Source organism: Xiphophorus couchianus, chromosome 6 (assembly GCF_001444195.1).
Source record: "Xiphophorus couchianus chromosome 6, X_couchianus-1.0, whole genome shotgun sequence".
NCBI lineage: Eukaryota > Metazoa > Chordata > Actinopteri > Cyprinodontiformes > Poeciliidae > Xiphophorus > Xiphophorus couchianus.
This window is the reverse complement of record NC_040233.1, coordinates 15,867,395-15,988,941: the sequence shown is the minus strand read 5'-3', so window position 1 is coordinate 15,988,941 and position 121,547 is coordinate 15,867,395. Positions and strand designations below refer to the sequence as shown.

The 121,547-nt window shown below is 36.7% G+C and overlaps 4 protein-coding genes across 6 annotated transcripts; 3 read left to right on the top strand and 1 right to left on the bottom strand.

Annotated features, from left to right (window-relative positions):
* The first annotated feature begins 7,678 nt into the window (after window positions 1-7,678).
* Window positions 7,679-44,547, top strand: LOC114146692 (solute carrier family 22 member 23-like). 2 transcript variants are annotated; one of them, XM_028020970.1, is made up of 10 exons: window positions 7,679-8,473; window positions 16,118-16,221; window positions 16,305-16,459; window positions 29,993-30,161; window positions 31,709-31,836; window positions 35,408-35,510; window positions 36,106-36,341; window positions 37,752-37,784; window positions 38,887-39,013; window positions 39,582-44,547. In XM_028020970.1, exons 1-10 carry the CDS (start codon window positions 8,060-8,062, stop codon window positions 41,044-41,046), a joined length of 2,934 nt encoding a protein of 977 aa, XP_027876771.1. In that variant the 5' UTR covers window positions 7,679-8,059; the 3' UTR covers window positions 41,047-44,547. The 2 variants fall into 2 exon arrangements, with proteins under 2 accessions (XP_027876771.1, XP_027876772.1); XM_028020971.1 differs by lacking the exon at window positions 7,679-8,473 and adding an exon at window positions 12,192-12,368.
* Window positions 44,548-45,789: 1,242 nt separating this feature from the next.
* On the top strand, window positions 45,790-52,757 carry LOC114146693 (tubulin beta-2A chain-like). 2 transcript variants are annotated; one of them, XM_028020972.1, is made up of 5 exons: window positions 45,790-46,045; window positions 46,400-46,508; window positions 46,768-46,776; window positions 47,844-47,954; window positions 51,370-52,757. In XM_028020972.1, exons 1-5 carry the CDS (start codon window positions 45,989-45,991, stop codon window positions 52,440-52,442), a joined length of 1,359 nt encoding a protein of 452 aa, XP_027876773.1. In that variant the 5' UTR covers window positions 45,790-45,988; the 3' UTR covers window positions 52,443-52,757. The 2 variants fall into 2 exon arrangements, with proteins under 2 accessions (XP_027876773.1, XP_027876774.1); XM_028020973.1 differs by lacking the exon at window positions 46,768-46,776 and having other exon boundaries at window positions 45,800-46,045.
* A 2,432-nt stretch (window positions 52,758-55,189) lies between these two features.
* On the bottom strand, window positions 55,190-66,336 carry LOC114146691 (desmoglein-2-like). Its single transcript, XM_028020968.1, has 14 exons — window positions 66,084-66,336; window positions 64,870-64,992; window positions 63,575-63,730; window positions 63,343-63,484; window positions 63,090-63,253; window positions 62,853-62,987; window positions 62,576-62,761; window positions 61,671-61,948; window positions 60,736-60,878; window positions 60,417-60,638; window positions 59,842-60,072; window positions 59,415-59,536; window positions 59,005-59,316; window positions 55,190-57,262 (listed from the first exon to the last, which is right to left on the bottom strand). The coding sequence occupies exons 1-14, from the start codon at window positions 66,135-66,137 to the stop codon at window positions 56,258-56,260; spliced, it is 3,273 nt and encodes a 1,090-aa protein (XP_027876769.1). The 5' UTR covers window positions 66,138-66,336; the 3' UTR covers window positions 55,190-56,257.
* A 6,679-nt stretch (window positions 66,337-73,015) lies between these two features.
* dsc2l (desmocollin 2 like) lies at window positions 73,016-83,429 on the top strand. The gene is made up of 16 exons (XM_028020459.1): window positions 73,016-73,253; window positions 73,410-73,500; window positions 73,630-73,838; window positions 73,955-74,059; window positions 74,851-75,006; window positions 75,545-75,686; window positions 75,772-75,926; window positions 76,054-76,188; window positions 76,692-76,877; window positions 77,001-77,248; window positions 77,396-77,538; window positions 78,471-78,692; window positions 79,312-79,533; window positions 81,401-81,516; window positions 81,633-81,947; window positions 82,367-83,429. The coding sequence occupies exons 1-16, from the start codon at window positions 73,215-73,217 to the stop codon at window positions 82,562-82,564; spliced, it is 2,682 nt and encodes an 893-aa protein (XP_027876260.1). The 5' UTR covers window positions 73,016-73,214; the 3' UTR covers window positions 82,565-83,429.
* Window positions 83,430-121,547: the final 38,118 nt, after the last annotated feature.

Sequence of the window (121,547 nt, the reverse complement as noted above, 5' to 3'; positions counted from 1 at the left end):
TTAAGAGAAATAGAACCATTGTGACCTTTGCATCTTTACAGCCTTGACAGGAGTTAATGATCAAGGCCTGTTTTACTTCTAAGGAAGCCGTAAGAACATTATGGAAACATACCCCCATTCGTACAATAGTATCTTATCTGTAGGAAAAGACTGAAGACTCTTTATTACATACTTCATAAGTTTGTATTTCTTTGTGTTTAAACCTCTGAACAAAGACAACGCCCAGGAGATTATTTGTTTTTCTATCTAAACTGATACCATCACCAGAGCAATAAATCATGGATTCCACTCTCTGCTGGACCTTTGAACTCAAATCTGTGACATGGTTAGCTTGTTTTTCAGAGATAAGACACCTTTGATTCTGCTTTATAGTTGTACAAAAATTATTTCATATGATTAGACTACTGTTTCTCATCACTAAGGGAAGTGTCGATTCTGAGTCAAACTTTTATCTGAGCCATGTCTTTTCTTCTCAGAAGTTTCCTAGTTGTAGATTACTCACTGCAGGAGTGAAAGGGCTAAGATTTTGCTGTCTTTCAAAACCTATGTAACCACCCATTTTAAAACACTGAAACAGACAGAATAACATGTTCATGCCTGTGCTGGCTAATAGTGAGCTGACTCATACCATTACGTATGGGCGGATCCTTGACACACCTGTATGAGTTGCTAGGCAGTGCAATTAGAAGGTCTGAGATGACAAATAATACGATGTCTAAAAGTGACTGTCCAACGGTTGCTGTTTTTTGCAATCATGCAATATCCTTTGACAATAAAATATGTTACACCACCCAGAAGTATTATATAACAGACAATATTATATTTCACTTTTCAGACATACCTGATCATTTATTTTCAAAAACCAAACAATCAAAAGCCACAAAACTAAAATAGTGCAAGAATTTAACAATATAACTTTATTGCATTTTTTTTGCCAGAATGGCAGAAACAAAAAGCTGCACAAAATGAATTACCTTAGAAAAAAGTTCACAGGCAAGCTCAATTGGCAAGTAGGAGTTACGTTACTCGCCAGCAGGGGTCACCCGAGCGCAACAAAAATAAGAAGACATGCACCTTGTTGCCAAAGACATTGGATGATTTGCCTTTGCACACATATTAACGATCCAGTTTTATTACTAAGGCGTTGCTGTGGCTGTTGTCTACACTTTGTAGCTATCAAAGCACCAACTCCACTAGGAAGGACCTGTAAAAGATTTAAAAGTGTTAACATTTAACAAAAGTTTCTTAACATTTCTCCGAAACAAAATTTGTGAGCCGGGCATTGATGTTTGACTAAATGTCCTGGCTCACAGAAGCCTTTAACTTCATCCCAAATGTCTTCTATCAGGTTGAGGTCAGAACTCTTTGCAGGTCAGTCACGTTCTTCCACACCAAACTCACTCATCCACATCTGTATGAACCTTACATTGTCCACTGGTGAAGAGTCATGTTGGAACAGGAAAGAGCAATTCCAAGTGTATTCCCACGCATTTGGTGAATTAAATTGTCTAAAATGTTGTTGTTTGCAGAAGCGTTAAGACTTTCATAAAGGAAACTAAGAAGCTGTGCCCAACTCCTGTAAAAACATCACCAGATTATAATTCCCTTATACACAGGTTACACGTGACACCACGTAGTCATGCAAGTGCCGTTCTCCTGGCAACTGCCAAACCCAGTCTGGTTCTTTGGCGTGCCAGACAAAGAGGCGTGATTCAAGCCTCTTGTGAACATGTCTTCATTTTCCTGGATGCTAGTGCTTTACAGAACTGTATCTGACACATTGCTTTGAACTGGGTGATGTGAGGGTTGCTTAGCCATGAAAACCCACTCAATTAAGCTCTCTAGATTAATTTTTAACCAATCTGAAGGCCACATGCAATGTGAAAATCTGTGGCAATTGAAGTTGGTTATCTCTGCACCCCATGCACCTCATTATCCATTGACCGCTTCCTGAGATATAGCCTAGCCTGCCGGCTTGGTTGCTATATTCCCCAATGTCTTTACTTTTTTATAGAAACACTGACTGCGAGGACATTTTTTACAGCTGGAACTACTGCACAGGTGGATTCCTATCATGGTACTTTGCTGGAATTCAATGAGTTGTAGAGAACAATCCATCTTTTCAAAAATGTTTTACATGCCAATGTGCTGGATTTTGCACTTATGGCCATGGAAGTGATTGCAACACTTGAATTCAGTGATGTGGATGTGTGACCTAATATTTTTGGTAATGTAGAGTAGACTACAAATGCAGCGTCTGTTTTTCAAGCACTTGCTGAGGCGGTTTGTGCAGTCCGGATTGTAATCACAGAATTATAGTGTTATTTTTTAAAAATACATTATTTTAGGGAAATTCTAGATGGAGATTACATTCAGGTTTATTATTCATAAAATCATGAAAAGTATTGCTTATAATTGCCATAAAAAACTAATGGCAACTATTTTTATTGAAAAATACACTTAATTGAAAAATAAGTGTGCAATACTCTGAGTGGACTTCAAGTTAAATACATGCAATTACATTCAACGGCCAGAAGGGCGAAGCATTACTAAAAGCATCTTATCCATGGTGTAGATCTATCACATGTCAAAGCACCATGATAAAGTTTATTGACGTTTCAATCAAGCAAGGCCATTTTTAAGTTCCATGTTTATATTTTGATCCTTTAATCTATTTTCTGCAAAACATGCTTAGTGTTGATGTTCTATTTATTGGTCTTTCCAAAGCAGTGTATTATAAGAAAAATGTTTTTAAAAATGTGATTAGCTTGAACAGAATTATTGGATACAGGGTTAAATTTAAATTTAAAATTAATTAAGTGATATAATCCTCCAGTAAACAATGTAGAGAACCCTGAATGTTAATAGGTAGAGGGAAAGATTCTACATAAAAACAAAACAAAAAACTTTAGCTTCCAATCAAAAACCCTTAACAATTTCTATAAAGTAAAGGCAATTGAAGCCTCTTTAAATGTGTTGTTGTGATCCTCCTTAGAACAGAGTTTGAAAAAACTTTTCTTCCTGGGTATAAAAAGTAAATGACAAAGGTCACAAGGCCTTTTATTCTTTTCTACTCTTCAAATTGGGAAAGACAAGAGAATGTGCCATTCAAGCAAGGCAGATGTGCGTTGATGTTCATGTTAGAAAATGGTTACAATACATTCTTAAACTTGCCAATTTGTACGATCAGAACTGCAACACAAAGAAGTAAAGCACGTGGAAAACAAAAATTGTCCAAAGTTCACTATTTAAGCAATTTAGCATAAAATGTCTTGTGGTCACCAAGTGTCCATTACAGTCATTATTTCACATGTAAATGCTATCTTGTTATTTTGGAAACATATCAGACAAAAAGTACTTCATGCCCTACTGTCACAAACACAAGCAAGCAGATTACTCTAAAAATTACTGAGACTACACCCTGTAAAGGTATAAATATCTGGGGGGAAAAAAACAACCAAAAAAACCCCAAACTTGACAGATCCTTGTGCTAAGTTTGGTGGAGGATCTATGATTCTAGGGGCCTGTTCTTCTTACAAGGACATTGAGAACATTATTAAAAGCTCTCTTGGATTTTTTTTTTAAATACCAGGACATTTTAAATAACACTTTGGCAAACTTTGTTGAAACTTTCAGCAGTCTGGCAGTCCAAAACAAATGTCTAAATCAAGACAGAAATGGTTCACCAGACAAACTAACGATCCTTACTTTGTTCTCATTTACGTCACTAGATTTTAGCCCTGTAGAAAACCTGCAGACTGAACTGATTAGAGGACTACATATGAGAAGTCTGACTATCAAGGTTGTGCAAAGAGAAATGGTCAAAAATCCCTTTTCTCTGTGCGCTCCAACCTAATGAAATGTGAGATGTTCTTGTATCCATCCTCTGACTTGTACTTTTCAATAACTTTTTCTCAGTTTTGCTTAGAGTGTTCTTTTGTCTTCAGGTGGTGGCAACCATGAATACTGATAAGTCAGTGAAAGAACCTTCTTTCCCATACTTGGACATGCCTCTTTAGTGTCTCTTTGCACTACCCACATTGGGGAAATTTCTCAAAACTTGTCAGGAGTGGGATTGTGTTTTCACATGGGGGTCTAGTTACACTCACTGACCACAGTTGCATGGAGACAAACAGCCTGAGGCATTGCTGAGCACTAGCTCAAGCAGCATCCACCCAAGCTTTATATTGACTTTGGTATAAAGTCTTCCTACACAGCTGTGGCTATACCTGATGTACTTTCACAACACGTTTTCCCTCCACTCAACTTTTCCAAAAATATGCTTGAATTCAGCACTTTGTCAACAACCAGCTCCTTTAGCAATGATCCTTTGTGGCCTAGCTCTCAGTAGGACTTGCTGGTAATACCATGTGACAACACACAATAGAAGAGGGTTATTAAACTATGTTATATATTCTCATAAATCACACTAACCACAGTTTAGAGAAGTATCATATAGATAATCGATCTGATAATAGCTAATTTATATTTTATTCATGCCATTATAGCCTCTCCAGTGCAGAAAGAGTTGCGTGGGATGGATCAGCTGCTCCACCTGCGCCGCCTGCTTGTGATCATGTGATGAGTGATGACATGGTGATGTATAAGAAACTTGCAGCCATAGACCATGTCGTAGAGTATGTCAGTTTTTAGGAAAAAAATTACATTCTCAAAAAAATGATCTACTTAGGAATATTTTAAATAGATTGAATTTCTCTGAAACTGTCAGAAATTGTGTCATTTTCTGGGGGAGCCTGTAGACGTTGGAGAGTAACGACTCCTCAGAAATCTCTGTCGGAAGAGAGTAATCACACCACAATTAGATGTTTTATCTTTCCAGAATGAATATATTTATCAAGTGTTACCGTTTTTTGCCACAGATAGTTTTTCTCAATAAAATTTCAGCCCGCCAATCACTCATATCACATATGACGACGAGGACATTCTTTGTTTGTGCTGCGCTTGGTTTTAATGCCAACAGGACCCTGTCATGAAAGTTACTATGTCACCCTTTAATGTACAACAGAAATGCCCATGAGGTGGATGTGAATCTATCATTAACATCAACATGACAAGGTTTTCCTTTGCAGAGTAGTTCGCGTCTCCACCTGCTTTCTGAAATGGGGTTTTGACAGTGAATCTGAAGTGGTAAGCTGTAGTGTAATGGACTGTTGTTGGTGATTAGCTTTAGATTTAATGGTCTGCTTTAATTTCCTCAAATAACACATCTTACCTGGCAGGAATGTTGCAGTTTTAAACAGGGCAGGCCACAATTGGTAAGTTTTATTGACCCTGCCATAATATGGGTGAAACCTTGTCGGCCTGCACTAGTACCGGTACTTATAAAAATATTTAAAATGGCTGTTTTTTTGTTGTTGTTTTTTTCTTTTAACAAATGCAGTTATTGAGCAGCTTCCAGGAACCACAGTTTCTAAGGCGTACTCAGCAAGAAGATGGAAGTGGAACAACAAAGAATTTAACCACAAAAAAAATTTCATAAATACTTACTTTTTGCATAGATGTTAAATTCATTTGTTTTTATTTGGGCTAACACAAGGTCTTAAAAAAAAAACTAATGTTTTTAAAAGGTTGTGCTGCCTTTTAGCATTCAAATGTTCTATGGAACTGGAAGTGCTTAATAAATTTGTTTTATTGCCTAAAAATCTTTTTAAGCTAATTATTAAAGATTTAGAAGGTATTTTGTGGAAAAACTTGTGGGATATTTAAAATAGATATTTTCATTAATAAAAGAAGTTCAAAGTAATGACATAAACAAACATAAAGCACTACTGATTTCTGTGGTGCGCACAGCAATGCAACAGAATTGCAATCAGAAATTCAACCAAATAAATACATATTTTTTAATGGATGATTATTGTATTTTCACTTTAATATATACATATTTTTTAGAAGTAGCATAGTCTCTTAGCACGTTACATGCAACTGCAATGCATAATATATATATATATATATATATATATATATATATATATATATATATATATATATATATATATATATATATATATAGGCTATATATACATTCAATTAATGAAGCTCTTATACTCATTCTTAAAATATTTATAAGGTGTTATGGAAAGAGTTTTAATATATTTAGAATATGTACTATTTTCAATGCAAGTTCAGGTAAAACATTCAAAATACACTTACAATAAGATTAAAATGTATTATACATCCATCCATCTTCTTCCGCTTATCCGGAGTCGGGATGCAGGGGTAGCAGACTTTCCTCTCCCCCGCCACTTGGGCCAGCTCCTCAGGGGGAACCCCAAGGCATTCCCAGGCCAGCTGAGAAACATAGTGCCTCCAACGTGTCCTGGGTCTTCCCCGGGGCCTCCTCCTGGTGGGACGTCCCGGAACACCTCATCAGAGAGGCGTCCAGGTGCCCGAGCCACCTCAACTGGCTCCTCTCGATGTGAAAGAACAGCGACTCTACTATGAGTCCCTCCAGGAAGACTTAGCATCTTACCGTATCTCTAAGGGAGAGCCCAGACACCCTACGGATATTCATTTCGGCAACCTGTACGCGATCTCGTTCTTACGGTTTTGATCCAAAGCTCATGACTATACAAGAGGGTAGGAATGTAGATCGACCGGTAAATCAGTTTTTGACTCAGCTGTCTCTCCACCACAACACAATCCGTTTGTCGATTTCCCATTCCATTTTTTCCTCATGGGTGAACAAGATCCAGAGATTCTTAAACTCCTCCACCTAGGGCAGGATATCCTCTCTGTAAAATGTTTTATTCTAGCATAAAATAATCAAAAATTCAAATAAAGACATAAGTACATTAAGTTGTACACTACTTACATTAAGTTGTACACTACTTTAAATTAAATTCTAATTATTTAACTTTAACTTAAATGTAGCCTACGTTGGAAATAAGTTGTTTCAAAATGGCAGGCTTAAAATCTACTTTACTATAATTTCTAAAATAAATTTAGCATATTGGAATTTATTTTAGTACACTTAATTCTGTGTAACTATGTAACTATATTAAAACGCTTTATGGTGAGAAATAACTGAGTAAAACACAAATAAAAATGGCGTTTGCTTCTCTCAGTGTATAAAACAGTAGGCTAGTTGAGTGAGCGTATAGATTTACAAATTGGAGAAGTAAACTTCATCATTTACTGTTTGCTTGTGGTATTGTTTTCAATGATGTGATTATTCAGATAGTTCTGTCATTCTCTGTTAAACAAGGCAATATTCTTGTTTGCTGAATGGGCGGAGTTATTACAACGTCATCCTTATCGCTCGCGTATTCCTTGAATACATCTTATCCCAGGGCTGACGATTTTAACGCGTAGAGGCATGAGTAGTCTGAATATTTTAAAGTGTTACTGTTGCAAAGTTTTAAAAGTTTATGTTATTGTAATCGCTGGTAATTTTTTTGTAACTTTTTATAAAATACCAGCGTATTTATGTAGTAAGTATATTTATGTAATAAGCATTATGAAAACAGTTGAACGTGATAATCATATTTGAATGTGGCCATAAAAAAGAGGAATGGAATATTACCGACTTTTTATGTATGTATGTATGTATGTATGTATGTATTTTATTTTATTTTATTTTATTTTTTTTTTTTTCTGCCTGTTACAGGTGGCCAAGTCAGTCAGTAGGACTCTACCTTTGGCAGGTGTGTTTCCTGTCACTCCCACAGGAAGCACTTCGCTTCACTCAGTCTGCTGCAACTGAGAAGTAGAAACTCATCGGGCGGAACGATGGAAAAAAATCGTCATTACCTAATTGTAATCCGCTTTATATTTGGGAGCCCATAGGTCTGCTAAAGTGCCCCGCACGGCGGATTTTTATTTTATTTTTTTAGGCGGCAGACAGCCTGAAAGAGGGAAGTGCTTCCTGATAATGAAGAGGTGCGTCTTATTTCCATTCCAGTGATTGACTGCGTACGGCTTCCACCGCCAAGAGCTGCGAGCATTGACGCATTGTGGAGTCGACAACAGGGAGGGGGCGAGCACTGCAAACCCCCGGCTTCGCCACACATCGGAAGCATCTATCGGCGTAACCACCGCGATGGCCGTGATGCAGCTCGAAACGGGGGACCGCCAGCCGGAGAACGGCTTCGTGACCCCCGAAACCGCGTCTCCGGAGCTGCTGACTCACATCGACGAGTCTGTCCTGCCTTCTCTCGGGGGGTTTGGGAAATACCAGAAACAGCTGATCGTGCTGACATGGATCCCGGCGTTATTTATTGGATTCAGCCAATTTTCTGACAATTTTCTTCTCGCGGAGCCAAACATCACATGCACCAGCCAGCCCCTGGCTAACAGAACTAGGCAGACTGCGAACCTCCAGATGAACATAAGCACCGGGCCAGCTCTTTATGCTGGTGGGGGTCCCAGCGGCCACAATGACAGCATGCAGTGTCAGTACAATGAGTCGACATTCGAGCTGCACACAGGGCTTGAACAGAACGTGGTTACGAAGGTAAGCTGTTCTTCTTGAGCATGGGTTCTTTTCTGTAATGTTTTGCCATGATTCATTGATGTCCTACCCTCTTTCCTGTAATCGATTTATACCAATAAGCCGACAGAGCGACATTCGAGCACCTATTCACTCTAATCATAAATAAGCATTTTTACCATCAAGCTGCAGCATAACAGCTATTGACGCTTTCAATGTGGTGCAAGTGGTCATCCCACCATATTGCATAATTTCCATATATTGTAGCGTGTAGGATCAGGCATTTCACATGCGATGGTATTTACAGAGTACAAGGATTTCTGGGGCATGTGTTTTGCTGACATTGAGTCATCCAAACAGCTGACACAATGAATAACCTGAGGCATAGATATTCTACCACTATTGAGCAAAACTGCAAAGGAAGGTTGAACCTTGTGATTATAGTAATGGAAATATCGGACAAAGGTTTTTTTTGTATTTAAAGCAAAGGTTGTGAGTGTTCTCTGTAGAATAATGGAGCTCCATCCCACGCCAAACATCACCCACCCTTCTGCTAGCCTAACCAAACAACAATTAGATATCCCTGCAGATTTCAGGGTGAATAGGTCTTGATTTTGAAGTATGGGTTGGATTGGGATTAGTGTTACTTTTTGACATTACAGGGTACAGCTAGAACTGGAATAACCAGCAATTTTAATACATTTAAATAAGAATTATAAAGAATGACTATTCTTCTAGCCAGTTTGACAATAAATTATTAGAGATGCACTAATCTTGTTTACCTTGATTTGCACTAATCAAGATCTACACATCTTTTTATATCTTACTTTTCTGCTGCTTTCAAAACTTCTAGCTTTCTCAAGTCTGTTTTGGTTCAGTAAGGAAAGTCTTGTGGTAACATTGGCCAAAATGAAACAAAGAAATATGACTCATTTAATTTTTATTTAACAAATTGATGATTGAAGTCTTCATATATCAAAACAATAGGAGTTTTCAGTTTAAATGCATACAATGGCGAGGACAAAAAAACCTTTTTCTTCAGTATTTGAGCAGCAGTTTAAATAAAGCAAAATTATTTGACTACAAAATAACCATCTGGTTAGTGCTTCTTTATAAATAATCAATGCAGTTGATATAATAAAATAGCAAAGAGAGGAGTGTCATATTTTAATTTGTTAGCTGATAAGAGAATGGCAGATTTTCCACACTTAGAAGAATTATTACATCATGTTTAAATTGAACTATGCAGTCTGGGAAATATGAAGGGTACCTTAGTTTGCATTGAGTATAAAGCCCATAGTAGTCCATCTGTCTACACCTGATAATGTCCTTGTTGAAATAAAGCATAGCAAATTCAGCTTTGACATTTTAATTTACTTGTAGGCACTCGGACAGTTTATTAGTTAACTTTATTTACCATCTAAGTGGGACTTTTGCTGGATAAGGATTTATTACTGGCAAGGATCCTAAAGCTTTACAGGTTTTATTTCTTCTAAGCTGTCATTGATAATTATGTCAATGATACAGGTAAATTGATTGAGGTAAATTGATTGAGGTAAATTGATTGAGGTGGTCTGTATAATTAGCATACAGTTTCTTGTTATGTATCTAACACAAAACAAGATTCCCCTATGAAGGCTGAGGTATGGAAACATAACTGTAACCCTGCCTCCGTAACGTGCAGGTACTGACGTTTGTGTTGTGTTTGCACTCATATTGATGTTGACATTACTAACATTGTAAACAGATGACAGGGCAGAACGGTTTGTTAAATTGTCTGGTACTACTAGAGTTCCATGACCCATCGCCTCCACTTTCTGACAGGGCTTGCTTGGCCTTATGAGAAATGGAGTCAAATGATATGCAGCTAAAATCCATAACAGTACCCTACATGGAAGCATAGCTGACCAGTGCACATGTCACTGGCCTTGTCTGTTTGGAAAATCTGCCTTCCTCCTGCTGTCTTCCAAAAGATTCTCTTTTTTTTGCCCACCACAGCACAGGAACTAGGATGTGACACTACAGCAGGAAGTGATGACCTGGCATTTCCCCTTCTGTTTGGACTGCATTGGCATAACTGCACATGAGTGGCCTCAGCTCTCAGTGACACACAATCCCTGAAAAGCATAGTGGCTGATGAAATGTGTCAGTGTCTCTGTTAAAGTGAATCAACACATCTAACCTCACAATGATATGTTAATCCCACACTAAAAGTTCTCTGTTAGCTTTTTTGGTCTAAGGGTGACACAGAAATGAGGTTGGCATGGAGGTAACAGAGGCAGATCCAGTGTGGTTAATGTGGAAACCCATCCTAATTGAGTTAGAGCTCTCCTAGGAGTCCCTCTTAATTGAACTGCAGCTAAGAAATGAGAATTTATTATTATCCAGAGTCAGTCTCTGTACAGGCCTGGTGCTAAGCGCCCATTCGGATGGGTAGCAAGTTTCCTGAAATAGTGACCTGGGAATCTCTTGGAAGCCCATATTGACCTCTTTCCTAGAATTTTGTATTTGCCAGATGATGAGATGTGTTTGGCTGCCAAAGTGTAGTTATCAACTTTTTAAAGTTATGACTGACATTGAGGAGGAGAAACATTTAAGTTTAGCCTCTAAAATGAAATAATTTTCAAATTGAAAGCATCAGATAGGCATCTAACAGTAACCATTGTAATTTTGGGGATGATTCTGTAATGATTAACATAGTCTTTTAACTTAAAATTTGTTATAATTTTGTATTGATTACTTTGCTGAATTTCAACTGATGTACTCGATGAGCTGCCATGTTAAGTATGTTAAGTATTATTTTCTTGTTATGTTTATCTGAATGTAAACATTTCGAAGATGTTAGCCTTTTAGGGAAAGGCTAACATCAAAAACAAAAAGAGAAGTTGGCTGATAAATGCACCATGTGACATTTAAGGTTGTTCTAACAGCAACACCTCAATGTTGTTGCTGTAACAAAGAGAAAGGAGTGAGTTTATACAAAAATACTTAGTTACAAGGACTAATAAGCTAATGTAATGGGTTAAGCGAAGCGCAAAAGGGTGTGCTTACAGGTCTGAAATGGAAGTAAAACTAAGTAACAGTTAGTTTTCTAGTCATTAGCTACGGATCTTTTAAGAAAACAGAAACTTGCATCTTCTGTTGTGGTTCTGTTAAAAACAATGTGGGTTTTTGATCTCCTGGTATTTACTTAGGTGGTATACATTATTAAAATTTTGAGAAGCACTTTGCTGGGAAATGCACTCAGACTTCTGTTTTGATAATGCTAGCCACACTAAATTTTATCTAACATAAGATATGCTACAGGCAGTTTTAAAATTGAATACAAACTTCAATTTTGAAGTTTGTCACCACAAAGACGAAGTCTCTGCATTAAGACACAATTTTATTTTATACTTTTCAAGGAGAAAGTCAGACAGCCAAACTTGGCTTTGGAATGTCAAAACTTTGCAAAAACTAGATATCTAAAATTGTCCGCAAAATTCTAGTTGGTTCACCACTATAATTCCTTAAAGTATTTTCCCAATTGCTGTAGTTCACATATAAAACTGTGTTACACCACCACACAGAATTTTGACAAGTTCGTTTCTTGAACATGTTTTGAATAAAAGCATTCGATTACTAGATATGACATGGAGAGGGTCAACCTGTGTATACATGGGCTTATTTCTTCCAAATATTATATCTAGTGGATGGGGGAGATAAACTGTGGGAGCACATTGGTGGGTACACCCGGCCTCAGTATCGCTGTACAGTAGATTGCACACCCATGGATCTGAAAGATGATACTGTAGGTTGACACCCTCGGAGGCCTCTCCGCTCTGTGTCCCTTGTGCTGTTTACCCAGCTGGTTGACTTCTTCTGCTGACCCTGGATCGACTGAGACTGAGGCCTTTGAAAAGGCCTCAGCCGTGGAAAGGTGATGACCCCGCCGCAGTTACCCAGCCAACACACAACGACAGACTCTCACTGTGTCAGCTGTAACAGGAAAAGGCATTTTTGTGACCAGAAGATAAAACCCCTGTTGAGGCACCGGGGGTGTGTGTGTGTGTGACAACAAGAGTGTGTGCTGTGGGCCTGGTTCTGATAAGTGCTGTTTTGTAACAAGCAGGCATGAACATTGTGGGGTCTGACCCTTGACCATGGTATAAGGTTGTTTTTGAAGATTGTGCAATGGAATTTAGATTGTTTAATTTCTCGTAAATCTTGTTGGTAACAGTGATCTGTTAAACACAACAGCCATCAGAAGAAAGGTCTGAGCGTGGCAATAAGAGAAAAAGGTTTCTTGTTTTTTTTTTTTTTTTTTCTGCCATCTGTCGAAGCTGATAGCAAGAAAATCTAGCTGTCATCAGACAACCTTCTTTAAAACACGTGCCTCATCAGATGCTCATGTTTTGTGACAATATACTTTCCTTTTTGCCTCAAAAGGTAGTGCTCAGGAATTAAAAAGGGAAAGTTTTATTTCTTCCTTCTACTTAATATTAAAATGTGATCATCTCTTAGTCTTGCATTGCCTTGCAAAAGCAGTAAACCTGGAAGTCTTCTGCATCGTCATATAGCTAGAATCTTCAGTTTATTTTATTGTGATTTGGTCTAATTACATACTATTATGTTATCAATACAAAATAGTGCTCATGGTTGTAAAATATAAGTAAAATTATAGAAATATTTTTTTACAAATAACTTGAAAGATAATTCTGGCATGCATTTGTATTCAGAATATTTTACTCTGTTACCCCTAAATAAATTCAGTACAACCAGCCCTCTTCAGAGACAAACTCCTAAATTGTATACCTCAGTGAAATATAATTATCTATTTGTATGTTTGATGCTGTCAGATCTGGTGTTTATGAGTGAGAAAACAAGCCATTATTAAAAAAATAAAAAATCCATATAAAGACCCGTTTAGCATTTGCCATATTGCGGGCACCGCACACATGTTGCAGAAGGTGCTCTGATCAGATAAGACCAAAACTGAATGTTCTGACCTACATTTCAGACTCTCAAGTGTGACATAAAAGGAACACTTTGCATCACGGGAAAAAAAGAAAAAAAATCCAATGGTGATGCATGGTAGTGGCATCACCATGTTATGTAGATGTTTTTCTTCAGAATGGGACAGGAAAGTTGAACAATGCAAAAGAAAAAAAAAAAGAAAGAAAATACCGGAAGAAACCTTTTTAGATGCAACAAAAGACTTGAGACTGTGAGAAAGGTTTGCTTTCTAAAAGGACAATTACTTTAAACATACAGCTAAAGTTAAAATGGAATACTTTAGATCAAGGGTCCTCAAATCCAGGCCTTGAGGGGTGGTGGTCTGTAATTTTCACATGTGTCCCGGGTCCGCACACCTGAATTAAATGGCTGAATTAATTACCCCCCTCAGAAGGCAGTCAAACTCAGCAGAGTCCTGCTAAAGACCTCATTATTGTGTTGAAGCAGATACACTTCTAGAAGGTCTAGGACACCAACCCTTGAGGCCTAGATCTGAAGACCCCTGTTTTAGATGGCTAGAATGGTCAAAGTAAGTCTACATTCAATCTGACTGCTCAAAATCATTTGTAGATGATATAGGTTGGTAGAGACATATGTCCCAGGAGATATGGTTTTGTAAAGTGGTGTCCCAGGAAGGTTATACTGACTACTTTTTACCACAAATTCTTCTTTTTCATAAAAAAAGCTTTTCCTTCCATTTCACAACATTGTGCTACTTTGTATTTGTCCATTCTGAAATCTGAATAAAATATAGTGAAGTTTGTAGTTTTAATGTGAAAAATGTAGACAAGGTCAAGGGTATGAATACTTTTCTACCTCTACATTGCACATAGGCTGCCACCATATTATGGGATTCTAGTCCCTCCATGGCAGCTGTGCTAAAACTTGCACTTGGAAGCAGACTGAATCAGATAACCTCTGTTGCTAGGCAGTAACTATGCAGCAGTCTCCTCGTTTTCTGCCTTTTCCTCACAACTAATTTTAAGCATCTCTTTTCCCCTCATTGTTTCTTTTTCAAATTTCTGAAGCACTTGCATCATTTTTTACAAGTTGCTCATCCTTTTACGAGTTTGTTTGGCCCTTTTTGTTCTCCTTCTTGCTGTGCTTGCGTCTTTTCTCTATCCTTCCTTCCCTCCAGGCCTGCTCTTTCTCTCCCAAGAAACCTCCACCCACCACTGTGTAGTTCAACGAGTGCACAAATGTGCAGCTGTGACATAAGGATATCTTCTGAGTATTGCTGGCCTAGACTGACCATCACAAGGATGGTCAGCCATTTGAAATGGATCAAAAGAGAGAATTTATATCGGGTTTTTTTTCTCTGCTTTCCTTTATTTTCTTTCAGGTTAAAGTTTAATATGCATTAAAACAACTGAAGACTTATACTTCTGTTAATTTATTCCCATAATAAAAGTTAAAATAACAACAATAATCAATATTGTAATGTAAGAATTAATCTTTTATGGATTTATGGCTTTCTAAATAGGTTAGATATTTTTCTTTCCTTCACCCAGTTTGGAAGCCCATTAAGGTTTTGCATCTGAAATGAAGGGCTTGCAGAAAAACGTTTTTGATGGTGCACGCTAATTGGCTGATGCTTATAAACACAGCAAGTTAATGAAGCTCTGCAGTAAAATCCTGCCATACTCTGCTAATCCGGTGACACATTTCAAGATCACTTAACACTTGGTGGGGGGCAGCAAACACTGCTGCTTTAAATGTGGCATGTGACTGAAGATTGTTGTTGATGATGTTGTGCCTCCTTTGGTTATAGTATGTCCATGGTCTACAGCATGTCTGATTTGCACAGTCAGTACTCTTCTAGGGTTACACAGGGCAGATACTCATGAATTAACACTCATCATTTCATGTAAGTTGTACTACAGTCTGAGAGAAGGCAAGATTCTCTGCTTCTCTCTCTCGGCACGGTTGGTTGTCCTGTGATTGCGAAACAGGCACTTCTTTTCCATGCGTCTGTCTTTTTACCCGCTGACATTGAAACTGAAACCATGAGTAAGTACCATGCCTGGGTCATGTGAGGGCTGCTTTGGCTGTTTGTAATCCTGCAGCATTCTAATCTGTACTTATCACTGTGTCTGGAGGTGGTAGAAAGTTGTTTCCAATGGAAACCATGGAACCGACCACTTTATATGTCAGTTTCTTGTGGGATTGTTTTGCAAAGCATCTACAAATGTTCTTGGCACATGATCTCTGTTTATGTTGTATCTTCGTCGTGAGTGGCAGTGGTTGCGAGGCAGGCCTGAGATTGTTTTTCGTTAGCCACACACTCAATGCACCTGTTGTGGCAGCCACACCCTTGTTTAATTCTGTCTTTACCAGCACAGACATCTGTGAAGCACATGTTACAATAAAATCTCCAGCAAGTGTTACTCACTGCTGATGTGTGTGTGTGTGTGTATATATATATATATATATATATATATATATATATATATATATATATATATATATATATATATACTTTTTCATTTAAGCTCCTAAACTAAAGAAGATTAAATGAACAATGGGCATTTTTATTGGTTTAGTAAATTAGTGGAGACAATTATTTTAATACCATATTCTATTTTAGCTTCACATAAAATATCAGTAACTACTTTAATTCCTTGTACAACTGTACTTTTATTGACTGTAGTGTTACTACTTTTTCTTCTACAGTGGTGTCTGGTGTGTGAATTGAAATGGAGAGTCCATATTGCAAAGTTCTCTCTGTTGGTGGGGTCGATCTTTGGATACCTTGTATTTGGGATACTGGCAGACTGGTAATATTTTTTACATTCTTTCTAAAATATAAATCTCTGCAATTGAAGTCATGTTTACAATAATATTTGTCTTTCTTTTTTAGGTTTGGCCGACATCCAGTGCTGATCATATCGGTGCTGTTTATGCTGGTGTTTGGTCTGACTGTGGCCTTTTCTGTCAATGTCACCATGTTCAGCACCTTGCGTTTCTTTGAGGGCTTCTGCCTTGCAGGGATTACTCTTTCTCTCTATGTCCTGAGTAAGTAATTCAATAGATCTTGGCTTAATATACAAGTGGATTTTTTGTTGGGGTAGGAGATTGTTGTTGATTTTTCAAAGCAAGGACGTCATGGATTCAAAACCTGCCCAAGGCCTTTATGTGTGACTTTGCATTTTCTCAGTGTGCATGCATGGCTTTAATCTGGTTTCCTCCCATGACCCAAACATATATATGATATTAAAGTGGGTGAGTGAGTTTAATTTTTGTCTTGAATGTGTTGACTCGCTGTTGGACTTGCAACCTGCCCAGTGTATAATCTGTTTTTTTGCTGATTTACCCCTGGAGAGTGTACTAGCTTACCTACTTACCTGAATACTACTACTCTCTTATATTCAATTTACTCAATGTGTTCTGTGATTGTAACTTTGACTAACAAGGCAACCCATTCTTTAAACAAGGTGAGATGGACATCAGGGAAGGGTAAAAAAAGCTAGGGCACTGCTGTGATTAGTTTTTATTTTTTTAATTGTTTTGTATGAGATTATGCTGCTGCAATTAACAAATGTTTTTTTTTTTTTTTAAGTTTTGAACAAGTTTTTTCCAGGTACGCTAATAAATTTGGTGGATGCCATAGAAGATTTTAATTGAGGAAAGTTGATACAATTTGCCATAGAAACCTTCGAGAGTAAATATCTCAATGCTAGGCCCTTAAAAATGTTTTTTAAATAGCATCTCACATCATTGGTAATTTTCTAAATGGCCACAGCTTTCAAAAACTTTGATTACCCCTCTCAGTTACCGGTATTGCATTGATTAGATGGGGATACTGACATTTGCAGGAGATGTTAGAGCAACTGCTTTTAGTTTCCCTAAAAGTTAAGAATTAAAAGGAGTCCCAACATTTCAATATTCTTACTGTTTCTTATGAATTTTAAAATTGTGTTGGTTATTATCTTTGGTCAAACAGGGCATTTCCTAGACGAGCATGTACTGAACATTATGACTACATTGTAGCGCCATGCCTACATTGTCTTGATGTGTTATCTTCATGCATTGATGCTCAGTGGGTGTATGACAGATAATTCTTCTCATTCTCATTCTTCTCAATAATTTTTCTCATTGGAATAGCATGTTGTCTAAGATGCCCCAGTCAATTACAAAGTCAAAAAGGCTTTTGACTCTGTACTTGACTTCAAACTATGATTGATTCTCACTTCTTTTAACAGAATTTCCTGTCTCACCAGCTCACACTGGTAGGGTTGACAATATACAACCACTTAAATTCGAAACATATACATGGAAGATCAAACACAACAAATATGAAATGGAATTGCATTAAAAATAAACTAGCTTGACTAATTTATACAAGTGACTGCCTCCTGTTAGTTTCTTTAATTGCTAGTGGAAGTTTGGTGAGTGCTGAACATCAAACACTTTCCATCTCCAGCACTAAAAGGCAGCTCTTGAACAGACTCGGACTTCTCCAGTCTCATCTTCCAGCTTTCAAACCTTATTCACCTTGATGTATATTTCCATTCATTTCATCAGCACTTAAGATGTGTTCAAACTGATATCCAAAGACAATAATATGCGTCTCTCTTTAGAGCCCATAGAGTGCTGCATTTCACTGCCTTGCATATTTCACTGGAACACAACCAATAGCATTAATACTATAAGGTGGAAAAGACGGGATTCCTTGTTGATTGATATTTGTTTGGATGTTTCAGGATGGACAGCACTAATGAGTCCCTATAAAGAACCAGCAGATTACATCAAAGTAAAAAAATACATATTTGGATTCTAAAGGAACAGATACATTTTCTGAGAAGAGCCTAAATATTGAAATGGAAAAAAAAAGAACAGAATGATGCTTACAGATTGCCCTGTGATTTCCAGTTTTTCAAATTTGTTTGGCCTGTGACTTGGCTGCATTTGTAGAAATCAAAAGTGGCTCTCATTTAAATTCACCAGAATATTACGACATGGAACTTGAATAGGAAGACAGTTAATTTGATATAAAATAGATGGCAGCGGTATATGTCGCAGACATGTGATGATATTTTTTTTCCATCATATTCCTACTTTATAATCTTACACCGTTATCACTCTTGTCAACTATTCAGGCATAATCAAAAACAATTTTGCAGTAATTCTGAAGACTGGCTGTAGCACTTAGCTCAGCGACAGGTAATTTTGTTCTTGTGACTTCCTAACACTTAATAGGCAGAATTCCTCTATTATGTGTCCTCATTACTGTTGATGTTGATGTCAATCGGTTTACACTTGAATTAAATTTATTTTCATTTGAGTTCACCAGTATGTCTATTATATTTCTTCTTACTGCTAATCAGTAATCTAATAATGAAACAATAGGCATGTCTTGTGGATGAAGTGGTAACCAGAGTGTAATGCATGAGCCATCTGTAATGTTGATCCAGATTAACTTACTCTCTTTATGACCTTCTCTGCTGACAAAAAAGGTTTAGATGATTTGTTCTGTGGCACAGAAGGGACGGGGAAGGGACTTGTTGATAGCAACCTCATAACTGCTGTTGCATTTGATGAACATTCTGGTCCTGCCAATGGATCCTTAAAAGCTTCTTTGGCCACGGTAAATGTCCATTGCAGAGAGAGGTTGGGAAAAGTGCAAAGCGAGGAGGGGGTGGGACGTTCAGTAAGGACGATATGATGAAGCATGGGGCCCCCAGAGTCCCTGTCATTCTAATTTACTCCTCACTGTATACCTTGAAAGGCTTTCATGCTCACCCGAAATAGACCAACAGTTAAGCCTCCTCTCAGGACAAAGGAGTGGCCAGATGGCGGGAGAAAAGATGGAGTTGAATTGTGAAGTGTAATATTTCAGTAAAGTGATGCTGACATCTGCATCTATTGTTTTCACATTAGACTACTTTATGGTTGAATAAATCATCAAATAAGTTATTAACCCAGAATGTGACAGAGTTACATGACTGTGCTGAGAAATCAGCTATCAATACTTTTCAACAAGTATATTCATTCTTTTATTACTAAAAAGATACAATGTGTTTTAGTTACAACATAGTTCCAGGTTTATAGACTGTGCTCAGCATTATATTTGTTAGCTTATCTAAGTACATTTTCCTTGTCTAATGTTTGTTCAGCACCTCACTGTACATCCATTCAGCAGTTCTACTTGTTATTTTGTCAGTCTAAAGTGCAGGCTGCTCCAAAGTAATGAAAGATGTCTAAATGGTTTAGCAAAATGTTACCCTTCCAGTTGGTTGAAAGGGAATAGTTGTTTAATCGAACGACGAGGGAAAAAACAGAAAAATACTCAACCGGTGACCAGGATTGCTGTGAGTTTTTTTTCCATTTTAAGCTGTCAGCCTCAGTCTGTAGATAGCTTTTTGAAAAAATCATATGAAAGAATCCACAATCCACATATTTTAACAATGCTAGCCAAGCAAACTCTTCTAGTTGCTAAGACGAGAGGCTAAAGACAGTTTAAATTAGAATTCAAAAATAATTTTGTCTTTGATTTAAGACATGAACTGGGCTCTCACAAACGCTCATAAACACTGTGATGTAGTCTCTTCTGGTAAGGTAAATAATTAATGACTATGACAGGGTGGCTATAACTCCATATTCTGCATATAGTTTATATGGATTTTTATATCATAGATATGGAAAGCTAAAATTGGCCAGAATAAGTGTTGCCAGGTGAGAGCTTTCCAAAAGCTTGATTTTGAAAATCATTAACAGCATTTAGATCAGTGCATCTTTGAATTTGTAGCAGGACTGAATTCTGTATTATGTTTATATAGTTTGAAGTGTCACTGATATGATAAAACCATTTGACTTAAAAAGATGAACTACTGTGCTTTCACTATGTGTACACAAAAGCTTTTAATGATAAATGTTTTTTAGATATTATATACTCATAAAATACTAATAAAACAAATTTAAAACTGTTTTAGCAATATAACATAATAAAATCCTTGCTGCTATTCTATGTTGTATCTCAATTTTTATATCCAATTCCTCCTGCATTAAGCAGAGTTTTTCTGCTTATTAAGAGTTTGATGCTGGCATACTGTCACCCTTATTTTCAACCACGTATGACTTCTGCCTTTGTCACATGATATTTTCCCTGTAGGCTTTGTGTATTGACAAAACTACAACTGCACTTCACCAAGAAAACAGGAACACTGTGGTCTAATAAGACCTCACTAGAAACAATCTCTCTTACATTTGCCTGGAAATAGGCCTCAGAGGTTTAGAGGTTTTGTCTGTTGTCTTGAACGTTAAAAACATTTGGTTTTTTGCTATGCTTAGTTCGCCTCCTTTTATAAAGAAAAGCCAGAGCGAAATCCCTGCTTCAACTGTGTTTGCACTGTAGAATATTACGCTAATCCCTTTCTTTCTTTCCGGTCCATGTTTGATAAAGTCTTACATCATCAGCCCTGAAGACTGGGGACCACTGTAGTCCACATTAAGCTGATGAAAAAAATGCATTTTTGCATACAATTTTATCCAAATTTTAAAGCTATATTTAATCAGTAGTTCATTTAAGTTGGATGCATAAAAGTTATTTTCTTCTTTGATGATTTTATTGAGAAACTTACAAAAGTTTGAGGTTATAGGTGAGTGTCTAAATAATCTCCAAGGCGATTTGAATGACCGGTCACAAAGCTCACACCTAGGCTCAAATAACTGATGCTGTTTGACGTCTCCACCGATCCTGAGTAGTTTCTGCAGATAAACTACACACTTTTCTTTGTTAAATGGATAGACATTTAATTAACTATTATCTGGGATTTGGGCTTATTTTTGGGGAGATATCATTTTGTCTCTTTATGGACTGGAGAAAATCCACAATGGATTTATAGCTTAATAATTCTGTTGTAAAAAAAACTATTCTTGTAAAAAAAAAAAAAAAAAAAAAAAAAGGAGCTTTTGGTTTTTATGCCCAGGAGTTTATGTGACACTTTAACACGTGGTTTATATCTGTTTCTTCTGACCTCACCAATGGTGTCTTGTGACTGAAGTGCATGTATTGTCTGTAGATGGCATTTTTAGTGGTTTCAGACTGTTGTGTATATCCCTATTTTTATAGCAACGTGCACTCAGCATGCATTGCATTTTCCAGCACCAGTGTAAATTCTGCAAGCTCGTTTATTAGACATAGAGGGAATATTGCAAAATGTTACCTAGACTTCTAAAATTGGCAAAGAAGTACTACTTGTGAGTCCAAATGTTGTATTTATAGTTACATTAGGAATGCATTTCCTCTATAGTCTCCTCCTGTGATTGTCAGTGAATACAGGCAAGCTTTCTGCATCACCATCCGCAGTTTAAAATAAACGCTGCAGTCAATGCAGTGTGCCTCAAGCAAGGGTATACAAGTCAAAGGGTGTTCTTTGTGTCTGACTTTTCTGAAGACATCTGGCGCATGAAGGTATACCCGAGGCTTAACTTTACTTGGCCTTCTTCTATGCGTTGTGCATGCAGTGAAGTGCAGTAGAAAAATCACCTGTATATGAACGTATAGGTGAATATTACTTGAAATCTAAAGTGCTCTCTAGTTAGTAAAACTATATTAAAAACATATATTTTATGTATAATAACATATAATATTGGACATAAGTTCATTTCTGTGTACTCTCATATAAAATAACCAGATGAGGGGGTAGGAGGGAACATAAATTAAAAAATAATTTTAAGCTATGTTTGATGTAAAGAATAATAAGGCTACTGCAAACCAACAGGAACAATGCCACAATTAAAAATGAGCTGTATGGCAAGAGTTGACTGCATATTTGAATGAAGCCAGTCAGTCCCATGAACAGCATGCAGTGTGTTTACAGCTGAGTTGGAATAGCTTAGCAGATAGTCTTGGAAAGTCAGTTGACACCAGACTTCTATTTATACAACAATGTGCCATCAGTTTGAATTGACCTTTTTTTATCATCACAAACCTGAGTGCCTGTAAGTCAGTATTATGGTTCAGCCCAGATTCATTTTATACAGAGAGCACCCCCCACCTATAAACTCACAAGGCACACTGTAGAGGACTGAGTCATGCTATCCAGAACATAGTAATCGTGTTCTGTTGCAGGCTTTAAGATCCTTTTTTCTTTTAGTTCAAAAGTAGGTTTTTATTGGCTTAATTTTTCATGTTCCTTTTTAAATTGCAAATGCCATTTGAAAGGTGGAGAATTTGACTTTGGTTTAATTCGGGGCAGTCAGCCTCCAGAGAGTGACAATAAGCAGATGTGATGATGTAAAGAATACATTTAATAATTATAATGTGGGGATTGGATAAAAAGCCAAAAAAAATTATAATTTGGGGGGATTTTCAATGTTCTTCCCAATATGAGACTGCAAGATTAAATCTTAGCTTGGCTAAGAATATGGAGTGTAAGTAGAAATGAAGATCTCTCAGAATGTAAGATTAGAATTTAAGAAAATAAGAGCCAAAGAAATAAGGATGAAAAGGCCAATATTGCCGAGCTCTAACCCTTTATTAGAATAAAGCGGTTAAACGTAGTTTAAACTTAAACTTTGCTATATGGCTAAACAGACGGAAGGGTTGCATGACAGAGAGTGAGCTAACGTGGCATGAGGATCCACTTTGCAAATATTGGAGGTGCACAAAGGAGTTCCAGTTAGCTTTAATAACATTGATAAAACAAAGAAGTTACTAGTTAAACATCATCATGTGTCTTACATTTACTCTTAGCCTATTTCAACAATAGTTCTCAGATGTATGATGTTCATGTCCAATGATGTATTCTGATACCAGGTGTTATGAGCTAGAGACTCATCTGTTGTTTGATAAGATTGCCTGGGGCAGTAGGTGTGTACACGGCATGAAGTGTAACGTAACTAGAAAAATAAATATTTGATGGTTTATGTTTGCTTTAACTCTATTTTCTTACACATTGAAAGTACATATTATATACAGCTTTCTTTCTCTATTACACATTTTCATGTTACATTTAAAACACTGAAGGATTGTGACATCAATGTATCTGTAAAGTCACAGTTGGAACCTTTCAGCATCACATCCTGCTTTGGACACACTGGAAAAACATCACCTGTGTGCATGCATAAATAAATACTGGATGTGATATTAGAATGAAAAAAGATAAAAACTATATTAATCTGGGCTATATAATATAATGTAACATAATATGAAGCGTTCTGAATCTCAGTTGAGGAGAAAGCTAAAATAAAAGAGGTGGAAGTATTCGTGAATGTAAAGAGTTTCTGACACACCTTAAGGTTTTATGTTAAGCAGATATTGTCTGCTGTCACTCCTTTTGTACATGTACTTTATGAGCATAACAATTATTTACACAGGTGCAAATGCAAAGTGTCTTTTTTTTTATTTTTATTTTTTTAGTAGAGTCATGGAGGGGAAGTACATAAGGTTATATGAATCTGCTCAGGTCCACTTCATGCAGACACAAGCACTCACACCCATCCATTGAATGCCCGTGTTTTTGCGTCAGGTCGTAGCTGTCCTCTTTGCACACAAAAACACAGTACGTACTAAAGGGATCAAAGCATTGGACAGAAGTATATCCTTTACTGTGATACTGATCTGACAAGGCATTCCTCAGAAATTTAAGAACAGCAAAAAGAAAGCCCTGCACTTTCTTTAGTGTTATTTTACACTTTCTAAATTAGGAAAACATCTTTGGTTTCTGTCATGGGGTGTAGGCTATGTGCTCACTGGTCACCCGCTTCTCCCTGCGACTGGCACTGTTGTATCTGCTCACATTCAGAGATTCCTCAGTGTGCTCACATGTTGCTCGGTGTGAATGAATCTTCTTTACTAACTTGCATTATTTTAAGTCTGTATGTTAGACTCTGCATAAAGAGCCCCATTTGTTAGAACATTCCAAAACAGTAAAGTTTCTATTGTGAAATAATTTTGAAGTAGGTCTGTAAACATAGGCTAGATGATTTGTTCAATTAGAGAACTACTTTGCATAAATATCGAGCTCACCTCATTTGAAGACAGGATCATTTCCACATTCTTTTATATAAAAATGTAAATGTGGTTCAGCTTTACCCCAAATACATGGAGAATGCCTTATTGCATCAGAGGACAGAAAAGGCTGTTTTACAAACAGATCTGCCATTGTCTGCTTTGGAAATCTAAACTAACTATGGCAAACTATGGTTCACAAACAATTTAGCATATTTAACCACTTAAGCAACAAGTTGAAAACATAAACACTGACTTTTTAGAAGCCCATAAATTTACACACATCTAACCTCTTAGTTGTAGGATTGTTTTGAGCCCAGAGCTATAATTATTTTTAAAAAATCAGTTGAATAAGAGGCTGCTGTTTTCAGACAATTTCTCTTCTTATTTATTTATTTATTGTACCAGTTTAGAGACAGCTATGGTCATTTATGTAGATATCCTGCAGTAGTGCTGTCGGGTCTGCTTAACCAGACCAGTTTGGTTTCACATTTGTCTTTATGGGCTGTAATAAGGCACTTTCTCTCAGGAGTGCTGCCCATTTACCTCAGGCAAAATCTATCTGACCACAGGTAAGGCACAAGGGGCATTGTGGAACAATAGGCCCTCCAGCTGCTTAAGTCATGTTCCTCTTCAGTTTGAAATACTGCTCAGACTGCTTGTGTGCATGCTGCTGATAGTTGCTGTATATTTTCTCTAACCTTAATTCAGTTTGTGATAATGTGACTTCAGGTATACACATTGTGGTTAAAAATACTTCAAAGGATTGAGGTAGTGATGCATTTTCCAAAAAGTCATGGCACATACATACATACATAGCAAACTATATGCAAATCTTACTCCTCAGTAAAATGATTTCCATCGATGAAGCACACTTCCTCTTCCTCATTGCTCCAGCCGTCTGCTGACAAATGGGTTAAGGTGCAGTTAGTCTTTTTTTTTTTGCACTTATCAGGGTAAAGTTCTTTTTCTTGCAATACTTGCATTTTATGTTGCTCACCAAATGTTCTCTGCTAAAACATTTGCATGTTTTAGTTCTGTCACTTTTACTTTTAACATTCTAAAAGATTTGTTTTAAATTGGAAACTTCTTATAAATTAAGAGTTCCCGTGTAAGTAAAATACATAATGACTTATGCACAAATGATCAATCTATCCCTATAAATGTTTTATTGACTACCTGTTATTGGTTAAATTAGTCTAGCCATCTTTCCTTTTCTTCTTATTAGTGTTAAAAAAATAAAAAAATTGTTGTGTTTCAATTCTTCAGTTGAAAGAATGTGATGCATGTTGTTTGCCCAGTCTTCATGTCAGCAGTTTACCAGTTACTCAATTCCAAGTTCGGAACTTCCAGACAATTAATGGAGCTGTGCAGATACACATACACAGATGTGTATCTGTGGATACAGATAAACATCTGATATCCAAATACACAGATCTATCTGAATACAGATCTGTGTATCTGGATACACAGATCCAGATACAATGGATTGGTGTATCCCCCTCACAGACACATTGGATGGGATTTCCACTTTTAGAATAGATAAAAATTTGGGTCATAAAAAGACAATTAGAATGAAAGTGTTTTTGCAATGTTTTTAAACAACCTTAGAGCACATAATTGTAGATTTGACTATAAGGCTAATTTTATGATGTAGATTAAGACTGTATTTAAGAATGTATAGACTGGAATATTGTGCACTGATGATTTATTATACCAACCATGAATGAACATTAGTTATTTCTGGAATATAAAAACATATCTGGTGTTTTCTTCTTAATGCTGGTAATTATTATCACAAGCTGGGTCTACGTACAAACAGATTCTGAATAATCAAGGTTAAGATTTTCCTCCATGGAAATGGTCACTTCAAATTTAGATTCTTCAGCTGAATTAATCTTATCTCATCTATCTAATCCTGTCTTATTTGGAAAAAAAAAACTACACATGCCTTGAACAATACAACAAATAATGGAGCTTCACAAGGATATATCTGTAAAATGTGTGATTATGGAAATGGACAAGGGAGATATGATGTTCTTGTAAAAGAGCTCTTTGATCTCAAGGGGTTTTATCTTGGTTAAATAAAGGTTGAAGAAGTATCAATTTCTAACTTACAGGAAGTTGCACATACAATCAGACATAAAGAAACACCGCTATGTATATAGTAAAAGAAAAAGTAGAAGCTCGTGCAGTATATTCTGTGTGTTTTATTTGAATAACCAACCCTGAAACAAATGTGATTAACCTTGACTTACTTAATTGACCTGGTAAAATACTTTGACCTTGTCAGCACAAGGACTTCTATGCTCCACCAACGCACTGGCTTTATGCCAGGACCTCTCAGGTGATTATACTCCACTGGGAATGGAAGGTTAACATTAAAATCAATGTCTCATGTACTGTCACACATTCATGACTAACAGTGGTCGAAACTGTGCTATGTAGTCACCCTGAAAGTATTTTAATTCGTTTTCTGTTTATAAACTGCATCTCAGGGGTTTCTATTTGCCATCACTTGAAAGTCTCATCAGGCAAAGGCCAAAGTTCGGTGGGCTCTAATCAGAAAAAATTACTTTTTAGTGACGGTGCCATTTTAAGGAGACTTTAATACACACATTAACTTAGTCTGAATACCTTATAATTTTAACAATATGTTGAGTTCAGATTAAATGCACAGGAGACAGTTTTAAGTTTCTAAAGTTATTTCAGTGTGGCTGCTGTCCCCAAAGTATTTCTATTGCGACAGTGTTTGCAAATGAGAGTATGAAGCTCAGTTGATACAACAGAGTTTAGAAATGTTGTAAAGATTGATTGTATTCAATGCAAACTCGAGTGTCATGTGGTCTCAATAACACTGCCCTGCATTATTTGTTAATGTTTATCGATTTCTGCATGGATCACATTGGTATTTTGTTTTGCTTTGTGGTGACTAATCGGTTGCATATGATGTTTGGCCTTTGTCACTAGATAACGTAGCTTTTTTTCTTTTTTTAACATAAGCGAACATTACACCAATACACAGAGAAGATGCATTTTCTTTCATGACTGAATTAATCAGAGAAGTATATGCTCAATCAAAGACTATATGAAGAAGGCAGTTTACCCATCTGCATTTAAATTTATGAGTATAATTTTATGAGTTATTTGCATGAATTTGCCAGAATCTAACTGTAAAGTTAGTCATTGTTAAAATTCATAAATTCTAAATGTATCTTAGTCTTTCACTTGACAATTTTTTCAGAATTGGCAAGCACATTACAAAAGCAGTGGCTTGATAAGGCAGACAAACCATGGTGTGGCTCTATAAACTTCATGTGACCAGCAAAAGGGCTCATAAGTCTGTGGGTGTGACTGTTCTGTCTACGTGTATTGGTAAAGTCACCTCTTTCATGTGTAACATAATGAACCTCTTTAAGAATGCCATGTTTGGTAGACTAGATGGTTTCATCTCAGAGTGTCACCTTATATTCATATATTGCACAAATCAGCAAACCAACCTAAGCTTCTTTGGGGATTATTATTGTTACTAATTGGCTCTTGGCCTGAATGTTGATGATGTCATTTTTACATCCACAGTTTTCAACATACCTAAATATATGTGTTTGGGTTAAATCTAGCTTGTTTTTTGTCTCCAAGCGCCCTTTGCTTGCAACTTTGGACCATTATTATCTGTAGCTTCAGATAAGTTATCGGAAGTTCTATGTTACTGGGTAAGCACGAGCAGTGGAGCGTTAGGGAATGCTGAGCTAGTCATTTGCTAGAAGATTAGGGTCACCAGGAGTAAGGAGCTCTAAGCTCCATTTAGAAGCTCTGGCCATAATTCACTAATTCATTTCCACACAGTCTTATCTGTAGGTGACACATTACATGAGGAAAATCACAAGAAATTGTTCATAGCAGGTTATTGAGCTCTACTAGGATACCAGGAGATTTTTACTCAGTTTGGAACAAGATGAACTTCTCAGAAATCAGGGGGGCTATTCAGTGATACATGAGTAACAAATTCAGAGTCCCTTAAGCAGTGACTGGGATGTGCCTCGCAGCAGCATGCAAACTGGGAGCTCTGAGGTTACTTGGTTCACACCCAGCAGGTCTTGCACCCATCGCCCTGCCCTCCGCTCACTGGCTTTGTCATTCCAGCTGTGATCGTGTCAGTGAACAGAGAGCATTATTCATGTCCTCAGAGGGGGGCAAATCCTAATTGAAATTCCAGTCTTTCCTACTGGAATGAAGTTGGTCTCGACAACACCAACTGTATTATCCTGGCCCTGTCACCTTGAAAGGCCCATCTTGGCAGCACAGGAAACCGATTAGACACAATAGCCATGTATCTGTGAAAAATAGGAGAAATAAAGCAGGACAGGGTTTAGTGTGAATTGAGACATTACAATGCTCATTTTCAATAGTTTAGTGTGAACTTTTCTTCTGTACTGCAGTAAATAAAGGGCTGGACTGTCTAGGGTTCCTTTCTGTCAGTGTGGTCTGCATGCTAATGACTGGGTGAATGAATCAGTGGCATTCTGATAGTGGAGAAATGAGTACAAGGAACCCTTTTCTTTTTACTGCACCCTCACAAACATTTTTTTTTTTTTTTCGGTCTGCAACTTCAGAACAGAAACTACAAATATTAATTTCTTTGTGACATTAAGAATGTTTTTCTTGGTTAAATGATGACTTTGTAATATCAAAAATTAGGAGCTGAAACTAAACATCTATTTTTTTTCTTCATTCACCCATAAATCAGTGCATGATGAGTATTTTTACAAATATTTTGCTGGAACTTACTGTCTAAATGTGCCTACATGGACAGCTGTAGATGTTATAAAATATAAAACTCGTGTTGTTTCAAAAAAATACAGACCCATCTATGTGTATTACTGTCAAGCATCTTGTTCTAGCTTGTCAGCCACTCCTTGTTGGGTGTGTTCCATTTTGTTGCTTGATTAATCAAGGCTGGTCTCTTTGTGTTTGCATCTTGAATATTAAGGTGCTGTTGATTTCTTGTGTTGTAAAATGCACAGACAGTGTTGCGAGTCCAAGATTAACCATGTTTGCATGAGGGGAAAAAAGACAAAACAGGAATCCACTGATTAAACTAACCTGAGCTTTTCTGACTTAATCATTGCAACAAGATTGATGTATGCTGTGTTGTTTTTTTTATTTATGTTCAGATGTATTGTCTTTTTTTAGCACAAATGAGGTGCTCTGTCTTTTACAGTACTTACATATAATAACTTCGATAGTACTCTGACTCATCTTGGAGTCATAGTGTGTGCTATATTGTCAAGTGGCTGGGAAACAAAAAGTATAGATCAAAAGACAAATGTTCAACAGTGTGGCAAGGGTAGAAGTGTAACTCTTGCCATATCTGATATATCAGATATGGCAATATCTGATATATCAGATATGGCAAGGATATCAGATATTACTATGATTTATTGACATAACAATGTCAGTAAATCATACTAATTAGTTAAAGTTATGTATCTAGTAGAATTATGTGAACTGACATGCATACACATAAAATGTAATCAGCCTGCCAATACCAAAATAAAAGTTTCTTTACCTAACCTCTCTTTTCTGTCCCTCAGGGATCGAGCTGTGCCTGCCAACATGGAGGTTTTCCATGACCATGGTGGCCAGCTTTGTGGTTTTGGGTGGTCAGCTCCTGATGCCCGGAGTGGCATACCTCTGTCACGACTGGCAGGTACTACAAGCTGTCATCATCTGTCCCCTGCTGCTTATGCTGTCCTACATTTGGTAAGAAAAAAAAAAAAAAAGGAAAACTTAGCAATTTGCTCTGGGATAATTTAAAGTTCTCTGTTTTTGTATTGTTTGTTTTAAAATAGAACGTTTTATCATATGTTCAGACCAGCAAAATGGAAGAATTCATCCAAGAATAAAAGGACAGAATGGGTGGAGAATGATGCACTGTGATCTGATGAGGCACTCATTAGGATTGTATTATTGCATTGCATTTTGCACCATGTATATATTTAAAATCTGCTGGAAATAAGATGTGTTTGTTGAATTTCTTTAGGGAAGTTTTTTTTATTTTTGCTGTGGCTCTCTTTCACTTTTATGAAGCTTTGAGGATCATAGTCAATATGTGAAAGAATAAGCACTATTACATTATCATATTGAGGATCTCATTAATGCCACACATCTTTTTGTTTAGAAGGTTCAACAAAATACATAGCTGATCACTAATCAGTAATTGCTACACACAAAATGTCCATTACTTTAGTGCAGAACCTACAGAAATTTCCAGTAGTGAAGTGAAACTGTAGACATACAGTACATGACAATAGCCACAGTTTTCCATCTCCATTCTTTAAGTAAATGTTTGCAAATGTCCTGTGGGCAGGTAAAAGGTACACTTGTGTAATGTAATCATGGGGGAAACTAAAAATTTCTGTAAAATGCTTTTTTTCTTTTGTTTTTTTTTTCTTAACAAAAGAACACCCTTGCATTTATTCTCATTCATCAATCAGACATAATTAAAATGTTGCTACTAAGCATTTTGAAGTAGGTTTGCCCTGCATAAATATCAGATGCTTAGATTGACTGATGGTAAGAAAAGAGACTTCCTAAAATGGTCAAGTCACATGCAAGGGCTGGGGTTGATTGAAAGTTTCCTCAAACTAATACCAGAAACTGGCAGATGGCTACAAGAAATGTCTCTCTGAACATATTTCAGCTGAAAGTGGAAACGGTAGCATTTGGGGGGTATGATGTTTTCCTGAGGTAGAAGATCTTTTGTTTAAAGTTAAGAATTTTTTTTTATTTTTTGGCTGTGTAAGTACAATTAAATACTTAATTTTACAGATGTTAAAAAAACATTTGATTAGACCATGATAGTCAAACATTTATTAACAAAAAAATTAATATTTTATGGGGGCTCCTAAGTTTTTGAATTACCGGTACTTTAACATTCACTTTTGTCCATTGCAGTCATGTTGGTTTTTGAAAGCTTTCGAAATATAAATACTTGAAACAGTTTGGGAGAGTAACATTATAATTGAAGAAGCTGAACTTCCCACATGCATTTGTGAAACCTATAGCAATACAAATATCTGGTAATGGTGCATATCAAATGACAGCAGCTGTAGCTATAACAAAGGCTATGAGAGAGTATCACCTAAAGTTAGATAATACTGTCTCGCTGGAAGAAACCTGGTTGTGGTTAAATGGCAACGTGCATGACAGAGTGACATTTCAACTGGTCTTTCAACACAAGGACCTTTTAATTGCATTGACCTTTTTATGTTCTGTAATAACAAAAACATTCCCCACCTATTTTACAGGATTTTCCCTGAGTCGCTGCGCTGGTTGCTGGCAACCCAGCAGTACTGCCGCTCCAAATGGATCATGGGACACATAGAAAAGAAAAATAAAGTGAACCTGGAACGTGATGCAGATAACATCCTTGCAGGTAATAAACCAATCACATCTCAATAAATCAAAAAAAAGATTGAAAAGTTATTTTTTTTTGTAATTCATTCCAGAAAGTGCAACTTGCGTGTTACATACGTATATTACACACAGTACTATATCAATGGTTTATTTATGAGAATTTCAATAATTATGGCTTGCAACCAATGAAAACCAACAATTTAGTTAAAATATGTCACAAAAGGTCAAGTTGACTGATCACAGAAGTCTGTGTCCAAAGCATATTGATGAGAAACATAGTGGAAGAAAAACACTATTTTGGTTTCTTTATTTCGCTAATGTTGGGCCACTGAAACATGTGTCAATGTGCAGTGCAGTATATGCATTTGATACTTATGTAAAGCTCTTTTTGCATGTATTAACACAATAATGCATTTGGCGTAGGGATTGGCCTGTGGATTTTGTTTTAAACTGCTGTGGAAGTCAAGGTTGCTTTAATAATGACCTTTGGTTTATCTACAGTGTTTGTTCTGGTATCTATTATCTTCCCTCCAGTAATTCCTCATATTTTGTCTATGGGGTTAAGATCAGAGGGACCATTCAGGCTCTTAAAATGGCTTCTGTTATCCATGGTGCTTGTGCACTCTTTTCTACTACATGTTTTCCCTCCACTTAAGATTTTATTGGTATTCTTGGATACAGTGCGCTGTAAACAGCCAGCATTTTTAGCAATGACATTTTGAGGCTTATCATCCCCCCTTGGAGAGTGTAAATGATGGTTTGCTGAAAAAGTGTCCAGTCGGCAGTCTTATCTGTGATTATGTAGGCTGTAAAATACAATTTGTCTCGTAAAAATCTCACCTATTGGTATTCATTTTCTGAACTGGAGTTTGGGTTTTCATTAAACTGTATTGACGAAAATGAACAGAAAAAAAAAGTATATTACTTTGTTTTTATTGAATTGGTGTAATGGTTTTACTTTTTGAACTACATAAGTGAAATCAAATAACTTTTCATTGCTATTCTAATATACTGAGATGCACATGTATATTAAAAAGTGAGATTCAACTAAACATTTAGTGAAAACATTTTATTTCTTGTCATATGCCAAGCCTGTTCACTCAGTCTGAAAGATACTCGTTTCTCCAGCTGTGCTTTCCTAAATTAGACAAATTGACAAGGTTATGTGGATTCCCTGTCTTGTTACCATAGTAACATTCCACTAAAGAGGTGGCAGTGGGAGCTGAACATTACATTATGACAGACTCAAGTGTTTATTAATTTTATTACAGCCTGTACAACTGAGGATGAGCTGAAGCAAATGGTCAGATGGCAGATGGGGGCAGGTCAGGCATTTTGACCCTGTGTACATTTTTCTGTTCTCAGGGGACCAGTCAGAGAGAAAGCAGACTGATCTGTGTTGATGACATGGCACATTGCATTTGTGTCGAGCTGTAAAACTGAATCACTGATTAACATGCTGCCGTTTCGTAGTTTTTGCTCCATGGTGAAAATCAAGCAACTTTGAAATGTAAAAGGATCTGTTCCTGGAAACAAGCCCAAAGGGGAACCACTGATTGTTAAAGTAGCACTTTTTTTTTTTTTTTTGCTAGACACAGTGGATGTGAGCTGATGCAGCAGTTAAGCAGAAAATCCGCTACCGTATGCTTAAATTTTTCCCCTCTCAGACTTGTAGGCTGTCTCAGTACAAGAAGAGTTCCCGCACATAGTCGCATGCAATGCATACAATGGTGCTAATTACTCCATCTTTGGAAAATTCACTCGATGATGTGAGCAAGAATAACCTTATTCAGTGTTTTGAGTCTTGGCCAGGGAATCACCAGAACGACTGCAGGGCTTCAGCCCGAGATGAATTTCAGGGGGTGGTGTGGAATGCTGAGAAGTTTCTGAGTCAACATGAAAGTACAATGCCACATATCAGAGGTGTGTTTCTGTGGCAACCTCAAATCTGATATCAAAACATCCACTGTGTACCTGCTGTACAGGGTGTGTTGCCTTTTCAGAAAGCTGTTGAATTCAGTCAACCGAGTTTCGCATGAAACCTGTACGCTCAATATTTTGTGGCGTTATTATTGCATCAATGTCAAGGTTTCCTTTTATTGATTCAAAACTGATTTAAAGAACATTTTGCTAATTTTTGTGTCAGCATAACTGTCTGTATTTGAAAGTAAATAAATACTGTCCAACAACTTGTCCACATGTAATAAGTTCAGATTGTTTTTGTAAGTCTCTTTCTGGGGAAAAATGCTGTCAACTACCCAGATAAGAATGCTACAAGCATGACATGAAATTTGCATCAAAACATAATCCTCCTGGGTAACATCTTGAGAAAATGGGAAAAAAACCACACAAAAAAAACAGGAGTAAAAAAAATATATATTTACCTTTTATAAATCTGTGGACTAAAGCTCAGATCAGTACAGATGGCTTTTAGGTTTTATGGTCCCCCTTAGAGCTGCCACTAACTACTAGCTATTTATTTTATTAGTAGTTTTGTTAGTTATTTACCTATATTAGTATTTTTTCTTAAAACAAATACTGTACATTTCTACAGAAATAAATTAGGTTTCAGTATATTTTTTCTTTCAATAAACTTCTGCAATTATTCAACTCACCAGATTAAAATATAGTCAGAGATGTGTTTGCAGCTAGACATATTTTAACTGCATCTACTAGCATTACAAAAATAAACATAAATTAGGCCCTCATTACTTAATTAATTGTAAATTTTAAAAAATCCAGAATGTTTAAAATGAATAAATATGATTACACTGCAAGTCTGAAGGAAAACAAAATGGAGACTGTAACATTTAGACTCTAAATTCTATGGAAACATTCAAACTTCATATATTAAACACTAAACATATGAGACGGGTACTATGTAAAATTTGTGAAGTTCATTTGACAGCCAAGGAAAAGTTAAGGTAGCTTTGTTTTTGTTGTCAGGTCTTCAGTAGCCTATGCGTGTTGTCTTTTCAATGGCTCACCATGAATGCTGCTCTTAGTGCTATTGTTTGCAACAAACCCGCAGAGAAATCTCTGATCTGGCCTGGCTTATTCAACAGAACAGATGCTTTATCTAAAAGTGACCAGAGCTGAACATTGCTGATACTCAGTCTGTTTAGTAGTCATGCTGCAGTCACTGGTTTCTCTGCATACACAGCAATTTGGAGGACAAAAGTTGCAACATTTGAAATCTTAAGGAAACAAAACAAGGCAATATTAGAGAACTATAAGAACATGTATTGTCTTAAAATACACTATGCAATAGCAATGTTATATCCTGTCCTTCTGCTTATTTAATTTGTGTTTCAGTTGAAACTTTGGTTTCAAAAAGTAATCAAAGCAATGTAAATAAAGAGAAAATAAACAAACAATAAAAACAATTTAAATAAATAAATAAAAAATATTGGGTCACATTAGCATTCTACTTATCTGTTCTTGAAATAATTAAACTGCTGTGATTTCAATATTGACCAAAAATAATAATTATTGGGTTTCTTTTTACCAACTACCAAACAGTTTTTTAATTATAAAATCCCAAAGCATTTTCATTTGTTTTATTTACTGCCTTATATGTTTGTTCCCAGAACTACAAAATGCTCTTCAGAAGAAACCCAAAAGGACTTGCATTGTGAAAATGGCTGGTACGAGGAACCTGTGGAAGAACATTGTCGTCCTGTGCGTCAACTCGTAAGTGTCAAATTCATGCAGATGCTGGAGAAACGTCGATGTCTCTGAGTTCTAATGTATCTGCATGTGAGGATTTGAGAACAATGGTAGGAGGAGCTGCTGCTCACATAAATAAATGGGTGGGGGTAATGCCAGTCAGAGCCGCCATTTGGTGCACTCACAATGCCATTATAAACCTGGAAGTTCAATACAACATTGATCTTCAGCTCTAACTTCTGCTTTGCTGCTTCTCTGTGTTTTTATCCCTGATGGGATTTCCCCTCTTCTCATCTCTCCATCTCAGGTCTCATCTGTAGCTTTATCCATACTTCAGTGCGGTGCCCCTGACTCCCTCAGTTAGCATAAATTTTACATGAGTTCTGCCTGTGGGAAACATTAGACAGCCAGAAGAGAGAATGGGGATGTTTGGTTTTAATGTGTGCCTATGAGCTTTGCTCTTTTGTGCCAGTAAGCCAATGTTTACATTTGTGAGTTTTCTATTTTTTCTTTTTTTCTGTATCATAAGCTGAAAAGAGAGTCAACAGGATGATATTAAATGCATTATTTCCCAGTGTATTCTCCTAAAAGCCTGCTTTTCTGTTTACTTTTTGATCAGGTTAACAGGCTATGGGATCCACCACTGCTTTGCCCGGAGCATGGTGAGTCCAGAGAACGAGGAAAAAACCATATTCCGTGACTTCTATGCAGAATATTACACCAAGGCTGGTATAGCAGTGGCATCGTGCATTGCGTTGTGCCCAGCAGTGAGCCTGATGGGCCGGCGTGGTGGACTTCTGATGTTCATGATCATCACCGCTCTGGCATCACTACTGCAGCTGGGCTTGCTGAATTGTGAGTAGTTCATAAAAAAAAGAAAATTCCTAAATTTTTTAGAATAAGACTCCTATTCCAGTGTGATTTACCGAATTATACCATATATAATAAGCTCTTTTTCCCCAACATGCAAAGGGCTATGAGTGATAGAAAACTCCCTGCACAGCATCCTGAACACCCTGTCATCACAGTGAATTATGGAGGTGTTAGCATCATGCTGTGGGAATGTGGTTTTTTTTGTTGTTGTTTTTTTTTTTTAAGTTACAGAAAGGATAGTCAATGTTGAGGAGAATACGAATGAAGCAAAACAAAGGGCTGTCCTGGAGAGAATAACCTGTTTGAGATTAGCAATGGTTTGCCTTCTCTTTAAACTGGATCATTCAGACCTCTGGATTTGAAAAATTAAGAATATTAATTAACCTTGGAATAAACACAAAAAATCAGTTCTGGCTCTGTTTTTAACCCCTCCACCCCCCCTGTAAATTAATGAATGAAATGCAGTTTTGTGTGTTTCATTTTTCAAATCTTATGTTTGTTCAGAAAAATTAAGAAAGTTAGAATGAATTAAAATGCGGACATTTATAAATGATCAATGTGATTTTTGTAGTTCACAAATAAATTCTAGCAGACAGTTATCTGTTGTAGCTTTCAGTCATGCCGTTATTATGAGTTGGAATGCTTTGCAGAGTATGTAGCTTAAATAATTATAAACACATGCTTTTGAAATGCATATAATGTTCTTCCAAAATATTTGCGTCACAAGTGTAGATAAACTGTTTTCAGTTGAATGTGATACATTACACCCTTTGATAGTTTTTATATTCTTATTTCCATCTTATAATCCTATTTTTTGCTAGTAGTTGGTGGGAGGTTTGGGTCTGAGCAACATAACTCTCCAGTGGGGATGGTCTAGTGGGGTTGTTGTCTGCTTCTTGTTTTCCTGTGCACTCACTTGGGAGCAGCAGCACCCCCCACTGTTTTGTGCTGTATGAGCACCGTAAAACAATATGGCAACACAACACAGCTGCCCAAAAAATCTGAACCACAAATTGATCATCTCTGGTTCCAATTCCAAAATACTTGAGGCATTCAAAGCTGAACTGAATCGTTAGTACACGGCTCAAAAATTCACTATGCACAGTTTAGGATTTGTGAAACCTTTATTCTAAGTGTTAAAACACAAAAGAACTGATAATAGTTACTCTTTGCTGTTCTTAGAATGATAACCTAACATAATTGCATGTTTTAGTAACTTTATGTCTAATGTCCTCCAGATGGTCCAAAATGCACAACACTGTTTATTCAGTAACAAACTACACCGAATGTTTTTTAATATTTGACCAGGTTTTAATTTCTTGATTGAGTGCTTGTGATTATTGTTCCCACTTTCTCAGTAATCCATATCCATTCATCTCTTTGTCATTTCAGTGCTTTGGAAGTACAGCAATCATTTAAATATAGGTAGGTCCAGCTGGTTATTCCTTATATTGTTACTAATTGCATATGCTGATACAGTTTTGATCAAATGTTGATCACTAAATAACTGCCTCTGCTTTGATTACTTTTTAAACCTAATTTGTTGATATGATGTTATCATATTGAACCGATTTGAAACAGCATCACATTTAAAACATATTACATGGATTAATGCATTTTCTTGACAAGGTTTTGAAAATTACTTATGTGGCATCTTCTTAGCTGTTAGTGATGCAGAAAGGAGGTCATAATAAAGTTTTGGATGCTATTATGGTCATCTTATGGCTTATTTGTTTTGGTTTCTTTCTGGGAAAGAAGATCACAAATCTTCTCTTCCAGAAGATTTGTGATCTTCTAGGAAACCAGAAGATCACACATTTCCTAGTTATAACACTGCAGTGTGTAGTTATGTAGACAGATTGTTGTGTAGTCAGTTTAATGTTTACCCAAACGATTTAAAAGTATATGTGATTTTTACCACTTTGTGCAACATAAAATGTCATAAAATACTGAATTATGGCCTTCAAATTCAGTCTCTAAAACTTCAGATTCTCTTGTCCTTACGTAATGAAACACATTTATTGGATTTAAGCTGTCCACATGACAGCTATGTTAAACAACCTGATCCATCTGGTTATATCCCTGCTGTTATCATGGTTGCGGTGGGGAAGTTAAGTAACTGCGGTCTTTGTTCATATAATAATCTTCTTTTTGCTTAGCTCTTTTTTTATATATTCAACTGGTTAAATGTTTGCCCAAGTAAAATGTGTCACTGCCACAAATTCTACTACACAATATAGTGCTTAAAAATATATAAGAAATAATGTTTTGTATAACTTCAGATCATGTCTCGTATCCCTCACATAAAAGCTTATACTTTTACTTATCAGCCTCTATTTGTGTGTCTCTCATTCTCTAGACTGTAACGACTATCATTTGTTTCTTGACAGAATTACACTTCTAACTAATAAAAAACAAAATTATATTTCTAAAAATGTTTTGAAATGTTCCACAAAGTACTATAATGCATTTACTAATGAAATGGGGTGCTGAGTTAAATTGCTTCATGTGTCTGCTGTTTCTTCAGAACAGAATGAATCTACGCTGAATAGGGATTTCTCTGTTGCCTTCTCCATCATCGGTATGTTCTCCTCTCACGCAGTCAGCAACCTAAGCATCTTCTTCTGTGCTGAAATCACTCCCACTGTGATCAGGTAATCTACACCATTGTCAACATCCATCAGGGTTTTGAAGACTGTGTAGAAGTAGAAAGGGTTGTTTTGTTTATGTAATTTCATTTTGTATTTAACTTTTAAGTTTTTTTGTTTATTTATTTGCATGCTAAATGCTTTGCTGACTTGATGTTTACTGTTTCTAAAGTCACAGTTATGTTACTGGCTCTACCTCGTGGTGAATTTTTGAATTACAAGATTGAACTGCTTTCAGAATAATAATCGGTTCTTCTGCAGCTCTCTGTTAAGTATGGTCATTTAAAAGGAGCTCCAATGAAAATGCCTCAAGACCGCCATCTGGTGCTGCGTTTGAGTAATGCCATAGGAGGCAAAAACTACTTAGAGTTGAGAGTTAGGTGCTGCTGTTTGAAAACAGATCATAAAAATACATACATCAAATAATGTCAGAATTTATTTAATAGCAATGATTTGAGGGTCTACCCAGGGTAGGACTTGCTTTTATTTCTTGTAGGTGCCAATGTTTGTATCTTGTTTTAAGATATGTATATGAGCATTCTTTAAATAACATTGTTAATATCTTTCCTTGTAGGGGTGGTGGTGTAGGCCTGGTACTGGCCAGTGCTGGCTTTGGCATGCTTACTGCACCAATCATGGACCTCCACAATCAAAAAGGCTACTTCCTTCACCACATCATTTTTGCCTGTTGCACTCTCATTTGCATCATTTGCATTCTTCTTTTGCCTGAGACCCGTAACCAGTCGCTCCCAGAGACCATCGATGATGGTGAGAACTACACTCGTCAGCCACTTCTCCTCCAGAGGAAACTGGGAGAACAGCACCTCTTGCTCCATCAACTAGAGCCCAACAGGGACTACTCCAGAGTGCAAGACACACCACTTCATGAGACAGCCAACGTTGCATTGTCAACCATGGCCTCCACTGCCTCTTCGGCAATTGATTTGACTGCTTTGGCAACTGGAGATTTGTCCGTTACCAATAATTTGAAGGAAGGACCAGACCTGCTTAAGCCACAAGACCTTAGTGGTCACTCCTCTCCTTTTCCACTATCAGCCTCTGCAATGACCCGAGGTAAAGACACCATCATACAACCTAACAAAGAATGCCTGCTGTCTTCCAGTCCTTTACACAAAGCCCCATGCGCCACAGATCCACTTTTAGCAGATGCAGAAGAACTTTTGGCAGTTCAGGAATCTGCAGACCTACTAAAAGAGAATATCCATCTTGAAGTAAATGACACGACTCCTTCTCCCAAAAGTAAGGATGGCACTGGAACTGCTGCTTTGCATGGCTCTTCACCTCCCGTTATCCCTCAAACATTGCCGGCCTCCTTGTTGATTTGCACAACCCCCGTCATTGAGCCCCGTCCTAGTTCCACACTAGAGTCTCCGAACCCACTGGAAAATGACACTGATGAGATCATTACAACATCCAAGTCGCCGGTATCTGAGGACGCTCCTGGTATTTTAGAAGACCTCCTTCCAACATCAGACCTGGACCAACCCGCCCAACCTTCACCCTCCATTACCCAACAGTTTGATATTGCCCCTAAGGTAGAAAAAATATTTGAAACTGCATGTACTCCTTATATTAGAAACTCAGAGCCACCTCATTTAGATCCGGCACCCTCCAATGGCAAAGATCTCTCTTCTCATTCCTCTACTCCTCCAAGTTTAGTGGCTGTGTCACCAACACACACGTGCGCTCCACCTGCTGACTCAGATCCCACACCCTTTGCTGACTCTTCCTCCGTCAACACCACAGCGAGAAGTCCAACTGTCCTCCCTGTCACAGACATTGTGAATACCTTACATCTAGAATCATCCACAAACATTGTACAAGATTCTGTCGTTTCTGTAGATTTAAATTCTGTACAGTCAAATTCCAATGTGGATGTAGTCCCTGCTGAGGCAGCTCCCATCTCCCTAATGGACAGCACTGTGTCCTCCCCCATAGACTCTGGTGTCATAGCTATCATGGACAGGGAGACTTCCAGCACAGAAAACAACACTGATAATAGCACAGCGTTGACATGATTATGTGTTGCAGCCAAAAAAAATGTGAAGCTTTATGTGTCGCACCAAGAGGCAGGCACCTACATCCATAAAACAGCATGGAGCTTGGGGGGGAGGGACAAGAACTGCCAAGCCCAGACTTCAGGTACTTCATGAAGACTGTTCCAAACTAGATCTGAGTGGACTTGTCATACACTAGCTGCTTTATGTTCTTCAGTGCTTCTCCAGCCTTCCTTGTGTCATCTTGGATTTCGCCAATAACTGAAGACCACACAAGTGAGAGACTGCAGCACTGGCTGATTTGTAACAATGTAATGTCAACATCTGCTCTTCAGGAACATGACTGGAAATCACCAGCGTATAAAGTACTCTTTTCTTTCTTTTTTTTTGAAAATAATTAAATAAATTAATTAAACAACAACTTTGGGTGAGAGAAAGAGGGGAAAACCACTGTCATTTTGAATGCCAATGATTACAGAGATGTCATCAGCTCTACTGAAGAAATGAAAAGCCAGTAATAACAATGGATACCACCAATGCTTTTGCTTAAATAAAATGTTTTTAACTTGCATCTATGAAAAAGGCCTTGCATATGGACAAAGAAATTGGAATGTTACAAAGTATTTTTGCTGTTGTAAATGTAAATTATTTAAATTGGACACCTTGTTTTATTTTTTCACCAAATACAAATACCAAATACTGCCCTAACCAAAATGAACATTGATGTAGTGCCAAAACATAAATAGCAGTACAGTGTTTTTCCTGGGGATATTTGTGGGAGACGTATAAAGAGAATGTGAAGTTGATCTTGCACCATGTTGAATTTTGGATGACTGGGTTTGTTTATGTGCCAATTTCTCTAGAGTTCTCATCTTTAAGGCTGTTTTCCATTTGGGAACCCAACATATTTTTCTCTAGCTTTATAATTTTTGATTTCTAATGAGGTTCTTGACCCTAAAATTAGCACATTTCATCTCAGCGTAGAAAAGGACAAATATGCCTATCCACTTCTGTCTAAAAATTATGTTTTTTAACCAGAAATCAACAGATAACTTTATTCACTTGAAATAATTCCAGTTGATTTACTTTCTTTAATGAGACGTTCATGAGAATTGGGTCTTGAAGGCAAGGGGATTTCAGTGGGACACTGACTTCTTTCTTGAGGCATCCCTTATGAGATTTATAAAATGCAGATTCATTGGGGTTCATATTATTTTATTGATTGCTATTGCTTTTGATGGTCATTTTGTATTTTTTGCTCTTTTTTTTGGTTATGAAATGTATTTTTCTTTGAGAGAAAAAAGACCCTCTCCCATTCTCTGCCAACACTTGACAACCAGCCTCTTGGATAAAGCAATCAGAGAAAGGCACAGTTAAAAATAGATGGTACTCCCATCTCAATATGCAAATCCAAATGTGGCATAACTTCAGTCTTTGTTTCCAAACTCTTCTCAGACTGCATAATGAATACTACTATATGTGTTGCATTTTTTTGTTAAAGTGAGCAAAAAATAGGCAAACAGCTTTTTTTTTAGCACATGATGATTTTTGTGGGTAAGGAGCAACTTTTGTTTGAGAGTTGTTTCAGCCAGTGAAAATAATTGTATGCAAATCCTCTTTTTTTCTAGTTATCACCAAGTATGTTAATTAACTCTCGAGCTTGATTCAGCTTTGTTTTTGTTAATTTCCAAAGTATTATTTTCAGAACTCTCCCTGGTGTGCCCTTAATGTACGGAGCTATACATCCTTATTACAGTATTTGTGGCACCTTAATATGGTGGCACTTTATTTTTGTGCAGTGGGGATAAAGCATGAAATCTATTGTGAAAGTGTAAACAAAACTGTTAAATCTTCGAGGAAAAAAAAAAAACAAAGAAAAAAATTAGTTGTCCAAAATGTTTGATGCGATTGCCAATCGTTGCTGCATTGATAACCTATAGTGTGTGTGTGTGTTTTCTAAATCATGTTCTGACATTAACATATTATGTCATTATTTCCTTACATACATATTTGCACATACACATGCACAACTTAGTCTTAAAAAATGCAAAATACTACACAGAATGACATGTTCCGAATTGACATATTGATTTTGACGAAATGAAACACTCTTTCTCATGGAAGTACTTTTGCTTCCAAAAGTCCACCTCGGACTGCAGCCTACTGGACTTAGACACTTGTGTAACAGTTGTAGTACTTTCATACTTCTTGCTTTTGAAGTTGTAATACTTGTGTACAGGAGGATGTGTGACTGTGGATGTTCTACTGTTTACAACAAGCCTCACAATGACCATTAGTAATAATAATAATAGTGCCGTACTGTATACCTTGAAAGACAGACAATGTCTTGTGATCTGAAATGTGATAAAACTCTGTAGATCATTTATCCAGGGATGTGCTAAGGTGATCTGTTAAGGTGTTGTCAGGATTTAATCCATCACTAGACCTATAAAATTCTCTGTTATCATGTGAAAGACCTGTGAAGAGCCTTACACTTTGCTAATTGTTGAAAATGCTACATATCTTTGATTGTTTGAATGATCGATCAAACTCTAAATCTTTCTAAAATGTATGTTTGATATGAGAAAATTAGCTCACTTGCTGATTGATTAGGGGTGATCTCTGATTGTTTCATTATTGATGTAACTAAGATGTTCATGTGGTACTCTAATTTCAGATGCAAATAGTGTATGCCACATTCGATTCTACTACACTTCAAAGCACAAGTAACTGCAACCATTTAAAATAGACTGGCATACTTAAGAGTGAAAGGGAATTTGGATTCGGAACACAATGTAGGGACTGCTATTCACACATTAACTTTTACATTGCATTTCCGTGTTTGTGAGTGGGTGGATGCCTCAGTTGACTGAGTCTTCAATGTGTGTGTTAGTATTTATCTGGGTGTGCAGCCAAATTAAAGTTTGTATACTTGAAATCTAAATGCAAATCTGGAGTAAAAAAAAAAAACTATAGTAATTTTCAACACAGCACAACACCTGGTACTGTCTCCTCTGACATCTGTTACTTCACTTTCTTCCATGCAGTTATTTCAGTGCAAAGAGGAGAGATTATGTTTTCATTTTTTTCGCATTTGCATCCAATCCAACTTTTTCTTATTAGGTTTTTGGTTTACGTGTAACTTCAAGTGAAATGGAGGCAATGCAGAGCAACGACAGCACCAGCGACTAAGGCTGTAGGGCTGACATTTATTGTTGGAAAGATAAGTTGAAGGATCACAAATCAAAGGAGTGGTAAATTAATTTTGAATCCAGTTGATAAGCCTCCAGGGAGATGAAGTACCCAATGCACACATTTCAGGTTTTGCTTCTCTCAGTTGAGCGACTCAAAATCTCTTTGTTGGGAGATTCAAATGAATGTAAAAAAAAAAAAAAAAAAAAACCTTGGATTGTACATTTCTAAGTATCGCTTGTTTGATTTCATTTTATTTTAACAGACATAATGCACTTGTACATAAGCCATACATGTTGAATTAAACCACTATTTATTGATGAAATTTGAGCATTTGTTTTATGTTTTTTCTTTTTTTTTAGATAAGCACACTAGGTTATTTTGTTTTTAAGTAAGCCATGTCCTCTTCTTTTCACTGAGCTAGAAATATTGCATGACCTATTTTTCTCAATCACCCATCAAAATGGGCAAGACACTAGACATTCAAGTAAAGCACAAGTGTGTTGATCTCCATAATTAAATGATGTCATGAAACCAGGTTCTTGCCAAATCATTTTCATACAATGACATTTATCCTGCACAATTACTGAAATACAAAAAAAAAAACAGTTGGAAGAGGAGGAGGGATGGTGGCGGTGATAACCCAGTGTAACACCCTTGACGATATCAAGCAATATTTTCCCAAATTGGCCTATACAGCTCTGGAAAAAATTAAGAGACCACTGCACTGAACCCCATTGAAAACCTCACAGTTATTCCACCAAATTTTGATCTGAAAGCACTGCATCGTTTTTTGTTATTTTGACCATTTCTCATTTTCTGCAAGTAAATAATACATTTTTGCCTGGAAGTTCGGAGACATGTTGCCAGGAGTTTGTAGAATAAAAGAACAATGTTCATTTTGCTCAAACATACACCTATAAAGAGTAAAATCAGAGGAGCTGATAATTTTGCAGTGGTCTCTTAATTATTTCCAGAACTGTACATGACACCATTAGCTGGAATTAATTGCAGTAAAAGCTGAAGGTGACATTCTAAAGAAGCAGTGTATTCACATGTAACAACTTTCCTGAACAACATGTCATTTAATTGCTTCTTGTACACTTAGTTTAGAAGATTACAAGCCAATTATTCCAGCCAACACTGAAGCAGCTGTGAAGCTGGAGTTTTGCAGTAAAGAAGTGCTATACACACGCAGCAAAGCCGTGTGTATGACACTGACTCCTCAGCCCCTTCTTTAAACGGAAACCTTTTATTTTACAATATTTACTTTGTCATGTGAATCTTAAATGTCCACCATTTAACATCCTTGGTGGACATTCAATGGAAAATCCTTTGTCTTGGTATTGCTATTTCCTTTTTTTTAACAAGCTTAACTTTTTTACCAGCATCACACACAACTCATACATTGAAAACAGCTAGATAACGCACCTCCCCACCCACGTCGCCTGACAAAGAACTAGCAATCAACTGAGCTTGCACAGAACAGCCTAAATCCAGCAAAAACAAGCAAAATTTTTCCATACACGGGACAGGGTGATGTCAGGGAGGGATGATGCAGCAGCATCCCCTAGTGCACTGCATCAACCCGGGGCGCTCCTATTGGCTGAGAGAGATGCTGCGCCACGCCTAACGTCATCCGAGCAGCAAAGTGTCGGTCTATCTCGCCGACACAGTATAGAAATAAGGGTGATTTTCAGAAATACGCCAGACAGGACAGTGGACGAAGCCTGAGTCGAGAAAGCTCTCCCCCCCGCATCCGCAGCTCACCATGAGGGAAATCGTTCACATCCAGGCTGGACAGTGTGGAAATCAGATTGGGGCGAAGGTATTACATTTTTCAACTGTTAGGACTTTTTTGAAAATAAGTTCAAGTAGCTCCGCCACGCGTCTTGCCTTATCAAAATAGACGCATTTGTTTTGTAGCCAAGTAATTAAAACAGAATCTCTATTGAATTTTGGAGAGATAAATACTTAAAATTGACAACTATTAATGACATTTGGACTCATAGGGTGGGGTTCGGTGGCTGCAGCAAAGTACCCCCACCAGCTAGCTGAGTGTCAATCTGCCACCCTGCAGATGCGCAGTGCTAAAAGAAGGCCTGACGCACACGCTTTAAAGTCCATTTCGCGGTGTGTTTACGCTCCAAATCCCTAACGGAAAAGTATGTGTCTTCATTAGTTTTGGGAGGTGATTAGCGACGAGCACGGCATCGACGCTACCGGAAGTTACCAAGGTGACAGTGACCTGCAGCTGGAGAGGATAAACGTTTACTACAATGAGGCCTCAGGTAATAGAGGAATGTTTGTTGTCTGTGAAATGCTTCTGAATACTTTACCGCCACATCAATCTGTTTCTCATCATCAATGCATGGCGTTACACTGCACAGATCTCATCTGAATGCCATGATACATTATGTCCACGTCACAAGTTAAGCTGCAGGGGAAAATAGGTTGCACCATGGGTGCAGGGAAAAAAGAAATAGGACAGTGATCTTGCTAAAACGTCTCTCTGTGTCCCTCCCTCATTCTTTCTTTTTCTCTCTGCAGGGACAACAGGTACCTGCAGTGTCTGTATAGCTGACCTCAACACTCTGGCTTGTTTAAAATTTTCTCAAGTATCTGTTGTGGCATGTTGAACTTCATCCCAATCACACTCTATCTGCTGCTTGTTCTCTGCACGCTTCTGTCTGTTTAGCAGAACATTTTATTAGTCAGCATGTCTTTTCCAGGTGTATTATCATCAAACTGTGGTCTCATCTGCTACAGCTGAAAGAAGCTTGAGCAACTCTGTTTTTCCATTTCCTATTAGTGTGACATTATTGATCCTTTTGTTCCAGTGTAGCCTGCTGTCGGTAGCCTCACTGACTACTGCATTTGAACATCTGCATAACATAATTCTCATGGCTTTTTGATTAGTCATACAACATTAGAACTTGAGTATTGAGCATAAAAAGAAGGAAAAAAATGCATAGGGCATAGCTGATTTTTTTTTCTGAGTGGACTCTGCAGAAATTCAGTTGGTAAGCAGTGCAGCATGCTGCAGTATTTTGCTCTCTGGAACGGCCCTAGACAAAGAGGAGGCTGGACAAATAAAACACCTCAAAAATAGTCCTGATATGCTTGTGGCTTTAGCAGTTGACACTTTAGCAGTTTAATACATTTTAATTAAATGTGTACTGTTTTGTGAAAAGGTATTTGCACCCTTAAAGATTGCTTGTGTGTTTGCTGTGGTGTCACACCCAAAACTCCCCTTTCACCGTCAAAGGTACACAGAGAGCATGTGCTCTGTTCTCTTGCCCTGCTAGATCCAATCTTTTCTGCTATGTTGTGTTACTGGTTGCAGCAAAACTGCAACACAATGGTTACAACAGTTTTACCTATTATTGCAGCATTTCTTTACATAACTTCTAAATAAGATTGTTGTTCTTGCTCAGACATCGTTGTCTGGTATCAAAGTTAGCTGATCTGAAATAACTGTGACCAAAAGAAAAGGGCAAAAAAGCAAGACAAAGCATCTTTAAGGGGGGTAAATCACCCTGTGTTATTTTAAACTTTGCCAACATGCAGAATATTACTAAAGCCTTTTTTTTCTCTTTCTTCTCTCACCTCCCATGTGTTCAAAGGTAGCAAATTTGTGCCACGTGCCATCTTGGTGGACCTGGAACCTGGAACCATGGATTCTGTTCGCTCTGGTCCATTTGGACAGCTCTTCAGACCTGACAACTTTGTCTTTGGTGAGTGGATGTTGAATTCAAATGCTACTGCTTAATCTGGGCAAACTGGACATAGAACACATTTCAGAAACTGCTTCCATATTATGTGAAATCTGTGCTGAGTTTCATGAGCGAACACTACACAGGTGTGTTATTGTCACCGTACCACACTCACAATATATCCGCAGCCTCTCTCTGTGGTGTGGAAAATATTGGTCATTGTCAGAGTCAGACACCTCTTCTGGTGACTTGGCAGAACACAGGATGCACTGTTGCAAATGAGGCTACAGGAGCTGAAACAATGCATCACAGATGGGCTTTTCATTTCCCCTTCCTTGGAGCTAGACATTCACTACTAACAGTCAACAAAGGATGGATGGAGAACTGCTTATGTCCTAGTACTTTATTAGTCACAATATCAATACACTGCTGGGATTATTGTGTTTAGGGGAGAGTTAAATCACTTTAATCAGGAAGATGGCTGAGTTACCAAAAATGATCAGAATGATACCTTCTGACACTCACTGGCCATTTTATTAGACACACTTTGCAAGCAGTAGATTCAATGGATATCAAGTGTAGATTCAAGAAGTTGTAAAATTTTGCTTCAATTTAACATTATAGGAGTTTCTCTAGATTTGTCAGCTTCCCAGCCATGATTTGCTCCACTACATTTCCATGAGGTGGTCCACCTTATTGTGATCTGGTGACTGTGAAGGTCATTGGAGCATTGTGAACTCTATGTCAAGAAAGCAGTTTGAGATTGTATAAGCTTTGTGACATGATGGACTATCATGCCAGAAGTAACCATGAGAAGATGTGTAAATTGCTGTAAAGAGGATGACATGTTCAGAAACAATGTTCAGGTAGGTTGTAGCATTAAGACAATGGTCCAACGTGTCCAGAGGAAACAAATTCACACACCATTTCATCACCCCCACCAGTCTGATCCACTAACGCAAAGGAGGATTTGTTTTTACATGCTTTTTATGTTCTTACGCTAAATTCTGATCCTACAATTTGAATGTCACAGCTTATTGAAGACCTATTAAACCAAGCAATGTTTTTCCAATCTGTTACTGTCTCACACAGGCATGGTGAGCCTGTGTGAAATGTAGACTCAGTTTCATGCTCTTTGCTGATAGGAGTGGAAGTTGGTGTGTCATGAGCTGCTGTAGTCCATCTGCTTCAAGGTTTGACAAATGTATTCAGAGATGATATTTCCCATACCTTGGCTGAACTTCAGCAAGGCATCTTCACCAAGTCTAGATGCCTAAATGCATTGAGTTGCTGCTATGGGATTATCTTATTTACTATTCCTATTGACATGCAATTGGACATGTGTACCTAATGAAGAGGACACATGTCAGGGGGAGAAAAGCAAACTATGAAGCACAACATGTCATCCTCCTTGATAAATGTGTCAAAGAAACAAAAAACAAAAACGTGAGATTTTGAAGTAACCATAAACCAAAAACAAACCAAGGGCTTTTTCAATATAATGACCTTTCACAAGTTTAAACCTTCCATTCATCAAATGTGGGGGGAAGGTGCTATCTCCAGCCCTCTTTGGGTTAGGGGCAGGTCACCCATCCATCAGAGGGCAACACAGAGACGCACAGAAAAAACAACTTTGCACACATACACATTTCTGAGGCCAATTGAGAGAGAACAATTACTCAAACAGTCATGTCTTTTGACATGTTTTTGAAACCGGAATAGCTGGAGAAAACCCACACATGCACAAGTAGAGAACATACAAAATCTTTGTATAAAAGTCTAGATTCAAGCCTCGAACCTTCTTGTTTCAAGGCAGTATTGCTTCCACAGCTGCCACAGTTTAAATCAATTAAATAAAATCAAAGCAAAATTTGTAAGTCTAAATATTATATACTTTTATAAACTAAGAGACTATAATACAGTTTTTTGTATATATCTGATTAGAGATTATAATTTGGTGTTTGCAACTTTAGATTGCACAAATCAGATGCTTAATGGTGATTATGTCACTTGAATGTAAAGCCCTGAAAAATCCATCACCAGGTGCTCTATAAGTAAGCCGTTGTAGATTTTGTGGTATGTCCATGATCTTTATCTTATTTTGAGGTGTGAAAATGTGGTACTACCGAGCGAAACTAATGCCACCATTGTGCCGATGTCTCGAACACAGCTGCAGTTCTGCTGCAACCAGTAGCACAACATTGCAGGAAAGAGTCTATGAATGAGATGCATGAGAACAGAGCCAAAACACCTTGTGCTTACATTTTACAGTCATTTGCCTTTCTATGAAGAAAACATGTGTTTATCCATTTACACTGTGGATTATAGAACTTAGACACAGAGTTAAATGCAAACTGCAAATGTCAACCTTAGAATCCGAAGCTGATTGAAAATTGATTATTTTTGTATTGGTAATTTGATCATCCAGAGAATCACATTTTTATCCAGTCAGATTGACTCTACAGCTTTTGTTCACAGTGATTTTCAAACCTTGCCACAGATTATCAGTTGGATTTAACATCTGGGTTTTGACTGGGCTAATCTAACAAAACATTCCATTGTAGTATTGGCTGTATATTTAGTGGTATTGTTCTACTCGGAAATGAACCACAGGTATTTTCCCGCCTCAGACAGGTTTTTCCACTGGGCTACATTATATTTAGCTCCATAAATCTTCCTGTCAACTTTAACCATTTCCCCAGTTCCCACAGAAAAACATGCCCCCATATCATGATTATGCCTCCACCCTGTTTCACTGAGGCAAGAGGAGTGGTATGCAGTGTTGGCTTTCTGCCACATATAACATTTTGTATGTAGGTCTAAATTATTATTTTTATTTTTTGCATCTGATTATAATGAGAATGTTATTTTATGACTTTACTCTCAAAAGTGTCATTTATGTACTCTGTCGGGTTCCTCAGTCTTTATGATGCTGTTTATTTACTAAGGTTTTCTAACAAAAATGCCTATAGCCTTTGCAGACCACAGGCAGACTCTATGTACTAATTAGGTTCTTTCTGAAGCAATTGATTGTACTGAATTTTATTTAGTGATGCCAAGTTAAAAGAGGATGTTTATTTCTACAAATACTGAAAACCATTTATACATTTCGTGTAGTTGTTATGTGTAAGTATTGAAATGTAGCAAAGTTTAAGGAGTAGGGTTTTCCTGTAATTCATAAAAAAGTTTCATCAGCACATTTTTTTCACAAATAAAATTCAGATAAAATAATAAACCTTGCTTTTAAAAGAGATTTGGGGTGTATGGGCACCTACCAAAGTTCTATTATTAGGAGAAAGAATAAATCAAGAGCCTGCAAACTATTTCAGTGCAGCAGTGTGGAGAGAGCCCTCTGTAGATCATGTTCATTTGTTCAAAATAGTTCATTGTTAAATTTTGTTTCAACAATAACTCTCTAACCTTTTCCATCATGCAGGTCAAAGTGGAGCTGGAAATAACTGGGCCAAAGGTCACTACACGGAGGGAGCTGAGCTGGTGGACTCGGTCCTGGATGTGGTGAGAAAGGAGTCTGAAAACTGTGACTGCCTTCAGGGCTTTCAGCTTACACACTCCTTGGGTGGAGGCACAGGTTCAGGGATGGGCACACTGCTCATCAGCAAAATCCGTGAGGAGTACCCTGACCGGATCATGAACACCTTCAGTGTCATGCCTTCCCCTAAAGTGTCTGACACCGTGGTGGAACCTTACAACGCCACACTTTCTGTCCACCAGCTTGTAGAAAACACAGACGAAACGTTCAGCATTGACAACGAGGCCCTGTATGACATTTGCTTCCGCACCTTGAAGCTGACCACACCAACCTATGGAGACCTAAACCACCTGGTGTCAGCCACCATGAGTGGGGTAACCACCTGCCTCCGCTTCCCTGGCCAACTCAATGCCGACCTCCGCAAGTTGGCAGTCAACATGGTGCCATTTCCTCGCTTACATTTCTTCATGCCAGGCTTTGCACCCCTCACGAGCCGTGGCAGCCAGCAGTACCGTGCCCTTTCTGTGCCAGAGCTCACTCAGCAAATGTTTGATGCCAAGAATATGATGGCAGCGTGCGACCCCCGCCACGGGCGCTACCTTACGGTGGCAGCCATATTTCGTGGGCGGATGTCTATGAAGGAAGTGGATGAGCAGATGCTGAGCGTCCAGAACAAGAACAGCAGCTACTTTGTGGAATGGATTCCCAACAATGTCAAGACAGCCGTTTGCGACATTCCCCCTCGTGGCCTTAAGATGTCTGCCACCTTTATCGGGAACAGCACGGCCATCCAAGAGCTTTTCAGGAGAATCTCGGAGCAGTTCACTGCCATGTTCCGTCGCAAGGCCTTCCTTCACTGGTACACTGGAGAGGGAATGGATGAGATGGAGTTCACTGAGGCTGAGAGCAACATGAATGACTTGGTGTCAGAGTATCAGCAGTACCAGGATGCCACTGCTGATGAAATGGGCGAATATGAGGAAGACGAAATAGAAGATGAGGAAGATGTGCGGCACTGATTAGACATTGGCATTGAACTTGTTCTAGAACACATGTAGTATGCTTCAGATATAGATGTTTAATTTAATATTGCAGAGCGCAGATTAAAACTAAATGCTTATTCTAAATAATGCTGCTGAAAAACATTGCTATTGCCAAAGCTAATTAGTGGTGTTAGGACCTGACAAAACTAAGGGATGATGTATTTTATTTCCATAATAATGCTTTGCAAATGTAAGAACAAGCACAGACATTTGCTTTACAGTTTTGTAACAAACACTTCATCAAGCAACTATGATCTACAATGTACAATAAACGATTCAAATTAAACTTCATGCCATGTTTACTTTTTTTATGAATAAAATGTGTGTGCAAAGGCTTGAACATATAAATTGAAGCACATTAAAGTATGTTTTCCCATATTTTGTTTCTGTTATAGCTGACAACTGGCAGCATAAGGCCTGAATTAAGGGTTTTAAGAAAGAAACTGGATTTTGCAGGTTTGTCCATAGTGTTTTACTGGTTTCACACATTGTTTTGAGAAATGCACTTACCGTTCCGCAAATGGCAAAAATGATTCAAGAAATGCACCAAAGCTACTGAGAAAAACTGTAACTAGGATACATTATTGGGATAAATAATGGAAACAAGTCAAACAGATGGAGACATTATAATGATTTGTGTTATCCTTACAAACTTGTTTTCCTGTCATCCATGTGAATATTCCCTTGACAAATGCCACCTATTTAAGTATACCTTAAACAACATACAATGGTAGAAAGTAAGATTCTAAAAAATAACAAGAAGTTGATGTAAAATTTATACTTTTGCTTTTTATCTATACGAAATACAAATAATACTTACCAAAACCAGGGCCATCCTTTGATTTCCTGAGAAATGATGAACCTTTTCTTTTTCTGTCACACCTATACACACCTTTTAGGTTGTGTAGAAGCTTGTCATCTCTAGATAATTTATAACAACCTTTCTGAGAAACACTTGAACCATTCATGTGTCAAAACTCTCTAGGAGTCTAGCTCAAACAAAGACACCTGTTGTGACATCCTGTTGTGTTGCATTATTTTGCAATAAGGTATCTAACTGACTTGTTTGAGCAACCAGATTGTTATGTTCTCTAACAGTGTTCGCTGAACACTGTTAGAGAGTAACAGTGTGGAGAAAGTGAAATAAGCCATGCAAAACTAAAGATGACGATAGATAAAACTGATATGATCAGTCTGCCCTAGGACTGGAACATAGTAACAACAACATGCACAGAGAAACGGACAAACAGGCTCCAGAACTGTTTTTGTGCGTCAGGTCACACCCATAGATATGTGGGGAAACCAAGAATTTTTTTTCATTTGACAGCTGACAGAAACCAAATGCTTCAAGATGAGTGATGGCCTGAGGAAATAACTTATGGGAAGGTAAAAAACATAGATGTGAGGCAATGCTTACTTACAATAGGCCAGGATAACAAATGCAAAACAACTTTCATTTTGGTATTTCCCTGTGAAGTACTGATAAAAATTATCTTGTTAGTGTTAAATAAATACAGCCTACCAGAAAAGACCAAAGTATGTACATCTACCAAGGGAAACTGAATCCAGTTTTCTGATAATATGACTCTGTAAAGACTAATTCTGAAAAAGAAAAAGACAACAGCTTCTTGGGAGGTCCTTGTTTAGTTTGCATTTTAATTTGAGACAATCTTTTTTCATCTCAGAACAAACCAGCTTTTTATCTGTTCTAATGAAGTACTGCTCAACATAAAAAATAAGTTGTCATAAATCGTCCTTGCATTCACTTTAGATGGTGTCTTTCAAATGCATGCATTTTCTTAAGTTTTTTTTAGAGATTTTGTCACATAATAAGCTACACATTTCTTTGTATGTTATTGGATTTTACTATGCTGGACCAACACAAAAAGTGCATAATTTAAAAGAGGAAGGAAAACGAAAATTGTATTAAAGAATTTGACAGATAAATAAGAGGTCAGTACTTTGCACCTGCAATTCATTTCATGTTAGTCTCTACTAACTTTCTTCTTCTCAATAACTGCATATATATATATATATATATATGTTTTTAGTTTATTTGGTAGGAACAGACACACATCGACATAGACAAACTGAACAAAACTGCAGTCCCATATTTGCGTCATAGTGCAATAGCAACAGCTAATTTACAGCACTTGTCCCTAGATGGGCTTTTAAAAAAGTACTTTTTTTAAAAAAAAAAGTACTTTTTTTAAAAAAAAAAGGAAAAGGAGAAGAAAAGTTTTCTTTTAGGCTTTACCTATGTCATCTGGCACTATTTCCTCTTTTTGTGAAACCTACACTGAGAACCTTTTTGAATGAGCTATCTCACAAGGCAACCTGTTGTTCTACACAAGAATGCTACTGTCTGCTTGGTTGAATGTGAAATGTGAGCCCTGCTTAATGGAGGAGGGTTTACCCAGCTCCTCCCCAGAGCCTGACTGTATTTGTCACACAAAAAACACTGCAAATTCATTTGGGCACTCAGAACAAAAAAAGTATTTCCAAAACTGAAAAGAGATGCAAATATTTTAAAGCTTCCTATTTTCAATTGAATTGAATATATATATAAAATATAAATCCTGGAAGATGTTCAATAAAGGTTTAGGAAAATGTTCTGGGTTGAGAGCTTACAGCATTTTCTCAAGCTGCATAATTCTTCTGAGTGTTGCATTTTGATTACAGTGCATCAAAATAAAATTTATAAAAGAGACACAGAGAAAGCCTTATTGACAAAAATGTTGTTATTAAAAACAAAATTTTAAAAAGTATAACATTCTGTCAGATGTGATCCATACCCATCAATCTAGTAAAATTCCCAAATTAACCTTTAGAATTAGAATAGCAATTGTTAAGTTAAAGATAAGCTAAATATACACAAACATGTATTTGTATCTAAGACAACATAAGAATTTAGTTGTAGACTAAACAAGTATTGTTTTATTGTTTGATTTTATACTGACATCAGGTGCAAATAACAGAAACAAATCTTCATTTTCAGGCCAGTTTAGCTTCAATGCTACATTCCATCAGCATATGACAAACAAGACAAAAATACAAGCAGCAACAGCAGTAAGTAAAAAAACCGTATAACCCTGGCAAAAGTTACTATTTTGCAATGTAATTCTAGATTACCAAATCACTTGGTTACATACAAAAATAAAAAAAACCTAACAAAATGAGAGATACTTAATTTAAAAGCGCAACACCTTGGAAAAAACAGGACTACACAAACAGTTTGGCACTTATCAGTTTTCATGTACAAATAATTGCAAAAATACCAATGTGTGATACAAAGGAATGACAAAAAAACACTGATTATTTATAAAAACTAAATATATATATTTTTGGTAAGCTGCATTTATTCCGTTTTAATAATATCGAAAAAAATAATTAATTTCAGGAAAATTACACCTTCAGAGGAAATAGGAACTGATGCAACTCTGCCTGTTATAATAGACATTAAGTCACAAATGTAAACCTTTTTAAAAATGTTTTTCTGGACTTGTCTTTTACCTAAAATAAACATAGGCTTTTCAGTGCTATTGTATGGCATGTATATATCATACTTTTACTCAGTAGGGGGTGAAGAAAATTATGCATCAAAGAAGTCAGTTAATGCATTCATGGAACTCTAACACTTATGTGTTTTTATGTGTAAAAGCAAACAGTATTTGAATAAAGCCAAAGGCCAAGCAGTTTAAAGTCTTACCCAAGCTCTCTCTGCTGTAGTGCATTTCTTAACAAGCATATACATGTGCGACCTCAGTGGTTAAGCAAAACAAGGCAGCAATTTATGTGTTTGACTCGATATTTCTCTCAGTCACAGAGACTTTTTTATGCTGAACAACAACCCTCTGGCCTCCTTGGAGCCTGGGTGTGGTTGCTAGTGTAAAATCTTCCTTTGATCCTGCAGAACCACGTGAGCCTGCAGAAAATGACTTCATCTGAACTCCTTTTCCTCCCAGCTCAAATCCTGCCTGTGAAGAGCTCTGTGGTACATGACCAGAGCTCTGCAAATAATGTGTACTGTGCTTTCCACCAGAAGATCCATTCTCAACTACAAACATTTGAGTGTTTGTAGTTGAGACGGCTCCCTGGGAGGAGCCCTGTGCCACCTGCCCAGACACTCCATTCATTCCCAATTGCCCTTCAACCAGCACCACACCCTGAGAACTTTGGAGGCCTCCAACTTGTATTAATCCTTGACTGAGCCCAGGTTGACTCACCTGACCAACCACCTGCTGAGTTCCCCCTGACACAAGCACCATTTGGGGATTTGACTCAACTACATACATTGGGGCAGCTGCGTAGTACATAGTAGGCTGCTGTATGAGAAGTGTTTGGTTAGGGATGACGACTGTCTCTTTAACTTTAGGAAGAGTTGCTGAACCCTTGGAGCGCTCAGTAATTCGCTCCTCTTGGATGAGGGTAGAAGACCCAGATGCTTTATTGAAGGTATTGAGGGTGTTGACATTCACAGGCTCTCTGTCCATAATTGTTTCCCTGTGGGTGTGGACCTGCGTGTGGGTCGAGGTGGATGGCCTAGCAGTGAACTCGGTTTGGTTTGAGAGATTAGAAAATCCCACATCCACCGAAGTGCTCTCCAGGGGCTTTCCATTGCAGATTTCAGCCAGGGTTTTGAATTTTGGCCCCAGGTCATTAAGGAATGCAAGATCATTATCATTTTCAAGGAGGCTGCAGCATCCTACAGAAGCTGCCTGCGAGTCTTCGTCCTCGTATTGATAGATCACTTCCTTGTCCTTCTCCAGATGTTGCTGTGGAGCTTGTCTTGATTTCTGCAAACAAATGAGGGTAAATTAGATCAATTACACGGCCGAGGGTAATGCAGTCTCTCTATGAGAAAAATTTGTGATGAAAAATATGATTGACATGTAGTCATGTATCTAGACTTCAAGGAACAGGTTGAAATTCAGTCTGGTGTACAAATCTGATGTACAAAGCCAAGGAAAGTCTCAGCTCTTCCAAATACAAATTCAAGTGAAGTTTCAACTCTTTGAGGTGCAACTTTAGCTCAAATGTCAGTTATTTAAGGTGCACTGATTATTCTTAAGCTTAAAGTCATGAACAATTAATTATAAAAAAATATTTTTCAGAACATTAATTTGAACAAGCAAAACCACAGTTATAAAATTTATAAATGGTTTAATGAATATGGTCTAATGTTTACCTCAATAAAATTGCAGATGTATCTTCAAAAAACATTATCAGAATGGATATTTTACTTTAATGGAAACAACACATGTCGCAGAAACACAAGTTGATTTGGTTATTGCAAAAACATCAAATAGGAAGTGCTTTTGTCTTTAAAACACAAAACAACTTATTTATATTTTCAGAGTGATCTTCTCCTAATCGCTGCAATTAAATTGTCCACTCCATTACATAGAGCTGTTTCTTCTCCTTGCTGTTTCTTCTCCTTACCTTGAATTGGAGATTTAGCTAGATTAATTGGAAACTGCTTTAAATCTGTTTGCATTTCTTGCCTAATCTAAGCAGTAAATAAGTTCCAAAGGACAGAATAAATGGTTCAAAAATGAGTGAGGCATGAAGTAACGAATGAGAATCAACATTAGATTTTTACATGAACATAAGAAGTGTTTCTAACCTGTCCTATATTGATGCTAAATAAAAATAAGATATGAGTAAAGTTCAGTCTGTTTCTTTTTTTTCTTTTTAGAAATTACACAGAGAGGGATATCTGTAGGAGATAGGATGTTGCCACACCAAAATAATTGATGGCAATGAACCATTACTACAACATTAGTCAAGTTTTAAACCATCTCTGGATAATAATTTAATAATATTTACATCCATCTCAGAGTCATATCGCCGTGCTCTTGTGGTGGGAACATTTTATCAGAGGCTAACAGCTTATGACTCATGTTATATCGTTATTCCAGTGTTTATAAAACTTCACACAATGAAATTGCCTGAGCCAGCACAGGCAATTTCTGAGCGATGTTGAAGGGACTGCTAAGTGCTTTTTCCTAGAGTAATAGCCTTCAGTGCTTCTGCAGCTGCAAAGTGTTTATGATTTTATTTACCCTTCCTATAAAGTCTGCCCTCTGACTGAACTTCACACTGACCTGTTCAAGAGTGTCTGATTTTGTAAGGTCTCATATTCAGCACAGAATATTAGTAAACCTGACTGAGCGATGTTTACCTTAGCAGTGCTTGGATACGTTTTTTTTTTTCTACACCAGGTTTGCATTTACATTTATTTAAATGCTAGTTAAATGTTAGCAATTATTTAAAAGAAGACAAACCTGGAAACTACTTTTATTTTTATTTTTTTTACTGGCATTATAATTATTCAAATATATACACTAAAAACCTTACTTTTACTTTACTTATGCTTTACATTACATAAACATTGCTCATGAAACTTGAGCTCTAGACCTCATGCTCAAGTCAAGTCTGAGGGTAAGTCAAGTCTTAAATCTATGTTTGTGCTAGTTATGTTTGACTTGGGTCTAGATCATGGGCTTGTGTCCCAATCACTAGTTGACAAACTTACAACTGAATAGTATTGCCCCAGATAATGCTCTGGCAAGGCCATTCCATCGAAGGCTGTCAATCTTTGCTTGGAAAAGCTCATCTCTTGGCCCGTCATAGTCCCTGCGCCCATGAAACCCATCTGATCTCGGTTTGCATGGTAATAGTTGTATTTGTCGTCCATCCACATCTCCTCTCCTGTTAGGGTTCCACCTCCACCCATTCCTGCACCAGTTAAATTATCAAGGTACGCAGCTCCCCCAGACATGTTGATGTTCTTTGTATTTATGGTGCTACCATCAACCTGCACCGGAATTTGGACACGGGGGACGTCCTGTGAATTAGAAAACAAAGAAACTTCTGTCAGTAACAATGCATTCTACAATCCAAAAAATACTAGCATTGCCTTTGGATGGTGAAATGTATTTGCACCTTGTCTTCCCCCTGCCCCTCAGTGTGATATGAGATGAGATGTTCGTTCGCCTCAAAGGGAATAGCCTTAAAATCTCTTGCGGCATTTCCACACAGGCAGAAGAGCAGAAGAAGGGGAATCACTACAAAATACATTGACAACAATGTTTAAACAGTGATCATACTTAGTAAACAATTTTGATTAAGATACTTCCTTTCTTCAATGAACAGGTTTAACTAATCAAAAACACAGCAACTTATTGAGTCATAGTTGTGCAATGTAGGCATAAGTCACACATCTCTTCATAAGCCACCTAAGACCCACCCTTTTAGTTTTAATCTTTCTGGTCATGCAACAACTTGTTCTGTTAAGTAATGTCTTGATGGAAAAATGAAGATTCTTATCAGAATTTCCCATAAGCGTAAAAATCCAGAAGTCTTTACTCACACAGAAGGAGCAAGAGTCCCAGCAGCAAGAGCAAGATACCGCCAGCTCCAAATTTTACAGTGCTTGTTCTGCGTAAACTGCAGGCCTTGGTGTTTCCATCACATGTGCACACAGTTATATGGAGTTTCTGGAGATCATCGCACGACTTTCCTTGCTGGTCCTTGACATTCAGGGTCACTTTGTAGTTGCCATGCCATAGCTTTCCCTGGTTTCGAAGAATGACTGTTGTTTCTAAAGAAAGACGACACCTGGTTGTTAGATTTGTAACCCGATAGGGAAGCTTATTTTCTGCTGCCTTAGTTTAACAAAAGCAAACTGAAAAGGCTCTATTTTATTTCAGCACCAAAGTACATTTATTTGAAAGATAACTATTTTTCCTGTGTTATTCCTGTTACTACAACATTTCACTAGTAATCTTACAAAAATACATTGGGTGACATTAGCTGTAAGTAAACTGAGTTTGAGTTTATTTCATCTAAATTACTATGGGATAATCAAATCTGTAAAGGAATTCTGTTTTACTGTAAAAACTAAGAAGACCATTCAACAAAAGCAGACAAAGAAAAAAAAAATACCATTAAAGGGCTCTAAAATCCACTTGTCTTTGCTGTCCACTTGAATCAAATCGAATGTAAATGGTTGTGCGTTGGGGTACAAATCTTGGTCCTTTGCCGTGACATAAATGACATTTTCACCAAAGCACGTGGTTTGAGCCGTTGAGGTCAGTTGTGGACAGTGGTCGTTGTGGTCCTCCACCTGAATGGCAATGGTTCCTGTTGCAGTTTTCGCAGGAATGTCTAAAAACCAGTTAAAACAGATATAAGTCATGCTCTGTTGTGCAACACATTGATTTCAGGTAAGAAATTAACCAATGCCATATCTTCAACAACTTACCATCAGATATGCAAATAATTTTGGCATAGTATGTTCCATTGACCAAATATATTGACTCTCGGTCGGGATATTTATTCAACCGGATTTCTGCAGTTTTTTCATTAATTGAAAACCAGTTGTCTGCATCATACAACTTTGCATACCTGCAAGTGAAAAAGCAAAACTCAGTTCAGATTATTTTGGTTCATTTATGTAGCTCCAATTCATTTCAAGAAACTTCACAAGACCAATAGACCCAGATCCACATTCAATTATATAAAATCAAAATGGATCTAAATTAAATTTATATCAATTGAATACATAAAAATCATATTATCCGCTTTTGGATTTAGATCCAATACCTCAACAGCCAATAACTGTGACTTTCATTATCTTATAATATTAGTACAATGCAGTCAAATTCAATTGATCTTATAATGTCATTTAAGAGGAAGTAACTTAAAAAGCTACTTCATAAAATGCTCTACGTTTTATAGCCTTCTTTGTTACATAAAAGATAAATGCTACAGAGTTTATCGTTGTCTTAAAAATGTTGTATGTTCAGCATTTTAAATGAGGGAACATGGGGATCTGGCCAGTTCTATGTGTTTTTCACTCAAATATATTCAAAAACAATGGGATGTGATATAACACTTTACATAATTCTGTATGTCAAGATTTGTTCACAACACTGAAATATTAGTAAAAGGCAGGAGAGCTAGTTTAGGATGTTCTTAGAATAAAAAATGAATAAGTGAATGTCTGCAATTTAATCAAATTTATGTGAACTGAGGAAGAATAAAAATTTTAAAAATACAGCACTTCAAAGTCAGATCTTTGTGTAAATAGTTTGAAAAATAATTCATCTTTTCAATGTTGCTATTGCATGAACAAGCAGGTTGGTTTGAAGAGCAAAGACAATAAAACAGGAACATCTGCTATGTGAGAGACATTACCTCACGTTTGTGGCAGTCACCAGCGTGTCACTGTCGATAGCAGCGTACGTTGCTATAACTTGGGTCAGAGACGTGGAAGTTATTTTCTCAGAGACGGTCACCACTTTTACACTGGGCTGGAATCGAGCCCCCTCTTTCTGATTGACAACATTTATTTTGATGGGATATGGCTTGGATGTAGCGCCTGTAATCACCGTGCTGCTGCCGAAGTTGTACTCTGCTTCATTTTTAACCTTGATTCCGAGACTTAGTGTTTTTATTTCCTCGTAGTCCAGAGCCTGTTGATAATAACCAAATGATTAACAAGAGATACAGGCTTTCAACATTTAGCAACAAAATGTTGTGCTGTAAGATTCCAGGGCGCTAACCAGATGCTGTCAGAAAGAGAGGTTAAAGCCATTTTTGGGAATTTTGGATATTTGCAAGACCTGAACAGATTCTTAACTTGCCGTCTTGTGTCGATGGTGTCAACACATAAGAATTCTCCTCAGTTTGGGCTAAGACACTCATGTACACGCATACAAAAATGTTTAGATAGGCTTCCACAACTTCTAAATTGTTAATGTGGCAGCATTTTGAAAAATGCTTGTGTGTACCAGGTCAATTTAGAATAATTTCTTAGCAATTTAAGAATACTACAAGTGACTAAGAGTTAGCCACTAATAGCGCTAACGTTGGTATCTGCTTCATAACTTCCTATGCTAAAGTAAAGTCTAGTTCAAAAGATATTAGTGACAGACAGATGTAATGTTTTTTTTTTTTTTTTTTTTTTTTCGTCTGGGTGTGAGGGGCTTGAGGAGGTGAATTATTAAATCTATCTCAGAATCAGACTAATTCTAAAAACTGTAATATTTGAGACACAAGCCTAATATGATGTGCATTAAACGTTTTTCATTTAAACAGACCTTAACAATCGTGATGACTCCCTCGTTGGTCGTTTTGTCAGTTCTGATATCAAAGTAACCTCCCTCATTTCCGGAAACAATTTCAAACAAAGCCCACCAGTTCGCCGTTTGGATCATATCCAGGTCAAGTGCTTGTATCCTTAGAACTTCAACACCAATTATGTTCTCCTCCACTCTTCCTTCATACTAAAAAACAAACAAAAGAAAACATTCAGATTGGGACATTATCAATACAGTGTTTAATAGAATAATTGTATGCTTGTTGTGTCAAATATACCGTTTCTTGTGCCAGTGTTGGTATGTTGTCATTTATGTCTGTGAGATTAATCTCAATTTCACCAGTTCCTGTGTGTCCTCCTGCTTTGCCATCCATGTCAGAAGCAAAAATGGTCAACTTATATGTGCTTTTGATCTTAAAGAAAAAAGACATTGCACATAATGAAACTGAGTTTTAAATCAATCATGAATCTGTGCTTACTTGTAAATCTCAAATGAAAACTGCACAGTGACTCACCTCTCTATCTAGAGTGGTCTTTGCAACCATGACCTCTCCTGTTCGGGAGTTGATGGTGAACATCCCGTCAGCATTAGTGCGCTCATCTATTCTGTAGAAGATCTTGGCATGGCTAGTGTTCGGATCATCATCATCTGTTGCTATCACTTTCATCACAACCATACCTAACAAAATAAACATAACATAGTTATAACACTGCAGCTAATATATCTTTTGTTACCCAGATCAAAGATGTGTTGCAGATCTTTAATACCGAGTTTGCTGTGTTCGCTGACTTGTCCTACTTGCTGCATCTTTATGACAGGAGTGCAGTCATTAATGTCCACAACATTAATAACGAGAGTAATGTCGTGCTCCGCACGATTCCCATCATGGTATTTTGCTACACCAAGAAGCTAAAAAAAAAGCAGAATGTATTTTGACATTTCATTTATTTTCACTATATTTACAAAAACAACAGCAAAACGATTTTTAGGTTCTCTTACATGATATTGTGCAAATTCCTCTCGGTCCAGAATGGAGTGGACCTTAACAAAGCCAGTCTTCCGGTCAACAGAAAATCTGCCCTGTGGGTTTTGGTCAACACCAGGACCAGTTAAAGAGTATACTATCTCCTGAGATGTCTCCTTGTCTGAGCGAATCTGTAACACAGATGAACAGATGAAGATGAACACCACATGGAAACATAGATTTAGCGTATCTCATTTTAAGCATTTGTGACTGGAATGTCCTTCACCTTTATTTTTCAACATTATTATAAAATACTTCTAATACAATTTAAAAGGCATGGTACCTCAATTTGTAATTTAGAATATTTTTGGTGGGGTAAATTATCTTGCAATCCTGTAAAACAAAGTGATAGCTTGGATTTTTTTAACTGAAGTTATTAATAACAGTTTACTCACCTTTAGCTGATAGATATCATGTTATTGTGAGTTTAAAGTGAAGGACAAAGAGGTAGTTGGACAGACCTCCTATTTTAGCCTAGTTTATCTATTTAAACAATCTTATATTAAAATTGTTCATATAAATGAAATACAATCTGATTGGCTATTAAACCCCCACCCTTTCACATGATAGTGTTGTTAAATTTGTTGTCGCTTCTGGGCTTAAGAACCTTAAAGTATTACACTAAAATTATCTTTATTGAGGTTCTCAAAGTTACAGTTGAAAAATTTTGAATTTTAGACACAGTTTAAGATCTACAGGCTAAATTCAACTTGTGCATTTATAATAGGGTTGTCAATAGATTAAAAACTTTAATCAGATTAATTACACTCTGGCACTGTGGTTAATCATGATTAATCACTACGCCTAACTTTGTCAGCCTGAAATATACATATACACGCAGATGTGTTTCTGGTAGGTATGGTGCTCTGGGCAAGTCCCACCTTCTCCCACACTCCAACCGATTAAAATACAAGTATCTGTTTTATTTTGTGTTTAGGTAATGTAATTTCCCAGCACTCAACAACAAGAAGGAAAATTTGCTCCACTACACGTATACAAATAGTAGAAAACTTGTTCAGTTTGTTATAATGTGGGTAGGAAACTGGCTGCCCCACCCATTTCTGATGCTGCCCTGGTCAATTGCCCGTATAGCCTATGCAAGTTTTAAAAAAATGTTTAAGAGAATCTTTTATTGTCTCCAACCAAACACATCTGAAGATCCTAAGTTTTTCAGGTATATATTTGTGTGTTCTGTGTTGATTTCGAAGTGTGGCTTACGGGATAGCATTTTGAACAAGATTTTGAAAAGGGAGAACAAATAGGTGCACACCTTAGCAACGTAGTCATAAGTGGTGTAGTCCTGTCCCTCGGTAAGGTTTCTGGGAGCTAGGATCCATTCTCTTTTTTGCCTCCTCAGTACTCCACCATGTCCTTCCACCGTCACAGGAACAAGCTTCAGGAGAACAAAAAGCAAAAAACAAACAAAAAAAAAAAATCAGCATAAAAACAAGAGATCCAGATGTAATAATTACTAAGTCATAGAAAACCCCACTGCTGCTGTTTAACATCCATTTGTAAACGTACAGCTCCGGAAAAAATTTGTACTGCAAAATACAGCAATTCCATTCCATTCCATTTCAGCGTCTATCAAATTCCAGCACAAGCACACATTATTCTACTTCATGAGTTACTGATTGGGTGATTGCTTTAACCCAGCAACATTGTGAAAGACTTTGTGAAAACAAATATGGGCTCTATTCCACCAGATATAAACTATACACATTATGGTAGCCTTACAGAATCTTTGAAAACGCGACGTTCAGGTTATTTTAATCACTTGTCATTTTGCACAAACACATTCTCAAAATAAAATAGGCATTACATTTTAATTTGTTTTCAGTATTTTGTACAGTGAAACAAAACTGTTACTTTTGCTTACTTTGAAATAGTGCAGAGAAATAGCACAATGAGAAGAAATATATGGACTTTTTTCAAGATATGGAACCATCTTTTGTTTGTTTCCGTTTATTTAACCAAGGCTTCCTATGAGAATGTGTCATTGGATTACATTTAAATTCCAAATTTAAATGTACTTTTCTGTAAGAAAACAATGGTAGCTTGATAAAATCTCTACTCATCCATTTTTTTCTTTCTTAAGAAAGAAGGGAACTTATTTATTTACCTCTTTCTTTTGTTTTTCTTTCTTTAATTATTTACTTTTGTTGCTGAAATATAACACCAGAACCTAATTAAACGTTGCGAAGCTCTAGGTTTTCAACATTCAATATGTATGAGCGATGGCTGGATTAGAAAGAAACGGAGGGGGAAAAAAACTAGTTCCCCTTCCAAAACGACAGGAAAGGGAAAAGTGCGATTCTTTGTAAACACAGACACTTCGCGTTACAATGATTTTACCGAAGCGTATTCACCGGTATTAACCATCGAATTACGAAGAGGCACACCTGTTGAAAGCTCGTCTCTCCATTACTGTATTAAGACATATTTGGGGAAGGAAAAAAAAACAGAGCAAATGCCGTTACTTACAGTGAGGAAGTATATTAGCAGAAAGGGAAGGCTGCATCTGAGCAGGGGATCCATCTGTTAGCAAAATACAACGGGGTTTTTTTTGTCCTCGTTTTGAAGTGAGATCGCTGAAGTTTGAGATCCGGTGTAGTCTTTTGTTAGTTGCTGTAGACTTTGACCCCGTGGAGGAGGAATGAGCTGTATATCAGCTCTGGGCGTGTCTTCTCTTTCTTTAGAACACTCTCGATAAGAAGTGATACCAGAATGTTGTGTAAAGCTTGATAGCACTTTTCTTTTCTACAGTAATGAAACAAATCAAGGTGGGGAAGAGGGAGGAAACCATTTTAGGCGAGGCAACAAAATGAGTCAATACTTGTCTGACCCATCTCTATGGATCTAAATAGTTAATGTTTTAAATATCCCCGCATTTGCTTTGGTGCTTCATTCTACCTCCTATAAAACGCTACAGAATGCTGCTCCTGAACTCCCGATAAGTATCCCGTAATGTTGCTACATCTTATTAATAAGGGTAAAGCTATATAGAAACATTGTAAAAACTGACAGCCCCAAATAAAATGTCCGTTTCTATGTTTTTCAGTCGTTTTAAATTGTCCTTACTGTTCTCAATTTGTCAGCATTTTTTTAGCTCATGCCTGTTAAGTAGACTTTTAGCTTTAAGGGTTTGAATTTTCCTTTCTACGTTGTAAGACTTAAAGTTTACTACAAATAACGAAATTCGTGTTACAAAATAAAAAGAAGTGACTTCAAAATAAAATGTTGTAACATGAAACCTAAAACCTAAAGTTAAATGACCACCCCTGTTTAACACAAGGTCAAAGATTTTGTTGATTTAGTCACTGGGTAAAACTGTAATAGTTGTAATTTTTTATTTTATTTTATTTTATTTTTTGACATTTCTACTTTGAAATTTAGAACACTCAACTCTTTTTTTTTTTTTTGCTTTTGCAAGGATAAGCAGAGTGGACAATGCATAGATGGACTGATGAATGGATGAGTGTTTTTAATGTGGCATATTTCATTTTTTTAGTAGTTCCTGGTCATTTTGACCTTTTGTCCTTACATGCTTTTTGATTATTTTATATGTAATTTTTTTGAGTATAGATTAGTGCTACCCAGGCATGAATTTGCATCCACCAGCTGCATGTTTGACAGTCACTTTGTCAATTTAAAATAATTTCCTGGATTCTTATAGATTACTGCCTGGACAATATATATATATATATATATATATATATATATATATATATATATATATATATATATATATATATATATATATATAACTCCAGTTAGTGTTATCTATTAGAAAGGAGTCACTTAAAGTAATTTAGATTTATTCCAGAGTCATATTTTGTAAGATTAAAAAAAAAAAAGTAAAGCATTTTTTATTTAAGTATTCTAGCACTGGGTACAAATGAATTGATCTGAGATTTGGTCATTTTTATGACCATTTATCGCCGTCATGTGTGAAAATACCTAAGTAAATTGTCTTTATTATTTGCATTTGTATGTTTAATTATAGCCTAAAAATAGCTGTTAAAAGAAGAACTTTCTACTGAAACTCGTCAGTCTATTCTTGTTCTGAGAAATGAAGGCTATTCCATGAGAGAAATACTAAAGATCTCATACAACAGTGTGTGCTCCTCCCTTCAAAGAACAGCAAAAACTGGATCTTACCAGAGTGGGAGAAGTGATAGGTCCTACCACACAACTGAGCAGTAGGATAAGCACATTAGAGCCATTAACTTGTGCAAGGTGTTTCAGGAAACATTGGGTGAAATTACCTCAAATTATTTCAACAAACTGACAGCTAGAATTCCAAAGGTCTCCAAGGCTATTATGGCTGCAAATGGAGGATTATTTCATAAAAGCAAAGTTTGAAGGACATAATAATTACTTCAAGTGCAAATCATAATTTTTTAACCTAGTAAACTTGTAATCTTGCCAATATTTTCTTCTCATCTTGCAACTCGTCTGACTAATAAAATGTGTTTTCTTGGAAGAACAAAATATTTCTTTGGTGACAAACTGTTATGTGGTAGTCTATATTATTCATTTCTTGTTCTGTAAATTCACATTTTCAAAACCCTTGATACCAAAAACCATCTCTAAAGCTGATTGTCCAATGATTTATGAATACTTTCAGTCTTCCAATTTTTGATGAAAATATTTGCTCCTGGAGGCCTAGACCGGAAATGAGAACGGAGGGGCAGACAGTATAGTGTATGCAATATAAGGGACAGAATAAAAAAGGAATAGAAAAATAAAATTTGCACCCCTTCAAAGCATGTAATTTATTTTTTTCTCTGAAATGCCTGCACAAACATATCCATATAATTATGTCTAGCGAAAGAAGGGAGCACATTTATAGGGGTGGCTGTTGCCCCCCTTTGCCCACCCTTCAGTTGCACCACTGACATCTGGTTAAGCCAAAAGGAACTTTAAGAAATTGTCCATGCTTGATCCTTTCCACTGACACCTTTTTAAAAGTAAATACAAAATTTGAGAAGTGGTAAAATGAATTATTTTTATATTGTAACTCTATCAACATATCTTTCGAATAGTGAAGGTTTTCTTAGCATCTGTGTAACAAATTCATTTTGCAAACTTGCCAGCAGAGGGCCTTGGGCTGCTTTTGGCCGTTCCTGGAATCCTCTGTAACATGCATTACACGACTTTTTTGTATTGTGGAATATTTAACTACTTCTGTTCTGACAATGGAGCATTGTTTTAATATCGTCCTCTAAAATCTGAAGGGATTCATTACTTCTTTAGATAATCTTTTTAAAGTTAAAAAATAATAATAACAACATTGGTCTCATTACTCATATGGTGTAAAATTACATTTTTTGAAAATGAAAGTAGAATTACATCCTTTCAATTTTTAGTTAATATCAGATCATGGTTAAACTAAAAAAAGAAAAGAGAACTGAGTTTGTTTGACCAACATTTTCTCACTAGTGTGTTAAATGTCACCAGAGTTTATGAAATTCTAAATCTGAGATTCACAGATTGTTGAGCCATCAACTTTGGCAGTGCTGGACCAAGCTATATGCATGTTTGAGTTTATGCAGCTGTAGTGTTCTTGATTTTAATGTAAAAGCTGAGATTTATAAAAGGAAGAAGGAAACTACTCACTAAGCATGTCATAATGCTTAAAAACACACTCTCCCATGATAAATGGTATGCTATGGGAAATACAATATCGGTTTCATCTTGCTTAATTGAGCATGTAGCTTCAGAGTAATCCTCAGACATTAATCATTTTAGTCACTAAGAAAATTTTGTTTTTCATTGTATTTCTTAATCATGTTAATCTCTAGTTGAATGGTGATTTTGGTGGAGCCATAGTGTGTGACAAAGTTACAAAAAAGTGTGAAACAGAAACGTATTAGATAGTAATGAGGTGTGTCTTTTAGAATGGGTTAATTAGACGGTATTTAACATTGCTACTATAATCCAGATGAGCAAGTCTATTATATGCAATAGGTGTGTTTCAAGGCATTCAAGTTAAAGGAAGGAACCAAACCACTTTTTTTTTGCAATCCTAAAAGCTTTGAACAAAGCTAAATTCATTCCGAAGACACACTCAGTAACTGTTACTAGTTCGCCTTAAAAGCCCACTTTATTTTGTGGTTGAGATGGATCCATTATTCTCCACTTTGGTTTGTAGAGGTACAGGTACCATAGAATTGCACAAAAATCCGTGAGGGACGGCGGAGTCCCTGCTCGAAATTCCGTGAAAGAGGCGTACGGAGCCTCGTGCCAGAAGCCCATTAAAATGCTGTCTACATTGTTTTTAAACTGTGTGATTGTGAGCGTGAGTGGGAATAAAAATAGCAATAGGTATTTTGTTCCATATAACACAGTAGGAGTGTGACAGGTAAACCTTCTATGGATGCAAACTCGACTAAAAACCCACCTGTTTAGGATTATATTTGAAGCGTAATCAATTACAAATTTATTGATGGAACCTGACTTAATGTCGTGTTTTGATTGTTGATTCTATGCTGCATTGTGTTTCTGTGTTTGATATGATGTAAAGCACTTTGAAATGCCGTGCTGCTGAAATGTGCTATACAAATAAAATTTGATTGATTGATTGATTGATTGATTGTAGATGCAGATGTTACAGAGGCCTTAGCTCCAGTTAACTGACATAAAAAAAAAAGGTGGAGCAACTTCACAACACACAACACAAATTTAGGTATGGCATGTACTGGCATGGCATGTGCTCCAAGTACTGAGCAATAACTGATTGAAAAGTTAACGAATGTCATTATGATTGTTGCAAAACATTCTTTAAGCAGTACATAAACAGCCGATGAAGATTTGAATGCCGTAGTTCCTTCAAGAAGTATTCATACTTAATGGGCATTTTTGTATTTTGTCATGTTACGACCACAAACTTTAATATATGTTTTTGAAAGTTTATGTTCAAGAGCAAATCAAAGTGCACATAATTGTAAAGTGACAGAAAAAAACATCCCTGTTTTTTTAGGTTTTTGCAAATGAAATTTGGAAAGTGGGGGATGTGTATTTGTAGATCACCTTTCAATCCAACTGCAGCAGCAAAATGTGTATTAAAAAGAGGAAAAAATTTAATAAAGCTTGCAGAGAATGTCCTAAATCATGACACAATGAATGTACTGTAAGTCGACATTTCCACTATTTGCTTTTGTTCATGACTGTTTGTGCAGACATGTACACAATGCCTTTGTGTATTTAGTCACTTATTGTACTGCACATTCTACACAGTGTGTATACAAATCTTGCATCTAAATTCCATTGGGCTTCACTTTACATTGACAATGAAGACAGTTGATTCAACTTAATTTATCTGGTTTCTAGTATGTCTCTACACATTTGTCAACTGAATTTCATGGCTTTCCCTCTTTACAAAAAAGCTCCAACTGATTCAGATTGAATGGAGCATCTGTAGAGATAATTTTTCTTGAATTGCCGTACATTCTCAGTTCAATATGGGTCTAAATGGTCACTAGCCCTTTTTTACCGTGAATATGCTTTGATCAAAATGATTACATTGTGGCACTTATGTGTTCAGAATTTTTACCCTGCTGAAAAGGAAACCTCTTTCACTTTTGCAGCCACTGAAATATTTTCTGCCAGTATTGTATTTCACTCTATTCATCTTCACATTAGTTACAACCATATCATAATTCTGCCATCAAAGTGACAGTAGTATGTTCAGGACTATGCACAGAGTTAACGTTTCCTTCACTGTTATCATATTAGCATGTATCCCAACAAGTTCTGCTTTTGTCTATTCTGACAAGATTGGTTTTTCTAGACACTCTTCAGTAAAGGATAGATTTGTAATGGACAGCCATATCTTTGTACATTTGCAGTTGATCAATACTTTAATTTTCAGATAAAGGAATAAGCAGTACTCTTTACATTTTCAAAGTTCAGAATACTGTTTTATAGCCCAATCAAACAGTAAACCTCGACACACCTTCAACCCAGACCTGTCTGTTACTTGGTCTACACAATGTTCTCTGGCAAACCTTAGCTCACATGTATCACAATAGCCTCAAAGCAAATAACCCAGAACAAGGAGTATAGGGTGGTGTTCTTCTCTGGGCGTATATCCAGGAAAAAGGAACATGTCAGATGTCATCGTCAGAGACATCTGACATCATATTAATTATTGTTCAGAATAGAGGGAGTTGAGAACAGTCTGCCTTCAAGCTTTTAGTGTCACACTGCGTGCTGTCATACCAACGTGTCAGTGAAAATAATGTGACGCAAGAGCTGACACACACCGAAACAGCAAGAACAATTCCTGGCCAGGTGTGTTAGTCAAAACCATTTAGTCATGTTGTGTTTGCCCAGACAACTGACTCACTGCTCACTTTCTTCAAAGTCAACAAAAGTTGGGATACCTAAACAATTTAAAAGAAACGTGCTTTAACTTTTCTTTTGTTGGTGTTTTGTATCCCTCCATGAGTGGTTCAGCTACAAGAAAAATAACTGAAAGACACACAAACAGAATATTGCTCACTTTCCAAACAAGAAGAAAACTAAGAATAGTAAAAACTTTTATTTTAGCCTGTGACAAACTACAGAAAAGATCATTTGCTCAGAGTTTTTTGCGTTTTCACCAGACTCGCAGCTACTTCTCCTTTCATTATGTCCACACCCATGACCCACAGAAGGCCGTCTTCCTGACATTTTTCTCACCTTTCCTGTTCTAGCCCCCCACCTCCTCAACTGCCCATGCATTTCTAAACAAGCTCTACCCCATATGCTAGATTCCCTGGGGATTTTCTCTTCATATAATTGCGACTGGCCCCTTAGTTTTATCTATAGTTTACAGCGATAGTGAGCGTTTTGTGGTGGGAAAACATCCTCCCTCATGACAGATTCCATTCAACCTCACATTCCTGTGGTGTTAAATAAAGAGCCCAGCACTGATCCCTCTTGCCAGAAAGTTTGAGTGAGCCTGCAGAGGAGGAGGAGTCAGTAGGGGTCAAGCTGTGTACATACCAGGGAGAGGTTTTTTTAAACTCGAATAAACTTGGATTGTCTGTGGTTTGTGAGAGAGGAACACAGCTATTTACACGTTTAATATACCCTCCCTTAAAAGTTAATATATTTAGTCAAATATCAAAATGTTTTAGTGTAGATATCTGACTTCAAAAATCACCTGTTGAACTTCATTATAACATTGAGAGTTTTAGTGAGTTTTAGTTGCAGAAAGGGGCTTCAGTCCATTCAAAACTTGGACAATGTTTCCCCCTGCTGGCAAGAAATAAATGCAAAAAAAAAAAAAAAAAATGCTACGACATAAGTTAGTTGCAAAAAGGAGGTATGCCCTACCCTGGATTCAATAATACACCACCCTAAGGTGCTCCTCTGAGATATCGTTCCGTTCAGGGCGTGTCCCTCTAGGTGTGACTGTCTGGAGTGTGTGCCATTAGAGGCTGGAACGGAGCAGAACAAAGCGGTCCGCCCACGCACATTGGAACAAATCGGAGAAAGGGACGGGTGACAAATCAACTAATAGCGAGATCTAAGAACAGCTGTCATTATTTGAGCAAGAGAGCAACTCCAGGTGGACTTTCCTTGAGTCGCTCCGGGACAAAGTCCGACTGCCTGTACTCTAAAATGACAAAGGTTCTCATTTACCCTGTCTTGTCGCTGCTGGTGAGTCTTTTAAGAGCATTTTATTCATACCGTTACTTAATTTAAGTGCTTGTCAACAATGTTTTCTGAAAAGCTAAGCATGAATAAGTGTGGATAACCCGACTCAGTTTAAAGCGACTGGTGAAGCTTAAAAGATCGACTTGTTTTCCTTCTCAGATCCTTTCCTGTGTGGAGTCATGTTATATTCCTGACTCTCTCCACGTCGTTTCGCCACAAAACATTCCAGTTGGATACCAGATCACAAAAGGTACCTCTATAATAACTACGTATTATGCTTTATATAATGGATTGATCTGGCTTAGTTTTTTGAAAAGAGAGAGGGAGAGAGACTTTCTTCTCTTTCGACATATTATATATTTATTTATTTATTTTGTAGTTGAAGCTGTTGGCTGTGACCCCAAGACACTTCGTTTAACCGTGGAGGACCCTAGCTTTACGATACAAAGCAATGGGGCAATAGTAGCACTAAGTCCTGTTTCTGTGGCAACCAGAGGGCGGACATTTTCTGTGAGGGCTCAGGACAATAGTGGGCCGGAAAGTGAGATGGAAGTTCACCTTGTCTGCAGTACAAAGCAGGAAACAAATGTAAGAAAGTTGCAAATGCTTTACTAAAAAAAAAAAAGTATATATATATATATATATATATACAATTAATAATATTATTAATTGCCATTAATAATAATAATTTATTTACATTACAGGAAAATGGCCAAGTAATTTTGAAGCGCACAAAAAGACGCTGGAGTCCTCCCCCCATCAACATACTGGAGAATGACATAGGGTCTTTCCCGAAATCGTTGGAAAAGGTATGTTCAATGTATATATATATTCTGTACAATACTTTACTGGGAAAACTATATATATATATATATATATATATATATATATATATATATATATATGGCTAGGGCACAAAGTTGACAGGGAGGGACAGAGGGAGATAAGTATAGGGGAATACAGGAGAGGACGAAAGATTAAAAGAAATACAATACAACACCTTAGAAAAATTACTATCATACTGTAGCTGCTGTTCAATGACCACACAACATAATTCCAGGGGCCAAAAGTATCCCACTGGGAAACAAATTTGGATGGTTTTGTCCTCCATATGGACTTATAATGCAATTTAGTTAAAAAAGACATTTAGACAATTATCACAAGCTTTTTGGCTGTGAATTTGTAATAGCAAACAGTCCAAAAACAACAAATAATATTTTAAATATAAAATGCAGCTATTAGGAAACAAGCTTCAGCTTGCATTCAGAAATGTAGCTTTGTTGCTAAACAGTACACAATGATTAAATTTGGTCAGATTTTGAAACATAGGTTCAGAATTTATTGACATTGCCATCGAATCAACTGCAAAAATCAGTAAAACCATATTATCACTGAAAATTCTATAATTCTAATATTTTTCTAAGGATAAGTGATACAGAAAGATGGAGCATGAAAATGTGGGTCAATCATTATAAAATTTAACAATCTCATATTTTTCTAATATTGTGCAGTTCTTGTTGTGCGCAGTGCTATTTTCACAATCAATTGCATGTAAAGTTGATGTTATTTCAAGATATTTAATTTCTTTTCTCTATTATAGATTGTTTCAGATTCAGAAGCTAAACACAATGTGTACTACACCATTGAAGGACCTGGTGTGAACCTGGACCCATCCGGCATTTTTAGCCTTGACAGTGCTAGTGGGGTTCTGAAAGTGCACAGAACATTGGACCGAGAAATGATTGCACAGTATACAGTAGGTTTTGTAGATAGTCCACTTCTCACCTTTTTCATTTGATCTCAACCTGCCTTATTTACTTAATTTTATATTCTATCTCTGAAATTCATTTCTTTTACTAAAACTAGTAATTCATTTTTTTATTATTTCAATGATTAATGTATTAGTTCATTTCAAATTAAATACATTTGTACAATGCAACATAAAAAATCAAATGAGCTTGTTTTTCTGATTTCTGAAAAATGATAATGTAACAGTTAAACATGAGTGAATTGCAAAAAAATTACACTTAGAAGTTTCATAGACACTTAAAAGTCTCAAATTGGAGTAGTCTTATATATTTCTAATATTATATAAGAAAACATTCTCTATTAAGCCACAAACAGATATACAGTAAAAATACAGTGTCTTAAATTTCAACCTTTATTCTTCTTTCTGTACCTTTTTTGGTTTAAGGCATTTTTGTTTACTATTTTGATGGTAAATATTAGTTCAGCTATCAGTTCTTTTTGGCATATTAATATTTGATCGTGCTGAAATATGTGTGTGTTTACAGCTAAGGATTAATGCTTTGGACAAAGTATCCCATGAGCCAAGAGATTTGCCTTTGGACATTGTAGTAAAAGTGGACGATGTAAATGATAATGCGCCAGTGTTCCAAGGCAAGCTTGAGTTTTCTGTGCTTGAGCAAACCTTAGGTAAGGAGACTCAAACATCCAATGATCATGACATATGAAACCCGCTCTGTAAACATCCTCTGACTAACCATGTTATCCACCATAGCTGAGGTGGTGGGGAAAGTGAATGCCACAGACAAAGATGATCCCGAAACAGACCATGTGAGGATCAGATACAAGCTCATTAATGGGTTGGATTTTTTTGCCATCAACGCAGAAACCGGTGTTATCACCACAATCTCTAAGAACCTGGACCGAGAGGTGAGCCCTGCCATCGCATTGAAGTTGTTTGATTTTGTTTCTTTAAATTTAACATGCTAGCTTAAATCCATCTCCTATTTCACCACTTGACTTTTTTTTTCCCCTTTTTGTTATGTTTTATTTTAAGACAAAAGATATACATTTGGTTACTATAGAGATCAGAGATTTGAAGGGTGCACCAACGGGTCTTTCTAACACTGCTACCGCAACAATCACCTTGAAAGACATCAACGACAACCCACCAACTTTCACCCAAAGTTCAGTAAGTGCTTAGAACCTAAATAAACATAATATTAGTAATAGATAAATAATTGAATGAATTATTATTTTCAAAACATGATAATGTTGAGGGAAAACATCACAATTTAATGTTGCACAAAAAAAAAAAAACAACTTTAAGACAAAAATGTGCTGCTGGATTGTATTTGAAACAGAAAAATGATTACTCATACTACTACTAAAATATAAACAAATTGCAATTATAATGTTTGATGCTCTAATATATAAAATTATAATCAAATATAATGGATGAACCCCTGCTGAACAGCCATATTTGCCATATTTGCATACAAAGCAATACTTTTGTTTTGTATGCAAGGACAAAGTATCCACGCCTTACTATTGTCCCCTGCCACGAAGTGTGCATGACAGAAAATAGTTGTTGTGGTAGCCTCATGTATTTTTGAAAACCTTTCTTTACCTAACTGCCAGTAGCCAGCTCATGTCTAATTCAAATAAAATATATGTATTTTTTTCTTTCTGCAGTATAAAACTACAGTTCCAGAGAACGAGGGTGAAAAACTTCTCCTGAGAATTCCCGTGAAAGACAAAGATTTAATAAACACACCCAACTGGGTTTCCAAATTTGTCATCACGAAAGGAAATGAAAATGGAAACTTCAGGATTGACACTGATCCCAAAACAAATGATGGGCTTCTTTATGTTACAAAGGTGAGTTTGATGTCAAACTTATGAATTTCTTAGTACTTATACAGTTTACTCATATTTTTCACAGGAAATCAATTTTTATTTCTAGCTTTTTATTTTCTTCTTATGCCTCTCTCCATTTTCCAGCCCTTAGATTATGAGAAGACCAAGAATGTAATGCTTGAGATTTCGGCCCAGAATCAAGAAAAGCTGGTTGGAGCCAGTACCAACTGGATGTCCATCCCTGTGGAGGTTGCTGTCACCGACATTGATGAAGGCCCAGAATTCCTTCCTCCTACTGTTCGCTACACTGTCAAAGAGAACATACCAAATGGCACAGTGATTGGGACGTACAAAGCTACTGATCCAGAGACCAAGAGCAGCGATGGCATATTGTAATTATTTTAAATAAGGTTTAAGCGGATTGACATGAATAGAGCAAATGTATAAGGGTTCCTTAAAATGTTGGTCTCTTGAACAACAGAATTCAGACCTTTCTTAAATATGTGGACCAGTGATGCATGCTCTGTATTATTTTCCAGGTATTACAAGGTGTCTGATCCAGGATCATGGGTTGGAGTGAACAGCAATACTGGAGAGCTGACAGTTACGAACACCATTGACAGAGAGTCCCCTCTTGTCCAGGATGGAATTTACAACATCACTGTAAAGGCTGTTGATGCCAGTAAGTTGTTGCATTGTTCACCATGTAGAAAGCAGTGTGAGGAAAAATCTGTTTCTATGTTATTGTTGTTTTTTTTTTTACTATGTCAAAACACCAGTATTTAACTAAGGAAGCAATCAAAGCCTTCTCTGTTTCTTAGTCCTTTCATGGATGGTATACAGAGACACTGCAAAAACCGTTTAATTGTGTGCCACTTATTTGGACTCTAGTGTGCTATTCCAGCCATTATCCAAAGAATATCCAGAGGATAATGGCTGGATCATGGTTAACAGAGAAGATTTGAATAGGAAAGTCTGGAACAACTATGACCAGAGAAAGGGCCAAAAAGTCAGAATTTGTGTGTTTATTTATTCTTTTTTAATTCTGTACTTGAAAGTTACAAAATATGAAGCCTCTTTTTATTTTTAAAGTATATATTTGAACTCCACCCCCCAAAAAACAAAAACAAACAAAAACATTTTATTCCTTAAAACAGATTAGAAAAGAATCCCACTGAAGTCACTATAATTAGTGTGTGAAAGAATTAATGATGGATGTTTGCCAAAACACACAAAGATTTTGTGTTTTTGAAGAAAGCTTGTTATACTCATGTTGTAAAGGTTGTTCTTCCTTCTAACTCCGTTGTGATGACTGATCCGCATCCGATAAATGCTGTTTATGATGAAAGCCACACCTTTCTACTTGTCTGAACGTACTGTCTTTGTTTTACCTGAAAACATCTGTTGAATAGTTTCTATATTCCTGGTGAATGACTCAGACGATCTTACCAGATCTGACTGGTACTTCTTTAATGGGGAAAGTTGTAATCGGTTTCATTGGGATCACAAAGATAGAGGGAAAAAGAAATCTCATGTATGACGTTATGGGTTTTGTGCAGACATGTTCATGTTTTTTTTCCATCTGATAACTAATGGAATACCTTCAAATTTCAGCCTCCAAATCAGGAACAGGAACAGTAATCCTTGTCATAGAGGATGAAAATGACAACAAGCCAACAATCCCAAATAAATTGACGATGTGTAAAAAACCAGATGGCAGTCTGAATTCCCTGGTGGTTGTGGCTCAAGATAATGACCTCAGTCCATTTTCCAGCCCCTTCAGCTATTCCATGCCAGCAAAACACGATGGAAATTGGGATGTGTCTCCATACAATGGTTGGTACCAATGTTGCGTGTTTTAAGTCAGAACAGCAGATGTTTGGGCTGTATGGGTGCTCATCAACATAGCACTGATACGGACATTCGCTAAGGATTCATAAATATTCATGCGGTAGTAGACAAAGTTTCATCAGGCTAAAAACTAATTTTAAGGAAGTCTGCTAATTAGTTAGGGCAGAATTTTGCAGGGTTTTTAAGCAAGTTGTTCCTGAGTATTTATTTTATGCATAGAAGTTGCACTTTGTTACACTTTGAAGATTTGTCCATATCGAAACAATTTTTTTCTTACTCCCTATGTTTAAGAGCTTTTCATTAACAAGAGACATGTATGAAATGTCTTTATCCAAACGAATGACTCAAAATATGTGCGATGTAGTTTCTGAAATACACCAGAAACAGATAAAAAGGCAGAAAGCATGTGACATTTTGGCTCTAAATAAACATTCAAAAGCTATTACTACTCCCAAGTTAGACATTGAAGCTAGAGATGGCTCTTACATTGCTTCACATGGGTTAAATTCATAACCCATGAGGGGGGATGAGGGGTTGTTTTTACATTTATGGCAATATAAAAGCTTCTAAAAAATGTCTGTTTTTAATTTTGTTTCCTCTCAAGGAACGGCGGCTCAGCTGATGCAAAGGAAAGAACTTCCTCTAGGGTTTTACAAGGTCTCCTTCATCGTAAAAGATCTGCAGGGAATTGGTGATACTCAGACTACGACAGTAAGGATCTGCCAATGCATGAACGGAGCATGCATAAAAAAAGGTCGCTCTATCGAATTGGGGCCACTGGGTATCCTGACCTTGTTGCTGCCCCTGTTCCTCCTCCTGCTGCTCTGTGAGTGCTTTACTATTATGTTACTAGTAGATCAGTGCGGACTTCCTCTGTGGTGATAATAAAAAATCCAAAGAAAGATGTAGTTGAATGGTTCATTAAAATTTAGTGTGGGATTCTGTAAAGTTAATATCTGTAAGAGATCAATTACCTGATTTGCGAAGCACAGATCTGTGAGAGGTTAGCAGCTAGTGGTTTAACTTGATATAGCTATGTTAAGCATATTAATTTGAAAGTGTTCAGTAAACTGTGCCGTTGAAGAGATCACATAAAAGTAAAAAATGGGGGAAAAGTATCTTCTCTTACTCTCTTGTTGAGGCACCTATAAAAGCTTTAGTTACTGGCTCTCTTGAGGTGCATAATATTTGAAAATCTTGCAATAGTAATAATATTGGTAAATATTGCAACAATATAAGTTGCGATATATGCATATTTGTTTCCTTCTTTTCTTTCTCGTCTGTGCTTCCTACACTCTGTGACCATCCATCACATAGAGAAATATGTGGTATATTCACAATACGTTTTGCAGCATTCTATCTCTCAGTCTGCCTGATTAGCCATGATTAGCCATGAGTCCGTTAGGATAAATGTCAAAGATTTACAAGATCTGAAAAGCACATGAACTAACCTTCTCTGATAATATTTCACAAATTTCAACTTGTATTATTGAGTATTTCCCTCGCTTTACAATAACACTTTCCTAAAAAACAGAAAGATACAGGTGGATATGTAGTCTATGATAAATCACCTACAAAACAACATTGAACCTACTTTGCCTTCTGTTAGTGATATTAGTTTAACATGAGGTCGCAAACTAATTATTATTGTCATGACATATATATATATATATATATATATATATATAGATAGATAGATATCTGTGTATTATTTTATTTATTTATTTTATGTCAAACACCCCTAGTGTTAACTAATGTACTTTTAGCATGGTTCCATGAATGTTTGGCTGAGAAAAGAGCACGTTTAAATATTTGCAGATCAGATATTTTCTTATCTAGAATAGTTTTACCTGTTACCATAGAAGTGAATGTGAATAAACCGCTCAGCCACTGTTTGCTAAAAGCAAAAGCTACTACTGTCTATAGCTTTTGAGCACATTTCTTTAATCATACTTATATTTATGTGATTAATAATAGTGAACAAACCTTCTGATAAATCAACCTTTTATGCTGATATCAGCATGCTGAGCTGCTAACTCCATTTTGCCACTCCTTGTCGGGACAAGGAGTGGCAAAATGGACTTCAGAATGTACCAGTAGTTTCAAAAATGCTGCTATTGTCAATGCTGTAAATATTTGAAAATGGTTAGAGAAGCAGCCCTTGTGTACAACAAAATCACACTGTAGCTATTTAATTTAGCATGTTGTGGTAATTTATAAATTATGAGCAGAGCCTACAAATTGTGGGTTTTTGAGAAACTTAAAGTTCTCAACAGCTTAATATAGGAAAGATTTACATGATGAAACAAGGTTAAAAACAAAGCATGGGGACATTTTAATAACTTATACTAGCAGCACTGTTAGCATATTTAGCATTACTAACCAACCGTAGCCTCTCTAGTTATTTTCTCATTTGTAAACATTCATATTGTGTCTGAGCCTTCCAGTGGCATGAACCTGCCTTTTTAAAAACAGATTGAGTTTGAAAGTGCAAAAGAATAAAATAACAATAGCAATGATATGTTCCAGGTGTAATTGCAGCAGTTTTTCTGTAGCACTTCAGATAACTTGAACCATTTCAAGTATTTGCTAAATCAAATGCTTAAGCTTAAAAGAGCTAAAGGTGACGTGTCTGGCAAGTGCTAAACCTTCCAGCAATCTAAAGATTTCTTCTGTTTTCTATAACATTACAGGTTTACTGATGTTCTCTTCTTGCACTACAAAGTCAGAGAAGGTTCCACTTGACGATAAAGGATTCAGTAGTGGAATCCTCCTTCCATCGAACACAGAGGCCCCCGGCGATGAAGTGGTAAACCTTTTGCCACCATGTTGGAGATTAGAAAACCCACTGCTACCTTAATTTATTCGTTTAGCTTTGCATGATTTATTAACTCATGGTTTGCTTTGCTTTGCTTTGCTTTTCAGGATTCCTCGGCTTTTACCAGCACTTCATTTGAGCAGGCAGTAAAAGGTTCAGTCAAGGGCACTCTAATGAGCCCTGGATGGCCGGGAAACAAAAGCACAAGCACAATTGGAGGCCATAGTGTGCATGAAAATGGATTCCAACAATCCTTCGGTCTTAATACAATGAATACTCATAATATGTCCTCTAGCCAGTTTGATCAGTACGGTCAGCATGTTGAGAGTAAACATCTAAGAAATGGCATGGATTCTGATCAATACATTAAGGACAATGCTCTATATCGTACTTGGCTGACACATGACCTTTATCTGAAAAAGGTAAGACTTGGGGAAAAACAAAATAAAATATGCAAAATCAGTTTTTGATTTTTTTTTTTTAATTTATGTAGGAGTGTAAATTAGCTAATTTTTTTCAAAAGACAAACTGAAGCTGAACAGAAAGCTTTTACTTTGTAAAATTTAATAAATCTAGCGTTTGCTGTAAGACCTAAAGAAACTCCCATTTGTAATATAATTTTGTTCTGTAAGCTGTGTTGGTCTCCTCGGTGAACTTTAATATTTTTTCTGTGAAAAAATAATGTTTCTGCAGCTTGTTGGTTGTAATATCAGACTGCCAGTCATATCCTGAGGGCTGTCTTGTTTTATCACTTTGTGTAATATGGTACCTCTTATCATCCAGGTTTAGTCCACACACAGTAACACACTACCTCTCTCTCCCTGCTACTTTGATCTTACAGAAACTGGCCCACATGGGAAGAGAGAGGGACGAACGCTATGCCAGTGATGTCATGCACTCCTATGACTACGAGGGGAACGAGTCCTTCCATGGCTCTGTGGGATGCTGCAGTGAGCAAGGCGACAAAGAAAATCTCGACTTTTTGAACACACTTGGGCCAAAGTTCAAAACTCTTGGAGAAGTCTGTACAAAGAGATGAAAAAAGATAATGAAGTGGTTTAGGTTTACTTTTCATTGTGCAAGATTTAGATGCCTGGGTTATGAATGCTTGGTATGGTGCTGAATGTTTATCATGTTAGTGTTTCATTATGACATTTTGGATTTTTTTTTCTTTTTTGGTAGAAGTCTTTTGCACTGTAAACAAAGCAGTTGTCAGTTTCAGACAAGCCATGTGACGCTTTCCTTTGTGGTAATTTCCTCCTAAAGCCTTGGTTATGTTCAAATTAAGATGTATATGAAGATAATTTCAAGCTCAATATCTGTTTATAATGACTTGATTGTTTAGCTTTTATTAATCTTGTGTTCACAGAGAAAAATGTATTTTTATTGTCAGTTTTGTACCTATAGTTTCTGAGGTATTTTATTCTATTTTTGGCTGACATTTCACACAGTGTTCTATGTATAAAACAATTTTTTTTTAAATACGTGCAGACTTTGGGATTCTGTTGTTTGACTTTTGGTGATTTTCCACTGCAAGCTTGTTCATTTTTTTTTGTTTGTTTCATGCACTAATTATGTGTGCAGGCACATTCCACCCGCAACGGAATGTGTTTACAGTTGTCTGGGTGTAGTTTCTGCTGAGTGTCAGTGGGATTATTGCAACATTCTGAGACAACGAGTTTGCGAAAATCAACGCAAGGGCGTGAACAGAAGGGGCGGGGTGTGACACTGCCGTCAACTGATTCCCACTGTTCAGACATATGCAGGGTCAGACCCTTCAGTAAGATATCCATAAAGCTGCTTGCTTGAAGGGGATCAAATATTTATTGTCAAGCATTTTTTAGTTTTGTTGTCTGGTTTAGATTTAAATGAGCTGAAAAGAATAAATTCAAGTAAGATCTGAAGTAGAGATAATCAATGTGGTTTCTGTAAAGTACAGTGAGGGGAAAAAAAAGAAGAAAGCACCAAAAAGCCCCATGTTCTGACTTGTAATTCTTATTCTGCAAGAGTCTGTTGTGGAACAGAATCTCTGTGCTGAAACCGGTGATCACTTTGCTCAGGTTTTGTGTGCTTTGGTAAATGATTCACTGGGTGTGGCTCTATGAGCGAGGCAGTGTGCCAGTACAGCCAAATCCCATGACAACAAGCCAATATTTACATAGTTCCTTGCAAATCAAGTTTGTGCACTAGAATTATTAAAACTTCTGCATGTACTTTTGCCACTGGGTTCCTCACTACAAAAAGTACAGCATGAAAAACAGGAACAATATTGGTAACAATAATGTTTTTTGTTGCTTCTATGATGAGTAGTAGATGCTCCACTTTAAGAAAATATGGTAAAATACTGCTGCTAATTAATGATTATTCCACAGTTCTGGAATAGATATGTAATTCTTATTGATTTGTAAATCATTTATTTACAAACCCAAAATAGATAACTGGGGCAGCACTAGTGACTTTATCAATGCATTTAGGCATCTGGACATGAAAAACAACCAGCTGAAGCTCAAACGAAGCATCAAGATTGGAAAAGGAGGGGATGTAAATGTTTCCAAGGTGACAAGGTTGTTTATGCCAGATGGGACCCTTTGAGTACTTCAGAGACAGCTGGTCTAAAGGTATTTAATAGCACAGTAGAGCCATTTCTAAGGGTGTGTGAGGAGCAACTACCCCAGAGCAACATTCATGCAAGCGCAGCCAACCTGGTGTTGAAATTTAATTGAGGAAGATTACAGGTTACTGACTGCTTCATGCTTGATGTCATGCAAAACATGTCCATGTAATGAATCACATTTCAAAGTGAAGCTGAGAATGTAATTTATAAAGATCATAAATCATGTAATGGTGTAAAGATGGACAAAGCTGACAAGAAACTAGAAGAAAAAGTGGGACATTCATTAATCTTGAAATAAAACCTTCTCTTGAGTTGATTAAACACAAAAACCTTGTTTAAATGCAAAAATATACACGCATAAAATTTTATATCTAACTATTTCTCTATTATGTAAGGGTGTAAATGAGATGTAATCATCAAGGGTTTTTTGTTAACCATCCCACAGGGGCTAATTAGGAAAATCTTGGAAACTCACTTAACTAGAAAATGTTAAAAAGGAGCAGTTGACCCAAATATCTGACAAAGCCCTTTTGATTCAGATGCACATGATATTATTTCTGTTTCACTGATAAATCCGGGAGTTTAAGCTATTACTCATTTTGTTAGCTGCAATGATTCACACCCTTACATTTAACTTTTGTCTATGCAAGGATCAGAAATGTTAAGCTGTTAGTGATGTTCACCTCTGATGAACCCTTGACTCACGGGAATGATGGGATGACAGCGTTGAGACATGAGAACGAAGAATTAATTTAGTGCAATTTATTTTCGTGTATTTTCTGTGAAATTTTTCACTTTCGTTCAAACTGAGAACGAGGGCGGAAAGAGTTTAGCACAACCACGGCAGTTCTCACCATCAGATAGGCTCTCTATTGTCTCGCATTTTTACAAGCAAATAAAGAAAGAAACAGCATAAACACTGTAAGTCTTTCAAAAAGTTCTTAGTAATTACAATTCAAACATACCTGAACTATGGTTTATTTATGGATTATCAAAATCCATTTCCACTTTATACACAGTAAAGCAATAACACTGATAAGCCACATAATTCAATATACCACTTTGTATGTCCATTCTTATCGGGACTGCTTGAGCCATCACTTTCCCTTGCTTCTGTAAAGATGCAATTAATTCCAAGGCAGCAGCGTGAAATTAATTTATTGCTTGTAATTAGTTTTCTTCATACTGTGAAAACAATCTCTCCGCATAGGGCGTGTTCAGTCTTCACCAGAGAGTCTGAAAACACTCAGCTCCATGGGAGTTCAATATGAGGCCCTGCTTTTAGCTGCCAACAACAACAACAACAAAAACTTGATGGAGCAAAGAAACTTCTCAACAACCCCTGATGACTCTGACTTCAAGATTTATCATTTTAAGTGGCATGTGTGGGGATATTTTAGTCCCTAACAGCGCATATGACAGTATTTTTTTCCCAATGTGTGCCAATTGGGGAGACTAAAGCAGGTCATGTACATATGGAATTTAGACTGGTGTTTGAATGATTAAATCACGTACTGTGAGTCTGATTACAAGGTAACTTATTCAAATTAGTGCACAGAGTTCCTGAAAGGGACTAGAAAGGTTTGAACGTCCTACATGTATGATTTATCTGCACTTTCCTTAAACATAACTGCCATACTGCAATTGCTGCAATAGGCACTAGGTGGCACTCTTACTCTCTCACTTGAGTGTTCTATGTGCCAGTGGCTGTGAGGAATATTTTTAGTAGGTAGCTGGCTTCACTGAAGATGTTTTTCTGTCTGTCGCATGTGTAATCAAACACCTGAAACAGCTTCAGTTAAAGTGTGAAAATCACAACAGCACATCTAAAGGGAGAGGATGTGACAAGATGCTTCAGCATACTTTAAAGTTGCACATGTAAGCTGATTATCATATGCGAAAGGTTTAATTTAGTAATGTTTTCTTGTGTGACTAGCTCAAACTTGCCACTATATGTGCTTCATCTGGGAAGTCATCATGGCTGGAGTGGAGGTGGAAATAATTCAGTTTGTATTATCTAAGACCAATAAAAAATGCATACAGAAATACTCTGTACAAAATATAATTATCTATAAAACCATGGGGTAGACTGCTAAAAGTCCACAAAATGGGGTCATTTGTAGAATGTTGTATGAATAATGAAGCAAAATTGAGTGGAAGGAAAAGGTATGGTAAGAAATACAATAAGCAACAAGGATAATTCCAACTTTGAGGCGAGTGTGAAAGAAAGTCTGTTAAAAGTTAAAAGCCTGTGAGAAAGATTCACAATATGTGTACTATAGCTGTGGTCATTGTATATTAAAGCTACGGTATGTAACTGCAACTTTAAGCAGTTACATAATATGGCTACCTGACATATTTGTTTAATGAAAGTTACATAGGCCTACTGCAACTTTAAGTAGATGTGTCTAATACAAGGAATACAACTGCTAAATTCATTGTGTAAAGGGACTCCTGAACTGTTTTACTAGGCTAAGTGGAAAAAAGTAGACTTATTGCAGAAGTGTCCAAAGTTCTTTTATCATTAAAAATAAACATAGCATTTTATTTGTGTCTGGAGTAAGTATGGAAAGCAACTTGAGGTCCACTGTGATAGTAAGACATAATTTGGGGAGTCATGCCAACTGCTGCCGTTGATAAAGTGTGTTTTTAAAAAAATCCAAAGTCAGTGTTTTGATGGCTTAAAGCTTATTGATGGAAGCTTAATCATAATAATTTATGCAGAGAGAACTATAAAAAACACTGTCATTTAAACTGTCCTTCTGTTGCTGAGCTTTATGGAGATGGGAAATTGTTTTTACCAGGACTTGGCACCTGACTCAGCTGCCAAAGCACCAATATCAAGTTTAATAACCAAAGCATTAATTTGGTTTATTGACATATTTCATATCCTTTTAAGTCTTAAGTGAATAACCTATATAATACCTGTATGTTTCAAAATAGTTTATGATTTTGTCATTGGTTCGATGTAATATTTACATTTTTCAATTAAGCTAAACATTTGCTTTTTATTAGCCGGAAGACAAGGCAAAACAGAAATAAATTCTTAAAATATTTCAATCTGGGTGTAACAAGGTTTTTTTTTATTTTTACTTACATATATACTAACATGCCAAATTAATTTTGGCATGTTAAATTTTGGTCTATTCCAAAAGTAACATAGTCAGTGCTTAATTTCAGAGACCATTGTTGAGGATTTGATCTGTAACACCAGAAATCCTCATAGGGTGGACAACCTGTTGAAGTAGTATGAAAATAAAACTATGTATCTCTTAAGACAACCAACAAGACCAAAACAAATAGTCTTAAAATCACTTTTTTCACACAAAAATAAACAGTAGAGTGGAAAAAGTCTGAATTTTAGTGCATCTGCTTTCTTTATTTGGAGTGAGATTTATTTGGGCAGACTGAGACACAGGGAAAAAAATTCAGTCTCACTCCAAAAAAGTGCTGGCAGCTCTGTATAGTGACAATGATAGAGTATGCAGAGAGAACTATAAAAGCCACTGTAATTTAAATGAAAAAGCAATTTAATGACATTATCTTGAACATGGTATGAGTATTTCTGGTGAAATTATTTTGCATTACATCTCTGGTGGGTAATTTTGTGCATTATTTTCTGTGCATTACTTTTAGAGTATATGTCTCTTTGAATCAATTATTTCTTTCTCACGTTTATCTCAACCTGTTTTAACAATTTCATTCTCAGATTTGACAACTTCATTAATCTTTTTTTGTGTCTATGCGACATTGTGTACTGTTGTTCATGTTGTCTGACTTAAAGGGCCATTATTCTATTCACAACTACAGTATCACATAAGTAAAGGACTGTAAGGAAAGAGAAATTGTAGATTTAATTGAACAAATCTTACATATTAGCACTTTGCTTTCTGATAGTTTCTTCTGAGGAATCATTTGGCAGTGTGCTTTGCTCCCTCAAACCTTTCTCAAATTAGCGATTCAAGAACTTACCTGTTACTTTGCTGATTATTATTCACACTCAATAGAAGAGTGCATGCTTGCATTTTAATTAGAAAAGTCTGTTAGGCACAAACCCTCAAGCATTTATGTACATACTAACTCAAAAGGAATCAACTTATAAACAGCATACAATGTATTTAATGAATTCAAGTTTCTGGTTAAATCAATATTTGCTAACTGCAGAATACTTACTCATGAACTAAATATGATTTTTGTATTGATTTTCATATGTTGCATGAGACATAAGCACAATTTTTATTCAATGAAGGAAAATTAATAAATATCTTTAAACTTAAAGGCCTAATTATATAATAAACATCTCAATATAACCGTGCAGTTGTACATCTGATGAAAAGGCATACAGCTTCGTAAAGATTTGTAAAATGTATTTGCTGTTACTGACATAAAATCTTTGAGATAAGAACTGTTTTAATAAGTATGCATATTTTGGAGCTTGATCCATGTTCTATTCTATTCTATTCTATTCTATTCTATTCTATTCTATTCTATTCTATTTAGTTCTATTCTACTCTATGAGCTATATTCTTTGGTCCACAAATTTCTGTTTGGGATTTTCCAAACAAAGACGATGTTAAGCAGTCTACTAAAAACTTTTGTATTTCTTTAAGAAATGATCTTAAAACAGCACAATCACACCCTTTAGGACTGTAGATATTTGGAAGCTCTTTAGAGCAAGAAGCTCATCAAAGATTTTTGGAGGTTTTAGGTTCACATACAGCTACATTTAATATGTAAAGAGTCACCAGCTTTCATCAAACTAATACCTTTCTTACAGCAATGCATGAGAGAAGTAGCGTCATGCTATGAGGAAACATCATGGTAAGTAACATTAACACTCTGCAGGAGCCAAAATTGAACTGTAGGAGTCAAATACATAGAGAGGTCTTTGTACCATAATATTTTTAAACTAGAGCATGCACATTTTGGTTTGGGAAAGAGTCACAAACATTCTCACTGCCTTATCCAAAAGCTCAGATTTAAAATCCCACATACCATCTGAGGAGCGACCTGAGGATGACATTTCATAGATGCTTCACTTATAATCTGATGAAACTTGACAGGACCTGCCAGAAAGAATTGGATGAATTGTAATAAATATCAGGTGTGCAAAGCCTGCAGAGATGTACCATGAAACTGAAGCTGCAATAACTGCCAATCCTGTGAAAAGTGTTTTATTTTCTAATGCTTATAAATGATTTAAGTGGGTGTGTGTGCGTGTGTGTTCATATTAAATAAGGAATCATGGTGAAGTGATGTATTCACATGAGACAAAAAGCAAAACATATAAAGACTACATCAGAAATTACAATAAATATGGCTCTCTTCTTATTCTTCAAGTCAAAAATATTCAATTGAAGGACCGAACAGATGGATTTATCACACTTATGCCTTCTCATCAAGTGTTCACCACAGTAACAGTCGGGTGAAGGACAAAGCGCTTGCACTCATTACTGTGTCAAATGAATGACTCAGGGTTCCTGCTCCTGATGCCATTCAGCTGCGTTGTTGCACCTCTGACCTACATCAAAAGCCTGTTAAGGTGTGTGGTAGAGATATCCGTTTGTGTTTGTCTTTATTGAACAGAGGTTGTGAAGTGCAATAAACTGGAGGTCAGAGAGCAACGGCAAGACATAGAAAAATATATATATGAATTTGCAGTTCCTGTTCATCCAGCTGGGGCTTACATTCCTCGCTATAAGTTCAGTAGTTTGTCTGTGAGTGCCAGGAGAAAATTCTTTATATTTTCTAGTTCCTTGATGTTTTCAGGTGCAGCGGCTTGCAACTTTTTTCAAATCTTTTCATGCTGCTGGCAAGCACAAGTATTCCAATAAATATGCTACACACATAAACTTGATTGATTGAGTGAATTGTGAGACTGGAGGAAAACAATGCATGATTTCAAAAGATTTTTAAAAGTAAAACTCTGAAAAGTGTGGCACACATTTATTTTCAGTTCTATGGCTGCAACCATAGCCGGAAGTCTTTTGGGGGATGTTTCTACTAGATTTATACATCTGGGGGTTAAGATATGTGAATAGCCACAACAAAACCGGAAAAAGTCTTAGGCGTCTTGAGTTATTACAGATTCTGTCTTTTTCCAATGACAAAGCAAAATTCAACAACCACTAAAATCTGATGCTACTCCATTTGTAACAATTGGCTACATTTGTTATATTTTCAGTTGGTGTAGTTCGCTTTCACATTGCACTATGTCAAATGAACCAAACCCTTTGAAAAACTTCCTTACCCCCTAGCCTATGGCGGCACGGCACCAGAAAGCACTGATGGAAACAATACAATAACCTCTGAGAAAGACATTGATGTCAACTTCCTTCTTGTTGGAGTTCTCTAAAGACCACAATCCATTTCTCCTGCTTGGGCCAAGACTTGTGCATTTGTTTTAGTTGTATTTACTCAAATGGCCCTATACTATTCTCTGCTTCTTTGTTTGTCTCCGGTCCACTGGGCATTAAATATACACATCTAACTGGACTTTTTAGGTAAACAGACACCAGACTAAACAGTACTGGTGTGAATGCAGCCACAGTCTGTTGGGCTTCTCCTTGGCACTTCGACAACAATTCTAAGAGATACACTGCTGGACATGGAAAAAGATGAAATGAAATAAATTAAAAAGCTACCTATTTTGGTGATGTCTATGAAAGTGCAATGCAAGTTGAGACCATTGACAAATTCTAAAATGACCTAAACAATTTCATCGTAGCTCGAGATGTATGTTAATGCCCATTATACAGATGACATTTTAACCTCTGTCTAAACATTAAGTCTAACTCTGACTAGGTTTTCTATCCCTGCTGAATAAGACCATCCCTACAGCATGATGCTGCCACCACCAGGTTTTTATGATGGGCATGTAGAGTTTTTATCTGTAAAGAACACCTCTACTTATTAGATTAAACTACACACAACTGGACTCTTAATGCTGATTATTCAACTTCTGATGGCAATGGATTTTACTTAGGGGTGTGTGAGTAATGGTGGATGAATGCTTATAATTACACTTTTTTGAAAACAATGTGTCATTTTCTTTTCACTTTGCAGTAATTGACATCATTTCTTTATGTTAGCCTGTCACATAAAATCCCAATAAAGCACATTGTAATTTGTTTTTTGAATGTGACATAATATGAAAAAGCTTGAATGCAATTCACATTTTTGCAAATTGCTGTGTATGAATAACACAGTTCAGAATCTTCTTTCTTAAATAGAAAAAAGGTATACTAGAAAAAAAAAAAACAAGTTTTGTGGAAAATAGCTACAATTTCACCACTAGTGAAAAAAACAAACTCTAAGCAGAAAGAGAATTGAGATGTTGTTCCCTATCACCAGCTCATTTGCCTGAATATATTTACAGTATTTGATAAAAACTGAAAATGGGAAACATGGAGAGATGTTTTTCTCCCCAATGTTATTATAATCAAAGTGAGCCCTCTGCAAAGCCTTACTGTCATGTTTTACTAACTCCTAGAATTTAACAGCACAACTGTGGGGATTTAGCAAGTGAACATGCAGAGATCAGCTGAATGTCAGTTGCTTTAGTTGAAAGATAAGATAGAAATGGTTAGACAGACTGAGCAGGTGAGGATAAACAGGTAGATTAGGAGTATAAAGAAGAGAGGCAGAGTGCCTGACATGAACACAAAAAGATGTGATGCCATCCAAACGTAGGTGTTTGGAAGTTGATTTTGGGGCTCTGTTAAGCATTAAGGCAGTGCGCAGATGGAGGCAAAGCCAACTCTTAGTGTGTAACCCCTGTGGTGAAGATCTATATGACTGATCAGACCACAGTCTGTGTGAGCGGCTGCCTTCGCCTCATTGCCCGTTTCTTGGCTGGTTGCAGAAGGAGACTTCAGCTGACTACAAAACATATTCTCACTCAGGGGTTATGCCCTGATAACCACACAGTCTTAGTGTGGAATTTAATTGGCCCACAGCACATTTTACTTCTGGGAATGTTTTGACACCTACAGTGTCAAAACAACACCCGCTAAAGGTTGAAGCTTGAGATATACACTGTGCAGCCAAATCTCAGCCCCCTTAAACCTCTGAGCTCAATGGCCATAACAAGAAAATTTACATGTTGATACGGATGCTTAAAAGTTTTTAAGCCTTGAGAAACTGCTGGAATTTCAAACAGGAGTAAGAGGACTGAACAAGATGTAAAAGTCTTCCATTTTCTGAAACTCACACAATGACCATTTATAAGTTCCAGTAAAAAAATAAAAATAAAAAATACAACACAGAACTGCAAACACTGCATGGAATTAGAGGACATATAGGGATATAACTTCACTATTGTTGAGTAAATGTATCCCCAGTACTGAAAATTCAATACTGCACAAAAAAAAAAAAAAAAATTGCTAAGCTCTGTGACCACTTTCTTGTGCTTCTACACAAAAGCCTGGAGATGAAAACTAAACCAAGACCCCATACATGGCAATTCCTTTTCATGTTCTGAAGCTGAGTTCAAAAGATTTCTTTTATATTGGGTAACACTGACGCTAAGGGTGTATAATTTATTGATTTGCTGTCAGGCTTGGATCAACTGCATCCAATCAAATGGCTCTGTGCGTACCAAAACAGTCATCTGACATCAAGCAGAGCCCAAAACTCCCAGCAAATATTGGTGTGTGTTGTGAAAACCACATGGGGTGACCACATATTTCATGCAACTGGCTCAGTTTAAGTGGAATCTGACAAATCTGCTCTGCTCCGTTGAGTTCACTTGGCAAACATCTCTCTATTGGCAGCCAAGTGACCAGAATATGCAAAGATCTGACGCAACTGAGTTTGTTAATCAGATAATCAACAGAAAGAAATAAGAAATCACAACACTGAGCAACACTTTTCTACGTGTGTTGTGTTTTGGTTTTAAGAAATTGTAGTCAGTCGGTATGCCAAGTTTTAGTATTTAAGCTTGAAAACACAAGCAATGTGGATCGCATATTTCACACAGTTCAGTCTTCTCGCACATTCTAAAGTATTAGTTAAGTGAAGCTTTTATGACCACTGTAAAAACTGCATTTGCAACCCAAAGTAAAGATTTAAAAGTGCGTTGTATGAACAAATGAAAGACTGCTTTTAAAGCAAAGTCATTAGGATTTACTGTGTGCTCCTTGGGACAATAATGGTTTTGTTTAAAGCTTTTTGCATTCTGTGAAAGTAGTTAGGTTGCTCTGACTCAAAACGTTTGGAAAACACCTATTGCATATTTTTCACTCACATGGCTGGATTTCAGAAGAGATGTTATAAGCCCTTAATGAAGCCATTCTAAAATGAGTTTAACACCTTACACATGATGGCATTACCATAAGAAAAACATTATGGTGGCAGCATAAGACTGTGGGGATACTTTACTTAGCAGGGACAGGGAAGCTGTACGAATTAAGTTGCAAGATGGATGGAGTAAATACATGGCAATCCCAAAAGAAATCATTTTGCAAGCTGGAAGAAATGTGAGGGAGGAGTACAAATCTGACTGAGCTTAAGCTATTTTGTAAGGAGCAGGCAAAATTTTCCCCCAAAATGTGTAAAAGAGACAAGCCTCAGAAGACTTGCTGCTTTAACTGCAGCAAAAGGCATTTTTGCAAATTATTGACTCAGGGTTCCTGTATACACTTACACTCAAACCTCAGATTTAGTTTTATCTGTGAAAAGAAAAAAGAAAAAACAAAAAATAAATAAGTAAATAAAAAAGTAAACAAGTATGATTTTATTCCCATTCCAGTCCTGTTTGTTATGCCATAAGTTTGGTTTGGCTATATATTGCTATCAATACCACAGCATGTATTCACAGGAACACCACCAGTTTTTATGAATTAATAGTCAAACAGCACTCTTCCTCTCTCACCTGTTTTATGAATACTTCCTGATGAGGTGTTGTATCATCACACAGGTACCTTTGACATAAATCTTGTGTGCGTGTTTATTAAAGTGCTCTGCATTAGCGCTGGTCCAGGCAGCCATTTTGCATCCACGGTTTCTTCAAAGATGGGGTGTTTTACTTGGCAATCGAGAACAAGACATTCAGTCCCAAATGCACATAAAATATATGTGAAGTGACACACACAAAAAAACAAAAACAAGATTATGGACTTATTGTATAGAACACTTTTTTTAGCAAAGATTTGGACAAAGAAATAACTAGAAATAACTGTTATAAAGTTACTTTTCAGGAGTGTTAGCACTATGATTCAAAGTAAGGCTAAATCCAATTATTTTTCTTAAAATGTCCAGGTTTTTGTCTAATTTGTAACAACAATCTTTTCACATCAGTATTTATTTTAAGATTTTTATAACGTGAATATGTTTTCAGTTTTCTTTTGTTGTTTAGTAACAATGTAATATTTCCAGAAATCCTTTTAGTGTGATCTGTTGAGAACAAAATGTCAACCAGATGGTTTGTTAACTGTACCTGCTTGCTACTAAAAATATTTCATGAAAAACTGTACAGATGGTTCCGTTGGGCATGTGGTAATAAGGGTGGTAGTAGCTATTCTTGCTCTGTCTAAAGTGTGCCTACAGTAAATGAAAGTACCATAGACAGAAACATTTGGGAATATACAAGTCTTTCAAATGCAGCCTTACCTTTTTTTGATGCCCATTTCAATCTCTCCCACACACTGAAAAAAACCTTATCTCCATCTCTCATTGAATGTCAGACCAACATCCCAAAAAACAACCTGTCAAATGTTAGTGGCAGCTAGAGGAATAATAAAGGAGGAAAAATCGATGCATGTACACTTGGCAGTCAGTCCATTCCTTTAACCTTTCCTCCTTTCTACCAAGAAGTCAAATCAAAGCCATCAGCAATTAGTTGCATTAATTCAATTGAATAATGTAAAATATTCATAAATATTCAACACCTCTGTTTCCTTCTTAGTATCAGAAAACTAAATTTGGACAATGCATTTATTGCAAACACAAAATGTTATTTATTTATTTATTTTATTAAAACAGCTGAGTCATATGCAGTAGAGCACAATAAAAAACAGCAAAATCAATAATTTTGACAAAGCTAGCCTCTTAATGTGAAGATTTGGGGATATTCTTTAGAAATGAGGTAAATCATTTTTTTTAAAAAATCCTTACAATTCTGTCTACGCAGGGACTTTTTCTAATATGTGCACTACAACTAATTGCTGCTGGCTGAGGATATTCACCATGAATCTTGCGAATACAGGCTACCTGAAGAGACTGACCTTAGAAGGGTCACTGTCCAGTATGATTAATGTCTCTTTTATGGATTAAATGCAATAACCAGGTGCCTTTGATTAATTACTAACATGGCCAACAGCAAATTGCTTCTAAAAATGACGGTGCAGGTAGGAAAATAGTTTTCCCTGAACTTAATACCCTCCTCCTCCATCACAAACAAAGCATTTCACGTTGTCTTGGATCTTCACTTTTTGTTATCTTTTCCTCTTTTATTTGTTAGGAAAATTCCTGTGTTAGTTTTTATTTTCCATTGTTCTTTTTTTTTTTTATCTTTTGGGCTGCACAGTAATGTAGTTGGTAGCACTGTTGTTGTGCAGCAAGAAGGTCTTGAGTTCAAATTCTGGCCTGGGGTCATCCTGTATGGACTCTGCATGTTCTCTCTGTGCATGTGTGGGTTCTCTCCGGGTACTCTGACTTGCTCCCACTGCCTAAAAACATTACTGTTTAGTTAAGTGGTCTCTCAACATTTCTCTTAGGTGTAAGTGTGTGTGTGCTTTGAGTGGTCAAAATGAATGGAAAACTGCTACATAATTTCAGTCCATTTTCCATTTTTGTTTTAGAAAATCTGTCATATTTTGGCTGTTAAAGACTTTTAGGATCATTTTCAAAATGCTGGTCAACATAAAATGAAAAATAAGAATGTGTCATCAAAAAGATGAAGAAAAAAACATTTAGATTTGTCTATTTCTGAGCTCATTACCATAAAAATACTGAGGTTCATTAAAGGTTACACAACTCTTACCCACTATCCCTTATACTATACCCTTATACAATTTGGGTAATTACATTTTCTGCGCACACACAGAAAATCCATATTTTAATTATCAGTAACTGGCTCAGTATCAGTATATAATTTCCTAAATGTTGCCTAAACAGAGTAATTACAGAAAATCCCTTCAAAGTATGACATAGAATTAAGTCATTTAAAAAAAATGAACATTACCTCGTTGAGATAAAAGAGCAGAGGTGACTCTAAATAATCAGTCAGAGCAAGAATGTTTTTTTTATGCTCACACTCAAATTTTCAGACTACAATACTGAAACAAATGACAGTGTTGTGAATACCCCAACTGATATTTAACATAACAAAACACCTCTGAATGGTACATGCCACCCTCCAAAACCTATGCTGTAGAGCACTAAGACGAAGCAAAATGCTTCCATGGCAACCACGCTTTGAGAAATCACACATCCATTTATCAAGCCGTACTTTGTTTAACACATGGTTTTAGTATTATGGAGCAGTGTGTGAATGAAAAAAAATTTATCCACACGCAAATGAAAAGAAAAATATTCTCTGGACACTAAAGAGAATTGTTTCCTCACAATTAGCTTCTCAGATTTTTACGCAACTGAACACAGAAGTTTCAGGTATCACAGTGCTTGTAATTGGATTTCCAATTAATCTGCTTACTTTAATCTGTATTTTGCCTTAAACTGGCCTTTCTTCAAAGTGAGTGTCATATAAATAAACTAAGTGCAAATGTATTCAGTTAGATAAGGCACTCATGTGTAAACACATATCAATTAAAAATTATGAAACCGCTACTTAATACTGTAATTTCTTATCTTAGTATAGCACCTTTTGTAAAGCCAGTGATTTTTTAAAAATAAAAATCCACAAAGTATCAAAATTAATTTTGATCACAGAGTAATTTAGCTCAATATATCATTTTAAATTAGTATAAACGATAACTCAGTTTCTCTGAACTCTCAGGCGTACAGCAGTGGCAACATGAGGTGAGTTGCTCTATAGGCTGAAAGTAGTCGTAACAATAGAGAGCAGGGCAAATGAAGGTTGCTTGTAATTACACCCACCCTTAGGCCTAATTAGGTCAGCCCTTACTGTAAGTGAGTACTGTGTGATAATGTGCATGTTTAAGTTGTTTGAATTCTCTCCCCTCACAGAGCAGACGGTGAAGATCAAGAATCATAAGAGCCAAATTAATCTACACTATATTGCCTCTTCTGACAGATCCTCTGAGAGCTAATTTGGAATAGTATGTTTGTATTATTGTATGCAATTAGTGTGTTGTCATGAAAAAATACTTGTTGGCAATCAAATGTGTGCTAAAACACAAGCTGCACCTTCTTTTAAACCAGCATGTGTCCAACATAAAGACTGGTAATTACACCAAGTGCTTAGCAACAGACTACTTGGCAGTAGTTGACAATTTTCTTCTTATTACAAAAGATGGAGTTATGTGTGAGCAAGACAGCGATAAAGTACATTTAAAAAATGTAACACAGATGCTTGTACAAACTGTAATACATGGAGAAAAAGGTAACATGCAGTCAATGTTACATTTATTTCATGCAGTTGTGTTTTCAGTTGTTTGGAAATGCATGAATTCGGAAATGTTTTTGGAAATGCATGAATTTACCTAAACACTGACAGACCTCTTCTTCACAGTGCTGGGTGAATCAAACACAAAACAATCAGCCATGGAGAGTGTGGTTTCTGATCTGTTCCATTCCAGGGTTTGTTGCTGCCTAATTTTCTGATTATTTTCCCTTTACTTCTTGACTTTTCACTTACCCCAGCATTCCTTTCTCTTCTAAGCAGTCCTCTCATCCGGCAGTCAAGAGGACAGGATGGCCATCTATCAGCCTTTGACATCAATCTAATCAAAGTTTCCCACACTGCTCAGCTGCAAGATATTTGAGGGGATTCTTGCTTCGACAGCCCATTTCAGGTCAACCCTCAGCATATCAATGAGTTCAAGATCTGGTCTTTGATAAAGTCCATGACTTTCCATTTTCCAGCCATCAATGGTTCAGGCCCTGCAAAGAATCTCCAAACCATCACATTTATCCCTCCATGCTCCACAGTAGTTAGTTTAGTTTTTTTCTCTTGAAATGCTATATTAGGTGTATATCAAACAGGTTCTCTGTTCTCTGCCACTTACCATGGTGTTTAATCTCACTTTAACAGTCAGCATTATACATTTGCACAAAACATCTCCAAAAGGCTGGGCAATGACATTTTAATCATGTCCCTTATGTGATACACCTCTGTGTAATTTTAGTCATTTTATTCAATGTGTGTGACATATTTTGTCTTTCTAATACCATAAATGCGCTGTGAAAATACACAGGTTAGGCAGAAAAATATCATGCCACACTGATAGGGGGCAGTGCTGAGCTCCATAGGTACAATGGGTCAGAGGTGCACATTGCTATGTACCCTTTTTTTTCTGGCTAGAAAGGACTGACTGTTAAAAATGAAGGCAACAATCTTTACAACATGTGACAAAGATATATATTTGGAAAAGATTAAAGCACAACTAAAAGCTTCTAAAGAGTTTTGGATTTATTTGTATGTAAGACCTCTAGAGCGGTCAGTGCCTCCCCAGTCATGAACTTCACCACACATCACTGCTGTATACAGACACTGTCATCACTGAAAAATTGTTTAAGTTACTCATTAAATCATGCTGAAATTATTCCAAGGTGACATTTATGTCCACAGTCCACATGTTTTGCAGGTTTTTCCTTACTGCTTTCATTATTCATTGTCATTTTAAACCGTCAACCTTTTGTCCTGTGCTCTCCAACTCTGTGCCCTTGTACTTGCTGCTTCTGTCTCCATTATTGCCAGGCATGGCTGTTTGCTGGGGAAAAAAGAAGAGAGAAACGCTAATGATGTTGGCTTGAGCTCAAAGCTAATTAAAATTCTATAAATATGGTAAAGGTAGGTGGGGGTGATGGATGCAGTGTGTCAGGAGTCTGGTGAGCAGGGAGGTGCACAGAGATGTCCGGACAATCAATACTAGCACACTGAATGCATGACACTGCATATGCATTTAATGAACCAACAGGTTTATCTGTTAATTACACGCCAGGACACACCTTCGCATTCTTCACACTGTGCTAAATCTCTCTGTGCTGCCCAGATAATGGCTAGCTATTTCACACAACAAATCTGCAAATGGTGAGCACATTTCTCTATTTTTACCTGCTCACTTTATCTCATCCTCTCCCGACTGTGCTTTCATTTATTGCAGGTAATTCTCCTTGCACACTCTACTCTAGATTGCCTAATGCAATACATTTATTATCCCTTTTTCCCCCTTTGACAAAATAGTTTAGAGGAACATCTGCTTACTCTCTGCAAGCATTTTATCTGGGAATATTCCAGTATTTTTGAGTTTGCTAGGAAGATTGTGCAGATCAGTCGGGTGTGGGTCAACTTGCAAAATCAACAAATAAGGCTCTCATGTTAAAGCAAAGCTGGAATTCCATTTCAACAACTGACACATATATTTTTGTTATTTTACTCCCCACTGTCCAAACTCCATTAAAAGGTGCTACTTATAAAATAAATAACGCCTATGTAGTTCTTTTTACCCACCTCAACACTGACAGTGAGAAGAAATGAAATCCATCAGTGTTTACATAGCACCCTGCTGTTTCTTCTGTTCAGGAATGTGTTATTACAGTTAATGCCTTTGTAAACTGCATAGCTATACTTTAACATCATACAAGAAAATAAAGTATAAAAAAATAACAAACAATGGAAGCAGAAAATTATTTTGAGGAATAAGCTTTGAATATCATGCAAAGTGCAAGTAATCTTTTGTGGGGTGAAATGTTATTAAGCAAATACAGTGTAATAAAGCAAGAGGAAATAGAAGCCTAATGCAATGTTGAAGTACTTTTCTTTGTTTTTTTTGGTTTAGTGAGCCTTTGTACGTAATCTTTTTGGTATTACAAGTGCAAGTCCTAAGTATGTACACAAGTTTATTTATGTCTGTAATAGGTAACAATAGTTGCAGCTTTTAGATGTATCAGTCAGGGTTGTGTACACTTTTCTTTACGTTGTCGGACTTTGACTCATCCAGTCATCAATTATTGATAGCAACCTGAAAAGCTACAGGTTCTTCTCCATAATATTGGTCCAGCCAGTGTTGTGATCTACATGAAAGCAACTCTGTCAGAATGTTTGCCACTGCTTTTGAGTTACACTAACAATTTGAATGTAAGTTTCCTTATATTGGAAACTTGTATTGTTTAAACAAATATACATAAGCTGTTTTGAAAATAGATGTCCAGGTCTGTAAAAGTATTGTAGGCGTAGACCTAGATCTAATATAAGCACTGACTTAGTAATGTCCAAAAACCACTCTTCCTTTATTAAATATGACATAAACAGAGACTAACCTAACATATAATTATACGAGCCGCTGCAGACATAATGTAGAGTCAATTCATGTAAACCATCCTGGGCTATTTTATGACAACCAAATTGTCTGGGTTCCTATAATTCCTCCATTTGCTCATCCTAACTTCATGACTATTAAATGATAAAATCTTTCATCCCATTTCTTTGTTTCAAAAAGACCATTTTGCGTCAAAAAAAACAACAAAAAACTTTTGTGGTGTCATTCGGGTAGTGATGACTCTTTTGTACCCCCTCCAGAGATTCACACAGAAAGTTAGCAGACATACATATATATGAAATCTCAGCATTGTGGCCATCAGCTATGGAATTTTGTTGACATCTCTAAAAACTCTGAAGCAACCTTGCTTGGCTGGAGGTCAAATTGTTAATTCTACAGTAACAGATGCATCCTAGCACAATGCAATGCTGGAGCAGTATTTACCCGAGACAGTCTATCTTTCAATACTGGTCCAAGAAAAAGCAGATACTCAATAGTCTATTAGTTTGAAAGGTGTGTTACTCTGAAAATGCAGAAAATCAACAAAGGTGCAAAGACCCATCTTGATTCTGTCAGGCAAATAAAATGTAAAAAAAACAAACAAACAAAAAAACAGCGATAGAAAGCAGAATGGCTTGTGAGTGGTTGGAATGAAGTTAAAAGTTTAAGACTCAACCCTTTAAAAACGGTGTTTAAGCTGACAAGCAGAACAATTCACAGTACAACCTGGCTGTAGATTCAATTTCAAAAAGTGAAAGTTGTAAAGTGGAAAGCACAAAAACTGAGACTTTCTGCAGACAAAGACCAGGGATCTGGTGCTCTCGATAAGTTACTATTGTTAGAGCAAGTCTTTCAACATATCTTTCCCTGCTTGCCTGGCTTGCATTACTCAGGGAGTGGCTTGACAGCTGCCAGAACTCCCTTGTGAATGATATGGAAATTTTATTTTACTTCATTTTGGCTTTCATATCAACACAGGGATGGCTGAAACAGAATCCTAATGAGATGAGATAAATACATTTTTCGTTTATCATCGAGGTTGAATTTTTTTCATGCTGAAATCGGTCTCCTTTACATGAAACTGCAGATAAAATTAATGAATAAATGAATCACTCTATTGATAGTGCTTTCTAGAATAAGAGAAGCAATAGGATTGTGTAAAAGTAAAATGAGTTAAACTCACATGCTTTAGTTTTTTGTGGTTTTAACTGTGGAGACTTTACAAAAATTTACATTTATCAGTAAAAAAACATAAACCTTGCTGGTGAACTTTAATATGTATAATGCAGATCACTCCAACAGGGTTTGTAGGGCTGCTTACCTGGTATTCACATTATTGTGTATACTTCTGAGTCAAATGCATAGTCAGGTAAGAGAGGAGCATCATTTTTCTATGGCATCAAGTTTTCATATGCCAATTAAAGAAAGAGCACACAGTGTGATAAAAATCCCCTTCTTTTTCTTGATTTGTTTAAAAATCCTCAATAAACTCTTGATAATTCTTCAGTTTTAATAGCTATGGTTTGACTATTTACTGGTCATTAATTACATGTTTAATAAAATAAGGATTTATTGATAGTTATTTAGAATTGTTTTGCATTTTGTCTTTCATTTTACTTCAGGTTACTCCAGTTCTTGTCAACATTTTTTTTTAATTCAACTGCTAATTTAGATTTTAAATATAATTCAAATTATATTTGAGTGATCTCATACAAAATGATCTCATCATTCTTTTAAAGATGCTGTAATATGTATTTTTCAGGCACATAGTGCCATTTCATCTAACAATCAAGTAACTAAGTTACTTTCAATTGTTAGAAAAAAATGCTCTATATATCAAGTACCAAGAAATTTGACTTTAATTTAAGGCCTTGAAATTGAGCCTCTTGTCTTTTAAAACTCCTGCTCTTTTGGAAGGAAGTCATCACAGCATCACTCCTCTATGACAATGTTTTACCATTGTTTCACTTTGAAGTGCTTATAATAAGCTCAGCTAAAATGCAGTTCCTCCAGGTGTTTGCTAATTGCTGCTGTCTAGTCTAAAGGGTCACGAGGGAGGGCTGTTCTGTGAGGTGAAAGCTTGGAAATTTCAGCTCCGAGGAGGATCTACGACTCGAAGGCAGCACTCGGCCCACCCAGGACTTTTGCACAGCTGAATGGCCACCACAGGAGATTAACGGAGCTCTCAAACATGCATGAACGAATCAAGGCAATGCTCCAGGTATGTTTTTGATGCGTGCATAACCTTATAACAAGATTTAAAGCTTAAAAAAAAAAGTCAACTTTACATAACACAGCCCCTTAAAGGTAACTCCTTGAAAAGAAGCTTTGATTGACATTGAGACTGATTTACATATTATCAAAATAATTTAATGTAGCTTAACTTTCTTGGGAAACATTTGCTCATGCCTAGCAGAACTCATACGGACTGTCTAAGCCGGTTCTCCCACGCATGTCCTCTGCATGCACACATGCTCAAACACACAAGGTGACCTTTGGCCCATGAGGTCAGCCTCTTGGAGCTGCCTCTAAGCTCTTGCCAGCTCCTTTCCTGTAAGTGCCGTTTCTGTTTATTTTTAACTCTGACAGATGAATCTTGTCTTTTCTTTCACTTTCTTTTGGACTCAGACATGTTTTCAGAAGGCGCTTAGATGTAGGAGTCAAGGCAAACACTCCTCTTCTTGCTCATTTTTCTCATTCGCTCATCCATCTCCTCCCCTAAAATGAAAAAATAAAAATTACCAGCCTTATGTCTGTGTGGTGCTTTTAGTAATGCTACAGGCATCTACAAGTGAATCAGCAGACTACTAATGATTTGTATAGCTCACTGCCTTCTGCTTGTAACCAGCATACAGCAAAGCACACAAAGTATGGCTTTGTGGAAAAACAGATAATGCATTATTAAGCGTGACTACAAGTCAACATTCTCACTTACAGTAACACCTATAGCCTTAGGGTGACTGCCTACTACATTATGATCAAGCTGCAACACAAAAGTAGAGCATGATGCAGGTTTTGCGAAAGCTTAAACATACAAAGCAGGAATGTTGCACTTGCAGTGGAGAAACAAAATATTTAGGTGAGGGGGCAGAAATGTGAAAAAGGGTTGCCTGATGGTGTAACCAGAGCTGAGATGATATTACTTCAGCAGGCATTGCACTATAGAGCGGGCAGGGGCATATTTCTACCATGCTGGAGGGATTCTGCCTGGTTGGCAAGTTGACTGAGCAATATTTCTTTCTTGCACAGAAATTACATTTAGTCAGCAGATTTTTCTTTTTCTTTGTGTAGTCTATTTTTTTTTTTCTTCCTCCAACCATTGTTCCATTTGTTAAGAAAAGAAAGCTTCTTGAACCTGGCTCACAAGGAGGCTCACTTAAAATAGAAGTTATTGGAGTTGATAATCTGTAAGAGAGTAAAACTTCTGAAATAAGAAAGCCACAGGCAATTAGGAGCGGTGCCAAGGAAAGCTTACGGCACCTCATTATGTGTGAGTGGGGTCCAAATGAAAATCTAATTTAGGGTGGCACCAAGATAAAAAAAAAGTGTGTTTCATTTTTGTTAATCTACACAACTATTCCATTCCATTAGACGTGTAATTTCTGCTCATCAGACCCCGGGTGAAATTAGTGCCCTAAAGGAAAGCTCCCTATTTATTTATTTTTTCACAGAAAGTAATTAATCCTTGAGAAGATGTGCAAGTATTGACGTAGGCATTTTTATAACTATAGGGAGCAAAAAGGACAGAGAGAGGGAGAGAGAGAGAGAGTGAAGGAAATGAGATGGTGAGATTGTGAAAAGAAGGTTGTTGTCATTTAATGACTCGGTTTTGATCTGTTGAGTCAGTGCACAACCTTTTAAAAACTATAGTCAAGAAAAAAAATAAATAAAACTCTCCTGACGGTTTTCCCCAGACAAACAGCTCTGCACCTCCAGACTGCTTTTATTGATTGCCATTATGATCTTTCATTGGCGACAGTCACAAAGTCTTCATCTGGCACCTTACAATCTGTATTCCCATCAAGACACATGGATAAAATGCGATTCCGGGGACGAAGATGAAATATCTTCAGACTCTGCTGCAAATTTATATCTATATCTATATCTATATATATATATATATATATATATATATATATATATATATATATATATAAACATATATATACATATATGTCGGGCCCTGATAAGATAACCCTACTGCTGCCTTTGCACTTTCGAAGCTTATTAAACTGACTCACCGTGTGGATGACTGAACTCACACCCATTTACAAGTATCCAGAGGCTATTCAGGCAGACTGAGCATGGTAGGTGGTTGCAAACCCACTTTCTCCTTTGTACTTGGCCTACAAGCCCTGACTTTGATTGGAACAATTGTGCTGGACTCTGCGTGAGGGTTCATTCATGAGGTCTTCTGACTCACCATCTTGATAGGATGAAAAAAAAACGAAAAAAAAAAAACCTTAAACATGCTTAAAGCTCATAGGAAAACTTATGGTTTGGCCAAAGGGTAGATATCTTCAGAGACAGGAAGAGTACGCTTAAAACATGAATTTAAGAAAAAGCTCATTAGAATCCTGAAAATACTAGTGCAACTAAAAAAAAAGGCCTTTTTTAGTTGCAGAAAGGCCTTTTTAGTTTAGGCCTTGAAGACTGTAGGTGTTTCAAGCATGGAAATATGGGCCTCACCTGTGAACACTTCATTTCATGACAAACAAATAATTGGTTTGAAATGTTGCTACTTGCAATTTTCCAAAAAACCTTGGATACCCTGCACAGGCACTCACTGTTGTCATGGTAAAATTGTACGATTTATGGAAGCACTGATAGGTATTTGCAATCTTTTGAAACAAATTTGCTTAAGCATGTACGGTGCCATTAAAATGTGTTTTACACTTCTTCACTTTTTCCACATTCTAAAAAAGAATCTACACCAAATAGCCATTTTCAGATATTTTTGTACATTTTATGAAAGAATGTAGACATTCAAGCATAATTGGTACAGAGATATTCAGTCCCTTTGCAGTGTAACTCAAAGCTTACCTCAGGATTTCAACTGATTATAGAGAAGTGGATTGACGCAACACCTCAAAGGCTTCATTTAGAGATCTAAAGATGGACAATTAAAAAAGTGGTTAAGATATTAAATATCCGTGAGGCTAGGTACCCAAGTTATCTAACCATCAGATTGGTGCAAAGTGCTATTATTACTCAGCTTTTAAGAGGTTCATTTTGCAAATAGTTTCAAAGTGGAATTGTTTTATTAACGAACAAAAAATTTACCACAAAATATAAAAATGTTTTGTCTGTTTGACCTCTTGGAGTTTCCAAGATTCCTTTCTCTTTAATTAATTTTTTTTAGGAGTTTCAAATACGAGTTCATGGACAAAAGGCCTTGGTCACACAACCTTGGTTTGCTATTGCTATATACCTTAGAGGCATAAGTGTAGAGACAATAAGTTGAGCTAGAGCAGACAGAGCTGAAGTTTTATTCAGATTGTCTCTATATATGACCAAAATAGAATTAGAAATATGTATATTAGAAAGACCGCTCAGGTTGAGACAGGCCAGGCAGAGAAGTCTGAACATGGAGCACATAGTGGGAATGAAATTGGTTTCAGTTGTCAAATAAAGGCTTAGATTACTGTATATATATTTTGTGGCTTTTAGAAAAGTAAATGACAAAACAATACTCTGCTGCTGACTGCTCTGTAATATGTTTTATTATTTTGTGTTTTTAGAAAAAAAAAAACTAGAAAAGACAAATAAAAACATTGTTCTTTGAAACTCACAAACGTCTTATAGCAGATGTATATAAAAAATTATAAGATGAGTTTTTCAAAGGTCACATTACATTTGTGGTGTCAAACAAGCTTTAAGTAGGTCGACTGATGGTAAAGTGGCTCTTTGGAATACAAACAGTGCAGACCCCTGCTCTAAATTAAGAAAGGTTGAACCTGATCAAATTCATGGCTGTCAGAGTTGGATGTAGTTTATTAACTGACAAATGTCAGGTTCCAAACTCTGAAGACAAATTATAGTCAAGTAGAAAACTCTAACTTGGAAATATAGTTTCTCACACTTGTGCTGCTCTCTGACCAAAGTGCTGTTTCTTGTTTTAGTAGGTAATGAATTTCTAATCAAAAAACATGGCACAGAAGGGTGGTAACTTTATTGTGATGCTGCTGGTGAATATTAACAGCAAATAATAAAATAATTATATTAGGTTTTACTGCTGATTTCATACAGAAGCAGAGCAGCAAACAAACTCCACACCGATGACAGACTTTAGCCAGCAGCTTTCTTTCACCTGCCAGCAGTAAGCTTTACCAGAAGGTTGTAACACATAAGAAGTTATCGTTGTGTCCCACAGCTCTGGTCCTCGCTGCAGCACAACAAGGACATTCACTTGTAAATATGGTCAAATGTTTCTGTCTGAATGCTCAGGTTGCTATGGGCACTACCAGCAGGAATCGTGTCATTCTAAATTAAAGTTCTTGGCCACAGAAATATTTCCGTTTAGTGCCGCAAGACAAAATGCTGCAAACAACACAACACAGTTTTTGCATTTTTCCTGCACATGATCAATTGGATGTCTGGCATTTTGAAAAAAATAAAAATAAATGCATAAAATAAAACATGATGAACAAGGACAAATCATCAAGTAATGAACAGATAATCAATTAATTCAAAATCAACAGCGCCTTTGGAGAGTGCTCTCAATTATGTGAGCGTGGGAGTTGCTGATGCACAGCAAAACATGCAATGTGCTCTGACACTGTAGCTCTGATCGCTGATCCACATTTTATAGGGGGGGGGAGAGAGTGTGGCAGCAGCTGCAGAGTGTGATGTGCTCAAATAACGCACCCCGTCAGCACAGGCCATCCTGCCAGTTTGATTAAAGCATATACGTCAAATAGGCCATACCCCAGAGGTCCTGGCTAACGCAAGGGCAGGCCTTGGCAGAGTGGGTCAACAGAGCATGCTGCTGCCTCTTACCATCACTTTTCACCACAGGTTAGAGACAGGAAGAAAAAATACAGTCGCAGGTAAGGAGAAGTGGTGATATTTCAAGTGCAATTCTGTGCCATCAGTAGCTGTGAGATCACACCAGCTGGACTGTGAACGGCTCCAGCCCACAGGGCCGCCGCTGAATCTCCGCTTGGCTGTCTCGCCAGGAAATGTTTTATCTGCTATACCACACCTGCAGAACGTGATGCCTCTAAAATCCATCTCCTTCTTAGCATCTCCTCCTGTTAAAAGAAGAGCTCCCATGTGGGGCTGCACATGATTCCCCAACCACGCTGTAAAGCGTGACCCAAATATGGCAACCCCGATGTCACTCGCAGCAACCAGCAACCTGCAGAGACTAACACCGCTCGCTGCAGTCAAATGGACAAAAAAAATGTTGGTAAGTTCGTACCAAATTTCACTTTTTAAGCATCTTCTTGAACACATCATCCTAACCATGAGACATAGTTTCAGTAGCATTATTTACATTAAGGTCACCTGATGCTAAAAAGGAATGGTTCAGATATATTCACATGCTGGAATGATCCAGTCAAAGCGCAGAACTAAATCCAATAAATAATCTTAGGTAGGACATGAAAATTGCTGCTCACAGATGATCTTTCTCTGATCTGACAGGAGCTTGGGCTATTGTGCAAAAACAAATTGGCAAAAATGTCAGCGTCTGGAGGGTAGAGACATACATCAAAAGATTTGCTGCTCTAATTGAAGCAAAATTTAGTTCCACATAAGATAAAATGTGTTTGAAGGGCACTGTTTCACAGCAAAGTAGGCTTGATACAACCACTGTTAATTATTTTTTTTACAGAAATAAGTATGGGAAGGAAAATTGTGTTCTTTTACATCACTGGCAATGATTTAAAGACTCATATGTCTCCAAGGTAAAAATTAGCAGCTTGAGTGCTGTAATAGCTTTAAATGGAAACACATCTCCAGTGTTTTTTTTTTTTTCTTTTTTCTTTTCCATAGTCTTTATTTTTTTACAATAGATCCCCACACACAGGTTGCTCCACCACCACACAATGTGTGGTGGCGCAACACCACACATGAGTAAGAAACAAAAACATTACAAAATGTTTATTATCACCTCATTTGAGGAACTAATAGCTCCAACTTCAAGTACGGAAACAGAAATGACCCACTCTTGAAAAATTTTATAATTTGGTGAATGCCCTTGAAGAGAATTACATAAAAAGCATGTGTCTTTTGATGTCCTTGTAACTAATCCTATAACTTAAGAAGGACAAAAGAAGCCATGGTTTAAATCTAACTGAGCTGATCAGGATGAGAAATGGATGAGAATCAGCTCATTTATCAGCATTAAGTCGAATAAGAAAAGGATTGGAAAAAAAACAAGGAAAAGAGGAAGATTGAAGTGAATGGGGAAGATCGTATAGACTGACTACACATCAGCAAAACTACAGTATTTTAAAAAGTCATCAGTATATAATTCATCATTCACCAATCCTCCTGCCACTCTTCCATTTGTAAAGCAGCCTGAGATTCTTCATTGGCTGGAATGGATTTTCTCTTTCTCTCTTCCCTTTGGGCTGGTGGTATTTTGGTCTTAACTCCTGCCGGTGAGTCTGACACCATCGAAGCACGGTTTGTTCTCCTGCTCAATAGGACAATCACCTCTAAAATCAGCAGTGCGAGTGTACAGAAATAAATCACTGTTTCCAAGCCTGGGGACACACACAGGAAGGTTTCTGTCAATTTCAAATGGGGATCTAGGTGCTTTACAAAGTTGTAAATATCTATTCCAAACAAAGACAGAGTAACAAATATACAATTGTTAAGGTAGATAAAATATCTAATATTTAATTTATCATAATAGGGCAGAGGAAGTTCAGTTACAATTAAAGGAAGAAACTTGTAAACAAAATCTCTAGGAGAGAAAGCAAACAAACTCTATTAGCCACAGCTGGAAAAACATGTCTAACCAACATGAAGAAAGTTACAAGTGGATTTCAACTGAGGATCTGGCTGAGAACAAAGAAACCCAAGTATGTATGCACTGGGAGGGGCAATTTAGTGAGTGAATAAGAAACAGAGAACATGTGGTAATGTGAGAGTTTGGAGTCCATATTAGGGTAACTGAGGACATCTAGGGGTAAATGACAAGCAAAATCTAACATTTCTAGTATTTTAGTGAAAAAAAACTACTCTTGTAAAGGAATGCTCAAACAATAAAGAATTTGGCAAGTCAAACAAACCTTGATTGAACATTAATCAAGAATCAAGTTAGAAAAGAATCAATTGAAACTGAAAATAAATGAGCAAATGCACAAGTTAGACAAAGAACACGGAACCTTACACCTTAAGATGCGAGGAATAAATTCTGCATACTCAAAACAGATTCAAACATGAGATTAGTGCCAAAACAACAGCTTTAGAGACTCAAATTAGTTGTTCCAAAATAACTATTAAGGCAAAACCTTTAAAGAAGGTGATCATTCCTTTTGTGAATTTTGAGTAAAATGTGTTAAAGGGAGCCAAAGATTAAGACGATAGCAGGGAAACCTATCAATCTTGAAGCTTCAAAATACTAATGGAAACATGCAAAAAGCTGGTCAGCATTAAATAATGATTTTTGTTTGTTTAACCCTCCTGTTGTATGTTCATCATTTGGAAGACACTAGTCCCTTTATCAGAAAAAAAAAATCCTAACTGAATAAAAATATATTTAGTGGCAAAAATAATGCAGTTGCACAACATTGCTTGTTTTTACATTAGGTGTGACGGAGGAAGACGGGAGAAAGCAAGATGAAAAACCAGAACGAATGAAAAAGATAAAAAAATGCTACCATTTGGGACTATCTGAAATAAAAGATAAAGTCAACATAAGAGGAACAAGAGCAGTGCAGTTTTCATCAATAATAGGTCCCTTTGTAGGCCAGTGTCATGGTACTATGAGTTTGTAGAAAAATAAATATATCTTCAGAGCAGCAGAAGGCTGTAAACTAGATATTGATACCATTTTAATATATTTTTGGGCATCTTAAAACAAACAGAAAATGTTCACATCCATCAGCTAATCGTTGGTTTACCTGAACACATCTTTAAGACACCTGAAAGGTGCTTGTCTCAACAAAATGATTTTTCTTTTTTTTTTCAGCACACATGGTGCCCTCGGCGAAGCACCATATTAAACACATCAAAAACTCCTACTGAATGCAGACTTGACACAACCACCAGTACATGCTTATACTAATTGTTAGGGTGAATTTAAAGTTAACAGTAACAATTGGTTACTATGATAATACAGTTTTATAAAAAAAAAAAAATCTTCTGTTATTCCACTTCCATTTACCCATAACAATCGGCTGTTATGAAGTGGCTAAAAAGCGTTTACAGATAGAAGCGCATTTTTCCAGATACTGCATTGATAGCAATTATTACTTCTTGTACCTATGAAAAAGGTTTGTGCTGCTTACAAGCAGTTTGAATGTTTTAACACTTTGTAGTTTCATTGCAAATTCCACTCCACTGTTTTGTTAGAAAAACTGGGAGAAAGCCTCAAGAAACTTATTGTCCCCTTCTCATTGTAGCCATCGCAGTTATTTATCACAATGGAAAGTGCTTGAAAACTAATTTTCATTCTGCATGCATCTCCTATCTCGTCTAATACCCAGATAAACATTTTTAAGACATTGCATATTTTTTTTTCTCTTATCAGCATAAAACAGTAAGACAGTCAGAGATAATTGCATGCCACAGCACTTGATTCTGTGCACAACAAACTTCTTAAGCTACTTCAGTTAACATCAGTTAGGATTAAAGGGATGATCAGTTTCCCTGTTTAAAACTAGTGACAGCTTTGTTCTTTTCAGCACAGAGAGAAGCATAATTGTTTTTCAAACATGGGAAATGAAATTGTCACATGAACTATTGTGTTCATGTGACACACAACCTTCAAAACTTTTGGTTTTGAAGGTTTTTGAACAAAACTATGCTGCAACGTACCATACTAACCAGTTATATTTTAGTATGATTATTTACTTTTATTTTCTTAGGCATTTGTACCTCTAAGTTGAAAATCCAATTTTGTGATCCAAAGAAAATTAAAAACATCTTAGTGGTTCATGGTACTCGCCTCCGTAAAAACTTCTGGATCAGAATCAAACTATAAGTAGCAGAGAACGAATTGATTATTTATTTTTCCTCAGGCTTAAGAATTTGTTTTGAAAGATTTCTTTTTAATAGCTTAGGTGCCTTCCAGTGTTCATAGGAGTTTATTTATTTTTCTCATAATTAATGCAAGTAAGTTGGCAACATTCATATCACAGTCAGCATAGAAAACATACATATTTATAGATGTAGTCTGCACTCTAATATAGTTGAAAGTGTGAGACATTTCCTACCTTTACAGCAAAACATTGACGTTCCAGCTATTTTTTCATTCAAACTCTTTTTCAAACATTCATTCTCATTTTTTTATTTTTATTTGAGTCATTAATGTCTCCTGCTTTGCTTTCCTGTTATATTTAGCACCGGACTTATGCATTTTATCATCTCACTAATGTTAGACTATATAGACTCTAGGGACAGTTATAAAGGTAGGCTTAAGCCTTTGAAGACAAATGATGTGGAAGCGCTGACAGATACTTGAACTGATCTCACAGAGGTTCTCATTTGATCCTGCAGGAAAAGACCTCTTACTTTGAGGAAAAAAAATATGCTTGAGTTGAAAGCAAATCAACTTGAGAGTTAATTAAACATATAAAGTGGTGTTTTGGAAGAAAATGTGAAAACTGCCTAAACTTTGACACATTTCTTAAGAGAACATTTACAATGCTTCTCAGTTTGCAGATATACTTGAGTATTGCCAATAGATTAACAGCTGAACTTCGGCTCAGCTCATCTATAAATATCTCGACATGTATACAAGTAATTACTGCTGACATTTTGGCCACATGTTTCAAGTAGAATAGAACCAAGAATAAAGAAAAGAAAACATGTCTGGGCTTTTTCCTTTTCAAGATATGACCTTTTCACCTATTGTTTTTCAGGTGGTCAATCTTCCTACTCAACAGCCTTTACTAACTCCTCTGATTCTAAACAAATGTTTAAATACCTCTAACACAGTCTGACACAAGGATAGGGCTATTTCATTAGCAATGCGACCTTATTAATTCATGATCAATTTGTTATCCCATAGTGTGACTGAACCTGCCAAGACTACTCAATACCACCGTACTCGTAAGGCAAAGATGTGACTGTGGCTTAGACCATTCGCTTTAAGTAGGCAACGCTCACAATCTCGACTTGATAGTGACATGATCAATTAATCAATATTGACTCAAGCAATGCATTTTTGATGTCTTGTCAAATTTTTCTGACAAGACGTGGACATACCTTTGAAATCCTAGATGTATAGAAGAGTCATGGTCCTTCACTTGATTTCATTTGCAGATTATGCATTAAATATCAATGCTGGTCATAGGGTGACATTTAGCAGAAATGGTAATTACCATTGTGGAATGGAAGAATCCAATGTGACGGACTGCCAATACCCTGCCTCTTGTCTGATGACCACTGACCATCCCGTACTGCGACGCTTCAAGGGTAAGCGTATTTAGATAAATGATGAAAACAACACATTTTAATCTACAGTGCAGTTAAACACTCTATGTGTACAGAGTGTTTTATCAATATCACCAGAGAAAAAAGCAGTTGGTTGTTCAGCATGATTTGTTATTTCCAAACAGAACATCCCTCTGATACAGAGCTGACCAAGTTTAATGTACATTTATATGTTTCTTCACTAAATATATACTGTCAGATAGCTAAAAACTCCTGGACGGAATTCGTAATGTCATTGTTCATGGAGGAGGATGTCTGCAGAAAGGTGTGGCAAATTTAGTTTGTTGTTTTAGAAATATAAATTTCTAACATTTAGCACATTTAGGTATGTGTATTTCACAGAAAAGAAAAAAAAAACATTTGAAGTCTGCAAATGGAATTATTATTGGATCTATTAGCATCGGCTGACCTCTCTAAGGACCAGAAAGCACACCGCATGCATACCTTGTGAAATTTGAGGTAATTTGAGCTTGGCCACTAGAGGATGCAACCCATTTTATACAAAGGAGATGGCCTAATGAGCAGAACACTTACAGTACAATGGTTTTTTTTTTCTTTTTGTGGAAAAGTCTGCAAATGATTTTGGCTCATTTTCATGATAAGTGCTCCTTGGGTTACCAAAAAGATCCTGAGGACAAGGTTTTTTACTGTAATGGAAAAAATGGGTGAAAGAACTGATGCTTTTGAAACCAAACACTGCTGAAGAAAACATGAAAATGAAGCCATAAATTAGGAATAATGAAAGTAATATGACTGATCTGCCTCCATGATAATTGAGAAAACATACTCCTGAATAACACCATTCCATTTAAGGTCCATTATTTCTCATTTTTGGGACCTAAGATGTATTTTCACACTATATTGTGATTACTCATGGTGCAACATGTTTTTTTTTTTTTTTTTTTTTTGTTTGTTTTGCTGCACAAACATATTTAGACAAAAATAAGAAATAGGGATCAAAAGAAAAGGAATAGAAGTGAGATTACATCCACCTAAAAAATTAAATGTAATTTTGAGTGCAGATCCCTGAATCACAGCCTTCATCTCTAATTTTCTACATGATTCAAAATGCTTTGTGTTCATGTGGTGCACACAAAATGAAGATGAGAAATTAAATGAATGTTTTTACATGGATGACATATGTTGAGTTACAAGTCAGCAAACAGCATGGGTACAGTATTTACATTTGCACAAAAGGCACTGTGGCATGTTAGTAAGATTTAGTGAGTGTCACCCACGTGTTAAAAGCCCTCTGAGCTTTATATCCCACAATTGCAATTGATGCTAGAAAAAAATAAAAATCCACGCGTGTTACTGAAAATAATAGTTAACAGCAAGATTTGACAAAAAGCTTAAACCATTTTTGCATAACTAGCTGGAAAGATATTATTGCGACAATTTAATGAACGTTAAGGAGGTCTACAAGTCTACAAGGTCTACAAGATTCTGCCATTTGTCTACTGAGTGGACAAATGGCAGAATCATTTCGAGACATTTTCATTGCTCGAGACATCAAATTACCCTCTCACACACAGGCAGGCAAATTTTCAATCTGACATCATGATGAATAGCATTTCATGTCTTTTCCTTGGATATACTTATTTTCTAAACTGGATAAATGATTTTCTAAATTTGCATTGATGCTGAATGCGACAGCGAAATGTGATCAAACTGCAATCAGGTACAAACCCTTTTTCGGGGGCAGTGAGTGATGAGAAAGGTGGTGTGATGCATGTTTAGTCATTTCAAATTATTTAATAGAATATTTTACAGGAGTCAAAAAAGAGAGTGTGTTATCAAATAAATAAATATTTCAATAAATAGTTCAAAAGCAGCATTTTAAAAAAAGGATTTATTGAATTTAGAAACCTTTCAAAGATTAAGGGGGTTTTGAAAGCCATCACAATGCAAAACACTAGGAGGGTAAAGATTAATTTGCTATTCCAGAGCTCTGAAAATATAAGTAGCTCTGCACCCATGACCATAAAATTGAAAGCAGCAAATGAAGCATCTTTTGGTTCAAGACACACATTCAGTTTTGCTTTGGAAAAGCTACTAATCTAAACACTGATAATAGCATCTTGCTAATGAACAGGGGCCCGCAACATGCTTTTCTACAATAGCTACACCATCCAATTACCTACAGATGTTAGCTTCACAGAATCGTGGCCCATCACATCTGTTTGGTTGTGGGAGATCTCATTAAAGCGCTCCTGTTTTAAAGCACGGCTTCAAGGGCCACTTGGCACATTTTTACCACAGTGTGTTGAGCATTAACAACAAACATTCTTGACTGCTGTGAAAGTTTGCATGTTAGACATGATGACTTTCAACTGTTTCTCATTATTGCAAAGTCAACTGATTCCACCTTTATTTTATGTTATATGTTTCACAATACTGGTGCGCAATAAGATAAAAATCATTTTGAATGGGTAACGTGTGAACTAACTGCTATCGAATTAGCAGTGGCTGATGTCTCATATTACCAGTTCACTGTAGGATCAATGCATTGAAACTGAAGATTTTGCATAGTCATCCTCACTCACTAGCCAGTTTAAAATGATTAATTTATCTAACATATCTTTCAGAGAAGTGGGAAAAAGCTTGAGTGCTTGGAGAAAACCCGTGCTTTCAAATTTAAATTATCCAAACTCAATAAAGAAAAGCACATTCTTTGATGTGAGATGAAAGTGCTCACCAAAACACCACTCAGATTACAGTAAGACTGTCTGATTTTAATTTTAATTTTATTTTCAGCAAATTAAAAGCCATGTCTACCCTGTTCAATATCTCTAACCAATGTTTCATAATCACCTTCTTCATCTGGGTCTGCTTGACTTAAATGCACTGGCTTATAAAAGGACTTGGACTTTTTATTCAAATGATCATATTAGAATGACAAATTCCAATGTGTTTTGCTGGGACATTTGTGTGACAGACAAAACTAATTTGTTTCCACTAGTCAAGTGGAAAGAAAAATTTCCACTGGATTTGTAGTTTTTGTCTCTGTTATGCCTTAGTTATTATCTTCGTTAGAAAGAAAACGTTTCTGTTTCATTTTAAATAACTTGTTCTAGATTATTCTAGTCCATGTTAATTATTTTGATAGTCCTTCTTGCTCCTCTCTCATCTTTCTCTTCCTCAGTCTGCTTGTCTGGTCCCATCTCTCGATTGTGCCTCGTTAGAGATGGAGGGCAAGACTTGAGCGAAGGAGAGAAAGAGAGAGAGAAAGAGAGAAAGGGAGACATCTCTTCTTTGTGAACTGTCTGAAAAGGGTCAAACTTCACATCACTACCAATCGGCAACCTGTTTCTTGTCAGTAATCAAGCTCCTGTGTTTAAAAGCTCCCTTCACTCACTTGTGACTGGATTCTCATATTATAGTCTGTTTGGGTCATGTTAGATGGCTCCTTGTGTGTTTGCAAGTTGTTTTGCATTTTTATTAAGACTTTCATCAGATCCATCTAGTCTCCTACTTGCTCTTTAGTCCACCTTCTAGTCGCAAACCATGACACATTTGTCAAAATGCAACACCGTGGTCTTCAGGTTCTAATACTCACTGAAGACATGCCATGTTCCAGCGTCTTCTTAGATTGAGGTAAACTTCTATCAGGATTTCTTATGGTTTTCCTAGAGCTACTTTTGTAAAGTGCAAATATAATAAACGTAATGTATATTATATCTAGCCACCTGAGCTGAGGATCCCTTCAGCGTCCCAGGAGTTATTATGGGCCAATAAGCTGCTTCTCTGATTATTACTTTTCTTGCCTTTAACTCTAGCAATATCTTGGTAAGTTTGAGCCACACCTTACTCTTTCCATTCTCAATTGTTGGATTGAAAAGTGTTATGAGAAATGTTGAAAGCTTGTGAAATAGTTTTATATTTAAGACTTGCACAATTTGTATCCTTGACATGTTTAATTTATTTCTGGTCTTTGTGATAGAACAGAACAGTTGTATTAATGCAGATATTTAAAATACACACAATAAAAGACCTCCTGGGGTAATTTTTTGTAATAAGTTTTATCTAGTTGTATCTAGTTTTATTTAAGTGTATCAATATAAAAAGGAATACATAATACACTTTGAGATTTCTTTTTGTAAAAAAAGAAAAGTTTGAAAACCACACTTTTCTCTTATTTATATTTATTTATGCCACTCTGTAAAATACATCAAAGTTTGTAGTTGTAGTGACAAAATGTGGAATGAGTATGAATACAAGCAAGATATTGTAAATCCCATATTTGTTAGATGATTCTTCTTTTAATGCCATAGGCTATCTTATTCAGTTTTGTGTTTGAAGACTGCATTATTCACACATTATCATGTTTTCCAATGTAACCCTAAGGTTTCATAAATATAGTAACCATAACCTGTTACATAGTTCTGTCCTCTTTTCTTAAGTTGTCAAAAATCTCAAATCAAATCTTGAGCAAACCTCAAATCGTTATTATAGGTAAAATATTTTGAAATAGTGGTAAAACAAATAAGGAAGCATTTAGTTTTAAACTTTGACTCAAAGAAGTATCTAACACTAAGAAAAAAAAAGGTTAATAGCTCTTAACAGTCACCGATATGCAGAAGTAAGGCAGACGTACTAACCTTAAGAACTGCAAGGTTCACAAAAAGTCACAAATGGCTGGTATTAATTATGGTTTATTACACATTTTTATTTAACGGTACATGCCAACATTGTTCACAGTTCCAGGGAAATTCTGAAACAGCACTTAAAATAAAATGTTCTGGCTAAAACATGTGTGGCATGTTGTAAAAAAGAATCCCTGTTTGCTCACTGCATGTACATATAAGCAGCATGGGTGGTCAGAGCTCAGCCAGGAAGCTGGTTTCAGAATAATGGTGAATATTTACGGTGGGGGATTTTGTTTTCAAAAGAACCATGGCTGACATTAGTTTATTCTAGGCAATCGTCTTCTCTCATTTTTGTGAGTCAAACATCTTTTATAGAATGTTTCCAGATGCCATAATTTCACTGGGGGATTTCATAGATAAGATTAACAACAGGGGTAATGAGCAAAAACCTTTGCTTGTAAAAAACCTGTAATAATACTTTCATTATTTCAGGGAACAGTAGTGCAAGACGTCATATAATGAAAGTAATTATTTATGTCTTTACAATAAAATAGAGCACTAATAAATTAACACTAATGCCCAGAGAGAACCGCCATCTGGAGATTTACGGATTTTAGGCAAATTTTGGCAAACGTGTCAAAAGAGCCTCCCTTCCTGGATGGAGTCGCCCCTTGAAATGGAGGATGGGGCCTCCAAATCCCCCATGGAGAACGTTCAGCCCTGTGGCATGTTTGGAAATCCAACTCTCATCCAAATTACAGAAACTGCAAAGTAGACATTTCCAACCGTCAAGGACACAGTGGGAGAAATGTGTGTGAAACCTCTTTTATTTCATTACACCACGAAGACACGCGATGTCAAGCCGAGGTCCCACGCTGATAATATAATTGGCTCCTTGTATGGCAGAAGCGAAAGCATGACACCGTGTGTCCCGTGAGGGGATGAGCATATTGAGAAAGGAGTGGAAAATCCTCGCTGCGCGCATATGAATGCATTCGTGACAAGTTAGCAAATAATTACTTTGTGTGTACAAGAAAAATAAGGCATGTTTATGCAGTGAAAATGCCATTCTGGAGAATTCAGTAATTTAGGGGAAAAAAAAGAAACTCTGACATACGTATAATGTTGGTGTAGATGCTTGTCAGAGCACAGACGGCACAAACAGGGCCTTGGAGATGCAATTCTTACATTGTGCACTCTCCAACTGAACACCAAGACCTCTTATTGTGGCCTGCCATCATAAATCACTGTTCCGTTGGAAGTTTGTGATGGATTTGCATACTCAGTTCGCAAACAGTGCCCTCCATTAGGATCTTGCAGGAATGGCTGCAACCAAAACATGACCTTTAAAAGACTGCTTTGTTGAGCAATTCATTCTTGCACACACTGCAGTAACAGAGCCTCCTGGTCCCCTTGTAGAATTAAGTTGATTGAGCATGGCCTAAATTGGATCAACCATATCTCGCGTGTAAGGAGCCCTGGGCCTGTTAAATCGCCTGGAATATGATGCAGCCAAATACTTGGCTCTTTAGTTGGCAAGACAGTTTCCGATTCAATGCCTGAGAGAGTTACAGACCCATAGGTCTCCTCGGCTGACTGTGGCCATACCGTGCTTCTAATTCCCTTCTGTTTGCTCTCCATCAATACCAAAAAGGCCCTAAAATTTGCAATACAACATCATTTACATGAAATTAATGACTACATTAAATCGCAACACAACAGTTTAAGCATTTCCTTTGCTGCGGCAAACACAGAACACCAACTAATAAAGCTTGCCATACAGGCAAAAATTAGCCACATTTTATGCCTGTTTCTGCAATTTAAGAAATTGCAGATCTCATTAGTTTGGGACATCCAGAGGGGATGTGTAGATGGAGTGCAGTGGCTTATCAAAAGCTCTCAGCCTAACAACCCTCTAGAGTAACATTTTATGAAAGAGCCAAATTTACTGTCTTGGTGGTGCCTTGATAATAACTGTCTACACCAAAAGAATAACAACAAAAAAAGCTATTAGTATCAATCAGATATTAGTGTAGAAAGCCATATGAGAGAAAATGAAGCTTAAATCAGTGCTGCTAAACAAAACTGATGTGAAATATGAAGATTTATTTCTCATCCTAGACTCCTTTGTGTGGTTCCCTCATTGTTTTCTCCTCCCTTTTTACTTCTTTCCCCAGTGAGCCCCCGCTAAGCGTGCCACAGGCCCGGTTTGGACCGATGTACTGCACAGCTGGGGGGCTAATGCAGAGAGAGGGATGGCTGCTGATGCCGCCTGCAGATGGAGATGTGCCATGGGAGATTTATTCCCAGCACAGTGATAGAAAGGGCTCCTGAGATATTAATTATGCCCCCAAAAAGAGAGCAGAAACAATGAAATATAAGAAACAGAGTGGCATTAATAATTTATATTCAGCAACAGACCAAAGGCTTTTTTAGAAATTCTTATTTCTGCTGAGGGACTGTCATTTTCCTATTCCACTGGACGTCTTTTAAACCTGTCTTCTCTGTGGTAGATGACTGGTGGAAAGTAATGATTAATTGTAGCACTCAGAATGTTCGGTGTAAACGCAAACGTTCGGCAGAAACTCACCTGTGTGATTTATTGTGGGGCAAGGGGCAAAAGCTGAAAATGCCAGCCTTCACTGTTAAACAGGGGTGTCACTAACTTAAAAGGTCTCCACTTCAAATCACTTGAAATTCTGCTGACAACAGGCACCTATAAAAGTTAACATACTGATGTTGTTTTGATCGAATATCTTCTGAAGACCACATATCATGTCTTTCACTCAGCCCGAGGATGAGAAAATGCTTTTTTTGGTTTGCACACCATATACAGTGTCTCTCAAAAATATTTACAAGTTCACATTTTGCTACGGTACAACCACAAGTTTTAATGTACAATTTATTAAGATGATGCATCTTTGCATTTCTTAAATAAAGAACAGTTTTATTAACCCTCCCTCTACTTTTACTCTGACACCCCCAAAATGAAATTTAGTCAAACCAAATTGTAGACAGTATAACAAAGGAAAAAAGAAAACTAATGTGGCATCTCACCCTGAGCAGCAGCATCATGCCTTTGGGATGCTTTTCTCTATAAGGGACAGGGAAACTGCTGAGTTGATGGGCTGGAAGGAAACATGTCAGTGGCTGCAGAAGACTTGAGACTGGGATGGAGTTTCACTTTCCGTCAGGACTAAGGTCCTAAGCATACAGCTTAGTTTTAGATCAAAGTACATTCATATCAGAAACTGGTCCAGCCGAAAGCCAACAAAGAATCTGTGGCAAATTTAAAAAAAAAATAAATAAATAAATAAATAAATGCTATTCTGATTCAACTTCAAGTACCTGGCATACAATAGTAACAGTGTCTATATATGGAAAGCTGGTTGAAACCCACTCAGAAAGACTTTCAGCAACAATATTGACATGATACAAATTTTATTTGTTAAAGAATTTGAAAGCCACAGCAGTGACCCTTGTATCCTATTTCCACCTCTTTTTTTCCCGACTAATTATTGCTGGTCTATTGCATAAAAAACTGAGAAAATATGCAAAAGTTTGTGTAAGCTAACAAATTGAAAAAGTTCACAGAGGTATGAAAACTTTTGCAAGGTACTATTACATAGATTTACCAGAGGAATATATGATGTGGGTTTGGTTTGTGTTCCATCATTAATGATGATAAAATGTCAACTGAAATTAACTTTGTTCAAAGTGCTTTCATTTCCTTAAGAAAAACACTAACAGTTAGAAGTATGCAATAAAATACAACAAAAAAGCCATCTGTGAAGGAATGGT

Excerpts from the sequence above, each read along its gene's own strand:
- LOC114146692 (XM_028020970.1), top strand. The coding sequence starts at position 8,060 with ATGGCCGTGATGCAGCTCGAAACGGGGGACCGCCAGCCGGAGAACGGC. Across the intron at positions 16,222-16,304 it reads TTTGGGATACTGGCAGACTG|GTTTGGCCGACATCCAGTGC; the intron begins GTAATATTTTTT and ends TTTCTTTTTTAG. Across the intron at positions 39,014-39,581 it reads ATCACTCCCACTGTGATCAG|GGGTGGTGGTGTAGGCCTGG; the intron begins GTAATCTACACC and ends CTTTCCTTGTAG.
- LOC114146693 (XM_028020972.1), top strand. The coding sequence starts at position 45,989 with ATGAGGGAAATCGTTCACATCCAGGCTGGACAGTGTGGAAATCAGATT. Across the intron at positions 46,046-46,399 it reads GAAATCAGATTGGGGCGAAG|TTTTGGGAGGTGATTAGCGA; the intron begins GTATTACATTTT and ends TGTCTTCATTAG. Across the intron at positions 47,955-51,369 it reads ACCTGACAACTTTGTCTTTG|GTCAAAGTGGAGCTGGAAAT; the intron begins GTGAGTGGATGT and ends TCCATCATGCAG.
- LOC114146691 (XM_028020968.1), bottom strand. The coding sequence starts at position 66,137 with ATGGATCCCCTGCTCAGATGCAGCCTTCCCTTTCTGCTAATATACTTC. Across the intron at positions 64,993-66,083 it reads TGCTAATATACTTCCTCACT|CTTGTTCCTGTGACGGTGGA; the intron begins GTAAGTAACGGC and ends GTTCTCCTGAAG. Across the intron at positions 61,949-62,575 it reads GAGTCATCACGATTGTTAAG|GCTCTGGACTACGAGGAAAT; the intron begins GTCTGTTTAAAT and ends TATTATCAACAG.
- dsc2l (XM_028020459.1), top strand. The coding sequence starts at position 73,215 with ATGACAAAGGTTCTCATTTACCCTGTCTTGTCGCTGCTG. Across the intron at positions 76,878-77,000 it reads GGCTTCTTTATGTTACAAAG|CCCTTAGATTATGAGAAGAC; the intron begins GTGAGTTTGATG and ends TCCATTTTCCAG. Across the intron at positions 77,539-78,470 it reads TGTAAAGGCTGTTGATGCCA|CCTCCAAATCAGGAACAGGA; the intron begins GTAAGTTGTTGC and ends TTCAAATTTCAG.